Source organism: Loxodonta africana, chromosome 9 (genome assembly GCF_030014295.1).
Source record: "Loxodonta africana isolate mLoxAfr1 chromosome 9, mLoxAfr1.hap2, whole genome shotgun sequence".
Taxonomy (NCBI): Eukaryota; Metazoa; Chordata; class Mammalia; order Proboscidea; family Elephantidae; genus Loxodonta; species Loxodonta africana.
This window is the reverse complement of record NC_087350.1, coordinates 35,222,198-35,354,540: the sequence shown is the minus strand read 5'-3', so window position 1 is coordinate 35,354,540 and position 132,343 is coordinate 35,222,198. Positions and strand designations below refer to the sequence as shown.

The following is a 132,343-nucleotide window of genomic DNA, read 5'->3' as shown; positions in this document are numbered from 1 at the left end:
CGCCCCACACACACAAGTGAATGTAAAACTGGTGAAATCTGAGAAAGGTCCGTTGGCTGTATCAATGTCAAATTCCTGGTTGCGACATTTGTTGTAGTTGTGCAAGGTATTACCATTGGGGAAAACTGGGTGAAGAGTATATAAAATATCTGAATTCTTTCTAATAACTGCATATTATTCTGCAATTATCTCAAAATAACTTTTTCTTAATGGCACATAAATTTGTAACTTCTACACGATACTTATACATTTTCCATTTAAGCCCAGAAGGAGTTTCTAAGTAAATTAATCTCTTTTCTCATTTAAAAAAAAAAAAATTAACTTACAGAAACTCTCAAACTTTCTTTTTTGGGAGAAAGATGTAGTATTCTGCTTCCATAAAGGTTACAGCCTTGGAAACCTTATGAGGCAGTTCTACTTTGTCCTATAAACTACTTTGTCCTATAGGGTCGCTATAAGTCAGAATCAACTCCGCAGCAATAGCTTTGGGGTTTTTGTTTGTTTCAGCTACCAGTTTGCCCTATTAAATTATTTCCTAAGGCAACCTAGAGTTCCCAAGTGGTGTAAACAGTTAACATACTCAAATGCTAACCAAAAGGTTGGAGGTTCAAGTCCACCCAGAGGTGCCTCAGAAGAAAGGCCTGGAGATCTATATCCAAAAAAATCAGCCATTGAAAATCCTGTGGAGCATAGTCTACTCTGATACCCACAGTCACCATGAATCAGCGTTGACTTGACGGCAGCTGGTTTTATACAGCATGGTATTCCTGCAGACCATTTCCAAAGCTGATCTTTCCCACGTTGTTAAACATGATGAATTGAAAAGAAAGCAACTCCGTGTCCTATTGTCTGAATAGGAAGTCTCAACTTGTTTTTCCACTTTAGGTAGTTGATTAACATAAACACCCCTAGTTTTCCCAGTCATATCAACAGAGTTACTCCCTCATTTTCAAGGATGTTTCATAATGAATAAATGTCTATAAATATTGCCTTTGAAATCTGCTGATCTACTCATTTATTAATCCTAAGTATATTTTTACTAGCCTCACATTCACCATATGGATACCTCGTTGAAGGTTGGTAATTATGTATTATGTTGCTTTACCTTTTCTCCAATTGCTTTGCCTACTAGACTGTAAGTGTTTTTTTTTTTTTTAGGGTGGAAGGGCATCCACTTTGCTCATGCTTGTATCTTCAGCACCTAGCACAGTGTCTGGCATGAATATTCTCCATAACCATTTTGTGGTATGAATAAATGGATTTACAAGTACCAGGCAATGTGTTAAATACTGTACAGATATCGTTGCATATAACTTAATACTCAAAAGAGTATTATTATCTCCCCCACCCCCTTTTTTATAGACGAGGACACTGTAATTTAAAGAGTTTAAGTGGCTCAACCAACGTTACAAGACTATTAGATGTTAAAGCCCAGATTTGAAAGCAGGCCTGCCAAACCCAACTATTAACCACAGGATGCATTGTCTTCTGATGCTGATCATATCTATCCTTAAATACATTTCATGAAGTCCTTTTTACTTTTGGAAACCTCATTACTTTGAAAATAATAGTTAGTTACAATGATTAAACGTTATAGGTTGGACAAGATAGACATTTTGCTGACCAGAACTCAGAGATTAGATTGCCCAAGGAATACATTTAGAGATAAACGATTTCTTCCTCTTTATGTTAAGTGTCTAGTTTTTGTGTCAACAAAAACACTGTTGATCTAAGAACTTCATGAAGAAAGGGAAAAGCAGCAAGAGGCTTCTTTGGTTCCAGATCAGGGTCCCCATAGGATCACCATTCTTGGATTTATGATATTTATTTTATGGAATTCATCTATTAATTCTGCTCTTTAAGAGTTTGCTTTTGACCTAGGACTAGCTGTTTTTGCCTTTCTTCTCTTTGTTTTAATTGCTGGATCTAAGGTATCATGGATTGAATTAAAAATAATTAGGTCCCCCCAAAAATGTGTATATCATTTTGGCTAGGCAATGATTTCCAGTGTTGTATGGTTGTCCTCCATTTTGTGATTGTAATTTTATGTTAAAGAGGATTAGGGTAGGATTGTAACACCCTTACTAAGGTCACTTCACATCCCCAATCCAATATAAAAGGAGTTTCCTGGGGTGTGTCCTGTACCACCTTTTCTCTTATAAGAGATGAAAGGGAAGCAAGCAGAGAGTGGGGGACCTCATACCACTAAGAAAGCAGTGCCAGGAGCAGAGCATGTCCTTTGGACCTGAGGTCCCTGCTCCTGAGAAGCTCCTGGTCTGGGGGAACATTGATGAGAAAGGCCAACAGAGAGAGAAAGCCTTCCCCTGGAGCTGATGCCCTGAGTTTGGACTTTCAACCTATTTTACTGTGAGTAAATAAACCTCTCTGTTAAAACCATCCACTTATGGTATTTCTATTATAGTAGCACTAGATAATTAAGACATAGGGTAAAGTATACCATCCCCAGACCCATAATCTGCTCTTAAAATAACAAGAATCCTCTCAACTATGAAACTGGAAATATGACTCCTATCAACAGTCACCTTGAACCTTTAGATCTTTATTTTTTTTTAATTTAATTTTATTTTATTGGATCTTTATATTTTAAATCATAGGAACCATTATCTAGTTTCAGTCTTTGTAAACAAATTGTTTTAACTCAATAGTTACTCTCAAACTTGTAATGAAAATTCTATTGCTATTGTAATTCTGGGGGGTTAAAAAGTGAAGTGAAATGGGTTTTTGTGTGCTAAGTTAGTTTACGAGATAAATCATAGGTTATCTATTACTAGGAGTCAGTCTTGCTTTTAGGAGCACTAAAGTAGTACCTGTAAAGATGCCTTCCCATCTGTTAGGGATTGATTTGTGTTCCCGAAAAAGATACACCCAAGTCCTAAACTTTGGTACCTGTGAACGTGACCTCATTTGGAAATAGCACCTTAGCATATGTATTACCTGAGTTCATACTGGAGTAGGGTGGGCCCTACTGCAATATGACTGGTGTCTTTATAAGAAGAGACACAGAGACAGAGACACACAGAAGAAGACAGCCATCTGAAGATAGAGGCAGAGATTGGGGTTATACTACCACAAGTCAGGGAACTCGGGGGCTACCAAAACTGGAAGGGACAAGACAGGATCTTCCCCAGAGCCCTCGAAGAGAGCATGGCCCTGCCATCACACTGAATTCAGACTTCCAGCCTCCAGATCTGTGATTGAATAATTCTGTTGTTTTAAACCACCCAGTTTGTGGTAATTTGTTACGGCAGCTCTAGGAAACTAATATACCGTCCCATAAGCTCTAAGTCATTTTTTAAATTTTTTATTGTGATGAAAATATACACACCAAAACATTCTCCAATACAACGGCCACATTTACCATTCAATGGCATAGATTATATTTTTCATGTTCTGCCACCATTATTGCTATACTTTTCCAAAATATTCCACCACCATTAATGTAAACTCAATGTCCCCAAACAAAAACTCCCCCTTTCCTCCTTCATCCACTCCTTGTAACTGCTAAGTCATTTTTTGTTGGAGAGCATTTCCAGTTAAGAGAAAAAAAATACCCGACTGACATTCTTCCATGCTTCCGCATCCAGACATCAAGGGCTGAGTTACCCAAGAGGCATACCAATGCATGTTTAGGGCAGCAGTAGAGCAGGTGCACCCAAGTAAAAGATTCTGGGAAGAGTTTGATATTTATCACTTCCAAGAAAAGCATCAAAATAGTTATCATGGGAAAAATCAGTATTTAGTTGGACTTCCTTAGAGTTATTTTACAGATGATTATTTTTGTTGTTGTTTTAATTTACCTAGAGTGGTGGAGATCGGAGTACCACAGTATTTTCAGGGCAAAAGGCCTCTAAAAGCCTTATAAAGGCTCTGCCGGACCAGAGAATTTTGCTTGGCCTGGGGACTTCTTAGAAGTTAAGACTGACACTTCCTACCTCCCTCCTCACCACAGAATCAGTCTTCAAGATCTTTTCTTAGCTACATCACCTAGCCCTGAACTTGTCTGAAGTCTGAAGTTACTAGTAAGAAATAAAATTGGGCTATCCTATTTGAACTAGCAGGACCACTATAACACTCGATCATGATTCCTGGTTCTCCCTTTAAAATCCTTTCAAGTCTCTGGAAGCAACACAGAAATGCACATCTGAGTCCTTTTACTGATAGATCAAAACCTCATATGCATTTCTCTCTGAGAGCCTATGTTAGTTAGGATGCTCTCAGCAGTGTGAACACAAAACTGAACTAAAACCAGCTTAAAGAATAAGAAAGCTTACAATATGAAATATCAAGAAATTCCAACGTAGAACAGCTCTGGGCTGTTGATATCATTGATATTATCAAGGACCCAGTCCTGTCTATCCTTCTGCTTTGCTATTTTCCCCATGTTAGCTTAGTCCCTCCCAGTCATAAAATGGTTGCCACAGTTCTAGCCATCACACCCAGATACAACAAATCCAGCAATGAAGAAAGTCTGTTTCCTCCCATTTATGTCTTTTCTTCTGGATGGACACATTTCTCAGAAGCCCTCGACAGACCTCCCAGAAGGGCATTACATTCCCATTTCTTAACCAACCATATACAAAGGATACAGAATTACCACGAGTGGCTTAGACTAACTAATATCACCTTCATGCACCTGAAACACATGACACCCGACACATAAACCAACTCAGGCCTCCCTTTTAAAAAGAAAAATCGGAGGAAGGGAAATTCGCTGCTGGGAAGCAACTGATGATAACTTTACCTTCATGTTTAAACGGGAAAAAATGAAGTGACGGACATCCTGCTTAAGGAATAAATCCCCTCTGATTTAATATATAGGGGCTCCTGGGTGGTACAAAATAAGCCCTGCTGGTACAGCAGTTAAAGCGCTTGGGTTCTAACCAAAGGTCAGCAGTTCAAATCTACCAGCTGCTCCTTGGAAACCCTATGGGGCAGTTCTACTCTGTCCTTAGGGTCACCATGAGTTGGAATCAGCTTGATGACAGTAGGTTTGGTATTTTGGGCTTTGGATGGGGCAAACGGTTAACGCCCTCAGCTACTAACCGAAAGGTTGGAAGTTCGAGTCCAGTCAAAGGTGCCTCAGAATTTCTTCTGAGGCCTAGCCATCTACTTCCAAAAAATCAGCCATTGAAAACCTTATGGAGCACATTTCTACTCTGACATACATGGTGTTGCCATGAATCAGAATCAACTCGATAGCAACTTTTTTTTTTAATTTAATATACACGCACACTATAAGCATAACTAACTAGATATGAAGATGTGTAATTAGTGTTTGGCTTCAGTTTATTTTATTGTACTCTATGCTCTATGCCAAGTAAAATCCTGGTGTGTACTTTACTTGTTAATAAATAGGCCTATGCAAAAATTGCTCAGGGCAGGGCCCAGCCTAGGCCAAAAATCTTACCTATTTACACCCTTTCTAATTTATCTGCCAGCCTCCGCCCTTTCTCCAGGGCCATCACATATACAAGTGCCTTCAAATGATTTTAAATAGTTTTCTTTTTAAAAGATGAACTGCTTATGCTACTTTTCTGATTCACATCCCTCTGTGGTGTTCCACTCCCTGTAGGATAAAGTCTAAGCTCCCAGACATAACAAAGTCCTCCCCAAGTAGCCCATAGGAAATCTCTCCAGTCATGCCCCATGACTCCTCTCAGCCTCATCACCTTGCCTCATCACCCCCAAGGGTCACTTCCTTCCTCTAACCTCAGAGCTCGCCTTCATCTGTGACTGTTTCTCACGCTGCTTTGTAATTAGTTGTAAAACACCCGTTCCCCAGTAGGATGAAAAATTCATTTAAGGCACAGACTGTCCCTGTTCCTAGCACTGTGTCTGGTACAGAAAGACGACCTGTAAGTGTACAAGGAGCGTATAGAGAGCAGGAGTCGACAAAGTTCTTCTGTAAAGGACCAGATAGGAAAATTTGCTTGCTGATACCTGGATTTATATTAAAAAAAACTAAATTCTTTGATTTATATAGAGACTATGTAATCCAACACTGCTTACTGGTAATAATGTCATTATTTGTCACCCCAGGTTGGCAGCACATAGTTATTTTTTTGTGTGTGTATTTTTTTTTTTTTTTTAAAGGAAACTTTTTAAATGGTGCTCTAATACGGTTGAAATTCTTACTTGTAACTTCTGGCTCCTTAAGAAATAAAAGTGCATCTAATCTTTGTAAACTGGGACTACATGATAGGTGTAGTGATTCTCTGCAGGCCAGAAGGCAGACAGGAGAGAAAGAGGACAGACGTTGAAAAGTACCCCAAAGCAAAACAAGCCCACTGCCGGTGGGTCGATTCAGGCCCTATAAGACAGAGGAGAACTGTCCCATAGGGTTTCCAAGGCTGTAATCTTTAGGGAAGTGGACTGCCACATCTTTCTCCCCAGGAGTGGCTGATGGGTTTGTACTAACAACCTCTCGGTTAGCAGCCGAGCACTTAACCACTGCGCCATCAGGGATCCTGGTGAAAAGTACATCAGGTAAAAAACATCTCTGAATTGGGACGAGAACTGACATTAGTACTCAGGCAAAGAGATTTTTCCTGGTGGTTCCTTTCCAGCTCCTGCATGATTCAGAAGGACGTATTCTTCTCCATTTTAGGAAACTGGAGAGATTGGACGGTTCTGTCGATGGAACGTAGAGAATGTGAGAATACCAAAAGTAGTTAAGTCTGAATGGAAAAACAAAACCAGCTGTGTACCAACTCACAACTTTCAAAACTACTGATGACTGGATTAATGGAGCATGTAAGCAGAGCAAGGTCTAAAGAACTATAAGCCAACAATTGTATCTGTAACTAACCTTTCACTGCTATAAATCTGAGGCTTTTTCTCTAGTCTATAAATAATAACTAACACTTAATGAGCGCTGTGCCCAGTTAAGATGCTAAATGTAAAACGTTTGCACAGGTTAAAAATTTAATATTCCCAGCAAGTTTATAAATAAGTTTCTTATTATCTCCGTTTTACAGACAAGGCGACTAAGACTAAATTTGATTCTGACAGACACCAAAGCTCTGGTTTTCATTGCTACATTCATTATACTCTTTCCCGAATAAATAAACTCTTAAATTTCTTTGAGCCGGGTGATAATGTTCCAACCTGAAAACCAGAGATTTATTACTAAAGGAGAAGGCGGGGATGGAAATTGGGAGGTATTCTCTGCCACATTCCAAAAATTCAACACAGTTTTTCCTCTGGTAGATGGAACAGATGACTGTTTCCTCAGCTGAGCACCTGATGAAATAAATGGCTTGCATTCAGGGGTTTTGTTGTCTAAACAGCCAAATTACATTTAGCACTGTGAGATGCTCATATTCTGTGTGTATTTGAGGGGCTGGGAGGAGGTCTTGTACATGCACATCTCATGCCAAGGTACTTGCCAGGCATTTAAAAAAAAAAAAAAAAAACAAAAACCCATTGCTGTCAAGTCTATCCTGACTCATAGTTACCCTATAGGACAGAGTAGAACTGCCCCATAAGGATTCCAAGGAGCACCTGGTAGATTTGAACTGCTAACCTTTTGGTTAGCAGCTATAGCTCTTCACCACTATGCCACCAGGGTTTCTAGGAATATGTTCCTTAATTTTCTCTCCTCTCCTCACCTCCCCTCGCCTTCCCTCTTTTCTCCTCTCCCTTCTTTCTCTTTCTTTGCCTTTCTCCTATACTTCCCTAACCCCGAGCAGTTGATTGGAATTCTGATGTAACAGCATATATATATTTTTTTCTGGTCTCTTTTCCACCCCAATTTTTTTTTTTTTTTTTGAATTTTGAAATAATTTTAGGCTTCAGAAAAAAAGTTCTAATGTACTCGTTGCCCAGTTTGCTCTAATGTAAACATCCTGCATAATCACAGGACAGTTATCAAAACTAAGAAATCAGTACAATGGCATTAACTACAGAATTTATTGGTATGTTGCTAGTTTTTCCACTAACGTCCTTCTCTTGTTTCAGGATTCAATCCAGGATCTGGCGCTGCCTTTAGTTGTCATGTCTGCTTAGTCTTCTCTAGTCCATGACAGTTCCTTGGCCTTACCTTTTCTTTCATGACTTGGACACTTTTGAAGAGTACTGGCCATTTATTTCATACAGTGTCCCTCAATTTGGGCTTATCTGCTGCTTTTTCACGATTAGATTGAAGTTATGCATTTTTGGCAAGAATACCACTGAAGTGATATGCCCTTCCCACGTGGCTTAGAGGGCACATAATGTCATTGGCTTGTGTTTAATCCAGGGAGTGACATGATTTACAATTCAGAAATATAACTCTGGCAGCTATTTGCAGGGTGAACTGGAGTGGAGGAAGATTGCTGTCAAAGCTACCAGTTTCGAGGCTGTTGACATGGACTAGGCGGGGGATGAAGATAGTCTGACAAAGACTGTGGCCATGAGGATCGGGATGAAAAGCTAAATATGAGAGGTTTCTGAAAGAAAACAATAGGATTTGGGGCTGTTTCCAGAGTGAAGTGAAGTGAGAGAGGAAGTGAGGATATTATCATGTTTTTTTTTGTTAGAATACTGGTGAATGGTTGAGTCCATTATCAATTGGAGGCTGAGATCTTTGTAATTCAGATTTCCTAATGTGATATTTCTTTAACAATTTGCTGGTGTGTGGCTGCTGTAAGAAGCTGCTTGTGAGTTTCTGAAAGAGACAGACAAAGAAAAAAAAGATATGCAGGAGAAAGAGATACTTAGCCATGGATTTCCTCTTTCTATTATTATTTAAAGAACAGACATTTAAAATCCAAATGAGGGTTTCAGCAGTGTGGATTCCTTCCTTAACAGTAGCCAGGGCATTCCTTGGTTCTTGCCAATTCTCACATGGCACTTGTCTTCCCCACTTTGTGCGAGCTTGTCTCTGTGTCTACACTGCTCTTTACATAACCCCCAAGTGACTAGGTTTAGGATACATCCCATCCTGGCATGACCTCACCTGATCGATGATATTACACTGTGGAAGCTGATTAGATTAGGTTAGATTAGATCCATGGGTATAGGGGATAGGATCCCAACCTATAACAGCACTTAATTAAAAAAAAAAAAGTGACTTTACAGAAAACTTTTGACCTTTGTAAGGAGTACATTTTTAGACTCCTCAGATTTCCAAATTCCACCATAAGAGAAAACTTCCCCCGTGAAATGCTTATGGAGGAGTAAAAACCCACGAAGTTGGGCTGAGATGTAGATGCTAAAAGGTGGTGAAGTGATTTACTCTTATTTTCAAGTTTCAGGTTTGTAAATTCAGCATCTTTGGTTTATATCTAGAAATGAGGACTGGATAGAAGTATCAGCATCTCCTCATTGCCCTCATTTTCTTTGGTAAGAGAGAGTTTTCATATGTACTTGGCAAATGTTTGTTGAATATTGCATGAAAGAATGAGTATGTGAGAGTCAGGGGCAAGAGAGTGTTGCAACAGAAAATGAAGGGAGCAGTTGCAAACTGCTCCATAGCCAAGGAGTGTTTCATATGAATTGCCTCTGGTCTTTACCCAGAAGAGTGAAGCCAAGAGGGAAATGCAAGAGTAAAGCAGTGAAAATTGATCTGTCTTACACTACCATTTCTGTGTTAGAGATACAGAAAAAAAAAAAAAAAAGTCTTAGATATTCCCAAGGTTGGAGAAGCCTATCTGAGCTTCCATTGATCTAAAAGCTGGTGCTTAGTCTGATAATACATCATGGATGCAAGAAGGAAGTTTTGCTAATCTGAAGCCAGCAGCGGTGTTTCAGGGGTAGAATTCATACCTTCCATGTGGGAGACCTGGGTTCAATTCCTGGCCAGTGCATCTCACACACAACCACCAGCTGTCTGCCGGTGGAGGCTTGTGTGTTGCTGTGATGCTGAGTAAGTTTCAGTGGACCTTCCAGACTAAGGCAACTAGGAAGACAGACCTGTAGATCTACTTCTGAAAATGAGTCAGTGAAAACCCTATCGATCACAACAGTCTGATCCCATTGTGCACGAGGTTGCCTTAAGTGGGGGGCCGATTCAACGGCAGCTAACAACAACAGACTATAAAACTTGTTTAAATATCTATATCCCTAAATAAAACATGTTTTTAAACTTCAGCTGTATCTCATAAGCATGTATAGAGCTTTCAAAAAATACAGATGTCCACAACCCATCCCAACCAATTCTGATACAGTAGGTGTATTAGTCAGAATTCCTTTGGTTGCAAGGGGCAGAAATACAATGCAGATCAGCTTCAGCCAAAAATTTGGAGTGTGTTGTGTATTAGTTATCAAATACTGCATAACAAATTACCCAAATTTTAGAAACTTATAGCAGTTACCTCATAGTTTCTGTGGGTCAGGATTTCAGGAGTGGCTTTGGTGGTGACCTGACTCCATGTCTATTATGAAGCTGAAATCAAGATATCAGCTGAGGCTTCAGTCCTCTGAATGCATGGCTGGCTTGGAGTTCCACTTCCAGGATGGCTCGCTCAGGTGGCTGGCAAGCTGGTGCTGGCTATTGGCTGGCTATTGGCAGGTAGCCCTACAACGTTGCCACGTGATCTTTTCCACAGGGCTGCTTGAGTGTCCTCGTGATGAGGTGACTGACATTCCCCAGCATGAGTGATCCAAGAGGGCAAGGCAGAAGGAGCTTGATGCAATTTTATGGCCAGGATTAAGGTGTCTTTGAGTAGGAGGAGAGGGACAGGATTCCTAAATTGAATGATCTATTGATGCAAAGGCTAAGGACCATCCTCGTATAGAGTTTATGTCCTAGAGCAAATACACAAGTTCTACCCTTCCCCTTTAAAAAACAGTATGGAAATGGTTAAAATGAGGATCAAGGAAAAGAATAATTTTTAAAAACTCAAGGATTATGTGGGACTCACCTCTAGCCATGGTGATAGGCTTATATCTCTCTTAATAACCGTTTAACATCCTTAACCTTTGCAGAACCCTTTAGAGTTTCTAAAATGATGTCATAAAATCTTATTTAGTCCTCAGAGCAATCTTGAGTTTGTAGGATGGAGTCACGAGGGTTGGGTTGAAAGATGGAGCTAATAATAGTGAACACCCACCAGGTGCCAGGCATTTGATGGGATGCTTCATATTCATTAACTCTTTTAATCAAATACCATGAGGTAAATATTAATTTCAGTTTTGAGGGTGATTCAGCTTACTTAATTAAAAAAAAAAAATTTCCTTTGAGTTGAAGCTGAATTACAGTGACCCTACAGGACAGTGAACTGGTGGTGTTAAGAGCTCAGCTGCTAACCAAAAGGTCAGCAGTTTGAATCCACCAGCCTCTCCTTGGAAACCCTATAGGGCAGTCCTACTCTGTCCTATAGGGTTGTTATGAGTCGGAACCAACTCGACGGCACCTAACAACAACAACAACAGGATGTAGTAGAGCTGCCCCATAGGGTTTCTAAGGCTGTCATCTTTATGGAGGCAGACTGCCCAATCTTTCTATTGTGGATTGGCTGGTGGGTTCAAACCACCACCCTTCACCGACCTTTCAGTTAGTAGCAGAGGGCTTTAACCACTGCACCGCCAGGGCTCCTTTACTTAGGCTCAGAAAAGTGAAATGATATGTCCACAATCAAGAATTGGAGCTGGGATGAGAACCCAGGATTTCCTACTCACAGTCCTCTCTCTGCCAACCTCCTATTGTGTTGACTTATGTGATATTACAGTGAAGTGAGCACAGAATGTTCCAAAGTTAGAAGGCTTCTCTGATTGATTACTGGGTTTTAAACTATGGAACCCCTTCGTAGTATATGAATTGGATGACCAAGGGCTGTGGAGGTATACTTACAAGGTAACGGCAGTGACAACAGAAAGCTACATCACAGAGTTTTAGGACTAGCCTCGTAATACAGTATAGCATGGTGGTTAATAACACACTATTTGCTGTCATGAAGATTTGGGTTCGAAACCTGGATCCGACCTACATTAGCTGTGTGACTTTGGGCAACTTCCTTTACCTCTTAAAGCCTCATATTCATATAGCTGTTATAAGGATTGAGTAAAATAAGGTCATAGGGATTAAATAATGTATGTAAAGTACTGGCAAAGTATACTCTTCAAAAAATTAAAAACATGACTCTCATACAGACATAAAGTGAGCATATGTTAAAGATTCATTTGACATCCTGTTGAGGGAACTGGCAAGATGCTAAGACCAGTTCAAAAGGAACTGGAAAGACATAAGAAGTGTTGGCAAGGATGTGGAGATACTGGAACCCTCATATGTTGCTGGTGGGAATGTAAAATGGTGCAGCTGCTGTGGAAAAAAGTTTGGTGGTTCCTCAACAAATTAAATGTAGAATTGCTGTCATGCCAGCGTTTGAGGTCACCAATAAAAGACACAAACACACACTCTATCGGTGCATGGGACAACACTTTACTCCTCAGAGACAGAGCAAGATCAGCTTTGATGGTGGGCACCAGTCCTCCATGGCCAGCAAGTCACTCCTAGCTGATAGTACAGGGCAATTGCTCTGTGCACACCCCTCCTGTGTGGCTGACTGAGAAACTCTGTTCCCTCCCTGCCGGGAACAGATAGAGAAGTGGGGTTGGCCAGGTGCCATATGGTGCCTTTGCATGTGCAACAGACAGAGAAAGTTACTGTGTGCCCAGGATAGGGGGAAGGCTTTCCTGATAAGAAGACATTGAGAGGGAGGGAGAGACTCAATTCCCAGCCTCCTTATCATAGAATGCTCTGGGCCCAAGGTCTTTGCTTAGATAGCCTGGATGGAAGGCGCAGGGACTGCAGCAGGCCATCCTCCAACTATTGACCCAGCAATTCTACTCCTAGACTCAAAAGCAGAGACTCAGATAATTGTACACCAATGTTCACTGCAGCATCACTCACAACAGCCAAAAGGTGTTAACAACCCAAGTATCTATCAACAAATGAATGGATAAACAAAATGTGGTATATCCATACAATGAAATATTATTCATCCATAAAGAGAAATGAAGTTCTGATACATGCTACAGCATGGATGAACTTTGGAAACATGATGCTAAGTGAAATACCAAAACCAAAACCAAACCTGTTGCCATCGAGTCAATTTCGACTCATAGTGACCCCATAGATGGAGCAGAACTGCCCCATACTGTTTCCAAGATGTGCCCAGTGGATTCGAACTGCCTACTTTTTGGTTAGCAGCTATAGCTCTTAATCACTATGCCACCAGGGTTTCCAAGTGAAATAAGACACAAAAGAACAAATGTTGTGTGATGCCACTTGCATGAAACATCTAGGCAAATGCATAGAGACAAAAGTTTATCAGTTGTTACCAGGGCCTGAGGGGAGAGGGGAAATGGAGAGTAATTGTTTGGGGGTACTGGAAAGAGCTAGTGGTGATGGCTGTACAACATGGTGAATATAATTAATACCACTTAATTCCACACTTGAAAATGGTTAAAATGACAAATTTTTTTGTTACATATATTTTACCACAATACAATTTTAAAAGAATTGGAGAGAGCCAAGTATTTATGGTGGCTGAAAGAAAAATGCTTGAATAAGACTGCTAATTTGGATATAAAATAGGTTAATATATAAGACAATAAAACTGTAACTTTTACAGTTTTCTATCAAATTGTTTGCCTCTCTACTGGACAAAACTCGTTTGCATTGCTATTGGCAGTTGTTCTCAACTGGGGATGATTCTGCCCTCTGGGGACATCTGGCAATGTATGAAGATATTTTTGATAGTTACAACTGGGGAGGTGGGTGCTACTGGCATTTAGTGGGTAGAGACCTGGGATGGTTCTAAGTATCTTTCAACGCACAGAACAGCGGCCTGCAAGCAAGAATTATCCGGCCCCAAATGTCAATAGCATGGAGGTTGAGAAACCCTGGTTATAAGTTTCTACAAGGTAACACAACTAGTCTTAAAAACAACAACAACAAAAAAAAACCCATAGCCGTTGAGTTGATTCAGACTCATAGTGACCCTATAGGACAGAGTAGAACTGCTCCATAGAGCTTCCAAGGAGCGGCTGTTGGATTCGAACTGCTGACCTTTTGGTTAGCAGCCATAGCTCTTAACCACTATGCCACTAGGGTTTCCTATATCTAGTCTTAAGAGATTTAAAATATACTAATTAAAAACAAAGTAGCAAAGCAAACAAAGGTATACACCTTAGAGAACTGGATAACCCTTGAGAGTGGTACTGCTAGACGACGCCCAGAGAACCTTGAAAGGACAAGTAGAAACCCCCCCAATCTATTTCCAAGTTTGGAAACATTTCTTAGTAGCACTCGATACTGTACCTAGCATATGGCAGGTGTTTGATAATCATTAGTTATTATTATAATTACAGGCCACTAGGTAGATTTTAGGAGCCCAGGTGTCACAGGGGTTAAACGCTCAGCAACTACCAGCCACTCCGCAAGAGAAAGGTGTGACAGTCGGCTTCTGTAAAGATAACAACGGTGGAAACGCTATGGGGCAGCTCTACTTTGTCCTTTAGGGTCGCTATGAGTCTGAATCGACTTGACAGCAATGGGTTTTGGTTTGGTTTAGGTAGATGTTCAAATATACCCACACGATAAAATAAACACAGTACTAGACTTTGAGCCTTAAGACCATTACAAAAGCGTCATCACACTTGGAAATTCTTTTCCTGTTGGATTATTTCATCATGGTCACTTTGAGGATTTAAGAAAGTCTTTCCATGCAAATTTCAAACTAATAGATGGTAGATCATGTTAAAAACAAAACAAGTAATGTTCAAAAATCTCCGAAATTCTAGACTCACAGAACGAAGCCTCTCTTCCTGCCTAAGAAATGGTACTGCCAGATTGAGGGTATCCAGCTATCCTTAGGAAATCCTTTAATGTCTGTTGTAGAAAGAGGTACAGTCAGGTAAAGATCACAGGATTGCAGGCTGTGGTTATTTTAATTGGCCCAGTTTTTTTTATTCTATGGGAACATGGTACAAGCATAATGTCCCTGAGATAAGGATGGCAAAATTAAAAAAAAAAAAAAGGATGTCTGAATTCATCTTCTTTAAATCAGTTCAGTGGTACAGCTTATAGTTGCAGCAGTCTGAGTCCAATTAGGAGGGAGATACCACACAGTAATGTGAGGGCAGTAGTGGTTCAGTGTTAGAATACTTACCTTCTATGCAGGAGACCTGGGTTCGATTCCCGGCCAATGCACTTCAAGAGCATCCATCACTTATCTAACAGTGGAAGCTTGTGTGTTGCTGTGATGCTAAACAGGTTTCAGCAAATCTTCGAGGCTAAGGTAAACCAGGCAGAAAGGCCTGGCAATGTACCTCCGAAACTCAGCCAATGAAAACTTTATGGATCACTGTGTTATGCATGCGGTCTCCATGTGTCAGCGGCTGACTTGGTGTCAGCTAACAAAAAAATGAACAGGAAGAATTTAATATGAAGAATTATTACTAAGGGGATTGAGTACCAGAGGACTGGCTAACAAGAAGAGAACTCTAAAGAATACAGATATAAGAAATAGTCACTGTCCCTAGGCTGTGGAAGACCCCCCACCCACATCCCCCATCCCCAGTCCCCCACCCCACTCCCGGCTTCATGAATGAAGTCCAGACCTTGTTGGAGAGGGCATGGCTGTGGCTCACTGTGGTAACATGCTGGCAAAACTTGCTGGAAGTCTAGCCTCTGGACGTTCTGGAAAATCTTCCCTTTAGGGTGCCATGAGGAGCTCTGGTGTCACAGTGGCTAAAGCACTCGGCTGCTAACCAAAAAGTTGGTGATTCGAACCCACCAGCTGCTCCATGGGAGAAAGATGTGGCAGTCTGCTTCTGTAAAGATTTACAGCCTTGGAAAACTATGGGGGCAGTTGTAGTCTGTCCTATAGGGTCTTATGAGTCAGAATCAGCTCAACGGCAACGGGTTTGATTCTTTTTGGTTGTTGCTGTTAGTTGCTGTCCAGTGATTCCAACTCATAGCAACCCTATGTTTGCAGAGTAGAACTGCTCCACAAGAGTCTTCAAGGCTGTGACCACTCAGAAACAGATTGCCTGTCTCTTGCAGCGCCAACGGATGGGTTCAAAGGCAACTTTTTGGCTAGTAGCTGAGCACTTAACTGTTTGTACCACCCAGGGATTCCTATTTCTCCACCACAGAGTGGTAATTCTGAAAGTGCACTCCCTGCCTTAGCAATGTCAGCATTGCCTGGGAACTCGTTAGAAAGGCAAATCCTAGAGCCCCACACCAAACCTACCAAATCAGAAACTCTGGGGGTTGGGACCAGCAGTCTGTGTTTTAACAGGTCCTCCAAGTGATTCTGATACATGCTAATGACTGAAAACCACTGCTACAGCAGGAAGTTCCAGGAACTTGCTTGTGCAGATTTGATGGGGGAGAGTCAATAGGGATTTCTTTGAGAGTTTGAGTCTGTATTTTTTTTTTTTGAGTCTGTATTTTTAATCATGAAGAAGACAACCTGACTTTTTCTGAGATCTGGAAGCTAGTGGGGAACATTACTGTATCTCTACTTTTGTACTAATAGCATGTTTCTGGACTCCTGGGCATGAATGTATCCAATATGCTCACTTCGGTAAGAAATTCTGCTTTGAATGTTCTTTTTTGTAGGTCATGTTACCCTGATTAGGGTCCAAAAGCTGCTACTGCAATTTTCTTCCATTTCTCTGGGCGCCCACAAGCACTGAGTAATGCTGCTTCTACCTTTTCCATATCCTTGCTTTTTTTTTTTTTTCTAACTCCCCCACGGTTGATGTGCGTATTGAAAGGAGACATAGAGCCACAATCCCAAGCACAGCCACGCCGTGGCATGGAGCTCACGTTAGCTCGCCACTGCTCCTCACCCAAAGGGTGACCTCATGGGTTGGCTTGCTTCCTTGACTAGGCTCCAATAGTTCAGAACAGAAGGCTTCGTTTTTCACTGACACAGCCCTTGCCTTTCCTGACTCCTCAATTTGCAGCCTTCTAGGAAGAGACGGAGAGATGATGTATTCTGGCAGGCTACTTTCCTACCGTTCTTTGCTCTAAAACTAAAAATGTGTATGTGAATGCTTATGTGGTAGAGGGGTTGTGGCCTGGTCCTAGTCCTGCCACTAATTTACTGCATGGTGTTGGGCTGGTTACCAGCTCTGTTTCAGTTTCCATACTGAAATACACAACACTGGACCACGTTACTGCTCCAGCAGTCTAAGGTTCTACGTTCTACCAAGCATGTCCTTAAAAGGTAAAGTGTTGGGTTTGAACCTCAACCTTTAGGGTAACAGTCTGCACTGGAGATGGAAGAATGTTCTTTGTCTTTACAGATTTATTTTAAGCAAATTTATGGAGGTATAATTTATATGCCATGAATTTTACCTGCTCTAAGTGTCAAATTCAATGAGTTTTTAGTACATTTACAGGGTCCTGCACCATCACCGTAATACAGTTTTAGAATATTTCCAATCACCCCAATTACACCCCATGTATCCATTTACAGTTAATCTTCCCTCCGTGGACATAGGAAACCACTAATCTATTTTCCATAGATTTGCCTTTTACGGGACAGTTCCTATACATGGATTCATACAATATGTGGCCTTTTGTGTCTGGCTTCTTTCACTCAGCACAATACTTTTGAGGTTCGTCCATGTTGTAGTATGTATCAGTAGTTTGTTCCTTTTTGATTGTTTAATAGTATTGCATTGCATGGATATACCACATTTTATCCTTTTTCCAGTTGATGTGAGTATTTGGGTTGTTTCCACTTTTTGGCTATTACGAATACTGCTGATAAGAATATTCACATGCAAGTCTTATGTGGGAATGTGTTTTCATTTCTCTCAGGTAGATACACAGGAGTGGAACTGCTGGGTCACATGCTAAATTTTATGTTCAATTTTTTAAGAAATTGCCAAACTGTTCTCCAAAGTGGCTGCATCATTTTACATTCCAACCAGCAGAGTATGAAAGTTCCAGTTTCTCCAAATCCATGTCAACACTTGTTATTTTCTATCTTTTTGATTATAGCCATCTACTGGATGTGCAGTGGTATCTCGTTGTGGTTTTAATTTGTATTGCCCTAATGACCAATGATGCTGAACATCTTTCATGAGTCTTTATATTTTGACAAACTGTTAATACCTAACTCAAGCTGGGTACTGTGTTTCTGACTATCACAAATATCTCCACCTTTTAAAATGTTCCCAAGAAATATACATGGAAATTACTTACAGGGCGCAGCAAATACATATGAGAAAGCAATTTTAAAATTTGGAAAATTAACTTACTTTTCTCCTAAGCTTGATATTGAAATCCGGAATTTAAGCATAAAGAAAAAAAAAAAGCTTATTTTGTTGTTGTTGTTAGGTGCCGTCGAGTTGGTTCTGACTCATGGTGACCCTATGTACTACAGGATGAAACGTTGCCCGGCCCTGCGCCATCCTCACAATTGTTGTTATGTTTGAACCCATTGTTGCAGCCACTGTGTCAATCCATCTCGTTGAGGGTCTTCCCCTTTTTCACTGACCTTCTACTTTACCAAGCATGATGCCCTTCTCCAGGGACTGATCCCTCCTGATAACACAGTCTTGCCATCCTTGCTTCCAAGGAGCACACTGGTTGTACTTCCTCCCAGACACACTTGTTCCTTCTTTTAGCAATCCATGGTATATTCAATATTCTTTGCCAACACCACAATTCAAAGGCATCAATTCTTTTTCAGCCTACTTTATTCATCGTCCAGCTTTCACATGCATTTGAAGCAACTGAAAATACCATGGCTTGAGTCAGGGGCACCTTAGTCTTCAAGGTGACATCTTTGCTTTTAAATACTTTAAAGAGGTCTTTTGCCCCATATTTGCCCAATACAATGCATCTTTCGATTTCCTGACCACTGCTTCAATGGGTATTGATTGTGAATCCAAGTGAAATGAAATCCTTGACAACTTCAATCTTTCCCTTGTTTATCATGATGTTGCTTATTGGTCCAGTTGTGAGGATTTTTGTTTTGTTTATGTTGAGGTGTAATCCATGCTGAAGGCTGTAGTCTTTGATCTTCATCAGCAAGTGCTTCAAGTCCTCTTCACTTTCAGCAAGCAAGGTTGTGTCATCTGCATAACGCAGGTTGTTAACGAGTCGTCCTTCAATCTTCATGCCCCATTCTTCTTCAAAGAGTACAGCTTCTTGGATTATTTGCTCAGCATACAGAGTAAGTATGGTAAAAGGATACAACCCCGAAACACACCTTTCTTGACTTTAAACCATGCAGAACATGTTCAAACATGTTAGAACAGTTCTAGCAACTGCCTTCTGTTCTAACGACTCCCTCTTGATCTGTATAAGGGTTCCTTATGAGCACAATTAAATGTCCTGGAATTCCCATTCTTCAAAATGTTATCTAAAATTTGTTACGATCCACACAGTCAAATGCCTTTGCATAGTCAATAAAACACAGGTAAACACCTTTCTGCTATTCTTTGCCTTTAGCCAGGATCCGTCTGACATCAGCAATGATATCCCTGGTTCCATGTCCTCTTCTGAATTCAGCCTGAATTTCTGACAGTTCTCTGTCTGTGTACTCCTGCAGCAGCTTTTGAATGGTCTTCAGCAAAATTCTACTTGCATGTGATGTTAATGATATTGTTCGATAATTTCCACATTCAGTCCTTTCTTGGGAACAGGCATAAATATGGATCTCTTCCAGCCAGTTGTCCAGGTAGCTGTCTCCCAAATTTCTTGGCATAGATGAGTGAGCACTTTCAGCACTGCACCCATTTGTTAAAACATCTCAAATGGTGTTCCATCAATTCCTGCAGCCTTGTTTTTCGCCAGTGCCCTCAGTGCAGCTTGGACTACTTCCTTCAGTACCATGGATTCCTGAACATATACTACCTCCTGAAATGGCTGAACATCAATCAATTCTTTTTGATACAGTGACTCTGTGTATTCCTTCCATCTTCTTTTGATGCTTTCTGTGTCATTTAATATTTTCCCCATAGAATCCTTCACTGCTACAACTCAAGGTTTGAATTTTTTCTTCAATTCTTTCAGTTTGAGAAATGCTGTATGTGGTTTTCCCTTTTGGTTCCAGGTCCAGGTCTTTGCACATGTCATTATGAGACTTTATCTTCTTGAGCCACCCTTTGAAGTCTGTTCAGTTCTTTTACTTCATCATTTCTTCCTTTTGCTTTAGCTGCTCGATGTTCATGAGTTAAGTTTCAGAGTCTCCTCTGACCATCCATCTTGGTCTTTGGCTCTCGTGGACTTGTTCTAATTTTCTTCAGTTACAACTTCAATTTGCAGATGAACAATTGAAGGTTTGTTCCACAGTCAGCCTCTGGCCTTGTTCTGACTGATGATGTTGAGCTTTTCTATCGTCTCTTTCCACAGATGTAGTGGATTATATTCCTGTGTATTCCATCTGGTGAGGTCCACGTGTATAGTCCCTGTTTATGCTAGTGAAAAAAGGTATTTGCAGTGAGTGAAGACGTCATTGGTCTTGCAAAATTCAATCATGGGATCTCAGGCATCATTTCTATCACCAAGGCCATATTTTCCAACTACCGATCCTTCTTGTTTCCAACTTTTGCATTCCAATCACCAGTAATTATCAATGCATCCTGACTGCATGTTCAATCAATTTTAGACTGCAGAAGTTGGTAAAAATCTTTTATTTCTTCATCTTTGGTACATAAATTTGAATAATGGTCATGTTAACTGATATTCCTATCACTGACAGCACTGCACTTCAAGATAGATCTTGAAATGTTCTTTTTGACAATGAATGCACCGCCATTCCTCTTCAAGTTGTCATTCCCAGCACAGTAGACAATATGATTGTCTGATTCAAAATTGCCAGTTCCAGTCCATTTCAGCTCACTAATACCTAGGATATTAATGTTTATGTGTTCCATTTCATTTTTGATGATTTCCAATTTTCCTAGATTCCTACTTCATACATTTCACGTTCCAATTATTAACGGATGTTTGCAGCTGTTCTTTTTTGGAGTCTTGCCACATCAGCAAATGAAGGTCCTGAAAGCTTGACTCCATCCACGTCATTAAGGTCAACTCTACTTGGAGGAGGTAGCTCTTCCTCAGTTGCTTTGGAGTGCCTTCCAAAATGGGGGGCTCATCTTCTGGCACTATATCAGACAATGTTCTGCTGCTATTCATAATGTTTTCACTGGCTAATTCTTTTCAGAAGTAGACTGCCAGGTCCTTCTTCATAGTTTGTCTTAGTCTGCAAGCTCAGCTGAAACCTGTCCACCATGGGTGACCCTGTTGGTATTTGAATACCGGCGGTATAGCTTCCAGGATCACAGCAACATGCAAGCCCCCACAGTATGACAAACTGACAGACATGTGGGGGCTTAAAAAAAATCAGAATAAAGCTATGACTTGATTTCTTAGTTTAAATAAACTCATTAGAATGTCTTATAAACATTCCCTTTGAGTTCCCTAGGTCCTCTTTTAACACTTCCCCATACCCCATGTGTTATTAAGCCCAATGAATCCTTCCTACAACAAATTCATCCTAAACAGATTGAGGTTATTTGTGTGCAGAAAGCAGGGGTGAATTATCCAATAGGCAAGGTAAGCACCTTGCTTAACAGATCATTTGTAGTGAACAATTTCACATGGGTTTCACCACCTCGATGTGAAGGTAAGCCCGTGCTTACCTTGCTTAGTGGGTCATCCACCCCCACTGGGACTGTAAATTTGAAAAGGGCGTTGATTCTGTAGGAAGGTGCTGTGGGACTGGAAGAGAGCCCCAAACCAAACCAAACCCAGGGCGGTCGAGTCAACTCTGACTCATAGCAACCCTATAGGACAGAGCAGAACTGCCCCGTAGAGTTTCCAAGGAGCGCCTGGTGGATTCAAACTGCAGACCCTTTGGTTAGCAGCCTAGCACTTAAGCGCTATGCCACCAGGGTTTCCGGAAGAGAGGCAGATGGCAGCAATTCCTAGATGCAGAATCTCTGATGAGGTGAAAACATGTGAAATTGTTCACTACAGATAATCTGGCAAGTAAGGTAAGCACCGTATTTACTTTGCCTGTTGGATAATCTGCCCTTGGCAGAAAGGGAAATCTTTTCAGCAAATTTGCTCCTCATTAATATACAAAGAGCACATGCCATTCTAATTATACAATGTCACCATTAACTGCCTTGGTAAAGAATAACTGTAATCAGAAGCAGCTCATAACAGAGATGCAGGACTGGATTCTTCTCTTCAAATTCCTGATTTATTTCCCACTGATAACAATCAGCACAAAGACATTAATTTCTCCCCAAAATGATTTGAATGCTTCAATTTTTAATTCCTATTGTTTTGTTTTTGTTTAGCAAAATAAAGAGGCTTTCTCTGACCTATTCTCACATTCTGGAACAGGTAGAAAAGTCAGGTATAAATGATTCTTAATCAGGAGATGCAGGCCTCTTTGCGGGAGACAGAGGGAAAAGAGAGTATTTCAAACATTTCTGAAATTTGTGGAAAAAGTTTGAAAAATCTTATCTATGATATACTTTTATCTTCAAACAAACTCCTACTGTTTTAATGATGCAAATCACAGCAATCCAAGCTGGATAAAAGTTCCAGCACTGAAAAGATCTCAAAAAAAAAAAAAACATACATGATTCAGATCTTCTGCACGGGGATTTCAAGGAAATGTCCCCTGGACCACAGTCTCAGGGAACATCTAACTCAATTGGCATAACATAGTTTATAAAGAATATACTCTACATTCTACTTTGGTTGAGCAGTATTTGGGGTCTTAAAAGCCGGTGAGCGGCCATTCTAAGATGCTCTACTGTTCTCACCCTTTCAGGAGCAAGGGAGAATGAAGAAAACTAAAGATACAAGGAAAAGATTAGTCCAAAGGACTAATGGACCACAACTACCACAGCCTCTACCAGACTGAGTCCAGCACAACCAGATGGTTAGCCTGGCTATCATCACTGACTGCTCTGACAGGGATCACAATAGAGGGTCCTGGACAGAGCTGGAGAAAAATGTAGAAAAAAATTCTAACTCACACAAAAAAAACCAGACCTACTGGCCTGAGAGAGTCTGTAAAAACCCAGAGACTATGGCCCCTAGACACTCTTTTAGCTCAGTAATGGAGTCACTCCTGAGGTTCACCCTTCATTCAAAGATTAGACAGGCCCATAAAACAAGATGAGACTACAGGGACACACCAGCCCAGGGGCAGGAGGGGACAGCAAAGCTGGTAACAGGAAACCCAAGATTGAGAAGAGAGTGTTAACGTGTCGTGGGGTTGTTAACCAAAGTCATAAAACAATATGTGTACTAGCTGTTTAATGAGAAGCTAGTTTGTTCTATAAACCTTCACCTAAAGTACAATTAAAAAAAAGAAAGATCCCCTGTGCTACATATTGTTGAGGTAACTGCTTATATCTGTGATTTTAGACCTCTGATTTGACCAACATACACACACAAAACAGAGGGGGAAAAAACACATGCACGTGCACACACAAACACACACACAGGAAAACCCCCTTCATCTGTAACAAAGTCTCAACACAAGTAACACAAAGATCCAGAGGTACTGTTGCTTTTGGGTTAGGTGCTGTGGGTCTACCTGGACTCATGTCGACTCCACGTGTTATAGAGTAGAACTGTTCCACAGAGTTTTCTAGGTCTTTCTCCCACGGAGCCAGTGGGTATGTTTGAATCACCAACCTTTCTGTTAGCACCCTAGCACTTAGCCATTGTGCCACCAGGGCTCCTTTCAGTGGTATTAAGCCCACTACTGTCTAGTTGATTCCAACTCATAGCGGACCTACAGGACAGAGTAGAACTGCTCCATAGGGTTTCAAAGGAGCAGCTCGTGGATTTGAACTGCTGACCTTTTGGTTAGCAGCTGAGCTCTTAACCACCGTGCCACCAGGGCTCCCCCAACGGTATTAAAACGAAAAAAAAAAAAATCCATTGCCTTCGAGTCGATTCCGACTCATAGCGACACGACAGGACAGATCAGAACTACCCCACAGGGTTTCCAAGGAACAGCTGGTGGATTCAAACTGCTGACCTTTTGGTTAGCATCCAAGTTCTTAACTACTGCACCACTGGGCTCCCCAGTGGTATGAGGCACATGCAAAACAAAAACAAAACAAACTGTAGTATAAAGTGCTGATTTATTGAATCTGATTGCTACTTCAGTCATGCCATTATCTGCAGGTGGTGGGCTTTGGTATGGGGAGGGGATAGAGCAGCATTTTCTAAACCATGGGTTGTTAACTGATATGGTAAATGTTTTGTGACACTTGATCTGTATGTATGTATGTACATATGCCCGTGTATACACATACAAATACACATGCAGTATACACACTGGGACATACACATATACACACAGCGTATTGGGTATATATACTGGATTTGATGTAAGCTTTATTCCTTACTCTGGGTCCCAGTCAGAAAAGCTTGAAAACCACTGAAACTGAGGACTGACTCACCGATGGTGAGCTGTGCCATATCTAGGTGCTCCCTGGAATGAGAACTCATTAAGGTAAATTCCTGTCCACTGGCATGGATAGCTCACTATTTACCATTCCAAACATTGGAGAATAACCATGTATGGTTAAAAGCAAACAAACAGCTGTCATATCCAGGTAAGGTTCTTTAATATATTTCCTCGAGTTTCCTAATTTACCCAGAAGAATTCAGTGTGTCCCATCTTTATGTGTTACCTGCAAAACTTGGGAATAAATAGAAATAGAAATTAATAGAGAATTCCAATTCTCGTTTCATTAAATTTTCACATCAACAGCGGTAATTTAAGGACGTTAGGATTACAGGGATTCTGGAGTCAAAGATGCTGGTTTTCCTGAAAGAATCAAATCAAGTCCAAGTCCTGTCCTGTTATTCCTTATATTAAATTTAAGTACATCTTAAGATATCGTATATCCAATATCATTTGCAACTCAGGTATGATAATCCTTGAATTCAGGGAATAAAATAGTACCACAAAGACAGAGTATCACAAAGGGTAGCGGGCTATAGTGTAATTCTTGTTTTGTAGTGCTATCCTTGATTAAGGGGAAGAAATAATATTACCTTTAATTTGTTTACTTAACCCAGTGAAGTACTTAACCCAATACTTGGTGCCTTTGGCTTAGAAACTCAATGATAAACTACAACACTCTTATTACACAGTAGGTCCTGTTAGAGACATACATTTTTTAAAATAGTATTTAATCCTTGAACTATGTAAAATGTAAAAGTGGCTATATCCTTTGGCCAAGTAAGTGATACTCCTAAGAATTTATCTCAGAGATATACATCATAAAGAAGAAAACCAGTAATACCGGTAGATTTTTTTTTACAGCATGTTATTTCTCAACGTGAAAAACCTGTAAGAACACTAAATATTCAACAATAGACAAATCGTTAAATAATCCTATGTTCATTTGGAATATTCTATCAGGAATTTAGACTATTACCTTATAATCAGAAATTATATTTTAAATTAAATGTAGGAAAATACAAACATTTCGTTATCAAATTTTTACTTTGTGATTTCTTAATTCCTTTGATTTGAAACTAGAAATGTGATATCTTTCTTCTGCACTACGATGTCAATGTCATGACTTATATTTTACTTTCAATGTGCAAGACAGAATTCAGTTTTGGATATTTTAACTAGAAGAGAAGCTGAGTTTTACTGTTTCATTATACAAAGAAATTTAAAGAAACTGCTTAAATACGAAACGCTGATTTAAAAACAGGAGCAAGTACGGCTGATTAACTAGTGAGGCTGATTAACTAGCGGCCTGGCAAAGTCTTATAAAAGGGAGACTATGACGTGGACAGCAAGAAGACTGGAATGTGGACTCATTAAAGTGCTAACATTGCTGACTAGTGGTAATACAGGTGGTTTATATTTTCTCCATTTTGCTTTAACTTTTTTCTTTTTTTACAATTAATATACTCTAATAATGACATGAAAATAACCAAACATGAAACCAGTTGCTGATGAGTTGATTCTAACTTATGATGACACCATGTGTGTCAACGTAGAACTGTGCTCCATAGGGTTTTCAATGGCTGATTTTTCGGAAGTGGATCACCAGGCCTTCCTTCTGAGGCACTGTCTGGACAGGAACCTCCAACCTTCAGTTAGCAGCTGAATACATTAGTAGTTTGCACCACCCTGGGACTACAAGATAAAAACAAATGCTTTTAATGGAAGTTTGAATGTTTGAATGGTTAGTCTACCTTGTTATACTCGGAATAGGTAATGATTATTTTTTGCCTCAAATTTAGGATTTAAATAAGGATTGAATTAAATGTATAACTTCATAACCTTACTCTCCTGGGTTATTAAATTCAATCTTTGTTGTTTCCCTTTTATTGTTATTACTTTGTCTCAATTAGGATTTTATATACTTTGAATGAAAATTGGGCTAAGTGGGCTTATGAGCTGTTATGAGAACACGCCTGAAGAACAGTCAACAGAAACATCTGAAAGCCCTCCCCAGCTACACAGCCTTGCACTGAGGGTCAAACTGGACTATGCTGAGGATCTCTCTAGGCTGGCTCTGCCAGGGTACTGTGCTTGGAAGAACTGGGAAGGTGGTGGGAATACTATAAAGAAGACAGTCACTGATTTATGCAACTGAAAGAGAAATAATGCAGATCTCGGAGGTAGGAAAAGCTGATCTGTTTCAGATTTATGACTCTTCTGATGTTCCCATTTTTTTCTTTTTAAGCTTTATGCAACAGCTGGAACATAAGCCAGATACGAGCTTAGATGGCGTAGCTGATTAATTCCTTAGCTGCCACTAGGACATAGGCAAGGAAAGAGGAGGGTACCACATGCATGCATGGAAACGTACTTGTGGCTTTCAGCACCTGTCAAAACATGTCAGCTGTCCTTAAGCCTTGGGACAGATGGCAGCTGCTGACATTTACAATGGAGCCAGGCATAATTTGCCTGAGCTTCATGACTAAGGCCACTTACATCTTCATCAGCAGGCAGATCATAACGCCAAATCCCAGTGTATGACTTAGTTGCCAAAGAAGAATTGGGCCGAGCACTGGCCATCATTGAGAAGCTGGAAAACCACAGGTGGCCGGCAACTGAAATACTCTTGGGCAGTCTTATTAGGACCAGAAAGAAAGAAGTGGCTCTGGCTGTCTGCTTCTCATCATTTCAGGATGCGGGTGCTACCATTTATGAAAGGTGAACCCCCACCTTCATCTACACTCTCCCCATACTCACCCGTGCCAGTGCCTGAGCTTCATTATGGGAGGCCTGCCTTCCATCAAACAACAGATGGCAGTGCTGGGCAGGCATATCTGGCAAGAAACACCAGTCCTACTTACAGGAAGAAATTTTAAAATGGTCCTAAAATTTCTTCAAGCGGGTTCATGCCGAGACGAAGGGCTGATCCTGAACTTAGGGGTTATGCACTCGGCTGCTAATAGAAAGGTCAGTGGTTTGAATCTACCAGCCACTCGGCGGGAGAAAGATGTGGCAGTCTGCTTCTGTGGATTTACCGCCTTGGAAATCCTGTGCAGCAGTTATAGTTTGTCTTATAGGGTAGCTATGATTCGGAATTGACTTGATGGCAATGGTTTATTTTTGGTTTAGGATCAATGAGGGGTGAGGAGGGACTGTGGTGGTTCAGTGGTAGAATTTTTGCCTTCCATGTAGGAGACCTGGGTTTGATTCCTGGCCAATGTACCTCAAGCTCCGCAGAGGCTTACATGTTGCTATGATGCTGAACAGGTTTCAGTGAAGTTTTCATACTAAGACAGACAAGGAAGAAAGGTCTAGTAATCTACTCTGAAAATCAGCCAATGAAAAAAACCCTGGGGATCACAGTGGCCTGATGTTGTTATACATGGGGTCACCATGACAAAGGCTGAATGGCAGCTAACAACAACAGGATGAGTGGGTTGCCTGGCTGGGCTCAGTCCCCAAGTCAGACAGGAATGTAGTGAGGACACAAGAAATCTAATTTTTACTGAGAGATGACGACATTTCTACTGGGGGTAGTTGCTTCTCACCAGAAAAGCATGGAACATTCTTCACTACTGGAGTGACTCAGACTGTCTCCTTTTCCCAAGTGATGATTGCATTTTCCATGTGTTGCCATGGAAATCCTTTCAGTCTAAATAGTTAAAGTAAGACAGCAGCTAGATCCATTGTTTTCTCTACCCAGCATGTTTTTTCACCCTCCTTCTCCCAGTTTCACCCCTGCCTTGCTTTCTCTTTGGGAAATTTCTTCCTTTAAGTCCAGGAGGCCTTAAGCAGGGCATTCAATTACAAGATGGGGTACATGATTTAGTCCTGGCCAATTCAGAGTTTGCCATCTTCCTGCAACAGTGATTGGCTTAGCAAAACACATATGACCCAAGCAGAACCAATTAAAGTCTTCCCTGAGACTTTTCAGCTGAACTAAAATGAAAAACTGCTTTAAAAAAAAAAAAAACAAAAAAACTGTTCAAATTGGATAATTTTAGACATACGTAAAAGTGGTAAGAATAACACCGTTGTACTCAGTTTCAACATTTATCAACTCATGGCCAATCTAGAAAAAAAAATTTTTTTTCCCACTAGGGTTGCTTTACCTAGGAGGATGGTGTTGCCATAGCTGCCAGTGCAGAGAACCTGACTTGAAGATAAATCCAAAGAGAAAGTGGAATTAAGAGCAGGGCCCTGAGAACCCTATTTGAGCTCCTTGATCCAGCTGAGCCTGAAGTCACTGCTACCTCTGTACTTCTTTTTTGCTACATAATATTTAGGTGGATTTCTGTCACTTGCAAAAAGTGCTGTCTAATACAACAATCTTAAAGAAACAATAAGTAACTCTAAAATCTTGTGTTTATTTTTGAGATATTTAGGAAATAGAAATTCATGGAAAATCTTTAAGGGGGAATAAAGGAGAATGGTAGCTCTACACATATTAAAACAAAATCACCAGCATTTTAACTTCACTCTGCCCAAAAGAAAATTTTCAGTCCTATTAAAATGACAGCCATCTACTAAACCTTTAAACTGAACATAAATATCTTAACAGATGTAACAAAGGGTAAATTTTCTTGCCCCATACTCATAAGCAAAATAATCAAGTCCCTCAGCCTATATAGTACCTATGATTCTGAATCATCTTCAAAATAATAAATGAATGAATGAATGAATAAAATCCCTCTCTATTAGCATTCTGTAATGTATGCTAATTCCTCCTCTACCATCCACTTTGATAGGATAATACTTACCCTTTTGCTTTCCAAGTTCGTGTATTAGATCTTCATACACTTGTGAAAAGAGGTCCTCTTCCGATTTGGTTCCATCTAGGTAAACTGAGAAGTGGAAAAGAGGTGGTTCAAATGTTACCAGGCAGATCAGTATAGGCACCTTTTAAAAAAGGTGATGCGATGCTTACTTTTATTGGCTAGGCTGTGGTGCCCAGTTTGTTGTTTGATCAAATGCTAGTCTAGGTGCTGCTGTGAAGGTATTCTGTTGACATGACTAACATCTACAACCAGCTGACTCTAAGTAAAGCAGGTGAAGGTGGGCCTCATCCAATCAGCTGAAGGCCTTAAGAGCAGAAACTGAGGTTTCCAGGTGAAGAAGGAATTCTGCCTCAAGACGGAAACACAGGAATCCTGCTGGAGGAGTTTCCAATCTGCCGCCTGCCCTGTGGATTTTGGACTTGCCAGCCCCCACAACTGCATGAGTCAGTTCCTTAAAATCAATCGGGCTTTCTCATACGGACACACACATCCAAGTCCATCTTCTTGGTTCTGTTTCTCTGGAGAACTCTCACTAATGCAGGTGATAAACTGACATCTCTTGCAAATGCCCGCAGGTTTAACCAAAGAACCCTGGATTGTAACTTTAAAAAAAAAAACAAAAAACAGTGAAGGAGAGAAATAGATCACAGCCAGGTACACGTCAAAAATTTTGGTTTGCTACAAAGAAATCCAAACTGGCTGCTGTGAAAAACTATTTTTTAAAAAACTAAAAAGGAACATAGTTCAGTGGCATTGTGCATGTGGGCACTTCAGGTGCACCAAGAGGCGCCTCCTCAAGAGTCATTTAAGGGGGTGCTTCTCCAACTTACTTCTGCAGGATCACTTGTGAAGCTCCTTAACCTACACAGGGGTCTGGGCTCTGCCCCACGTGTACCAAATCAGAATTCACCAGGCCTAGGAATGTATATTTTTAACAAAACCAGCAAAAACAGTTTTGGAGAAAAAGTAGAAGTTACCTAGGTCAAAGGGAGAAAATGACCTTTAAGTCAGAAAACAGTAGGGGCAAGGAGGTAAGACAGCGTCTTGTCTGGTAAGAAAAACTGGTAGAGTTTGGAACAGCTAGAAAGTGGGGGTGGTGGGAAGAGTGTAAGAGATGAGATTCTAGAGCAAGGCTGTGCCTTAGTCTTTGGAGGCCTTGATGTTTGGCTTCTTGGATTTTTATCCTACAAGAGGTAGACACCCTTTGATACCACTTCAGCAGGGAAAAGGCATGGTTTGACTTGCATTTTAGATGGAGAAAGGATAGAGGGACGGTGAGAAGAGGAAATCCCTGCAACGGAAACTCTAGGCAGGAAATGGTGTGGCCAGAGCCTCAGCAGTGGCTCTGGGGATGGAGAGGAGTGAGCTGGACTGAAGAAGAGATCATAGCAGCAAGCAGACAACAGGAAGCGCTCTGTACTGCCTGCTTGGCTCTGGCATAGCCATCCTGGATGCCTGCTCCCCTTTATTCTGAAAAGGATATTTAAGTTCTGATCCCTTTGTGGGGTATCCAACCACCTCTCTCATTGGCCTCCAGGCTATCTTCTCAGCCTTGAACTCTGATTCTAGTGATCTGTTCTTGGTCCAGTCCCACAGATCCAGCTGCCTGCCACCAATTTGCTACTTTATGTCTCTCAAGCTTCTCAGCCTCATTATGACTAAAACAGACTTGCATTTCTCCCTTAAAAATATGCAACTCCTTAAGTTTCTGGTTTCCCAAAATAACACCTGCCAGTTCCTCAGGTGTTGTCCATGACACCTCAATTTCCCCACCCTCCATATCTACTCCATCACCCAGTTCTATTGAGCACGTACATACAATACTGCACCTCTCTACATTCAATCTCCTCCACTATAACACTGTCTGATATAGTGCCAGAAAATGAGCCCCTCAGGTTGGAAGGCACTCAAAATATGAATGAGGAACAGCTGCCTCCTAAAAGTAGAGTCAACCTTAATGACGTGGATGGAGTCAAGCTTTCGCGACCTTCATTTGCTGATGTGGCACAACCCCAAATGAGAAGAAACAGCTGCAAACGTCCATTAGCAATCAGAACGTAGAATGTACGAAGTACGAATCCAGGAAAACTGGCAGTCAAAAATGAAATGGAATGCATAAACTTCAGTATCCTGAAATGGACTGGTAGTGGCCATTTTGAATCAGACAATCAAATGGTCTACTATGTCAGGAATGACAAATTGAACAGCAACGGTGTAGTATTCATTGTCAAAAAAGAACATTTCAGGACCTATCCTGAAGTACAATGCTGTCAGTGATAGGATAATATCCATATGCCTACAAGTAAGACCAGTTAATACAACTATTATTCAAATTTACTCACCAACCACTAAGGCCACACATGAAGAAACTGAAAATTTTTACCAACTTCTGCAGTCTGAAATTGATCAAACATGCAATAAAGATGCATTGGTAATTACTGGTGATTGAAATGCAAAAGTTGGAACAAAAAAGAAGTTATCAGTAGTTGGAAAATATGGCCTTGGTGATAGAAACGACGGTGGAGATTACATGATAGAATTTTGCAAGACCAATGGTTTCTTCACTGCAAGTATCTCTTTCATCAACATAAATTGTGACTATACACATGGACCTTGCCAGATGGGATACACAAGAATCAAATCTACTGTACCTGTGAAACGGGAGGATGGAAAAGCTCAATATCATCAGTCAGAACAAGGCCAGGGGCCGATGGCAGAACACATATAAATTACTCATATGCAAATTCAAGCTGAAACTGAAGAAAATTAGAGCAAGTCCATGAGAGCCAAAAAATGACCTTGAATATATCCCACCTGAATTTAGAGACCATCTCAGGAATAGATTTGACACATTAAACTCTAATGACCGAAGACCAGAAGAGTTGTGGGATGACATCAAGGGCATCACACATGAAGAAAGCAAGAGGTGATTAAAACACAGGAAAGAAAGAAAAGACTAAAATGGATGTCAGAAGAGTCTCTGAAACTTGCTGTTAAACGTAGAGTAGCTAAAGCCAACAGAAGAAAGGATGAAGTAAAAGAGCTGAACAGAAGATTTCAAAGGGTGGCTCCAGAAGACAAAGTAAAGTATTATATTGAAATGTGCGAAGACCTGGAGTTAGAAAACCAAAAGGGCAGAATATGCTTGATGTTCCTCAAGTTGAAAGAACTGAAGAAAAAATTCAAGCCTTGAGTTGCAATATAGAGGGATTCTATGAGGAAAATATCAAGTGATGCAAGAAGCATCAAAAGGAGATGAAAGGAATACAGTGTACCAAAAAGAACTCGTCGATGTTTAACCATTTCAGGAGGTAGCATGTGATCGATAACCAATGGTACTGAAGGAAGAAGTTCAAGCTACACTGAAGGCACTGGCGATAAACGAGGCTCCAGGAATTGACAGAATATCAGCCGAGACGTTTTAACAAATGGATGCAATGCTGGAAGTGCTCACTTGTCTATCCCAAGAAATCTGGAGGACAGCTGCCTGGCCAACCAACTGGAAGAGATCTGTACTTGTGCGCATTCCAAAGAAAACTGCTTCAACAGAATGTGGAAATTATTGAATAATATCATTAATATCACATACAAGTAAAATTATATTTGAAAAGCATTCAAAAGCAGTTGCAGCAGTACACTGATTAAGAACTGCCAGAAATTCATGCCAGATTCAGAAGAGGATGTAGAAAGAGGGATATTGCTAATGTCAGATGGATCATGGCTGAAAGCAGAGAAAACCAGAAAGATGCTTATCTGTGTTTTATTGACTATGCAAAGGCATTCAGCTATGTGGATCATAACAAATTATGGATAACATTGAGAAGAATGGGAATCCCAGAACACTTAATCGTGCTCATGCAGAACCTGTATATAGACCAAGAGGCAATCGTTCGAACAGAAGAAGGGGATACTGTGTGGTTTAAAATCAGGAAAAGTGTGCATCAGGGTTGCATCCTTTCACCAGACTTATTCAATCAGTATATGACGAGCAAATAATCTGAGAAGCTGGCGTATATGAAGAACAGTGAATCAGGACTGGTGGACGACTCTTAAAAACTTGCGTTATGCATATGACACAACTTTGCTTGCTGAAAGCGAAGAGGACTTGAAGCACTTCTGATGAAGATGAAAAACTACAACTTTAAGTATGGATTACGCATCAACATACAGAAAACAAAAATCCTCATAATTGGACCGGTAAATAACATCATGATAAATGGAGAAAATATTGAAGTTGTCAAGGACTTCCTTTTAGTTGGATCCACAACCAACGCCCATGGAAGCAGCAGTCAAGAAATCAAAAGATGTACTGCACTAGGCAAATCTGCTGCAAAAGACCTCTTTAAAATGTTAAAATGCAAAGACGTCACTTTGAGGACTAAGATACGCCTGACTCAAGATGTGGTATCTTCAATCACCTCGTATGCATGCGAAAGCTGGACAATGAATAAGGAAGACTGAAGAATTGATATCTTTGAATTATGTTGGAGCAGAATATCGAGTATAACATGAAATGCCAGAAGAATGAACAAATCTGTCTTGGAAGAAGTACAGCCAGAATGCTCCTTAGAAGTGAGGATGGAGAGACTTCATCTTACTTAATTTGGACATGTTATCAGGAGGAACCAGTTCCTGGAGAAGGACATCATGCTTGGTAAATCAGTGTCAGCGAAAAAGAGAAAGACCTTCAATGAGATGGACTGACACAGTGGCTGCAATGATGGGCTCAATGGTAATAACAACTGTGAAGATGGTGCAGGACAGGGCAGTGTTTTGTTCTGTTGTACAAAGGGTAGCTCTGAGTCAGAATTGACTTTTTTTTAACAACAGCAAATCCATTCTCCATGTAGCCAGCGTGATCTTACTAAAAGAAGAATTTGTTATCAACCATGTCCCTGTTTAAAACCTTTCTGTAGAGGACTTCCCACTTCTGTTAGGATAATGACCTGTTGCCCTTGTAGGGTCTGTACCTGCCTGTATCACCAGCATCGACTCTCCCTCTTGGTGTTCTCTACCACAAATATGCTAGCCTTCTTTAAGGTTCTGCTCATTTCTTCCTGCCCCATGGCCATACTCACTGCCTGGGGACCTGTATCCTCACACCCCTGCCTCCCTTTGTCTAGTTAAACTCCATCTGTAATGGGTTAAACTGTATCCCCCTGAAGGTTAGTTGAAGTCCTAAACTTCAGTGCCTGGGAATGTGACCTTATTTGGAAATAGGGTCTTTGCAGATGCAATCAAGTTATTATGAGGTCATGCTGGAGCAGGGTTTGCTCTAATCCAATATGACTGTTGTCCTTATAAAAAAAGAAGAAACATAGACACAGAAGGAAGACAGCTATGTGATGTTGGAGGCAGAGATTGGAGTTATGCTGCCATGAGCCAAGGAGCACATGGGGCTGCTAGAAGCTGGAAGAGGCAAGGAGGGATCTTTCCCTAGAGCCTTCAGAGAAAGTATGTTGTTGTGTGCAGTCACATCCATTCCGACTCATAGTGATCCCATATGAAACAAGGTAGAACTGTTCCACAGGGTTTTCTTGGCTATAATCTTTATCCAAGTGGATCACCAGGTCTTTTTTGGAGCTGCTGGGTGGATTCGAACTGCCAACCTTTCAGTTAGCAGCTAAGTGCTTACCATTGTGAGAATAAATTTCTGTTGTTTTAAGCCACCCAGTTTGAGGTAATCTGTTACAGCAGGCCTAGGAAACTAAGACACTGTCAGAGTTTGGCTTAAATGTGGCTTCCTCAAGGAAGCATTCCCTGACTGACTGCTGGCACTGAGGGAGTCTCCCAGGAGCTTGGTCTCACAGCGCCCTCTGCGTCTTCAGCACAGCACTTATCAGCTAGCCAGAACATGCTTGTGCAACTAGTTTGTTTAATGTCTGTCTTCCCTGACAGAATGTTAGCTCCATGACTGCAGGGACTATGTCTGACTTGTTCCCCTCTGTATCCCCACACGGAAGGCATTCAATTATTACTTGTTGAATGAATGACTGTCCAGAAGTTGACGACTTTTCTGACAAGAGCCATGCAGAGAGAACAGACACGAGGAGAGCCAGTCTGGGAAGAGATGAAGACCATAAGTGCTCTTGCCTAAAGTGGCCCTTTATAATCGTCAACATAAGAAAAATGCCACCTAAATTCTTCTTTTTAAGTATGAGCCAACTTTTATGTTTTAAAATGATATATACATACAGAAATCTGGAGGCATACACTATAGCCTGTTAACTTGTCTTTTTCATAGGCTTTTGAGCGTTTTTTTTTTTATTGTACTTTAGGTGAAGGTTTACAGAACAAACTAGCTTCTCATTAAACAATCAGTACACTATTGTTTCGTAACACTGGTTACCAACCCCATGAAATGTCAACACTCTCCCCTTCTCAATCTTGGGTTCTCCATTACCAGCTTTCCTGTCCCCTCCTGCCTTCTCATCCTTGCCCCTGAGCTGCTGTGCCTCTTGTCTCATTTTGTACTTGGCTGAAGGGTGAACCTCAGGGGTGACTTCATTACTGAGCTAAAAGGGTGTCTGGGGGCCTAAATTCTTTTCTTTTCTGTACTTTGAGGTAAATGGCAAGTAAAAGGCCTTATGTGCAGGTTAGAAAGGCACTTACCAATTTCCCATGTGATGTCCTCGATTTCTCTTCTGTGCTTCAGATACATGGGCCACACATGGCCATCGAAGTACCCTGGAGGGTCTGGTGGCTCATAGACCCTTGTACTACCAAAACATATATGAAACTTTATGTAGACAGAAACACACAATTGATAAAGTAAAATAATAATGGTCAGGATAATAAGGAAATCGCTCAGAGATGAACTCTAAACATGATTAATACGTTTTAGATTCAATGCAAATACAAAGGTATGAAAACGGATTTAGTTCTCCAATCCAAAAATTAATTTATAATTCACTGAACACAGTTCATAATGATCTTTTATCCCTCTCTGTTGCTTTACAGAAGAATTAAGAGACAGATATCAATATCAATGTAAATATACTGATATGTTGGATTAAACCTTCAGCTAATTGGTGTTTTGTGTGGCTATAACAGAATACAATTAGATTATAAGTCATAATCAACATGGGATTGGTTTATCTGAAGATTTAGGAAAAATGAGCCAAATAGCTTGTAAAAGTGTATTTTCTTAGAAAAGTAATTTGCTTTACTCCCCCTAATTAACCACGTATGAAAAAAGGTTTTCCTCCTCGTGTAAGAGTGTTAAGGTTTTCCTTGTGTGAAAAATGATACACACGAATGGCTGAACGGTGTCGCTTTCCCTGTTTTTCTAAGTTTTGTCTTTTTAAATTCTAATTCACAAAAGTGGTGTCGAAACTTACCTCCTCCTTCTTTTGCATTCTTCATAGGGAACCGTCAGAAAGTAGCTTCTATTCCAAATAGTGTCGAGGGGCCTAAAACAACAGCATATTTAGTTCACAAGGTTCCCCGACCCCCTTTCGTTCTGAGTCAATGTTAGAATGGTGATGCTTACTTATAATTAAAGAGAAGGAAACCTTCAATGATTAAGATGGGAATTTCCTCAGCACTTTCCAAGTCTGTTGACAGCGGAGAGTGTCTTGGGCTTTCCACCCAGCAGGAAATGGCTGACATCATTTCTTCCATGTTAAGCGCTTCAAGCACTGCAAACAGACACACAAAAATATGAGTTTGGCATTAAAAGTTTTGTGATGCAGCTTTTTGTGATAAGTACATTCAGGGCCCTGTAAATGTTATACAGTAACATTTTATTTGCCCTTCAAAAAAATCTAAGAATATTTTGTATACCAAATTTAAACTCCAGTATTGATAAACAGATGCAATAAATATATTTTATTATGGAAAATTTGAAACATATACAGAAGTAGAGAGTATAATACATTGAAGTCCCATGTCCCCATTACCAGCTTAGATAATTACAAACTTCTGTTTTTTATTTTTGCTTTTTCAGTGGCTTAAAAGCAATATGAATTTATTATATATATATAGTTTTGGAGGTAAGAAGTCCAAAATGAGTTTCACTGGGCTAAAGTCAAGATGCTGGGAGGGCTGGTTCCTTAAGGAGGCTCTGAGGGAAGAATCCATTTCCATGCCCTTTTCAGCTTCTAGTGGTTGCCTGTACTCCTTGGCTTGCGTATCCTTCAACCACCTTCAAAGGACATCACTCCAATCTCTGCTTCCATCATCACAACACCTTCTCCTCTGATTTGACTCTTGCTGCATCCCTCATATAAGGACCAGTATAATTAACTGGGACCACCAGATAATCCAGGATAATCTCCTCAACTCAAGAGCCTTAATTTAATCACATCTGCAAAACCTCTTTGCCATGTAAGGTAACATTCATAGGTTTTGAGAATTAGGATGTGGATATAGTTGGGGGGCGGGGGGACATGAGTCAGGTCATTCTAATTATCAGGTTAACTTTAAGAAACACTGCAAGGGATAGTTAACGCCAGAATTGCAACATAAATATTCCAAACTATAAATCCTATGTAAGCAAAATTAATTAACTGTATAGTCATAACCTTCTGGTTTATCTTGCTTTATTTATAATTTCTACTCCCACCTCTTCCCAGATTATTTTAAAGCAAACCCAGGACATCATATGATTTTCCAGGATGGTCACCCTAGTAGCAATGAGTAACCCCGGTGCCCAGATAATAGTCTCAAAATAGCCCTTTCCAATAAAAGGAATCAGGACTCTTTAGATTTGCTTCAAATCCAGGATAACGTATCATTTCACAAGTAGTGATGAGCACGCCTTGTGCTGAAATTGTGGTCTTCAAGTACGCTTTTCTATTAAAAGGAACTAGGGCTTCTTGGGTTTCTTTCAAATCCAGTCAATCTAGGACATTATGTTACTTCTTACCTTAAATTCATACATTTACCAGTTCAGATTTTCTTTAAGACAGATTCCTGGAGGTGGGATACTTGAATACGTGGCATAAACATTTTTTTTTCCCCATGTCGTGCTATTTGCAATGACACACAAAGACCTCTTCATTCATTTTACCTAGAAACCACTTCACCCATTGCTCTGTTTGGCAGCCAGACAGTTGTCTCTTTTTTCAGCGGTGGTGACGTGGATACTTTGCTTCAGGGGGAGAGAAATTTATGGTTTGTTGCCTTTGCCAATAATGAAAATGCTGGAAAGCCAGGTGACAAAGCTGTTGCCACCGGCATCTTTCACATGAACCACATCAAAAGACCTGGGACGTCTCTCTCTGTTAGTGCTCACATCAATTCTTCCAGGTTAACACCTCCAGTCACCGTACACATGTTGAACCGGATGAAACTGGTCATCTTTCTGGTCTCCAAATTAATCTGAATGGTGTCATTCACCTTGATGAGAGGATCAGGGATGTAGATGGTGCAAGCAATGTGGTTTACCAGATGAGGTATTCCTTCTGTGCCCCCCAAAATCTTTCTTATTTGCACAAGCTGTAGTTCATCTACTGTGGCATAATACGATAAACAGCAAAGCGAACCTTGGTGTCACAGGTCAGGTGGAAATTCTCTCCCATCTGGTTGATGCCGATGACATCAGAAAACCTGCAGGGTACGCTGCATCAGCTTGGACCTTGCCATCATCAATCTTAGTGAACCGCTGCATGTAGATCTTCACTTCATCTTCTCTTCAGGGCATACTTGAGGCTGTTCCTTAAGAAAAGAATGAGGGCGAGACATTCTCTCAGCTTATGGGGACCGGTGGATGGATGAGGAGCAAACACGCCTGTCAGTTTGTCCAGCCTCCAACACTTTGGAGCTGCTACGTTCTTTAGACACTTCTAGGGACCACAAGTGATGGCTATATCAGGCATGGGAAGAAGCTGTGTTGTGGACTGAATTGTGTCCCCCCAAAATATGTGTTGTAAATCCTACTATTCCTATGGTTATAATCCCATTTGGGAATAGCGTTTTCTTTGTTATATTAATAAGACAGTATAGTGTAGCAGTGTTGTAGTAGTGTCTCTTTTGAAACAAGAAAGAGCAAATTAAGCAAGCAACAAAAAGCACAAACGGAGGAAGACAGATGCCTCTCCACATGCGATCGATCTCCAAGGAACAGAAGCTGAAATGAGACAAGGACCTTCCCCTAGAGTGGACAGAGAGGGTAAGCCTTCCCCTAGAGCCAGTGCCCTGAATTTGAACTTCTAGCGTCCTAAACTGTGAGTAAATTAATTTCTTATTGTTAGGGCCACTCACTTGTGGTATTTCTGTTATAGCAGCATCAGATAACTAAGACAGGCTTGCACAAACATTTTAATATCTTTGGGACATATACTCAAGCTCCTTTCTAGAAAGGTACCATTTTATACTCCTATCTAAAGTGTATGAGAGTGTTTGTTTTATTGAGCGGGTACCATCATTTTTTACCATCATTAGATAATTATCATTGCTTTAAAAACTTTTGGTAAATGGGAAATATATGTATATATTATTTTGCAATTGTTTGACTCCTTGTGAGATTGACTTTATTTTTCATTTATTAATCAAATAACCTTTCCTTCTGTAAACAGCTTACTCACATCCTGTGACCTGTTTTCTGTTAGGATATTAGTGTTTTCCTTGTCAGTTTGTAACAATGTATTATAAATTAGGAGTAATAATTCTTTGCCAATTGTTGAAAACAGTTTTTCCTTGTTCAACTCTTACTTTGTGATACTCTTTCTCACTGACCTTTGGAGGAGGTGACAAGGAGGAAAAACATATCCTGGCTGCAGCTCAAGACACAAGAACAGACGGTGAGTCAAGGAGATAATAGCAGTTAAGTGCTGGGCTGCTGACCAAAAGGTTGGCGGTTTGAACTCACCAGCTGTTACGTGGTAGAAAGATGTGGGAGCCTGATTCCGTAAAGATTTATAGTTTTGGAAACCCTATAGGACAGTTCTACGCTGTCCTATACGGTCACTGTGAGTTGGAATTGACTTGATGGCAACAGGTTTTTTTTTTTTTTTCCTCCCCAAACCTACCATGTGTCTGTTAAGAACTGATTATACGACATTCTTTTTTTTTTCCTCCAGGGCAAAGATATAAACGAAGAATATCGTTTAAGAGTCTTTAGGAGGGAGAATGCTCTCTGTTACTAGTTTACATAAATATTCGGTGATTGTTAATTATAATAGTTAATAAGAATATTAAATATAATACAGACTATTAGCACAGTATTCTCTACAGGAAAACAAATGTTTTCTGCTGGACTTTAATTGTTTGGCTTCAAAACTGTGTTAGTTTGGGGTGAGGGAATGAGGTGAATCCATCTAAAAAATACCCCCAAACTTGTGTGAGCAGTGAAAAAAAGAAAAAAAAACAAAACAGTGGCTAGTACCTTGGTTGGTCGCTGGGAGAGAAAGCTGAGAGGATATTGAGAGCTTAGAGTTTGCTCTGGGCAAGATTCTGGTGGGAGGGAATGTATCTAGTTACATAACCCAAGCACGGGGTGAGGAGAGGGACAACAAACCCAGCTTCAGAAGAAAAATCTCTCATTCCTATGCTTTCAGTTTTAAGTATAAAATTGGCTAAGGATTTATTTATTTAAATAGTCGAACATAAATCAGAAACCTACAAAAGCAGGTATAAAATACAACAATACATTGAAACACATTTGAAGACCGTTTTCATAGACAGTGAAGTTCTTTGGGTTTGGAAAAAACAATGAAATTAGTGTGTAATGTTTTACAAGATCAACTTACCATCATACTGCAAAAATCCATTTTTGTCTGTCTCTATCTCAGACTGTGGCTGGAAAAAAAACAACAAAGCACCAGTCAAAGCAGCTTGCAGAAATAATACTATTATAGAGTGAGGGGGCGATAAGCCTTCAATAAATGCTTTGGAAAATATCGATAGAGAAAATCAAAGATCAGCAGCAATAAGTGGTGCCATCTAGTGGATAAGTAACATTATTGCATGGAGCTTTCTTTGTAAAAGGTACATCACTCAGCAAGGCCTTTTAGAACCAACTCAATGAACTTTGCTATCAGAATGTTTTTGTGTTAAATCAATTATGTAAGATGCTTTATGGATACCTTAAAGAAATCATCCTGAGATATGACACTGCAATTTGGGAGGCGTTTCTGCAAATTCTTAGCCAGCGTTGTCTTCCCACCATTTGTCACACTGAACCAAAGAGAAAAAAAAATACCAAGAAGGAAAATGCATTAAAAAAATGAATAAAAAAAAATAAAACATTTTAAAACAATCCTAGAGAAAAAGGATATTTAATATCTAAGAAAAAATATTTCATTAGCAGTTGCTGCTTTTCTGTAGGCAGATCTGATGTGGTAAATGATAGAAAGAAATAAGCTGGGAAGACTGGAGGGGAAAGGTAGCTAACTCCTGGACTAGTGAACTGGGTAGGACTGAGACTTAAGGATATTTGTCTGAGGCAAAATATTAATTCTTAGTTCACTTCAACTCAATTAATAGCAGTAACATTTTAGTGCAACTATATACAATTACATATGGTACCTGTGATTCTGTCTCAATGCACAAAATAAAAACCCATTGCCATCGAGTCGATTCCGACTCATAGTGACCCTATAGGACACAGCAGAACTGCCCGGAGTTTCCAAGGAGTGCCTGGTGGGTTTGAACTGCCGACCATTTGGTCAGCAGCTTTGGCTCTTAACCACTACACCACCACTGTTTCCACAGAAAATAAGGAAGTGGTTTATTACATGACACCTACCGTGAATTCACATCTCTTCTGTGAGGCCTCCCTTTCCCCTTCTCTCTCCACTTTGGTGGTAGATGCGAGGTCTACTGTAGCTTATCATATCACATCAATTATTTGTCTCTTTTGACTGGACTGTAACACTGAGGAGAATGGGGGCCCTGACAAACACCTCCGTGTATCTAGTTCCCCAGCATCCAGTATCATGTATAGCATGTGGAAGGCATTCTCTATTCACTCATTTACTCCAGAGTTTTTTAAGCTGGGGCTCATGCACTTCCAAGGGGTCTGTGGACAGAACCCAGGGTCCTTGTGAACTTCAATCGGAAAGAAATTACAGCTGTATTTTCACTAAATTTGAACTGAAAATGAGCATCTCCTTTCATTTTAAGCAACAAACTACAGAGGGACAGTATGAATGGTACCTGTGACTGTCACCAATAGAAATCACAGATATTTGCATATCATGTTGTAGTTGTGGCAGATATTTTAAAATATCATTGATGCTCATTATTATTTCAAATTTAGGACCTTTTTTTTAGACACACCACTGGATAGTGTTATTTAATACATGAACAAGTATATATATCACAATGTCACAGATTTATTTATTATTTAAAAATATTTTTTGTATGGTCTCCTTTGTATTCCTGTATTTTATTTTGTGCATTTAAAGCCATTACTCTAAGAGGTCAAGACTTCACCATACTAACTGTCCAATGTGTTTTTAATTTAGAAAAGGAACTCATATTTATTCATCAAAGTTGCTTGTTGGAGATAATTCAACTAACACCTAACACGATGCAATGAATCACTTAATACGGCCCTTCTAGCTGTGGTCTTTGTGACTAACACAATAATTGAGTGGGACTATCCAAATAAGGTATATGGCACCTGTGATGGTTCGGGTTGTGTCAATCTGGCTAGGCCATAATTCTCAATAGTGTATGGTTGTCCTCCATTTTATGTGTTGTGGATCCTGGCCTCTACATGTTGATGAGGCAGGATTGGTGTAGGGTGTGTCCTGGGTCACAGCCTTGCAGGAGGGCGTGACTCAAGTCCCACTCTCACTCAAGTTATGCTCTTCCCTGGGGGTGTGGCCTGCATCTAAGGTGTCTGTGTGGATGACCTGGCAGGGCTCTCTCTCTCTCTGCATCTGGATCCCATGTCTGGGTGGTGATCAGTTGACCTCCAGTTCTTGGGACTTGAGACCGAGGCCTGCTACCTGACTTGCTGATTATGGGATTTGCCGGCCTCCACAGCCCCATGGGCTGGAGGTCTATCATCTGACCTGATTCACCAACTTCTGCAGCCTTGTGAGCCAGCAGCCTGTGGTATGAACTGCTGGTTTGGGTTTGTCAGCCCCTGCAGCTACATGGGTTGGGAGACACCTATGCCTTACCCACTGATTTGGGACTTGCCAGGCTCCATAAGCTTGTGAGCCATTTGCTTTACATGGTGTGAGTTTTGTGAGATGCTGCAGTGAATTACAGAAGCCAAAGATGGGAGGAAGAGTACTGATGCAGGAGGGGGTAGCTGAAATTAGAGATGAGGGAGAGGTACAGCAGTGTGGAAAAGTTGGACATTTGGGAACATCTTTATTTAGCCTCTGCCTCATAGGAACCAGCTTTGTGCTGATCCTTATAAAAGAAATTATTTATTTAGCTGGTATCAGAATTGTGGAGTTTGATGCAATGGTCCAGACTCACTGGAATATGTGGTTTTGGAAAAAAGGGGATAAATGGGAGAATGAAAAACCTTTGGTGTCTGGATGGGATACAAAACACACATGGATTGAAGCAGTTGTTATGTTGTAATCAGTTTCCATGGCAAAAGCTATTCATGAGATTTAGGAAGGGTGGATCTGACTCCTGAGGAATTGGCTAGTTAGATGTATATGGAAATACAGAGTAATAAGGAAAGGGCCGGACATACAATTCCTAGGTTTCTATCATCAGTTATAGCTGCAATGGCAGGGAAAAAGAATTTTAGCACTGAACCAAGCCTGGATCCAGTCCGGTCAGAGCTAGTCTCATCAGAGCTAGTCTCAGGGCCGAAAGGAAAAATCATGTCAGAACGACAGGAAGTTCCTCTATAGCCACTGGTCACCAAGAAAGTGGTCCAGGAGGGAAACGGGCAAAACCAAGAAACGAGAGAAACCAGGGGGTACGGTGTAAAGGAGTTACTTCAGTCTGTAGACTGGTATTGTCAGCTTCTTGAGGAACCAGTGCTATAACGGATTGTGAGGCTGACCAATTTAGGCGCAGGGTCTTTAGTTTTGAATGCCACAGAATGGAAGAGCATGTTTGAGTTGATGCAAGATCTACAACGCACTATGGAACAGTCATGAATGATGATACAAGAGCCAGTTACACAGCAGGCTAACCCGGCGGGGACAGCCAGCCTGGTGGATTGGATAAAATTTGCAGTGAGATTTGTTTACCCCGAGAAGGGAAATTGCTCCTTTTCCCCTCTAAAGACCCAATGGAACACTCCAGAAGAAGTGGCTGATATACTGCTTATGCAAGCCATGCTGGGATGGCTTTATGGTGATCAGAATACTCTTCCAGTGAGTATGCCCCTTACACAGGTTATGGCAGATATGGTCATCAAGGGAGCCCCTTCTACATGAGCACCCATGTAACCGTGCTACTGCGAAACAAAGCAACAATCTGAGAAGCCTTGTCAGATCTGTTGGCACGGCTTCTCTGCATGGATCTTACAGATGCAAGAAACATATGGGTGATTCATAGGAGAATGGGAAGAGGCAATGGGGAAAGAATTTACCTCAGCAGGACAGAGATGTTTAGATGGTTACTAAGAAATGGGATGAATACAGTGGACACTGATGGACTTGAGACAAAGGTTCTAACAGCACTACAGGAGGGTGGGTGGACCAATGGAAACTTCTGCTGGTCCCCTAACATTAAAGAGGCCTAAACAAGTCCATCCTATTCACCTTAGTCAGGAGGTATTTAATGGTGGGAATTTCCACCTGGAGCCATTTGAAGCAAGGCTCAGTTAGTTGATGAAGATAAGGATTGCCAGGGGGCTAGGGTCTTCTGGTCCAGCTCCCAGCAAGGCACCTGAGGCCATACGCACATGTGTGGGAGAAATGTCCCGGGGGTAGGGAAGAGACCTTCTTGGGGCTCCTAGACACAGAAGTCCAATGTACTGTAATTCCAAAACCTGTCAATAAAATCTTGAAGGGGCCTAAGGTTAGACTGGGGGGATATGGGGATGCAATGGTTGGTGGGACTAAGGTGAAAATTTGGATGAGAATTGGAAGATATAAACAGATCTGTATGAAGTAGTTATATCTCCCTTACCTGAAAGTATTATTGGTATGGATATTATGTATAATTGGGGACACTCCCTCTATCTGGTATCATAAAACTGAAGGCAAGTAAGTCTGCCCTCCAGCCAGTACTGATTAGACCTGCTAAATGGCAACCATTAGAACTGCCCGAACCCACTCAAGTTGTTAATATCAAATAGTATAGGATACCTGGTAGACAAAAGCAGATTACTGCTTTGATTAAAGACATGCTAAAGGCTCGAGTATTGGTGCCAACAAATGCTCTGTATAACAGTCCCGTATGGCCTGTGAAAGAGGCAGATGGCTCGTGGAGGCTGAAAGTAGACTATTGAGGCCTAAATAAAGTAGCCACCTGTGGCTTCAGCTGTTCCAAACATGGTATCAGTGGTGTAGAAAATAAAGCAGTTTAAAGGAGACTGGTACTCAGTAACTCATCTTGCAAATGCCTTTTTCTCCATGCCAGTCTCAGAAAAGAGCCAGCCACAGTTTGCTTTCACATGGGAAGGATCTCAACTTACATTCACTACATTGTCACAGGATTACCTGAATTCACCAGCTTACTGTCACAGTTTGGTCAGAAGAGACTGGGACTTACTACAGATTTTGGGTGTAATGATACATTACATTGATGCTATTATGTTAATATTAAACACTGAAGAACAGGCTAGGGCTGATCTGAATACAGTAATGGCCTATATGACCAACAGAGGCTGGTTAATAAATCCAGCAAGAATCCAGGGCCCTACCCAAATGGTGAAATTCTTGGGAATAACTTGGGTTGGAGCCACCTGTGATATTCCACAGCAACCAAAAATAAGTTGTCACTACCTACCCCCAAGACTAAGCACGAGGCCCAACATCTGGATTTTGGAGAATGCATATTCCACATCTGGGGATATTGTTGGCCCCCATCCATAAAACCACTTGGAAGAAAACTGCATTTAAATGGGGGCCAGAGCAACAGCAGGTTATGTCTGAAATACCAATGTGGTCTCACTCTCTCTGCCTTTAGGCTCTTACAATCCACATTTAGATGTGATTTTGGAGGTGTCTGCCACACGGGCTTATGCAGACTGGAGCTTATGGCAAAGACCTGAGGATGCTGCCCTATGGCGACCACTGGGATTCTGGACTAGAACGTTTCCACACACTGCAGCATGATACACGCCATTTGAAAGTCAATTAGTCGCCTGCTATTGGGCATTGACTAAGACTGCCTCAATAATACATGGACATAAAGTCATCATGAGACCTGAAATACCCATAATGTCTTGGGTGATGTCAGTGAAATACTCTCTAATAAGGAAGGTGGTACCCAAAATAGTTCCATGATAAAATGCAAATGGTTCATATAAGAATAAGCTACTAGGGGAATGCAGGGAGGCACCCACCGTATCTGCAAGCAGGTAGCCTCTTTTCCTATAGGTCCTACCCTGGAACCACCTGAGATGCTACTAGAGCCCACTGCTACACGGACAGTGCCCTGTGAGCAACTTTCTGCTGACCAGCAGAAGGCTGCTTGGTTCACAGGGTACATGGACAACATGTGATGTGGAAAGCTGCTACAGGAAGACCAGCACATGAAAAGACTCTGATTGAAGAAGATAAGAACAGGTCGGCTCAATGGGCTGAACCAAATGTTGTCTCCCTAGCTATGATGGAAGAACTACACAATGATGAGAGCCCGTATGTTTGGATTTTTACCAATTCATGGGCAGTGGCCAACAGCCTGGCTATATAGTCAGGCAAATGGGCAACAGAAAATTGGACTATTAAGGGGACACCGTGTGGGGCATGAACCTGTGGAAAGCACTCTGAGAACTCAGAGGGTACATCAGAGTAGGGAATACCAGCACCCATCAGAAAAACTCCCTTCCTGGATCAGAAGGCAATTGGAATCAGCAAGGGGATCTGTTGGTACGCTCACTAGAGGTGGCCAATTGGGTCCATAAAATGAGCAGACATGGGGGATGCTGCAGCAATGCATAGATGGGCTGAATCTAGACACATTCCCCTTGTACTCTCTCAGGCACAAAATGCCAGTATGGGCAGCTCTATCTGCCAGCAAGAAAGAGACTGAAGATGGCTATGGGGCAGTTCCCCAGGGAGAACGCCCTGCACATAGCTGGCAAATTGATTATACTGGACCAGTGTTGCTGGTGGCACCAGGTGGCTACAAATGTGTTCTCACAGGAAGAGCTACTTACTCTGGACTGGGCTTTGCATATCCCAGCACAGATGCAAATGCCAAAAATACCATTAAAGGACTATACCAATTTGGGCCACTGTTACATTTCATCAGACCAAGGGACACACTTTACAGCTCACAGGGTGCAGCAATGGGCCAAGAAACATCACATTAAATGGACATACCATGCTGCACACCACCCTCAGAGTAATGGTTTGATAGAGAATTGTAATGGGCAATTGAAACATTTGCTATCCAAAAGGGGCGGGGGAGAATAAAGTCATGAAGGGCTGGCTCATGCCTTCATGAGTGTGTACTCACACTCAACATGAGGGAGACAAAGAGAGGATCACCACTGGACAGATTCCTATGCTTCTCTGGGGGATCTGGAAAGAGGAGACGGAGGAGGATTTCGGTGTCACTATATAGTTCTTCCCCACATCACCTAAAATTGCTTTTTTCCTGCAGGATGCTGCAGTTCCTGGGCTAGGGACGCAGCTGTGGGTGGCGGAAGCAGGGGTGATAAGGTACTGTAACTATACCCCTGGACACGTATGCCAGAATTCCCAAGGGCCTGATGGGATGGACTGTGCCTTACCCGCATCTGGCGAAACTGGGGTTGACAGCGAATACCGCCATATTGCCTAGTGGGTGAGACAGCCTACTAATACTATACCTATGTAACCCTAGTCAACATGAATGGGCATGGACTGACAGGGAAGCACTTGCTAGACTGGTCTTGCTACCAGCAATCTGGACTAGCACAGCAGCTGAACCCAATGTCCCTTCCCAAAGTGGAAAAATTTGGGTAAAAATAAATGACAAATGGAAGGAAGGAGAAATAATAGGTGAAGGTAAAGGAATGAGGAAATGGGTTATGCTGTGGGGGAAACCAAACATTATGCCGATACCTCAAGACTCAGAACAAGGGAATAATCTACTTTCAGTTAAATTTTATCAGAAGCCCGAAAGGATGAAGACAAAAGGAATTATTGGAGAACCTGACGAGATCAGATGGACACCTGCAACAGAACCGAATGGCTGAGTAATGTCACTCTTAAGACTCTTTTGCCCTCCTGAAGAACTAATTGTTAAAGACTGTTTTGGGCTTGTAAAATCACTGGGAAGGGGAAGGTAATTCTTTAAGTATGACAGGGTCAGTGGCTAGAAGAGCCACAGGGTGGCCTGCAGTGTAATGAATTACTTAGTATGGCCCTTCGAGCCACTGTCTTTGTGACTTACACACAATGATTAAGTGGGACTATGCAAATAAGGTATATGGCACCTGTGATGTTTGGGGTTGTGTAAACTTGGCTAGGACATGATTCCCAATATTGTATGGTAGTCCTCCATTTTATGTGTTGTGGATCCTAACTTCTACATGTTGATGAGGCAGGATTGATATAGGGTATGTCCTGGGTCACAGCCTTGCAGGAGGGATGACTCAAGTCCCACCCTTACTTAAGTTATGCCCTTCCCTGGGGTGTGGCCTGCATCTAAGGTATGTGTGTGGATGACCTGGCAGGGCTCTCTCTCTGCATCTGGATTCTGCATCTGGTTCCTCTGGTTGGTGATCAGCTGACCTTTGGTTCTTGGGATTTGAGTCAGAGGCCTGCTGTCTGACCTGCTGATTCTGGGATTCACCAGCCTCCACAGCCTCATGGGCTGGCGGCCCATTGTGTGACCTCATTTGCCAACTTCCGAAGCCTTGTGAACCTCAGCAGCCTGTGGTCTGGACTGCTGGTTTGGGTTTGTCAGCCCCTGCAGCCACGTGGGTCGGGAGAAGCCTACACCTGACTCATGGATTTGGGACTTGCCAGCCTCCACAACCATGTGAGCCATATCCTTTATATGTTCGTGAGTTCTGTGAAATGTTGCAGGGGATTATAGAACCCAAAGATGGGGAGGGAGAATATTGAGGCAAGAAGGAGTAGTTAACGTTAGAGATGATGGAGAGGTACAGCAGTGTGGAAAAGCTGGACACTTGGGACATCTTTAACCTTGCCTCATAGGAACCACCTTTGTGCCAAACTTTATTAAAGAACTTATTCATTTACCTAAATACCTTACATCTAGAAAGCAGAAGGAGCTTGAGTCATGAGATTTTTCATTTAACCTTACAATATGCAACTAAGTAGGGCATGGATGATCTTTAAAACAAGGAAAAGTGAGGGAGTGTTATCCTACGTATTGAAAAAAGATTGTGAAGCTTTTTTTTTCTCTTTAAAAATATCTATAATCCATACTGAATGTCCATAGTTTAGGTAATGAGTTTTGGTTAGAAATAGATAGCAAAACAGGGGTAAGTTTGTTTTGGTCTGAGCAACCTGGCTAGACAACGTGTCATCTTTCTGACTTACCTCTTTTGTAAGATCATGCATTGATCCCACAGTAATTAGATCTCTCCCCACTGACTTAGCTGGAGCCAATAAGAAATAAGTATCCTATTTTTAGGGGGGAGTAACAGCCTTGGGGGAAATGGACCAGGTAGAAGGTGCTTCAGTTTGGGTAGACAGGAGAAAGGGGAAGAAACACTTAACAAGTCTGAGCCTAAGATCCATTCATACAACGCAACCATTCTGTTCAGGGGACACCTTCTTACTTAACCCTTCTCCTTCTGGACACTCATTACCCTGGGGTGGGCTATCCAACTAGAGGGGAAGAAGGCCCGGACAGGGGTACGTTCTATCCAAGGATGTAGGGAAGGAAAATGGGGACTACTTCAGTGCCACTTCCTTTTTAGTTCACAATACCCAAATAAATTTATGACTCCGGGCCTGTTTATTTTTATATGTCAGGTCATAGGAGGGCGTCTTGTGCTTGGAATCTGATAATGGGCTAAAGAAAAGTTAAAAAGGCTGTCTGTAATAATTCCCACAAGTGGAGAACCCATTGTGCAACATGTAGATATCATATTCCCATTTCCAGCTGAGGAAAAGAAGGATTCAAAAGTTGCATACCAATAAAACTTGCCCAAGGTAGCACCTAGTAAGTGATGGAGGTGGGATACAAAATCTAACTCCAAAGCCCGTGGATCTTCGACTTTTTTGCATCGTGGAACTCTGAGAATCTGATGAGGGTTATAAACGGTTTCCCCAGAAAAATGAACATTTTCACACATGCACAACATTTTCAGGAGGTTTATGGGTATGTGTTGAACCCTTCCAGAATTTCTACTATTCCTTGTAGTCTCAGTTGAATCATGATTTCATAGGGCAGCAAGTGGAAATTACACAAGAAAGATACAACACAGTGAGTCTGGAGGGAGGAAGGAAAGAAGGAAGAGAGGCCACTTCAGCTGAGTCTGGCAGAGTTTTCAAGGGAACTGCTATCAAGGCACTTGCTAACTGTCAATGATTGGATTGTATTCTTCCAACATACAGGCTGGCAAACTGCAGGGGCTGCAACCAATGTCACAAGACAATTTGTGTATAAATTTTTGAACGAGAAACTAATTTGCTCTGTAAACTTTCACCTGGGAGTTTCACTGTGGGAGGGATGGTTGGTGTCAGGATTGGTAAAGACGGCAGAGATAGCAGGCCCATCTGACCTCCTGCCTCATAGGAATCTGCCTTGGGCTGTTGATCTTGATTCTCCTTCCCCCTTGTGAAGTCAGAGGTCAGATAGAGCCCTCACGCCATTTTACACAGACACACACACAGGGGAAAGAAAATGTCACGTGATGACAGAGGAAGATGCATCTACAAGCCCTGGAACACTGAGGATTGTCAGCAGATACTAGAAGCTGAAAGAGACAAAGAAGGATCTTTCCCTAGAGCTGATACCCTGATTTGGACTTCTAGCCTCCCAACTGTGAGAAAATAAATTTCTGTCCTTCAAAGCTATCACTCGTGGTATTTTTTTGTTGCAGCAGCTCTAGGTAACTAATACACCAATGAAGAGACAGTGGGGAGGACACTTCGTCAGTTATGGGTAGTACCTATAGCACATAGCAAGAAAGCATGAGACATGTTTCTAGATAGAGAGTACTGTCTTGGAATATTGAAGAGAGGGAAATTTTATACACACACATGCAGAATGAAAGCTGGGTTGTGTCTGCAGGGGACTTTGTAGTTGCCTCCCCAGGTTCCACCCTTTTCTTTGAGTTCTGGTTGGGACTGACCCCAATGTCAACTCCAGAGCAGAGTCCTACTGGCCTAAACCAATCAATGCAATCCATTCTGCCACAATGACTAGGTATGTGACATAAGCTGGTCCAATCAAAGGGAGACCTGTGACCTAAGGAAGAGAAGCACTTTTTTCTATTCCCCTGGTGGCAGGCTCTGAACTCCTGGAAGCTGTAGGTAGCCACTTGTGACCAAAAGGAGAGACAATTGTAGGACAAACCCAAATAGAGGAAGACAGAAAGAAGAGATAGAACTGAGTTTTTGGTGATATCACTGAGATCCTGAATCAAACTCTTCCTGAAGTCTGACTACCCTTGAAGCTAATAAATTTCTTTTGTTATTTATAGACGTCCCTTATGGACCAGGTCATTCAGATTTCAGTCTAAATTAAGAACCCCTGAAGAGTGATCAGCAGGTGAGAGAAATGATTAAAAATGTTTTGTATTAAGATTAAAATTAAGAAAAGATGAGCAGGAGACTGGAATTTGGGAATGAGTACCTGAATTAGGATCGTGGCAATGAATATGGAAAGGAAGGGATGGGCAAGAGAGGTACAACAAAGAAAAACTGAACAGATTTGGTTTTGATCAGATGGGAGGCAAGGCAAGGCAGAGTTCTGACATTCAATTTACTTCTAACTGATGATGTACTACAGTAAGAAACCAAACCTTAATGTAATACAATACAGTGCTCTCCCTAAAGTTACGAACTTTTAAATAGTCTCAAATATTTTAATAATCAGGCCATGCATAATGTGAATGCAGGTCCCTAGGAGTGTAAATGGTTACCCTGGACTATTAACCTAAAGGTTAGTGGTTTAAACCCACCCAGCACTGCTGTGAAGAAAGGCCTGGTGAATTGCTTCTTTTAAAATTATAGCTAAGGAAACCCAATGGAGCATAGTTCTACTCTGCAACACACGGGATCGCCATGAGTTGGAATTGACTTGATGGCAACAGGTTTGGTTTTTGGTTTTAAGGTGAATGCACTCAGAAAAGAGGAAAACAATCTGGTAGCAAAACAAATAATGTCCTTCTTAGTTGTTGCTGATCTTATTTGCACGTCCACATCTCGTACATAGGCAGGGTGACCATATAATTTAGAACACATCTGAGAGGGAAAGGGGTAAATTAACAATTTGCCAGGGCAACAAAGACTAGCTCAGGTAGCCTGGGAGATATGGTCCCCTAAGTATGGGAGAAAGGAGTGGACTGAGGTTGTTCTCTATTCCACGTGTCCACAGCTGGGCCTCACAGGAAAGAATTAGTAGATGTTCTCCTCCATAACTCCTCCCACTATCTGGGAGGAACACCCAGATAAAAAAGAAAGTGAATGATAAATCATCCCAAACCAAATTATCTCTGATCAGACCTAGTCTCTGGTGTTAGCTCCAGAAAATAAATGGTGAAGCAGACAAAGTCTGTTACCCTCCTATTTCGACTCTTCCATCTCCTGTTGGTGTCTATGTAGCCAGAACTCCACTGTTTGATATTCCACTGTGGCCTGCTCTTCCCCAGGCTTCAGAAATCCTTCCCATTGCTTCTCCTTCCCCAACCATGTCCACATGAAAACACCCGTTTGAACATCCTGAGTGTCTTCACCCACTGCTTACAGCAAACTTACTCACCCACTGATTCCAATGACAAATGTTTTCATAATTAGCTTGAAAGTCACGTCTTCCTAAAATTTCCTTGAAACAAAAAACAAAAAAAAAATGAAAGCTTATCATTAAGATGTCTAAAGTGGTAAAATAAATAGTCATAAATTAGGAAGGACAGCTCGGGGGAAATGACGACAGTCATCCCTCACTTATGCCACCCCTGGATTATCAACATGCCATGGAAGTCTTCACACTGGTCAGGTTTCTCTGTGCAACACTCTACCGCGAAGTGCCAATAGCTGCTGCGTGCTTAGAGCATGTAAACCAATGTCAAATGAGCTAAAGGGACCCATGGCCAAGCATATGCCTCTGAATGTGTCTTTTTCAAGGGCGGGGCAGAGTTGCTAGGCCACGGCACGGTCCAGAGAGTTTCATATCCCTTGAGCCCGGTCACATTTCACCTGCAAAGTTCAATCATCTTGATATGAAACATTACTCCTGGGACTGGTGAACTCCTTGGGCTGACCTCTCTTTCTCCCCTTCTGAAAGAGGAAGAAAGTCAGTGTTTGCCAGAGGCAAAAGGACACTTAATTCCCTTTAAGGGTACCATTTCCTCCCTGAAAAGTCTAGGTCAAAGGCCCAGGTCAAGAGCCCTGGTGGCAACATTTAAGTGCTGAGCTACTAACTGAAAGGTTGCCAGTTTGAACCCATCCAAAAAGAAAGACCTAGTGATCTGTTTCTGTAAAAACTACAGCCTAGAAAACCCTATGGGGCAGTTCTACTCTGTCACATGGGGTTGCTAAGAATTGAAAATAGACTGGTTGACACCCAACAACAAGACCAGGGTAACCCGTTGCTGTCGAGTCAATTCTGACTCATAGTGACCCTACAGGACAGAGTAGAACTGCTCCATAGGGCTTCCAAGGAGTAGCTGGTAGATCTGAACTGCTGACATTTTAGTTAGCAGCTGAGCTCTTAACCACTGCACCACCAGGACTCTACTACAGCCAGAGTAGGCAAATCTTTTCAGAAATAGATCAGCCAGTACATATTTGAAATTTTGCTGTCCAAGGGGCAAAATCAGGGTTATTAAAATCAGGTTATCAGGGCAAAATCAATAACAATTACATGTTGTTGTTAGGTACTGTCCAGTTGGTTCCGACTCATAGTGACTCCATATACGACAGAATGAAACACTGCCCGGTCCTGCGCCAACCTCAAAATTTGAGCCCATTGTTGCAGCCACTGTGTCAATTCATCTTGTTGAGGGTCCTCCTCTTTTTCACTGGGTCTCTACCATGATGTCTTTCTCCAGGGACTAGTCCCTCCTGATAACGTGTCCAAAGTGAGATAAATTCTTGCCATCCTTGCTTCTGAGGAGCATTCTGGTTGTACTTCTTCCAAGACAGATTTGTTCATTCTGGCAGTTCGTGGTATATTCAATATTTTTGTCAACACTGTAATTCAAAGGCATCAATTCTTCTTCAGTCTTACCCATTGCCCAGCTTTCACATGGCTATGAGGTGGCTAAAAATACAATGGCTTGGGTCAGGTGCACATTAGTCCTCAAATCGACATATTTCTTTTTCAACACTTCAAAGTGGTCTTTTGCGGCAGATTTGCCCAATGCAATGCGTCATTTGATTTCTTGATTGCCGTTTCCATGGGTGTTGACTGTGGATTCAAGTAAAACGAAATCCTTGAGAACTTCAGTATTTTCTTCATCTATCACGATGTTGCTTATTCGTCCAGTTGTGAGGATTTTTGTTTTCTTTATGATGAGGTGTAATCCACACTGAAGGCTGCAGTCTTTCATCTTCACCAGTAATGCTTCAAGTCCTCTTCACTTTCAGCAAAAATGCTGTGTCACCTGCATATTGCAGGTAGTTAATGAGTCTTCCTCCGATCCTGATGCTGCATTCTTCACATAGGCTGGCTTCTCAGATTATTTGCTCAGCATACAGATTGAATAAGTAAGGCGAAAGGGTACAACCCTGATGCACACCTTTCTTGAATTTAAACCCTTGTTCTGTTCCAATGGCTGCCTCTTGATCTATGGACAGGTTCCCCATGAGCACTATTAAGTGTTCTGGAATTCCCATTCTTCATAATATTATCCATAATTTGTTATGATCCACACAGTCAAATGCCTTTGCATAGTCAATAAAATACAGGTAAACATCTTTCTGGTATTCTCTGCCTTCAGCCAGGATCCATCTGACATCAACAATGATATCCCTCATTCCACATCTTCTTATGAATCCAGCTTGAATACTGGCATTTTCCAGTTGATGTACTGCTGCAATTGTTTTTGAATTATCTTCAGCAAAATTTTACTTGTGTGCGATATTAATGATATCATTTAGTAATTTCCGCACTCCATTGGATCACTGCTCTTTGGCAGATCCAAAGATATATATCTCTTCCAGTCGGTTGGCCAGGTAGCTGTCTTCCAAATTTCTTGACATGGACAAGTGAGCACTTCCAGCATTGTGTCCATTCGCTGAAACGTCTAAATTGGTATTCCGTCAATTCCTGGAGCCTTGTTTTTCGCCATTACCTCCAATGCAGCTTGGACTTCTTCCTTCTGTACCACTGGTTCTTGATCATATGGTATCTCCTGAAGTGGCTGAACATCGACCAGTTCTTTTTGGTACAGCAACTGTGTGTGTTCCTTCCATCTTCTTTTGATGCTTCCTGTGTCGTTCAGTATTTTGCCCATAGAATCCTTCACTATTACAATTTGAAGCCTGAATTTTTTCCTTCAGTTCTTTCAACTTGAGAAATGCTGAGTGTGTTCTTCTCTTTTAGTTTTCTAACTCCAGGTCTTCGCATGTTTCATTTTAATACTTTGTCTTCTCAAGCTGCTCTTTGAAATCTTCTGTTCAGGTCTTTTACTTCATCATTTCTTCTATTTGCTTTAGCTACTCTACGTTAAACAGCAAGTTTCAGAGTCTCTTCTGACATCTATGTTTGTCTTTTCATTCTTTCCTGTCTCTTTAATGACCTTTTGTTTTCTTCATGTACGATGTCCTTGATGTCATCCCAGAACTTATCTGGTCTTCATTCATCAGTGTTCAATGCATCAGATCTATTCTTGAGATGGTCTCTAAATTTAGTTGGGATATACTTAAGGTCATATTTTTGCTCTTGTGGGCTTGTTTAATTTTCTTCAGCTTCAACTTGAACTTGCATATGAGCAATTGATGGTCTGTTCCATAGTTGGCCCCTGGCCTTGTTCTGACTGATGATACTGAACGTCTCCATCATCTCTTTCCACAGATGTAGTTGATTTGATTCCTGTGCATTCTACTGAGTGAGGTCCATGTGTACACTCACTGTTTATGTTAGTGAAAAAGGGTATTTGTAATCAATAAGTCATTGGTCTTGCAAAATTCTATCAGGTGATCTCCAGCATCATTTCTATCACTAAGGCCATATTTTCCAACTATAGATACTTGTTTCCAACTTTTGCATTTCAATCACCAGTGATTATCAAGGCATCTTGACTGCAAACAGTTATAGAGCTTGGCTGCTAACCAACAGGTTGGAGGTTCGAGTCCATCTAGAGGTACACTGGGAGAAAGGTCTGGTGATCTACTCCCCCAAAATTAGCCACTGAAAACCCTATGGAACAAACCAACACACGAGTTAGAATTGACTCAATGGCCACTGGTTTATCATGCAATTGATTGCCAACCGTTCATCCTTAAAAACTATCCCTGCAACCCACAGAAGAACAGGCAGATAGCCTTTGTTTGCCGACCTCTGCTCTAGGGGGTGAGTGACAGTTTCACACATGGTCCCCTGAGACTCACCAAAGCAGTTGCGTAGTTATTTTGATGGAATATTTTCAGATCTTTAAGCGAAAAGGTGAGCTCAGCTCGTGGGAACCTTAGAATAGTGGCTCCTGAAGGGTACCCTGGACTGACACTACCGCCTTTAATCCTGATTTCTCTGGGTTGGATGACCAGGGATGCCAGCTGTGCAATCTTGGATATGTAGTAGCCACAGAGGTAGAGGGTGGGGCTGTGGTGAGGAGAAGAGCCTGGTAGTGAGAGGGCTATTATTCTTTGGTTGCTTCTCAGTTTATCCAGAATATTCCAAATTGAGTGAAATAGTTTAAGGTTCGGTTCCATTTTCATTAACAAGTCTATGTAAGACAAGAATTTGATAATGACTGTGAAAAAAATAAAATATCAGAACAAGTTGGAATCGAAGTTCCACTTGGTGGTATACTGTTGAACGTGTATCTCTGTCCAAATTGCCAGTGTGTATCAAGGAAAGAACTGCATGCTAGGAATACTGTAGAATCAATTTTTAGGTAGTAATTTTTCTGTATTTGACAGTTATTTTACCCTATTCTTCTTTTTATTTTTTTTAAATAATGTTTTACTGTGCTTTTGGTGAAGGTTTACACAGCAGTTTAAGTTCTCATTCAATGATTTCTATACAAGTCATTCCGTGACATTGGTTACATTGTTCACAAAGTGCTGAGAAACTGTTTTAATTCTCCCAGAATCAAGATTTTCAGCTTTAAAGAAAGCTCGGGTAATCCATCTAGGCCATTGTCCTTAGGTGTCCTTCTGAACCTTGAGCCTCAGAAAAACTGGTTCCTAAAAGCCACTTTTGAGTCAGACAATGGTCAAAAAAACTAGTAAGATAGTTTTGCTTTGGGCATTGTGCTCTTTTGAAAAATTCAGTCACTTTGGGAAATAGACTCAAAAGGTCAGAAAACCAAAAACCAAACCTGTTGCTGTCAAGTCGATTCATAGTAACCCTATAGAACAGAACTGCTCCACAGGGTTTCAAAGCAGTGGCTGGTGGATTCCAACTGCCAACCTTTTGGTTAGCAGCTGAGCTCTTAACCACTGCGTCACCAGGGTCAGACTGGGAGCTATATTTAGGGCAAATCAGTAATTATTTTAATTGTTCAAGATGATGCTGTATGAAAATCCCTCCTGACCACAAATTTGTTTATCAGTTCTGTCCTCACCCTTTTTTCCATGGCACTGCTGATAAGATTTGGCATAAAAGTGATTTGGGGGTTCTCTCACCTTCAGAACATTTTTGTCCTACAGCAAAATGTTACCTGATTTGCAAATCATATATTAAATAAACTCTACTCAATTTTTACTGTTGGCTTCATATGATTTTAGTTTTAACAGAGTGAGCATTCTCATCATTTCCGTTCTGGTTGCATTTCCATTAATCTGGTTTCCCTACCCCCTTACATTCTCATCTTTGTTTGCCATTTGGGCTCATATAGGTGATTTTTTTAAAGGACCGCAGTACTTAGGGGGTGATATTCCGTATTTTTTCAGCCAATTTGTTATTTAGCTACAAAGTAACTAACTTCAGGGGTTAGTTTCAGTTTGAAGGCTTGAAGAGTATCTCAGGGCAATAGTCTGGGGAAGTCCTCCAGTCTCAACAAGGCCAGTTGGTCTGGTTTTTTTTAGAAATTTGAGGATCTGTTCCACATTCTTCTCACATTCTATCAGGGTTCTATTCTTATTTTTGATATGTCAGTGCCAGGCTGCTAACTGTTGTTTCTTGGGAAGGGAAAGGCAGCCCTTTGTACTGAGATATCCTTAATTGTTCTGGTGATAAATGTCCTTTCTCTTATATGTTATCAGTAGATAGTAGCAGGTTAATGATCAAAACTTAAAAAAAAATTCATAACACTTTGTCATTCTCCACCCCAGGCCCTCCTATTTTTGAATAGCTTTCAGGAATAAAAACTCTCAAGACAGAGAAGTGTAACCTTAGAGATCATGTAGTCCACACCTTCATTTTGCAGATATGAAAACTGGCCCAAAGGCTAGAGTGACTTGCCCAAGTTTACTGAGCTAAAAAAAAAAAAAAAAAAATTTTTTTTTTTTTTTTTGAGCTAGTAAGTGGAAAAGCCAGAAATGAAACTAAAACCAAGCAAGTTTAACTTCTTTCTGATACCCCAAGCTGCTAAAAAGCACTTTATTACCAAGAATAAAGAAAGGATGTTGCACATGGGCTGGCTTAATTGCCACGCTGGCATGCACTACTGATGCCATTACTACTGATGGGGCAAACAGCCCTGGTGGCACAGTGGTTAAAGCATTTGGCCGCTAACCGAAAGGTCAGCAATTCAAACTGACCAGGCGCTCCATGGGAGAAGGCTGTGGGAGTCTGCTTCCATAAAGGTTACCGCTTGGAAACCCGATGCGGCAGTTCTACTCTGTCCTATAGGGTCACTACGAGTAGAAATCAACTTTACCACAATGTATATGGTTTTGTTTTGTTTTTGTTGATGGCATATATTTGCTGTGTCCATTGAATGGAAAGGACTACTGGTCCCGCCCTTCCTACCACATCTGTGCACACATGTGAAGATACTGCATCAATTACATAGCACATAAATAACAAGTTGGTGTTGCTGGGGCACTGAAATAGGCTGGAGGGGGTTATGCATCTGGAAACTCTCCTCACTTAGAAGCCAGGAGTGAGGTGGAGTCAAGAACCTACTTATAAAATCCCTCAGCCTTCGGAGGGAACTCCCATATCAAATGCAAATTTTTACCACCAAAGACACCCTCCCCTCTAATCTTTTAGCTTAATTCAGTTACAGCAGTATTGGCTAGTCCAAGACAATGCTTGAGTAAAGTGCTGGGTGCAACTCAGCACAATGAGCAGGGGACAGTGTGGTGGGAAGGGTGGGGAATTGGGACAAGCAGAAGAAATGTGGCAGGTCTGAGGGGATAGAGTGAGAGGGGGGACCCCTGAGGCCATTTATTTCAAAAACAGTGTTGGATGCACAGGGCAGCTTCAGGTGAGCTCCACGTTCAGGCCGGACGTTGTCGACTTCCAACCACATTCTATTATTTGACTGCGTGTTGCCCTCTTTGAGGATTATTTTAAAATCAAATTTAAAAAGCTTGCAGTCAAGACTTGCTAGGCCCCCCTGAAGAGTCTGCAAGAAAACTTTTAGAGCTAATAGAGGAATTTAGCAAAGTTGCGGGTTACAAGGTCACCAAAAAAAATTAGTTAGGTTTCTATACACCAGCAATGAGAAATCTAAAAGGGAAATTAGGGTAACAATTCCATTTACGATAGCATCTAAGAGAATAAAATACCTAGGAATAAACTTCATAACTAGGGATGTGAAGGACTTAGACAATGAAAACTATAAAACACTGCTGAAAGTGATTAAAGAAGATTTAATAAATGGAATAGATGTACCATGTTCATGGATTGGAAGACTTAACACCGTTAAGATGTCAATACTGTCCAAAACGATCTCAAGATTCAATGCAATCTGGATCAAAATTCCAACAGACTTCTTTACAGAAATAGAAAAACCAATCCTCAACTTTATATGGAATGGTAAGAGGCCCCTAATAGCTAAACAATGTTGAAAGAGAAGAATAAAGTAGGAGGAGTCACACTTCCTGATTTTAAAACATACTATACAGCCACAGTAATCAGAACAGCCCGGTACTGGTATTGGTATAACAAATAGACAAATAGACCAATGGAACAGAATTTAGAGTCTAGAAATATACCCATATATTTATGGTCAGCTGATTTTTGACAAGGGTGCTAAGTCCACTTAACAGGGGAAAGAAGAGTCTCTTCAACAAAAGTGCTGGGAAAATTTGATTTCCTTATACAGAAAAATGAAACTGAATCCATGTCTCACACCATACACAAAAACAAATTCAACATGTATGAAGGACCTGAATGTGCAAACTAAAACCATAAAATTCTTAGAGGAAAAAGCAGTGGCAACACTGTCAGGCCTAGCTTTTAACAACGGATTATTAAATATAATAAATGTACAAATAGCAAAAGACAAAATAAATAAAAGGGATCTCAGAAACATTAAAAGCTTTTGTTCATCAGAAGACTTTACCAAAAAAGTCAAAACACAAGCTACTGTCTGGGAGAATATCTTTAAATATATATAAAACTTTGACAATTTAACAACAGAAAGACAAATAACCCAATCACAAAATGGGCAAAAGACCTGAAAAGACATTTCACCAAACAGGACATCCCAATGGCCACCAAACACATGAAAAGACGCTCAGCGTCATTAGCCACAATGACATACCATTTCACTCCCACTAGGGTGGTTAAGATTAAAAAAAAAAAATGTTGGCAAGGATGTGGGGAAAATGGAAACTTTACCCATAGCTGGTAGGAACACAAAAGGGTACAGCCATTGTGGAAAACAGTGTGGCAGTTCCCTAAAAAACTAAAAATAGAACTACCATCTGACCCAGCAATTCCAGTCCTAGGTGTATGCCCAAAAGACTTGAAAGCAGAGACTCAAACACATACTTGTATACACGAGTGTTCATTACAGTACTCTTCACAATAGCCAAAAGGTAGAAACAACCTATATGCCCATCAACAGATGAATGGATCAACAAAATGTGGTACATACATACAATGGAATACTACCCAGACAGTAGGAGAAATAAAGTCTTGATACACTACAATATGGATGGAGCTGGAAGACATTATGCTGAGTAAAATAAAGAAATCACAAAAGGACAAATATTGTACGACCTCACTTATAGAAAAGGCAAATGTATAGAGACCCAAGTTTATTAGTGGTTACCAGGAGTGGGAGGAAGGGGGAAAGGGGGTCTTAACAGTGATGGAAATATCTCATTGATTAAGGGTAGGGTTGCACAGCTGATTATTGTCATTGCTGTCAGTAAGTTGTATACCTGTGTTATGAATTGAACTGTGTCCCCCAAAATGGGTCAACTTGGCTACGCTATGATTCCCAGTATTGTGTGATTGTCCACCATTCTGTCATCTGATGTGATTTTCCTATGTGTTGCAAATCCTACCTCTGTGATGTTAATGAAACGGGACTAAAGGCAGTTATGTTAATGAAGCAGGACTAAACCTGTATGATTAGGTTTTGTTTTAAGTCAATCTGTTTTGAGATACAAAAGAGGGAAGTGAGCAGAGAGACTTGGGGGCCTCATACCACCAAGAATGCTGCGGCGGGAGCAGAGCGTGTCTTTTGGGCCTGGGCTTCCTGTGTGGAGAAACTCCTAGACCAAGGGAAGATTGATGACAAGGCCCTTCTTCCAGAGCCGACAGAGAAAGAAAGCCTTCCTCTGGAGCTGGTACCCTGAATTCGAACTTCTGGCCTACCAGACTAAGAGAGAATAAATTTCTCTTTATTAAAGCCATCCAACTGAGATATTTATGTTATAACAGCACTAGATGACTAAGACAACCTGTAAAAAGTTGAATTGGCAAAAATTGTGTGATAGATATATTTACAAGAAGCGCTCCCCCCCTCCCCCCCCCAAAAAAGAGTAGCTGCTGAGGCTGCTTATGTACAACCAAACACCTCAGGGATTTGGTTCCTTGGTTTGGAGGTGTACAACCAAACACCTCAGGGATTTGGTTCCTTGGTTTGGAGGTTTAGGGTCATGGTTTCATGGGACATTCCAGTTAATTGACATCACAACATGTTTAGTGCTTCTGTTCTACCTCCTACTTCATGGCATAGTGCCTGGAGTCTTAAAAGGTTGCAAGGAGCCATTCAAGACACAACTGGTCTCTACTTACCTGGAGCAACAGAGGAAGGAGGAGAGTCAGGAACAGGAGGATACGGAATGTGTGGCTAATTGCCTCCATGAACAACTGCTTCTTTTGCCATAATAACTGAAGAAATGGATGGTGCCCAGCTACCATTACTGAACATTTTGATCAAAGATTCTACGGCAGAACGCTGATGAAAAGGTGGAAAATGCAGAACAGAATTTCAAATTCCCATGGACTCTAGACTTTGCAGAGCCATGAAGGTTCGATGAACCCTGAAACTCTTGCCCTCAAATAATCTTCAAACCTTAAACCAAAAATATCCCCTAAAGTCTTCTTAAAACCAAACAATAGTTTAGCTCAAGTAGTAAAAAATGTCTACTGTGAACACTATGCTCTTTTAAGAATTATCTGTATGGGATCAAATTGACAACAGAAAGTTTACATAGGAACCTTAGGGAGCAGTGAATTTATGTCAATTGGGGAGGTACAAGTCGGAAAAGGCTGTGAGAATGGTTGCACGACTGGAAGAATGCAATCAATGTCACTAAATGGTAAATGTGGAAGCTGTTAAAAAAAAAAGTAAAAAGAGTTTTGAGGCCCCAAATGATAGCAGTAGCAGATACCAATTTTATCAACTCGATATCAACTACAAACTGTAAATCATCTGATATCCTCAGGGAGAAAAGCATCTGAACTTTCCAGCCTCATCAATACAGGGTAGCCTTTCACTAGGAGTATGTGCCAACTTCAATTCTGCCGAATGTTTATGTAGTTTATTCTTCCAATACATGCAAAGCTTTCCTCAGCAGAAGAGAACATTTGTGTCAAAACCCAAAACCAAACCCATTGCCAGGGAGTTGATTCCGACTCATAGATGAATGTTTGCACGGGGCAGTTAAAAAGAAACTCAAAATGAATAGTTTCATTACTTTAAAAAAAAATCCTAAGTAAAATGTGCTATCGAGTCTGTTTTTCATGATTGTAAGCTGCCATCGAATGTGCCGCCAACTCCTGGTCACTCCATGCACAAAGGAAAGAAAGGTATGCACGTTCAGTTGGGGATTGAACCATTGTGATCCACAGGGTTTTCACTGAATTTTCAGAAGTAGATTGCCAGGCCTTTTCCCTAGTCCATCTTAGCCTGGAAGCTCCATGGAAACCTGTTCAGCATCATAGCAACACACAGGTCCCCACTGACAGACAAGTGGTGGCTCCAAGTGAGGAGCAATGGCCAGGAATCCAACTCAGGTCTCCTGCACAAATGGCAAGAATTTTACCACTGCACCTAACACCACTTTCTCATAAAGGGTATGTGTTTATTCTGTTTAATTCATTTCACCAACAACGTGGTGCATTTTGGATTCTAAAGTACAGAATGGTCAGATTGGCATGTCCAGAATCAGCTGGCTGCAAAAATGACAGAAGCTCCCTAAGTATGAAGGACGGAAGACAATGTGGGGGCAAAATGTTGTAATTTTCAAATGACTTCAAAGAGCTGTCTGCCATTTAAAAAAACAAGAGTGAAATGTTTTCAGGACTCTTTATACATTTATTTTATCCAACAGTGTTACGGATTGAATTGTGTTTCCCCCAAAATGTGTGTCAACTTGGCTAGGCCATGATCCCACTATTGTGTGATTTCCCACCATTTTGTCACCTGATAATTTTTCTGTGTTGCAAATCCTACCTTTGTGATGTTACTGAGGCAGGATTAGACACAGGTATGTTAATAAGGCAGGACTCAGTCTATAAAATCAGGTTGTATCTTGAGTCCAATCTCTTTTGAGATACAAAAGAGACAATCTAGAAGAGAAGATGGGGACCTCCTACCACCAAGAAAGAACCAGGAGGGGAGCGTGTCCTTTGGACCTGGTGTCCCCGTGCTTAACAAGTTCTTAGACAAGGGGAAGACTGTTAACAAGGACCTTCCCCCAGAGCTGAGAGAGAGAGATAGCCTTCCCCTGGAGCTGGCACCCTGAATTTGGACTTCTAGCTGCCTAGGCTGTGAGAGAATGTTTCCCTGTGTTAAAGCCGTCCACTTATGGTATTTCTGTTACAGCAGCACTAGATAACTAAGACAGATATTCTGATTATCTTCTTCCATGAGATAGGACAGCAGTTTTCCTACTATTCTTTAAACTTTGCTCCCTTTTAGTAAACATGGAAATTGCCCGGGGCTGCCGCCATGGAATCACCGTATCTTTTACCAGCCACTACCAGAAATGCAGACGAGTCCCGGTGGCGGTGGCACAGTGATTAAAGCTCTAGGGTGCTAAGTGAAAGGCACTAAGGCTCTGGGGGAAAGACGTGGCAGTCTGCTTTAGAAAAGACTTACAGCCTTGAAAACCCTACCGGGCAGTTCTACTGTCTTATAGGATGGCTATGAGTCGGAATTGACTCGACAGCAACGGTGTTTTTTTTTTTTTTTTTTTTCATAGGATCGCTATAGTCTGAATCGACTGGACGGCAGGCAGTAGGGTTGGTGTTTTTTTTTTTTTTTTTTTTTTTAAATACCAGAAATATTGGAGCTTCTTTTTATGTAGGCTCTGATGTAAACAGTTACTTTCAATTTTTCTTTCACCGAATGTACAACGGGCTTATAATATTTGACTGTGCTATTTCGGAAATACGCAAACTGCCTTCCTTATACGATCCAGCCCTTCCTCCACTGGAAATTCAAACTGCTCTGCAAACTTTTTCTATCAAGGGCCAGATAGTAAATATTTTCAGCTTTGGGGGCTGCCACTGAACGCTACCTTTATAACGTGGAGGCAGCCACAGAAGATAAATAAGCAAAGGTGTGTGGATGTGCTCCAATACAACTTTAGGGACAAAAGAATTTGAATTTCATCTAATTTTCACGTGTCACAAAATAATCTTTTTTTAAAATTTCTTTTCAACCATTGAAAAATGTAAAAACCATTCCTAGCTCGCGGGCATTAGTTGGTCAACTTCAGTCCTAAGAGGCATGAGACTCTGCTCCCGTCTGACACGTCCCTAGTGACGTCTCCCAACTACCAGTGCGGTATCTTGGCTGCAGTACTCCTATTTTAAAGATTACTATTTTTTATGTGACCTTAAAGCGCTACGCCGTCATGAGTAAACGTTCTCCTGGACAGGATATTTATTAGGCCGTTTAAGGTAGTAAGAGTCCCAAGAGGGTCTGCAAAACCCAATGTTGTCCTGAACTCCGGCGCAGGGACATTCTGGAAATACCTCCAAGCCACAGCAAGGGGGCGCGACGCGGCAGGGTCACGCAGGTACTCACCTGGCGCCAGTTCGAATCCTCCCAAGCTAAGCGGCGGAGGCGATTACCAAATGTGCGCTTGATACTAACTAACCCGCCGCTACCCACAGCTCGCTAACCGAGAGGCCCACAACCCCTCTCCCCGAGCCCACTCCCAGGTTGGAGGTGCCCAGGTAAACGTCGGCACGGGTTGGATCCTTCCTACTAAGCCCGGACGCTCCTCCAAGGTCCAGCCTCCCGTTGGGGCGGGGCGGGGCCTCGGCGAGCGTGTCCTGGCGCGCGCGACCTCGCGCGGGTCCGGCCTTCTTCAGTGAGCGGCGCGCGCGCGGGGGCCATCCTAGCCGTGCCTGCGGCGCCCTTGTTGGACTCCGCTGGTTCCGCTGCGGCGCGCGCCGCCGTGCGCGCCGCCTGTGCGCCTGCCGCGGCGGGGCTGCCAGCCCGGGAGCCAATTAGCGCGCGGCGAGGCGGCGGCCACTTCCTCGTCGTCCGGGCCGCGCGCTCGGGACTGCTCTGGCGACCGCGGGGCGGGGAAGGGCACGGCGGAGCCGCTCTGCGTCCGCGCCTCCTGTTACCAAGAGTGGGCGCAGGTCCTTGAAGGCGCAGGACTGCAAACCAGACAAAAAGAAACTTCGGGTTCCCTGGAGTGTCGGCGGACGGGAAGTTTGGTTGGCTTTTTGTGCGTGGTCTTTAGGATTTGCCAGTCCAGGAAGCGAGATGTCGAAGCCTCCACCCAAACCAGTCAAACCAGGTAAGGAAGGTGGTTGCCGAGTCCCCTGGCCGTCTCCTCGTCCGCGTTTCCTCTGCCACTTGGCAGGGCAGACCTGGCACATCCCCGGCCCCGAGCGTCGCTTTCGGGATCGGACCCACCAGGGTGGGAATTGCTAGCTTTGTTGCGTTTGCTATAAGGAATAGATCATTTTTGATAGCAGAAGGATTTCGAGGGTTTTATTTTTATTTTCTAAAAAGGAGTCGCCTTCTTTTTTGCAACATTGTCATTCGCTGTAACTTTACAGCGTGTATGGTGGTTACGTCCCATTGAAGCTTTCCGGGCAGAAAGAGCCATCGATCTCATTTTATAAAAAAAAATTAAATATTTCTTGAAATGGCCTTTTAGCCACTTCCTCTTTTTTCAATATGTGTCACTGTCAAGTTAGAGTTCTTGACCGGCCAGAGCGAACGGGAAGTGCGCTGCTAGCAGGGTGGGGTGGGCGAGCGGGGCTCCTTCGGGACTTTTGAGAGGAGCCGCGTATGAAATTGACTTCGGGATCTTAGGAAGCATTTTAGCAAGCTCTGTACTGGTGCTTATGGCAGGAAGAATCTAGGCTGCGGCAGAGTAATCTCGGCTGTTAGTATTGGGAAGGAATAGTTTATCGTCGTAGTTCCATGCGATGAATTTGCAGCGGATGAGATTGCTGAATTTCCCAGAGCAGCTTTCGAGACCGATAAACCAAAAACCATATGAATCTTGGCCAATAGTCCTTGGTAATTTTTGACTCTGTTCCTAGAATATTTTCGGTGATCTGGAGAAATAAGAGAAATTAAAAAGAGTCTGAGGTGTTTCAATTCCATACTGTAACAGAAATGAGGTCCTATGTACATTCATTCGGGTAGATAATTACGGAAAATGTAGGAAATGCAAGGTAAAAGGCTCCAATGTAATCCCAGGATCTTCTTCCAATCTCATGTAACTTCATTATAGAAAAGGCTGAAACTTACATCAAATTTTGAAGTAACTTTCATTGCCAAAGGTAGAGTTTCAAGGATTAAGAATTTTTTTTTTTTTAACTTTTCTATGGTTATCCAGTTTTGTTTCTCTGCAGTGGGGGTATTAAGTCTTTATAATTGAAGATTTTTGTACCTACTCGCTCTGGTGGCACAGTAGTTAAGAACTACGGCTGCTAATCAAAAAAGGTCGGCAGTTTGAATCCACCAGGCGCTCCTTGGAAACCCTATGGGGTAGTTCTGCTCTGTCCTATAGAGTCACTATGAGTCGGAATACACTCAATGGCAATGGGTTTGTTTTTTTTTGGTTCGCATGGGTGGAACAGTCATTTATTGAAGACGAAAGTTTTGGTGGGTTGGGTGTGAAGGAAGCCGCCCAGGCCTTGGGGTGTGGGTGAACAGAGGGTGTGACTGGAGTTAGACTCTATTAGATGTGGAAACTGATGAGGAAATTTGCATTTTAAGTACATATGCATGAGGTGAGGCCCTGGTGGCAAAGTGGTTAAGTGTTTGGCTGCTAACCAAAAGGTTGGTAGTTCAAATCCACCAGCTACTCCTTGGAAACTCTGATGGGGGCAGTTCTACTCCTATAAAGTTGCTGTGAGTCAGAATCGACTGGATGGCAATGATTTTTTTGTTGTTGTTGCTTTTTTTTTTTAATGCATGCGGTGGCAGCTTTCTAAATTCAGATGTAAATCAGGACCTCAAGTATCCAACGAAGCAGAGTTTTTTTAATGATAGCTAAACAAAGTATTTTAGAGAATGTCGTGAATAGCTGTTTATGAGGTTCTTTTTATCTCCAGACATTTTAAGTGATGTCTGTGTTGCATCTGCTGGCACAGTGGTTAAGCGTTTGGCTGCTAACCAAATCCACCAGCCACTTCTAGGAAATCCTGTGGGGGCAGTTCTGCTATGTCCTGTAGGGTCTCTGTGAGTTGGAATTGACTCGGCCATTTTTTGGGAGTGGGGGGAGGTTCTGCATCTGAGTAGCTGGCTGGTGCAAACTAAAGTGCTGCTCAACTGCTAACGAAAAGGTTGAAGGTTCAGGTCGACTCAGGTGCCTTAGAGGGAAGTCCTCGTGATCTACTTCCAAAAAATCAGCCGTGAAAATCCTATGAAGCACAGTTCTTACTCTGACACACGTGGGGTTGCCATGAGTTGGGGTCAATGCGATGGCAACTTTTTTTTTTTTTTTTTGGTGCTGCATCTGGAGAGACAGTGACAGTGATGTGCGTGTACACAAACATGCACGCACAGGTATGGTTTAGGGATCATCCCTTATCCAACTAGGGATACACACTCCCAAGAATCATCCTTGTTTTCTGACCCCAGTGCTTTCTCCTACTCTGTAAATCAGAAAGCAACTGGGTGAATGAGACTTGTTTGATAGAGGACTTTGACTCCATGCGAATTTATAAATGAGGTTTGAATGCCAGTAAGGTCACCACTGTAGAAATGAGTTTGTCACTTTACTACTTTACAGTGAGAACTAGTATTCTCAATCAGACATGAATCTTTGTGTGGGCTGGCTTAATAATTAATTGAAAGCAGAACTGTCCTGTTACGGTAATGGCCCATACTTATTGTATGCCAGGAATGAGTCTAACCACTTTAACCTACATTCACTCGTTTACTCCTCAAAACAACCCTTCGAGGTTGATACCATTATCGCTGCCATTTCAAAACAACTCTGTGGTGTTGGTCCATTATTTGTTGCCTTTTTTTTTCTAGTTGCTCTTGCTTCAGCTCCAACTCATAGTGACCCCATGTGTGTCAGAGTAGAACTGTGCTCCAATAGGGTTTTCAGTGGCTGATTTTTTGGAAGCAGATCCCCAGACTTTCTTCTGAGGTGTCTCTGGGTAGTCTCGAACCTCCGACCTTTCAGTTAGCAGCCAAGCACCTTAACAGTGTACACCATGGAGAAATGAAGGCAAGGCACAAGAAGGTTAAGTAACTTATCCAAGGTCAGCAGCTGGTGAGGAGTAGAGGGAGAGCAGAATTAGAACCCAGGTTGTCCGGCTCCAGAATCTGAGCTCTTAACCATTGTGCCGTTCTGCCGTATGTCATTTTGTACCATTCACGTAAGTGGTCATATGTATTTTAGAGTTGGTGAGGAGAAAGTAGAAAGGAAAGGGCCTCTCTAGTCCTTGGTGAGTCTTCTTGTCACTTCTTAGTTGGTAGAGCAGCAAGGAGAGTGGTGCTTAATTTTACTTTGTTATCCTGCAGGCAAGCTACATGGGTGAGATAGAGGCAACCCTTGGGATTGAGGGGTGAGGATGTATTTACATACTTTTTTTTTTTGGTGTCTTGATTTGCTTATACCTTGCCTCATCCCCACAAGAACTTCTAAAAATGCAAATCATCTGAGAGAGATTTAAAAAAAAAAAAAAAGATCAAGACAGCAGGGTCATGTCGAGGAAGGGGAAAATAATAAGAGGAAACCAGAGAAAAAATTAGCTTACAGATAGGCATACAGTCCTGCAATGTTACTGAAGGAGAGCCAAAGATTTGGCTGTCACCTTCAAGCAGAAAGAGAAAAGATGAGTTATAAGACTCCTAGTGCTCATAAAAATAAAATACACTACTTTCTCTGAGAGATTGTTATTTTAATGGCGCTGAGATCTGAGACGAACTTTTCCCATTGGTTTTCTTCAAGTGTTGGAGTGGACTGAAAATCTTTGCAAGAAAAGGGAACATCATAGTTGTGTTCCTTATAGCTTCCTTCAGGGCAAAATTGGGGCAAAACAACATAGCTCAACTCGATAAGCAGTAATAAAAGGAGGGGAGCAAGGTGAGGGAGGGCCGATGACTTTGGAAGATTTTAATAGCAAGGGCCATTATGCTGTAATGTGGGCTAATGTGTTTATTGGGGTGATTGGCATATCGCTAACAAGGGACCATTCCAGAAATGAGGCGGCCCAGGCAAGTCCCAGCCAGGCGCTGGTGGAAGGAAGAGCCCTGCCACTTCATTTCCTTTTCTTTCTGATGTTATATTAGAGTCACCTTGTTGGGTTTTTGGCAACATCTAAAATTCATTCGTTAAACATTTCCTAATACGTGCAGCTTGTATTTTAGGGTCTGCCCTGTATGCTAGGAAGGTCCCTGGGTAGCACAAGCGGTTTTGATCAGCTGCTAACCTAAAGGTTGGTGGTTCAAACCCACCCAGCATCTCCATGGGAGAAAGATCTGGCAACCTGCTTCTTTAAAGGTTACAGCCAAGAGAACTCTGTAACACATGGGGTCACCATGAGTTGGAATTGACTCAATGGTAGTGGTTTTTGTTTTTCTATACATTAGGGTTCCAATGAACAATAAGAGAAGGTCTCATCTGTGAGGATCCTGAGACTGATGGGGAAGTTGACATAGCTACAGACTTTATCTTAGAACACTGCATATGTACAATTGGGTGGCTGATCTCATCCATTTTGTTCAAAAATCTTGTAATTAAAAATAAAAGTAGTAAATTTGTTATAGAAAACTTAAAAAAATACAGTGCAGATAAGCAATAAAAACGTAAAAATCATCTCTACCTATCATATACTGATGACCTTATTAACGTTTGGTGAATATTTTCCCAGGTTTTATTTATCTTCACATCCATTTTTTAAGAAAACAATTACTTGCAAAAACATTGTCCCAGCTTCAGTTTTAAGTGTGTTGTTGTTTGGCATATTTCCTGCAGTCTCTGCAGTATTGTCTACCCTCTGCTGGAGAAACCAGTTCTGTCTCAGTCTGACCTTTCCTTGCTTGGTGATTGTTTTTCTATACGGCTACTCAAGGCCAGTCACTGAAACACTCCCTGTTATCTGCTGCCCTCCAGTTGTTAGGTGAGCCACCACGGTACTCTGCTAGCTGTGTCGCAATTTTCTAGTCTTCCCATCATTCTTTATGAGATCTTTTCCCTCTTCTGAAGGCATCCCTGGGTAGTGTAAATGGTTAATACCATCAGCTGCTAACTGAAAGGTTGGATGTTCAAGTCCACCCAGGGTATTTTGAAAGAAAGGCCTGGCAATCTGCTTCTAGAAAATCAGCCATTGAAAACCTGTAGAGCACAGTTCTACTCTGACAGGATTGCCATGAGTCGGAATCACCTCGACGGCAACTGTTTCTTTTTTTTCCCCTCTTTTCTGAACCAGCCTAGCCTTTCAGTTTTACATGTATAATACTTAAGGAGCCTTGGTGGCACACTGGTTAAAGTACTTGGATGTGAACCAAAATGTTGGGGGTTTGAACCCACCGAGCTGCTCCGAGGGAGAAAGACCTGGCAATCTGCTACCATAAAGATTACAGCCGAAAAAACTCTCTAGAGCAGTTCTACTCTGTCACGTGGGGTCACTATGAGTAGAAAACGACTCAGCAGCACCTAGCAAGCACTTTTGCTGCTTTTAGCCACCCTCAGCAGCCTGGTCATTCAATTAGGGTGAAGCTGCTGGCTTGCCGGAGAGTACAAGACAGAACTTTTGTTTTCACAAAGACTTTTTTAAAGACTGTTCTGAGACAAGGAGCCCTGGTGGCGCAGTGGTTAAAGAGCTCAGCTGTGAGCTGCTAACCTAAAGGTCAGTGGAGAAAGATGTGGCAGTCTGCTTCCATAAAGATTACATCCTTGGAAACCCTATGGGACAGTTCTACTTTGTCCCATAGGGTCACTACAAATTGGAATTGACTCGATGGCAGCTGTTCCGAGACTCCATGTACAGATGGACCAAAGGATATCGAATGAATTTGGACCTTAGAATCTTCGCATTCTAAGTTCCATTGTAGTTGGAAGTCTGATGTCTGACCTTAACTGTTTTGTTCAAATGGCTTATTGATCTTGGTAGTGAAAGCAAAGTAACATGAATATTTCACATGTCTTGTGAAAATAAATACATGACACTTTGAAGAAGCAAATGTCAGTGTTTTGGATTCTTTTGTATTCACAGTAAAAACGTAAAACTTGAAAGAAGGCACACATATACTACTTAAATGACACTTTTGGGAGGAAAAAGTTTTTCATCTAAAAAGATCTGAACTTTTATGTAATTTTTTTTTCCCCTGAGTAAAGAGTCAAAGGTGAGGGTATGGGCTTGGCTTTGAACTCTTCTGCACATGAATAGTTTTCTTTCAAAAACTTGATGCTTCATTTACTCCTGACAGCAGAGTAAAGTCTGAGAAACATCTTGAAAATTTCAGAATGATGTTGATGGTAATAGTAACAGTTAATGTTTATTTTACCTTTATGTGTCAGACACTGTGCCAGACATTTTTTATGCCCGGTCTCATTTCATTATTCTAACATCCCTATGAGGTGAGTCGTAATATTCCCATTTTACAGATGAAGAAAGTAAGTCTTAGCAAGGTTAAGTAAACTACTTAAGGCCACAGAGCTACAAAGTGACTGGTGTGAGCTGGAAATGGAACACAGGCATTACCTTGAGTCTGTGCACTTAAAGTGGAAAAACCTCTGAGGATTCTATTAGGTGAGACCCACTTCTTTTGGACAGCCACCTTTATTAACTTGCGTAATTGTATTTTTTGCATTTGCTTTCTGTAACTCTTCCCTGTTCTTATATCTGTCTCCTTATTAGATGGTACACTTTTTTAAGAGTAAGAACAATCTTTTATTCCATTGTAACTACATAGCTGTAAAACTTTCTTTGCATGGCTGATATGTAAAGGCTTGATACGTGATAAAGTCTTTTTATCTGGAAGAAGTTGGGGGAGACTGTGGTAAGCATGGCTTGTAGCTTTGTCACAAAGAAGCAAAGGCTGGAGGCAGGCAGTGCTCCAGCTGCACCCTTTCTTCCAAAAATAGTGGTGCCCTCTGCCTCTTGTGGACCTGACTTAGATACACTAGTGCAGTGAGCTTTTCTGATACACATCCCGTCTGTTATTGCCCAATGAAAATCATTGCCAAAATTGTCCTCACTTGCTTAAAAAGACAAAATCCATTTAAAAATAAAAAAGTGAGCTGATATGACCAGTCAAGTCAAGATTCTCCACCAGAGCAGGTCAAACAGATCAGCTTGGAAAAAAAGAAATTGCGGATATCAATAGAGAGAGAGGTCCCTGGTTCTTTTGAACAGCTGCATGGGACTCCATTGTGTTTATTTAACCAATTCTTTATTAATGTGCATTTAGATTGTTTCCAGTCTTGTGTTATAATGAACAGTGTTAATAACAGCCTTGTTACTTATAGATATTAATCCACAGGATAAAGTCCTGGCAGCAGGGTTGCTGTATCAGAGGCTATGTGCATTGTCTTTTTCATGTTGTTGTTGTTGTTGTTAGGTTCCGTCGAGCGGGTTCCGACTCATAGCGACCCCACGTACCTCAGAGCGAAACACTGCCCGGTCCTGTGCCACACTCACAATCGTTGTTATGTTTGAGCCCATTGTTGCAGCCACTGTGTCAGTCCATCTCACTGACGGTCTTCCTCGTTTTCAGTGACCCTCTTTTTTACCACGTGTCTTTATTTTTTATTGTGCCTTAACTGAAAGTTTACAAATCAAGTCAGTCTCTCATGCAAAAACTTATACATACCTTGCTGTGTACTCCTAAGCACTCTCCCTCTAATGAGACAGCACACTCCTCCTCTCCACCCTGTAGTCCCTGTGTCCATTCAGCCAGCTCCTGTCCCCCTCTCTCTTCTCATCTTACCTCCAGACAGGAGCTGCCCACGTAGTCTCATGTGTCTACTTGAACTAGGAAGCTCACTCCTCACTAGTATCATTTTCTGTCATATAAAAAAAAAAAAAACCAAACCAAACCCACTGCTGTCAAGTCAATTCCTACTCATAGTGACCCTCTGGGACAGACTACAACTGCCCCATAGAGTTCTCAAGGAGCGCCTGGTATAGTCCAGTCCAGTCCCTGTTTGAAGAGTTAGCTTCGGGTACCAAGTGTCTTTTTCATAGATGTTTCCAAATTGCCCATCTGAGAGGTTGTACCAATTTACCTCCCTACCAGAAATGTGGGAGCATGACTTAATTAAACAGAAACATTATATCGCCAGTGATAGGATATATTGTCAAGGTGTGGACAAAAGGCTGGCAAGGAACTAAAGGAAGCTGAGAAGGTATCACAGAAGGGACATCTAAGTTGAGTCTTGAATGCTGAGTAAGAGTTTGTTGTTGTTAGGTGCCGAGTGACCCTGTGTGACAGAGTAGAACTGCCCCATAGGATTTTCCTGGCTGTAATCTTTACAAAAGCAGATTGCCAGGTCTTTATCCTGTGGAGCCACCAGGAGGGTTTCAGCTGCCAATTTTTCGGCTAGTACCAGAGCTCCAGAGTTGGCTAGGCAGAAAGGGGGAAAAGTCATTTCGTGTGTGCAGAGATGAAATAACTTGACGTTTGCCTAACTGCGGATTTGCTGAGCTTCTCTGTAGGGAACTGCAAACCAGAGAAATTTGTTCCAAATTAAAGAGAAAGCCATTTAACCTGATGTAGCTGTTTATGGGAAACTATATTGCTCCACACAATGAGATTTTAGTTCGATACATTTTAGCCGCCTCCTTCCCGGAGTATCTCTTTGTCAGAGTGTTAGCAATAGTTATGGGTGTGTAGTTTACAGCCTTAGGTTAAAGTGGGTCAGCAGCTTCAAATCAACTCAGCAATTCACCGATGGGATGGCTGTGGCCACTTCCTCTTTGCTAATTCTTGCCAGTTGTTTCCTACTTTATGTTTCGTTGTTGTTAGGTGCTGTCAACTTGGTTCCGACTCATAGCGACCCTGTGTACAACAGAATGAAACACTGCTGGGTCCTGTACCATCCTCATAATTGTTGTTATGCTTGAGCCCATTGTTGCAGCCACTGTGTCAATCCATCTCTTTGAGGGCCTTCCTCTTTTTCACTGACCTTCTGCTTTACCAAGAATAATGTCCTTCTCCAGGAACTGGTCCCTCCTGATAACATGTCCAAAGTATGTGAGACATAGTGTCGCTATACTTGCTTCTGAGGAGGATTCTGGTTGTACTTCTTTGAAGACAGATTTGTTCATTTCTTCTGGCAGTCCATGGTGTATTCAGAATTCTTCACCAACATCATGATTCAAATGTATCGACTTGTCTTTGGTCTTCCTTATACATTGTTCAGATTTTGCACGCATATGAGATGATTGAAAACACCATGGCTTGTGTCAGGTGCACCTTAGCCCTCAGAGTGACATGTTTGCTTTTTAAAACTTTTGCATATTTGCCCAATGCAACATGTTGTTTGATTTCTTGACTGCCGCTTCCTTGGGTGTTGATTGTGGAGCCAAGTAAAATGAAATCCTTGAAAACTTCAGTCTTTTCTCTCTTCATAGTGATGTTGCTTACTGGTCCAGTTATGTTTAGGTATCTGTAAAATTTATAGAAAGTCATAAGGCAAATACCTCAGCTTACTGATGGGTGGGAGTTGGGGAGAGTTTTATACTTGCGAATTTTGATTATCATGGAATTTTTAACTCTTTAGTGTACCTTAGAATTTGAAAAGGTACTTTGGTTTTATATTGTTGGGATCGAAGAGCGCACTTACCTTATGTGGCTCTTTTTTTTTTTTTTTTTTCTGGTGCTCTTGATTCCCAGGGAGCCTGAAAGTAATTTGAGTTTAAATTAAGGAAAGCCAAAGAAACCAAGTCTGTTTATACTCATGCTATTGGGACTGCCTCTAGAGCCCTGGTGGTACAGTGATTAAGAGCTCTGCTGCTAATCAAAAGGTCGGTAGTTTGAATCCACCAGCCGCTCCTTTGAAGCCCTATGGGGCAGTTCTACTCTGTCCCGTAGGGTCGCTATGAGTCGATTTGACTTGGTGGCAACAGGTTTGATTTTTTTTTTGTTCAGTGGAACTGCTTCAGGCTTCTTCCAAAGACGTGAAGGTAGCCCTAGAGAGGGTCATACTCTCTAAGGATCCTTGCACTCTAGAGTTTTTGCTTGGTTCTGAGAAACTCATGGGTTTCATTTCAGAATTCCCTGCTCCCTATCCAGAAGAAAAGATTTGAATCAACTTACTCCAATAATCCAAAACCGAACCCATTGCCGTCAAGTCAATTCAGACTCGTAGTGATTCACTCCTATAGGATGATCTTGTGACAAAGAACCGACTTCAGTCTGGAGAGTATTTTGGAGTGGCTATGTGTCTTCTAGGAACTTACTGACCAAATCTGTACTTTGGGGTCATAGCTTTCTGAACATAGGTGCGGATGGATAGGCTGAGAGAAGCCTCTCTAGCCTTTTGGCACAGATGGGAGGTATCTGAGACTACAAGGCCTTTGGAAGATTCCACAGAGTCTCCTCATACTTCCTTGCTTGAAAACCAGACACTTACGTCTGTATCTCTAAAATATTAACTGCATGGGTTTGCAGGGTCTTCTGTCTGGCAATATGCTCTTATTTGGGGTTTATAGTTTTGATGAGTCAGTGCCACATTGTCTGAAGATACCTGTGACAGATGTAAACTGAAAATATTCTCATTGATTTTTCAAGCAAGGGAACTGGCTATGAAACACTAAAACAGAAACCATTCCCTCCAATGTTAGTATGCTCCATGGTGTGCCAAATTTGAGATTGTTTTCAACCTTATTTTTTCTATTGTGGAACAAGTCATTCTGTTTTACTCCTCTGTACTCAGCTTCTAAATCGAAGTCACCTAAGGAGTTGCCAGTCAGAACTTGAGCCTACAGTAATCTGAAACATGAAATAGGAGTTGCTGTTTATGGCAACTCCCACTTCCTTCAGGGAACCTGTCAAATCTGACATGGTTTCTAGTCCTTACCTAATGCCCTTCCAATCTCTGGGACCAGTTCTTTACCTAAGTAATAAGGCTCTAAAGGCTCCCTGAGAGGGCAGTGGTGGCTTAGTGGTAGAGCCCTTGCCTCCCATGTGGGAGGCTGCGTTTGATTCCAGGCCAGTGCACCCCAAGTACAGCCACCACCCATCTGTCAGTGGAGGCTTGCGTGTTGCTGTGATGCTGAACAGGTTTCAGTGGAGCTTCCAAACTAAGATGGACTAGGAAGAAAGGCCTGGTGAACTATTTCCCAAAACCTGCCAAACTTTAAGGATCGCAGTGATCCAAGCCTGTTGTGTGTGGGGTAACCATGAGCTGGGGCTGACTCGATGGCAGCTAACAACGGCAACGCCAACAACAAAGCTCCCTAGGACTTAAAAGTGGCTTTGTGGGAGCCCTATTCCCCTCAGTGGCTCCTGCACATTTCCTGACTCTTGCTTGATACCGGGTCTCTTTGATGTCTGGATGCCCACTCAGGAACCTCTGTTGTTAATGACTGGCACCTGGGTACCTGCTGCTTGATCTGCCCTGATCCCTTGACATTTGCCTGCTCTTTGCTGCTTAAGACCCATACTCCATAACATTTGGGCATCAGGGTAAGAGTACCAGTGTTTTCCTGATGTACTATGACCCTGTCACTGCTCTGTGTCTGTGTCTACTCATGGTTGTATTTCCTTTTTGGCTCCCTTCCTTCTTCAGACCCCAACCTTTAACAGACATGGCTAGAGCTGACTTTTGAGGTCTGGCATTGCCAGTTGTTTTTTGAGTCTGATTATAGCACCTCAGGGCCACATGCCCAGAGTATCTTGCAACAGGACCATCCTGGTTTTCCTCACTGAGATTAACTGGAACTTGGTTTTTTCTCTGAATTCCATAGAGTCCTGAGGTTCACAGGTGATTTGCACTGATTCCGTTATGATTAACAAATTCACGTTTAGTGTTAACCAGTCGTTGATTTAATGTAATTCCCTTCCCAAAGGTGTTTACTTTTAAAAAAATAAGATAAACTAAAAACAAGATTCCTGAAAAGAATTCCCTTTTCTTTTTTAGTAATTTATTTTTGTTGTAGTTGCTGAAAATATAGGCAGTGGAACATACACCAACTCGACAATTTCTACATGTACAGTTCAGTGACATTGATTACATTCTTCAAGTTGTGCAACCATTCTCACACTCCTTTTCTGAGTTGTTCCTCCCCCATTGACATAAATGCACTGCACCCCAAGCTTCCTGTCTAACCTTTTGAGTTGCTGTTGTCGATTTGATCCCATGTATCTTAGATATATCTTTAAAAGCACATAATGCTCAAGGCAGACATAGAATTCCCTTTTAAAATGAAAGACTCTAGTGATAGGACTTTAGGCGTTACCCATTGCCATCGAATTGATTCCAACTCATAGCAATCCTATAGGATAGAGAAGAACTGCCCCATAGGGCTCCAAGGCTATAATCTTTAAGGAAGCAGACTGCCACATTTTTTTTCCCATGGAGCAGCTGGTGGATTTGATCCACTGACCTTTAGGTTAGCAGTTGACCACTTGACCATCGTGCCCCCAGGGTTCCTTACTTTAGGTGTAGAGACTGGCTAATAGGATGTATGTTATAGGATCAAGCCATACGTTGGTGAAGGGGGAGGCAGAGTATAAAGACGGAAAATAAATGTTAGTTTGGGAATGAAGTTCTGGTTCCTTTTCTTTTTTTTTTTTAAATTGCTAGGTGACCTTGGTAAATCACTTAGACCACTCTGGTCCTTATCTGGTCTTTATCTTCATCAGTTCTTTCATCTAATTCTAACTCTGATTCTAAACCTTCTTCATTGCCTTAGACTGGCCTGTCAATCAATTTCTCAGATTTCCGAATAATTTCATCATGTGCTTACTCTCATAGACTCCAGGGATGTTTCGATCAGTTCCCCTACCGGTTGCCCTACTCCTCCCAATTCTCAGTGGCATGGGAATACAAACGTGTAGAGGAAGTAAGTACCTTAAGGGCTTTTCATAAGTTCAGATTTCCATGACAACCAAACAGAGAGCGAGAAGCAAGGATGGGATGAGGGGTAGAATGGTGGCATAATATATTAATAATTAGGCCTGATCTAATTGCACTTTTTTTTTTTTAATTGCACTTAGGCTCTATCTGTATAGGCCAGCATTTCCTGCAGCTGCCTAGAGGAGGAGGACACTGGGGCTGGCCCGCAGGAATGTGTCTGAGGCTTTGTGGTTGTGAGTTGCTGTAGTCAGTTCTTACACGTGGCGGCACCATGCGTATGGAGCAGAACTGCTGCATAGAGTTTTCAAGGCTGTGACCTTTTGGAAACAAATTGCCAAGGCTAATTCCGAGTTGTCTCTGAATGGGTTTGAACTGTCAACCTTTCACTTAGTAGCCCAGCGCTTAACCTTGACTATCTGTGCTACCCAGCGACTCCTTCGCGGGCTGTACACATTCCGGTTCCAATGAGATCCTTACAAAATGTAGTTGTTCACTCAAGGCCACTAAGACGTTGAGAACTATTATGTTTGGAAAATATGTAAAGTTGAATTAGCTCAAGGACGTCGACTCTGCAGATCTGAAATCTAAGGAGAGATGTCTTCTGTTAGTTTTTAGAAATGGACTCTTTGTGCAGAATCTCATTCAGGATCCTCCTTCCATCTTATTTTTTCCTATCTCTTTGGAGGTACAGTTTCATGCCATGGATTCAAGTTCAGACCTTGCTTTATAGAAATTCTCATGTTTAATTCCAGGGGACAGGGTATTCAGTGCTTCTCTGTAGAAGAGGAATGATGAGTCTTCCCCTAAGAGAGTGTTTCTCAGTCCTCCCATCGCTCTCATACAAGAAAGCAAAAAAATAAAAAATAAAAGAACATTTATATATTTATGGAGCCCTGGTGACACACTGGTTAAGAGCTTGGCTGTTAACCAAAAGGTTGGCAGTTCGAATCCACCAGCTGTTCCCTGGGAACCCTGTAGGGCAGTTTTGCTGTGTTCTATAGGGTCATTATGAGTCAAAATCTACTCGACGGCAACGGGTTTGGTTTTTGGTTTTATAAATTTATAGGGGTTTTGGTAAACTTAAGGACATAGAATTGTATTGATGGGAATAATTGTTACTGCTATAACTTTGGCACTCAAAAATAATTCCATTAGTAGTTAAATTTTTTTATAGTGCTTTTAAGTATTAATTTTCTGCTAAAATATCTTTAAAACCAAAGATAAAGAATTACAGTTTGTCAGGACAAATGACAAGAGATGGTAGGTTACTTTGGCAGCTGGACAGTGGGTATTGAAGGAGAGCAAATTCCTAGTAATTATTATGAAAGCCTGTAATTTAGACAACCATTGCATGCTGGTGGAAAGCCACTGCCCTTGAGAGCGCTGAGTTTTCCTTCTCTGTCCCTGTGGGCAGAGAGATCATTTTCACTGTCAACCCATCCATGTCTTAAACAGCAAATAGTTCTGCAGTCTCAAGGGTTTAGGAGGGGACAAGGGCATTCCTAGAAGTTTAAGGGCAAATTAACCAGTTAACAAAACCAGTTCCTGTCGTGTTGTCTCTGACTCATGGGGATCCCACGTGTGTCAGAGTAGAAGTGTGCTCCATAGGGCTTGCAGTGGCTGATTTTTTGGAAGTAAATCATCAGGCTTTTCTTCCTAGGCATCTCTGGGTGGACTTGAACTTCCAGCCTTTTGGTTAGCAGCAGAGAAGCGTTTTAACCATTTGCACTACCCAGGGACTCCAAAGGCAAATTACTGTCTCAATCCTCCCCTCCTTTCCACCCTTAATGCCATATTCATAAAAAGATAAAAAAATCTTCTGGGGATCCATCATGAGGAAAAAAAAAAAAATGGCAGCGAGGATATGCAATGTCCGGGGGGGTGTGGAGGGGTGCCTTGCAGCCCTGGGGTAACTGAGAGCTTAGGCACTGAATTCAAGTATTGATCCTCAAGGTGTTTTTACAACCCAGGCCTTGAGAGAAAGGGAAATTTCCACCAGAAAACTGCTGTAACTTACCCTGTTTTATTGTTGTTAGGTGCCATTGAGTCACTTCCAACTCGTAGCGACCCTATATACAACTGAATGAAACATTGCCCACTCCTGTGCCATCCTTACAGTCGCTGCTATGTTTGAGCCCATTGTTGCAACCACTGTGTCAGTCCATCTTGTTGAAGGTCTTCCTCTTTTTCGCTGACCCTCTCTACATCCTGTTTTATTACAGCCCTAGAAAACCACAGATTTTCATGTCAGGCCCAGTCATTCTCTAGGGGAAATCCTAAAGGACTCTATTCTGTTGCGTCCCTCTTCCTCCTCTTGAAACCTGATCTGGTTTGGGAAAATCACTGGACATTTCTTTGAGTTGAGATTCTCCCCTGGCCTTTTCTGGGAGTCACTTGGAGTCCTCAGGGCTTCTCAGACCCTTTATGGCTTCTCTCTGGCCCCTCCTCTCCATAAACAGTCTAGACTTCCAGGACCAAGGCCCAGCTGAGAGAAGGAGCTGAGGTCTGCCCAGCTCTGCAGCTCACTTCTTGGGGGCATCCTACCATCAGTGCTGCCCTGTGCTAAGACTTCAGCTGGGTGCCAGGTCAAACCCTGGAATGGTGGATGGGCAAAGCTCCAGCCTGAGGCATAATGTCCAGGAAACTTGGACCAGGCAAGCGTGGCCACTTTATGAAGTGTTGTAAGAACATGACCCTTAGAACACAACACAAACCTTGTGAAGTAGTGTTGCTTTGACCTGAGAGACGATGCAGCTTGGGAAACCGTTTAAAGGCTGTTGTCTTAGTAATGGAGGTGATCTTGGAGGAAATTAACGTGTTAGACATCTTGTTGGTTTTCTCTAGGTGGCTTCTCTGAACCTGCTTTCTTGATTTGAGTTCTTTTATATTTTGTGGTGGGGACTTTTGTGAAATTCCTTGTGCGTGCTCTGCAAGAGACTCAAACTTGAATCCTTCTGTTTTCTCAACTGGGAGGGGCTTAGTTTTCAGAGTTATTGCTTATTCTTTGCTTTCTAATTTTTTCTTCTGGTGTTGGATAATCTATCTCACACATCCAGAGTTTGTAGTATTAACCGGAAACAGTAAAATGCCCTCAGCTACAGATTTAGTCCTTTGTCCCTTTAGCCATGGATGAGTCCATCGGGTAAGCTTTGATTGAGCACCTCACTTAAGCTGTAGTTCTTTTTTTGTTTTTCTTAGATACTGCATGAATTACCCAGGACTGCTGTACCAAAGCACCACAAACTGGATGGTTTATGATGACAGAAATTTATTGTCTGACAGTTCTGGAGGCTAGAAGTATGGATTCAGGCTGCCGGCAAGGCCTTGCATTTTCTGAAGACTCTAGGGGATGCTTCCTGGTCTCTTCCAGCTTCTGGTAGCCCCAGATGTTCCGTGGTTTACACCAGCATAACTCCAATCTCTGCCTCTGTCCTCACATGGCCGTCTTCCTACTGTGTCTATCCCTCGGTATCTCTTCTCTTCTTATAAGGAGATCAGTCATATTGGATTAGGGCCCATCCTACTTCATTATGATCCCACGATAACCCTATTTCCAAATAAGGGTACGTTCCCAAGGTAGCTGGGCTTAGGACTTCAACAAATCTCTTTGAGACATAATTAAACCCATAACAGATACAGTGTATACCCCTGTCATTTTACCAGTTTTTAAATGGGTTCTGCTATAAATGAAAAATAAAGGAGACATTTGTTGTATTGCTAGGATCTGTCTTTATAGAGGGCTAAGATCACTCGTTAATCTATTATGAAAGCATTTTATTATTGCCAAGAGTATCAGATGTCTAAATCTGTAGATTTTCTGTTTAGTGTCCAGACACTGGTTACACGCATTCATTTACCAAATGCCCTGGCCTGCTGTTTTTTTCAGCCTGTGCGTGGTGATCTAGAAGTAGGTCAGGAAATGAGTTTAGTTGGCTATGATTAGCATCTTAAAAAAAAAAAAAAAGGAGAAGAATAAAAAAATAGAATAAGAAGAGAAAGTATCAGGGTGAATCAGCCAAAGTAAGGGTAAGTGCTTTTTGCGAAACTTTTTTTGTTTTATGAGTGTGCGTTTTTTCTGGGCCCTGACATGAAATATATTTGGTTTCAGAATCCCTTCAACTAGCCTGTGTTCATCACCGTTTAGTCCCCCACCCCAGCCTCTCACCATTTCCCACCCCAGGTTCCAGGCATGTTCATCTTCTTGACCTGCCATGACCCCTCTCCCTGTCCTCCAGCTCCTCTGTGTCTTTGTAGTGCTCTGTGTTTTGGAACTGCTAACCATAGGGTTGCTGTGAGTCGGAACCGACTCGACGGCAGTGAGTTTGGTTTTGGTTTGGAACCAAAAAGGTTGGTGGTTCGTACCCACCAGCCATCCTGCGGGAGAAAGATGTGGCAGTCTGCTTCTGTAAAGATTACAGCCTTGGAAACCCTATGGGGCGGTTTTACTCTGTCTTGTAGGGTCACTATGAATCAGAAATGACTCGACGGCATTGGGTTTGTTTTTAGATTTTCTACCCTGCCCCACTTTGCCTGGGCAACTGCCATTATCTTCCCCAAATCAGGCTAGATGTCGCTGTCTGTGAGCCTACGCTGACGCAAGGAGCCTCCCTGACGTGTCAGTGGCTTACGTGTCACTTGTAGTTTCTCTCAGTTTTGTGAGCTTAGTGGGCATTGTAGTTGCTTACCTTTCACCCATTTCTCCCCCCCCCGCCCGTGGTGAGGTCAGGAAGCCAAAGAGAACAAAGGAGAAATCATATTAATAAATACTCTGCTAATAAAATACAAATAACTTGTGTATTTTCCTTCAGTAGGGCATTAAAAGAGAACACCTTTTTTTTTTTTTTCCTGGCTATATATGACATTCCTATTCATTGTAGAAAAATTGGAAAATAAAGAAGAAAAGAAACATGACTCAAATTTCTACCACCCATAGATAACTGTTAGCATTTTGATGTTTCTTTCCAGTTTTTTTCTTGCATGTTTTTGCTTTACATAACTGATTGTATGTATAATTTTACCAGCCTTTTTTATATAATAGCAAAACATGAGTGTATCCCCAAAAAACTAATTTTTTAAAAATTAATTTTTATTGTGCTTTAAGTGAAAGTTTACGTATCAGGTCTGTCTCTCATACAAAAATTTACACACACCTTGCTATACACTCCTAATTGCCCTCTGATGAGCTAGCACAGTACTTCCCTCCACTCTCTCCCGTCGTGTACATTCGGGTAGCTTCTGGCCACCTCTGCCCTCTCGTCTCCCTTCCAGATAGGAGATGCCAACATAGTCTTGTGTGTCAACTTGATCCAAGAAGCTTGTTCTTCACCAGTCTCATTTTCCATCCCCTGTTCCAGTCCAATCCCTGTCTGAAGAGTTGGCTTTGGGAATGGTTCCTGCCCTGGGGTAACTGAAGGTCTGGGGTCTATGGCCTCCAGGGTTCCTCCAGTCCCAGTCTGACCATTAAGTCTGGTCTTTTTACAAGAATTTGCGGTCTGCATCCCACTGCTCTCCAGCTCCCTCAGGGTTTCTCTGTTGAGTTCCCTGTCAGGGCAGTCATCGGTTGTGGCCAGATACCATCTAGCTCTTCTGGTCTCAGGCTGATGTAGTCTCTGGTTTATGTGGTCCTTTTTGTCCCTTAGGCTCATAATTATTTTGTGCCTTTGGTGTTCTTCATTCCTCCTTGTTCCAGGTGCGTTGAGACCAATTGATGGATCTTAGATGGCCACTTGCTAGCACAAAAAACTAATTTTTAACGGACACGATGAGCCTTTTCTTTATTATGGTAGCCTGAAGTTCGGTATATATAATATATTTACATGCTTATATATATATTTTTTTATTAATTCTATATTCATAGCCATAGGTTTCAAAAACAATAACTTTAAACTTAACATTTAATTCTTTCATAGCCACTAGGGGACATAAAAGAGCCCTGGTGGCACAGTGGTTAAGTGCTCAGCCGCTAGGTGAAAAGTATGCGGTTTGAACCCACCAACCACTCCAAGGGAGCAAAGACCTGGCGATCTGCTCCTGTAAAGATTACAGCCTAGGAAACCCTATGGGGCAGCTCTACTTTATCATGTAGAGTCGCTATGAGTTGGCACACAACAACAACAGGGGACATAATGTTAGGTGTTGTGTTTTGTTTGATTAACAAAAGCATTAAGATTCTCCTGTTGGCATATTGGGAGGAACTCTGGTGGTGCATTGGTTAAGCCATCAGCTGCTAACCTAAAGGTCAACAGTTCAAGACCCCCTAGCAGCTCCTCAGGAGAAAGATGTTACTATGAGATGGAATTGAGTCAACAGCAATGTTAGCTTTTGGTTTTTGACTTGCCAGTAAGAACAATGACACCAGGAATAAACCTGATAAAAAGGTAAAAATTCATAGCAGTTAATAATAGCTAACATATACGGGCACATACAATGTGTCAGGAACTGTATTTAGTACTTTGTTGTTGTTTTGTGCTGTTGGGTCATAGAGACTCTATAGGACAGAGTAGAACTGCCCCGTGGGGCTTTCTAGCATACACTCTTTATGCAGGGCTCTGAACCAGTTTGTTCTGGTTCAAACCCCTGCAGGTAATTTGCATTTCTAACAAGTTCCCTGCTGAGAATTTGCATTTGCATCCCAGATATACTGAATCAGAATCTATATTTTAACAAAATCCCCAGATGATTCTCATATATCACTTCCCGGGAACTTGTAAGAAATGTCCATTCTCAGCCAGAAACTTGTTGGAAATGCAAATTAGCAGCAGGAGTTTGAACTGGAATGAACCAGTTTGGAGCCCTCTCTTTATGGGAACAAATTGCCAGGTCTTTTCTCCCATGGAGCGATTGGTGAGTTTCAGCTGCCAACCTTTTGGTTAGTAGCTGAGCACTTAACCATTGCGCCACCAGGGATCCTTCATATTTAGTACTTTAACACATTACTTTGGTCTCATTTAATCCCATAGTGCCAGCATTACAAGTTCATTTCTTTCTGATGCCAGTCCAGAGTGTTCTGAGTTTGGGCCCTGGGACCAGATGGCCTGAACTTAAACCCATCCCTGCCACTTCCTATCTGTAACCTGGCTAGGTGGGTACTCTCTCTAAGCCTCAGTTTTCTCAACTGATGAAAACAGGGTGAATAAGATATTTTCTTCACAAGCAAATATTTTGGGAATTAAATGAGTTTTTGCAAGTGAATGCTTTGCAGAGTTTGGCACATGGTAAGGGTCTTGTAAACGTGATCTTAGATGAGTAATTTAGTTTGTGTTTAGGGAGTTTAGGTTAGGGAACTTTCTATTCCTAATCTCGGGTGAAAGGATCCCTGGTGGCACAGTGGTTAAACATTTGGCCGCTAACTGAAAGGTCGATGGTTCTAACCCACTAGCCGCTCTGTGGGAGAAAGATATGTCAGTCCGCTTTCATCAAGATTTACAGCCTTGGAAACTGTGGGGCAGCTCTGCTTTGTCCTGTAGGGTCGCTATGAGTTGGAATTGCCTCAGTGGCAATGGGTTTTGGAGTCACGGATGGTGGTTCAGTGGTAGAATTCTTGCCTTCCATGTGGGAAACCCGTATTTGATTCCTGGCCAGTGTGCCTCATGTACCGCCACCAGGCATCTGTCATTGGAGGCTGGTGTGTGGCTATGATGCTGAACAGGTTTCAGCAGAGCTTCCAGACTAAGCTGGAATCAGGAAGAAAGGCCTGGTGATCTACTTCTGAAAATCATCCAGTCAGACCCCATGGGTCACAAAGATCTGATCTGCAGTGCATCATGGGATGGTTCAGGTCTGGAATGTTTTGTTCCATTGTACATGGGGTCAGCATGAATTGGGGACCAACTTGATGGCAGGTAGCAACAAAAACAACAGTCTTGGATGTATGGAGTCATTTGCTCAACTCTGGAGTTCAAACCCCTGCTGAGAGTTTGTATTTCTCACAAGTTCCCTGCTGAGAATTTGCTTTTCCATCCCAGATATACTGAATCTAAATCTACATTTTAACAAGATCCCCAGGTGATTCTTATGTATAAAGTCCTGGGAATTTGGAACTGAAATGAACCGGTTTGAAGCCCTGGCCTAAGCACATCATTTCCTATAGCAGGAAGCTCAAGCCCAGGGTGCTTATGGGGTCGGTAAGGGGTAAATTTGGAATTGCAGCTCTTCACGTTATGACATGATGCTCTTTTTGTCTTTTTGCTTACTGGAAATGGGGATCATAGGGTAGGGATCAGCAAACATTTTCTGTAAAGGACCAAATAGTAAATATTTTAGGCTTTGCGGGCCACATATGGTCTCTGTTACAGCTACCCAAGTCTGCCATTATAGTGCAAAAGCAGCCGTAGGCATACAGAAGCAAAAATGAGCGTGGCTTCGTTCCAATTCACTTTATTTATGGACACTGCAATTTGAATTTCAGATGATTTTCATGTGTTACGAAAAATTATTATTATAATTTTTCCTCCCAACCATTTAAAAATGTCAAAACCATTCTGAGCTCACGGGCCATACAAAAGCAGGCCTAAATGTCATGGGTTGGCACTTGGTCTTCTTGTGTTTTTCAAAAGTGATGTTACCATTGTAGTCTTTTTTCTAAATTCCAAGGACAGAAAGAAAGCATTTTCTTCCATTATTTCCCATGGTCTCATCAAGCTGACTTTGGAAGCAGTTTGCCCTGGGATGAAAAGCCTTTAAAGAGTGTTTTTTTTTTTTAACTTCCTAGTGCTGCTGGAACAGAAATACCACAGGTGGTGGCTTTAAGGAAAATTAATTTATTTTTCTCACAGTTTTAGGAGGTTAGGAGTCTGAATTCAGGGCACCAGCTATAGGAGAAGGCTCCCTTTCAGCAATTGGGGAAAATCCTTGTTTCAGCTTCTGTGGAGCACTGGTGGCGCAGCAGTTAAGAGCTTGACTGCTAACCAGAGAGTCAGCAGTTCGAATCCACCACCTGCTCCCTGAAAACCCTGTGGGGCAGTTCTGCTCTGTCTTATAGGGTTGCTATGAGTTGGAAATCGACTGGATGGCAATAGACTTTTTTTTGTTGTTGTTTTTCAGCTTCTGTAGCTCCGGTTTCTTGGTGATCTTCACGTGGCATTTGTCTTCCCCAGTTTGTGGTCACTTGTCTCCGTTTCTTTGCTGCTTCTGTAACTCAGAAGTAATTAGGCTTAGGACACACTCTACACTGTTAGAGCCCCATTAACAAAACAAGGAAAACCTTATTTCCAAATAGAATTATATCCGTAGATGATAGGGGTTAGGATTTCAACACATATTTTGGGGAGACACAATTCAATACTCTCTTTCTCTGATTTTTTAGCCAGTCAGGACATAGTTGGCAAAAAGCTTGTCATTTGAAACTTTGAACCCCGCTTTTTGGGACTTTTCTGTAAGAGTATGTACAAGAAATAAAAATAACTAGGAGTCGTGTTCCTTCAAGATGTAAATGTAACCAAGTTTGCTGAAAGGCACTGAAAAGTATAAGCAAAGCCAAAAAAAAAAAAAAGGATTAGAAAGGCACACTGTTAATAAACAGAACCCTCTTGTCAGAAAACACACTGACTACTGTTTTTAATGAGTCTGCCATTACTGCAGCTGAGATCAAGACATTTCAAATTCTTGAGGTTTTTTTTTTTTTTTTTTCCTTTGGATTATATGAGGAGACAGCAGGGAAGAGGTAGTATTTGAGTGTGCAGGGAATGCAAATTTTATGTTTATAATCTTTTCTATTAGTAATATCCTTTAACGGTATATATGCCAACAGAATCGATTAGATTTGAATTAGTTAATTCAAGAATAGAAGTGTGAGGGAAGAAACGTACTCTTTACATCGGAAACTTGTGGAGGCTGCTACGCCCACATTATCATCTTCTTGTCAGGGATTACCACCTCTTTGTATTTTCAGGAGCAATGAGCTTTTGTGGAATGACATGGCTAGCTAGAGACGTAGACCAAGAAAGCTGTTCTGTGTGCTAATCGCCTCATTTTGTGGGCGTTGGAATCCACAAAGCCCAGGGGAGCCCTGTATTGGCCAAACAGAACACAGCTGTTTCCTTTCACCCCAGGCTTCGAAATGATGGCCTTGACTCTTGGATACCATCATAGACACCTCCCGTTTTGTTTTTGAGCGGAGAACACCCTGTTTCATCATGCATGTTTAACAAAATAATTTACATATGACTAGCAGAAGTAACATTAACACTTTTACTTAAAAATATTTGGAGGTAGTGACTTTTTTTTTTTGTACCCGGGAAATATAAATTAAGAAGATTAATATTCTGTGGGGCAAATGCAAGAAATGTATATCTGTGGTAAATTCTTATTTTCCAGGGATTTTTCCCTTGTTGGATTAATTCTACTACTCTTCCTCTTTGAAAACGCTAAGATTGGTTGTAACTATTGCCTGTTTGGGATGGAAGAGGGATTAAAAAAAATACTAGGAGAATCTTAAAATTTGCAAAGTAGAGGAAATATTATTCATTCATTTCAGAGCCCTGTAGCAGAGCCCTAATTTGATCAGATAGTCTAAACCAGTAGCTTTCAAACTTTTTTTTTTAACCTTGACCTTCAGTGAGATAAATATTTTACTCTAAACCAAAAACCAAACGCAATGCCTTTGAGTCAATTCTGCCTCACAGCGATCCTGTAAGGCTTCCAAGGCTGTAAATCTTTACAGAAGCAGACTGCCTGTCTTTCTCCCTCGGAGTGGGCTAGTGGGTTTGAACTACTGACCTTATGGTTAGAAGCTGAGTGCTTTAACCACTGTGCTACCAGGGCTTCTTATTTTACTCTAACACCCAGTATGTACAAAGATACACATGCGCGCACACACACACACACACACACGAACACAGTGCGCCATAGGAATAAATAGGGGTATGTAGAAGTTTGCATTAGTTTTGATTTTCTACAAAAACCTTCCGTTTAGCTTTGGCTGATTTGGAAGGGACAGCGAGACTTGTGCTTGAGCAGAAATTGTAGATTACGTGTTGGTTTTTGTTGTTCTTAGGTGCTGTCGAGTCAGTTCTGATTCATAGCAACCCTATATACAATGGAATGAAACACTGCCCGATCCTGCGCCATCCTCACAATCATTGTTATCCTTGAGCCCATTGTTACAGCCACAGTGTCAGTCTGTCTTGTTCAAAGCCTTCCTCTTTTTCAAGGACCCTCTGCTTTAGCGAGCATGATGATGTCCTTCTCCAGGAACTGGTCTCTCCTGATAACATGTCCAAAGTATGTTGTGAGACGTAGTCTCGCCATCCTTGCTTCTAAGGAGCATTCTGGTTGTTACCTCTTCCAAGACAGATTTATTTGTTCTTCTGGCAGTCCATAGTATATTCAGTATTCTTCGCCAACAACACAATTCAGAGGCATCAGTTCTTGTCTTCCTTTTTCATCAGCCAGCTTTCACATGCATATGAAGCAATTGAAAACACCATGGCTTGGGTCAGGTGCACCTTAGTCTTCAGCGTGACATCTTTGCTTTTCAACAGTTTAAAGAGGTCTTTTGCAGCTGATTTGCGGAACACATTGAGGCTTGATTTCTTGACTGCTGCTTCCATGGGTGTTGATTATGGAGCCAAGTAAAATGAAATCCTTGACAACTTCGGTCTTTTCTCTCTTTAACATGATGTTATTTATTGATCCAGTTGGGAGGATTTTTGTTTTCTTTATGTTGAGGTATAATCCATACTGAAGGCTGTGATCTTTGATCTTCATCAGTAAGTGCTCCAGGTCTTCTTTAAACAAGCAAGGTTGTGTCATCTGCATAACGCAGGTTGTTAATGAGTCTTCCTCCAATCTTGATGCCCTATTTTTCTTTATATAGTCCTATCTGCTTAGTCTGGAAGCTCAGCTGAAACCTGTCTGCCATGGGTGACCCTTCTGGTATTTGAATACCAGTGGCATAGCTTCCAGCATGGCTGCAACACACAAGCCCCCACGGTACAAAAAAATGACAGACGCGTGGAGGGTAGATTGTGTAGGCTACCATTATGTCTAGTCATTGCAGCAGCACCAGTAATCCGAATGAGGCACGCCATTTAGATTTATTGTTAGTATCTTAATATTCACATTGAAAAGCAAGTAAACATTCTGAATGTAATTTAGTCCCAATGTCTTTTTGTGTGCTTTATGTATGAAATGCTCTCAGTCAGTTGGAAGAATAAACATATATTTATTTATTTATTTATTGTAAGTAAAAGGTCGGCAGTTTGAATCCACCAGCCACTCCTTGGAAATCCTGTGGAGCAGTTCTACTCTGTCCTATAGGGTCGCTATGAGTTGAAATCGACTTGACTGCAAGGAGTTTGGTTTTGATAAGGTAGTGTGGCTAGGCCTTCTTTTTTTAAAAAAAAATGTATGTTTATTATTGGAAGAATAAGATATTGCAATTAGTAATGACGATTGCGAGGCTGTAAATATTATGTACAGAAGTAATTACTATGCCCATATAAAAAATTATAGAGATAGATTGAGAATTAACATTGACAGGTTGCAATAGCAAATAACTTTTGGAAGGTCATTCTGTCCTTTGCGGGATTGCCTTCAGTGTAATCGCATCATTGCCGTTAAGCAAATCTTCAAGCCCAGAAGAGATGAAGAGAAGATAAGTCTTGCCCTCAGCCAGTTTCTACTTGGGAGGAAGGAGAGCTTAGGAAGTTGGTGGTAACACCACCACAGGAATAGCTGTGCTGGCAGAGCTAGTGCAGAATATCTTCCCTGTCTCCATCGTAAGTAGAACATTTGTCTAGTGTTGAAAAGTCCAGCAGGATGCCGTCGACAGTGCTGAGGAATCGTGGTTCCTGCCTGTTATGGATTTTAATAGTATGACCATTTGACATTATGCCAAAATGTGGATTTGGTAAATTTCTAAAGTAAACATCCATCTGTCCTTCATTTGTCCACCTCAGTGAAACAAAAAAATTCACAAAACTGTACTTATTGTGTACAGTGTACTCTGATCTTTTCTGTTCTACTTAATTTTTTTTTTTAAAAGCCACTTAGGCTCATGTTCTATTGGTTGGTCATGATCTGCAGTTTAAAAATGTTAAGACTCCCTGTATTTGGAATAGTGAAACAGCTAGGGAGGGGCTATTTTTATATGCAGTATTTTAGTCCTGCAAAAATATACTCTAGCGGGTATTCTAGTTATGTATGCTTCCCAGAAATGTAATTTAAGATTTCAAAGGCCTGTTACGATTTGTGAAAACTGGGTTACCACTACTGCCAAACAACTTTCTGCATGGGCTGTACCAGTTCACACTCTCACTGCAGCACTTGAGAAATCAGTTGCTCTGTATCCTTGGTGACACTTAATACTGTCAGTATTTTTACTTTTAACCACCGTAGTGGGTATGTGTTGGTTATCATAGCCGTTATAAATGAAGTCCATACAAAGTGTCTCATGCTTCCTAACTTTCTTAAACAGAAGATAAATGAAATTATCTGATGATTAAGGTCTGATATTTTGAATAGTTGCTTCTCTTGTTGCTTGTCTTATGTTGTTATCTATCATGACCACTAGCCTTCCCTTTTTTAATGCTATCTTGCTGACTTCATGACTCTCTAGAAGCTTCTCCTCCACTCCTTAACCAACAGAAAATAGATTAGAAATTGTGTATTCAACTTTGTAAGCCAAAAGTCCTTCTCAGTGTTGTTTTAAGTCCTCAGAGGTGCACGAATACATATTCTATTTGCATACTCAGAAGCAGAAAATTCTCTTGCCCTTTGCCTGTCCCGAATTCCCTTCCTGCCAGTTCACCTGCCTCAATCCCGATGGACAAGAATTTGTTTAGTGAAATCAGCCAAGCTCCAGAAGAAAATACAGGGTTTGGCTGATGACTAGTAGACTCACCCTGTCTTTATAGGGGCAGGGTGAAGCTGAGGGAAAATAATGAAAGGTGTGGCTGGCAAGGCGAGACTTCAGCAAAGTGAGAAGCCAGCAGGGGCCTGCTGCTGCTGCTGGTGTGGTAGGAATTTGCTTATCTTGCTTACAAGAGGCCAGCCCTACTCAAATCTTTTTTTTAAAATTTTATTGTGCTTTAATTGAAAGTTTACAGTGCAAATTAGTTTTTCATTAAAAAAATTATACACAAATTGTTTTGTGACACTGGTTGCAATCCCTGCATTGTGTCAACACTCTTCTCCTTTCTTTTTCCACCCTGGGTTCTCCTTGTCCATTCTTCCAGTTTAACTGACTCTTTACACCCTCTTGTCTTTCCTTTTGGGCAAGTGTTGCCTGTTTGGTCTCATATACTTGGCTGAACTAAGAAGCACATTCCTCCTCGTGTTATTGTTTGTTTTATAATCCTGTCTAATCTTCGGCTGAAAGGTGGACTTCAGGAGTGGCTTCAGTTCTTTCTGAGTTAGCAGGGTATCCGTGTACTCAAATCTTTAATGCTATTCACGTGCTAGTCCATGCTAGAGAGACATGAAGCGTCAGACAAAAAATTGAGCCTCTTTCCAATTTTAATTCAGGGTGAATCCCAGCGTGATTTCTGGTAATTCACAGTCTTCTCAGCGGCACATTCTCCCTTTATTAAATGTAACCAGACTTTCATGAGAAGATGATTAAGATGAAAGGAACCTGAAGACACCATGTAATTGAGCCTCCCTGCATGTCCATGGACACAGCCAACCACTTTACATCATTTGTGAATGAGCCTTCATTAAATAAACATAATCAGTGAATTGTCATTCATTATTCATCTCTTGAGAGAATATCCAGAATTGTTAAACTCTGATCATGAAAGTCATCTATTTTTCTTTTTTTTTTAATGCATTTCTTTCATATCCCCTGGCTGTTTGTGTTGCATTCTTTCATTTCCATTTGATTTAATTTTGAAAATGGAATAAGTTGAGGTAGACAATTTTTGTAGTGTGTGGGTTAAAAGGGATCCACAAGAGGCTAATAAGTATGATTGCATATGTGAAAGTATGCATTATACAGATAGAATGTTCCTTGCACAATAGCCTGAGGATTGTCAGGTGTTCACTTTAAATCAGAAAGCAAAGAAAATTTCCCCTCTCTTCAGTTATGAGCATTTGAAGTAAGCGAACCATGAAAGGTACAGTCACAAAACTCAGTGGTTTAAGCATACTCCAGTGTCTGTCTTCAGGTTCTTTAATTTATATTGAATTGTAGTGACGCTTTTAAAATTGATGTTGTATCTTGTTTTGAAAATCAGCAACAGCATATCACGTGGGCTGCCTTTTCTTCAAGGAAACAAGAAAGTGCTCTCATTTTTGATTTTCCTCCAGAGTGGACTGCTTCCTTGTGGAACTTCTCTTTGGAAACTTTGAAGTAATCAAGATAACTAATCTCCTCTCTCAGAGAGAAAATCTGAGTCAGCAGAAGATACTTCTCCTGGTATCTCCTCCTTCCATCTGATGTTTCCTTTCTCCATGCTATGTGGGCGCGGGTAAATGCAGACTCCAAACAACAACAACAAAAAGTTTTCGCTTTTGCTTCTCTCTCAGCCTCTACCTCGTAGAGCAGAAGGGATGTGGTCCTGGAATTCAAATCGCAAAAATAGACACACTACACTAAACCGCTCTTCTGTATTAGGAAGTTTGAAAGAAAGAATGGTCCATCCCTGCCCATCCAGTATCTTTACTGTTTTCATTGATCATAAAATTAGCACATGCTCCATTTAATGGATATAAACTAAACAATACGTGTCAAGTTGAATGTGAAAGTCCCCCATAATTGGTGGTATCATTCAAGGGGTGTGTGAGTGTGTTTTGTTAACATGCATGGGGTGGCACTTGAAATACTCCTCTGTAACGTGCTGTATTCACTAAATATTTTGTAGGCTTTTTTCCATGTCAGTGTTTGTGGATATGTCTGCAGCATCCTTTTGTTTCCTTTTTTTAAAATTAATTTTATTTATTTTGTTGTTGTTGAGAATATACACAGTAAAACACACACCAATTCAAGTTTCTACACGTAGGGTTCGGTGACAGTGATTACATTCTTCGAGTTGTACAACCATTCTCACCCTCCTTTTCTGAGTTGTTCCTCCCCTGTTAACACAAACTCACTGCCCCCTAAGGTTTCTATCTAATCTTTGAGTTACTCTTGTCAGCTTGATCCCATATAGAGAGTTCTTAAAAGAGCATAATACTCAAGGCACACTTTTTTTACTTAATTAAGCTAAACTGTTTCTTAGTTTTGGAAACTCTTGTGGCGTAGTGGTTAAGAGTTCGATTGCTAACCAGAAGGTTGGCAGTTCAAATCTACCAGGTGCTCCTTGGAAACATTATTGGGTAGTTCTGCTCTGTTCTGTTCATACTGACTCCTAGGGTCGCTATGAGTCGAATCAACTTGATGGCAATGGATTTTTTTTTTTATTATTGCTTAGTTTTGAGAAGACTTCAGAGGATGTTTAAGGTTTAAAGATTATCTCAGGGCAGTAGTCTCGGGGGTAGTTCATCCAGCCTTCATGGCTGCAGAAAGTGTAGGGTCCATGAGAATTTGAAATTCTATTGTCTGCAGCATCCTTTTAAAATGACTGTCTATTGTATGATCATTATGTAAATCAGAGTTAATTTATATAGTACCCCCTTGACAGACATTAAGTCATTTTCAATTTTCTGATATTCTAAACCTGTACCACTAAACATGCTAGCTACCAGGTACATGCAACAGTTTAATTAAAACTAGATACTACTAAAAACCTAGTTTCTTATTCACACTAGTCACATTTTAGGTGCTCAAGAGCTACATGTGACTGGTGCAGATACAAAAATTTTTCATCATTGCATAAAGTTATATTGGACAGCACTATTCTAAACTAATGGCTTCAGACTTCTTTGATTGCATAATAGTCTATGCAATTTCTTTATTTATCCATGACTCATTCATTCAGTGAATTATTGAGTGCCTCTCTGTGCCAGGTGATGTGCTAGGTGCTTGGATATATCATTCATAAAACAACAAAAAATACCTGTCCTCACAATGTTTACATTCCATTAGCCAAAGGTTTTGAGTACTCACTCCCGATAAATGTATATGTATAAGTTGTGTGTGTTTGATTATACATATATATACATACATATACATACACGTGTATGCTGTCATGCCAATATATCATGTTCTTGTTGCTTGCCCTCAAGCCAATTCTGACTCACAGCAACCACCCTACATGTGCAGAGTAGAACTGCTCCATAGGGTTTTCAAGGCTTTGACCTTTTGGAAGCAGATCACCAGGCCTGCTTTCCAAGGCATGTCTAGGTAGGTTCAAACGGCCAAGCATTTGATTAGCAGTCAAGCGCTTAACTGTTTGTGCCACTCAAGGATCTTAATATATCATAAAACATTAAAAAATAGGAGTGAAAAAAGAATAAGGTAAAAATATAAATAATTTCCGAATTACTCTTCTTGTATTCCACTTTGGAGGCCACTGTTTTCAATGATGTGGTGTACAAGATGATCTCTAAAGTTTCATCTGGTGCTGAAACTGTGAACTCTTAACACATTCTAAATAGGTAGTCTTCTTTCTATTTTAATACCTTTCCTAAATCTACTTGTTTCATAAAAGGCCATTTCTTGTTAACTGTAGACTTTTTCCTATGCTCTTTGAGTTTGTTCATTTATTTATATGTTTATTTAGGAAACATAAAGTTCATACCATATGCCAGGTAAAACCAAAAAAACCCAAACCCAGTGCCGTCGAGTCGATTCCGACTTATAGTGACCCTATAGGACAGAGTAGAACTGCCCCATAGAGTTTCCAAGGAGCGCCTGGCAGATTCAAACTGCCAACCCTTTGGTTAGCAGCCGTAGCACTTAACCACTACACCACCAGGGTTTCCATATGCCAGGTAGGTACTTGGAAATTGAACAAGTCAAGGTTCGTGCCCTCAAATGAGACAGGCCGGCTATTTAGTGACTATAATACTGGGTGTTATGGAAACTGAGAAGAGGGACATAAAAAGAAAGCCACTGGTTGGCAGAACGGCGGACAACACTCATGAACATGACTTTATCTTTGCTTAGTTATTATACCTTCTTCTCTGGGGAAGTTATGAAATCAATATTTCTCCTATGGGTACTGTCTTAGTTATCTAGTGGTGCTATGACAGAAATACCACAAGTGGATGGCTTTAACAAACAGAAGTTTATTCTCTCACAGTTTAGGTGGCTAGAAATCCAAATTCAGGACACCAGCTCTAAGGGAAGACTTTCTGTCTCTGTTGACTCTGGGGAAAGTCTTTGTCTCCTTTCAACATCTGTGGGCCTGGCTTTCCTTGGAGATCTCCGTGAGTCTAGGTATAACAGGTTACAATTCAGGATCAGAAATGACTCAGGATACAGTTTTTCAGTCAGGACAGCTTCTCAGCCATACCCACAGGCCGGCCTTTCTATTTCTCTTGGCTCTCAGCCCCTTGGCTCCTCAGCCTGGCCCGGCCCCTGCCCTACTGAGGCAAGTGTTATAGAGCTCTTTAGCTCCATTGATAAGTGCCCAGAGGCACCCCACCCCACCAGTGTGCCTCGGCCCAAAGGTGTCCAGCTCTCCAGCTCCTTGGGTTGGCAAGTCTGGCTCCACCGACAAGTGCCTGGAGGCACCCCACTCCACCAGTAAGCCTCCTTCCCGAAGGTGCTCAGCTCTCTTGCTCCATGGGTCGGCACACCCACTGTGCTGACTCCTGCTGGTCTCCTGGTTCTGCTGCTACTGGTTCGTTGCCACCACTTCTTGCCATCTTGTGCCGTCTCCGGTGTTACAGCTCTCTGTCTCCTAAGTCTAGGAGGTTCTCAGTGTAGGGACCCCCGGGTCCAAAGGACACACCCCGCTCCTGGCTCTTCTTTCTTGGTGATGAAGTCTCCTCCTCTCTACTCTGTCCTCTTTCCTTTATCTTTTGTAAGATAAAAGGCATGACTGAAGCGAGGGTGAGGCTGTGAGGGCTGTGATTTGAGTCACACCCTTTAGTAAGGATGTGGCTCAAGATATACCCCATCCTAATCCTTCCTTATTACAGAATACCACAAAATGGAGGACAGTTACTTCAGATCACAAAATGGAGGACAGCTGCACAATACTGGGAATCATGGCCTAGCCAAGTTGACACATATTTTGGGGGGACACAGTTCAGTCCATGACAGGTACTTTTTTCCTCCATAGTATTTTCTTTTTTTTGGGTAAAAGTAAAATTCTAAGCCACTAATTTAAGAATATTAAATCACTGCAGATTGCCACATTGATATCTTTTTGTGTTAAGATGCTCACCTTTATATTTTTAAGTTAGATTTTAGGATTGGAAGGACTCTATATGGGATAAGAAGGTAAGTATGATAAATTCCGTAGCTCCTGCTACTAGAAAGGAGGAAGCAAAGTAGCCCTCAGAGGTGTGTGTTTATTCTTGTGTTCATTTAACAAAAATTTAAAAATACTTCCTGTGCAGAAAGCAGTTAACTCTAAAATACATTTCTCACATGGGGTTTTAATTACGGAATTCTGATGGGTATAATGGATAATGCCATTTAGAGCAAATTTAGAAATGAAAGAATTGATTGTGTGTTGTTTTTCTCTTCTCTATTTTAGGGCAAGTTAGAGTCTTCAGAGCTCTGTATACATTTGAACCCCGAACTGTAAGTATTCGTTTTTTTAACTTTTAAACTGACATAAAAACCTAAGGTATTTCATTTAGACACTTCCTCTGGCCTAAATGGTCAACCTTATCTTTGATAAAACCAGTTGCCGTTGAGTGAATGTCTACTCATGGTGACCCCATAAGTGTCAGAGCAGAACTGTGCTTCACAGGGTTTTCAATGGAAGTAGATTACCAAGCCTTTCCTCTGAGGTGCCTCTGGGTGGACTTAAACCTCCAACCTTTTGGTTAGCAGCTGAGTGAGTTAACTATTTATACCATCCAGGGACTCCTAAAAGCCAGTTGCAGTCAAGTGGCAGTCAGGTCATTTTCCACCTCAGAACAGAGGTCTGAAAGCTAAGCTCCAGGGTGATTTGCTTATCTTCCCTTTCTCAAAGTCCCGTGTCTGTCTTGTGCTGATTCTCCCAGTGTGGTGACACCACCTTCTTTTGGTCACGAGGTGACCTTTGTGTAAAGCACAATGACCATTTCTTAGCCTCTCTCTGAATCTCACTCTAACCTTCCCTGATTCACCCCTTGCCCTTCTGCCTCAAGCTGACATAATGGCACCTCTGCCAACCTCCCAGAGCCCTTTGTACATCTTTGCTGCATGCACTTCCCATTGGTATAGTTTCTGTCATCAGTCTGTAAATCCACCTGTTTATTCATTCTTTAGTAAACACCTACTGTGTACCAGATAAGGAGCCATGGTGGCACAGTGGTTAAGCACTCAGCTGTGAACCAAAGGTCAGTGGTTCTAACCCACCAGCTGCTCTGCAGAAGGATGATGTAGCAGTCTGCTTCCGTAGACTCTGGTCTTAGAAGCCCTGTGGGGCAGTTTTACTCTGTCCTATAGGGTTGCTGTGAGTCGAAATTGACTCTACAGCAGAGGGTTTGGCTTGGGTTTTGTTATGTGCCAGACACTGGTCCAGGCATTAGGGATAGTGCAGGGAACTACACAAAGAATGATTGCCTGGAGCCTGCATCCCAGTGGGGAGAGAATGACAGTCAACAGAGAAAAGAAGGTGACTGTTGGGCTGATATGTGCTATGAAAAGGGTGAGGGACAAAGAGGTGAGTGAAGGGAAGGAAGAATGTTACTATTATTATTGTTTTGGTGATAGTGAAAACCATTTTAACTACTCATGGACAAAAGACAGCATACAACAGGAAAAGTTCCATGACAGGTGGTCTGGGTGGAGTGGAAAACTTCCATGCACATCCCGTCTCTTCGCACCGTGGAGGAAGTACCCCAAGGATCTTCCTCCACCTGGTTTTATGTTCCAGGAGTTTGTGTATTTCACTACACAGTGTGCAATGCAAGTTTTCCTGCCTGACCACCTGAAGAGGGGGTAGTCAGACATGGGAACACCAGCCTGGAATTGTTAAGTGTTATTTTTGATAGGTGTGTAGGGATGGCCTTTCTGAAAAGGTGACGTATGAATAGAGACCTGAAGGAAATGAGGGAGGGAGTCTTGTGTGTATCTGGGGAAACGATGTGCAAGGAACACATAGCAGGAGGGACAGCGTGGCTTGTAAAGCAGTGAACACGGGAGGTAGGAGTTGAGTTCAGGGAGGTGGGGGCGGAGAGGAAGGGCAGATCGTGAAGGGCCTACGGGTCTCATTTGAATTATGATCTGGCTAAGGTGGGAAACCCTTGGAAGGTTTTAAGTATAGAAGTGATCCAATAAGTTTTAGAAGACTCACTTTACCTGAGGTGTGGAAAACCATCTAGGAGACCAGGAGTGGAAGGAGGGTGTCCAGATAGGTAGTGGGCAGAGGAGAAAGAAACCAAGACAAGAAGCATGCTCGCAATGACTTTTCTCCTTATACACTAGAGACTAATGCCTTCTGTCTGTGGCAGCCAGCTTGCCGCTGCCATTGTCTATGCTTACCCTGGACCCTGTGGCCCCCCAAAGTCAAAGGCTCCCAGAAGATGGCCCAGAGCAAGTGGCACTGAGCATTGATTCACTGAAATCAGGGCAGGACCTGCCTTCAGTTCCCAAGGTGGCCATTTATTTGCAGTGTAAATTTACTTACCCTCTTTGTCAGTGATTTCCTCATTTGAAAACGAGAATAATATTAGCTATTCTGCTGTGAGGCTGGAAATGAGATAAATATTTGAAGCCTGCCCCTTGGTGATTCCGGTAAATGGCAGCAAGTCATATAGCTAGTAAGGAATACGTGTGTTCAGATGAGGTCTCGGAAGACTTGGTACTTAAAATGTTTCTGGAACAAGAAGGGGTTGGGTGAGTAGGGGTAGTTCTCTCAGTTTTTTATTCTTCTCACCACGAGGTTCCAGGCGTATCTCTCCTGTGTTGATGAGGCTGGGGAACAGAAGGGAAGTGTGAGGCCCAGCAGTTGTGTCCCCCATCCACAGGGAGAGCCATCATTTCATTGATCTGGTCATCTTTTTTAGTTGTTTCCTAGGTTGTATGACCCCTGAAGAGGCTGGGGGTGGGGAGTAGAGTCCTCAGCTCTCTTCCTAGGCCAGTCACTGAGTAGACCATTTCCTGCTGCCTCCCTGACCCTAGAATGAGACTTGCATGTACTCGGTTTTGAGGTCTGAGGTTACTCTTGACTCTTCCTCCTCTCTTCCAACAATGTCCTATTGGTCATCACTTTTGTCCTTTCTCACCGCCTGTCTCTCCTTTGGTTCCTTACTACCTTGTGTCTTTAATAACTTCCAGCATACTGACTCCACCCAGACTGATTTCCTCAAAATGTTGCTTTGATCCTGTCACCTGACTAAGGATATGTGCCCCACAGTCTAGCCCTGCTTTCCTCTGTTTCTTTCTTGGACCATCCTGTCTAGATTTTACTCATAGTACAGCCATCTCAGAACCCTTTCTGGACTCGTGGCACTGAGTCCCCTCTGCATTCAAATACTTCCCCTTCCATAAAGATTTCTCTGCCCACTCCAGCAGAAAATGATGGGGTCCCTTTCTCATCTCTAAACTTCTACAGTTGGTGTCTCCATTCTTCTCCCTAGCACGGTGTCCAGGAAGGCAGCAGAGCACAGGGGTTCTGAGCCTTCACTAGATTTTAGGACCAGCTCTGCCTCTTAGCAACTGTGTGACTTTGGGGGAATTTCCTAACCTCTTTCTGTACCTCATTTTTTTGTCTGTAAAATGAGAATAATACTAATCTCATACAGTTTTAGTGAAAATTAAGTGAGATTAATTGAATAAAGTGGTTATTACTATTAAGGAGTCCCTAAGTGGTGCAAACAGTTAAGTGCTGGACTACTAGCCAAAGGGCTGGTGGTTCAAACTCACCCAGAGGCACCTCAGAAGACAGTCCTGTTGATCTGCTTCCGAAAGATCCTAACCCTATGAAAACCCTATGGAGCAGTTCTACTCTGCACACATGGGGTTGCCATGAGTCGAATTCAGCATCTAACAACAATAACATTACTATTAAGGAGTAATGACAACTATAGAAGAAGAAGAGGTTGCTCTACAGTAGAGATTTAGCAAATATTTTTTGACCGATTGATACATTGATTAATTTACCTCTAATTCTACTCCAGGATGTAGTCTTTCCATTGCTTTGTTTTCTTAGTTACTATTGAATGCATAGGAGAAAACAGACATTTAATTCATTCGGCTTTTGAACATTCAGTATTTAAAACTTGAATTGTATTTTTTAATACTCCTGGCCCCCAGAATCCTAGGCCACTGAGCAGTGCTACCAGTCCATCCTGTGTGTACCTGGTGGTCAATAGTAGCTGCTCCAAGCCTGCTGCCCTCACACTCTGCTCCTTCCCATCCCCCCACAACCCAGCTATAAAGGGCTAGCGACAGGCAGAGCAGGCAGCCTCTAGCACCCATGGGACATCCTAACTGGTTAGCGCCCATGCTGTGCCAGTTGTTCAGTATTTTGAATATCATCCCAGAACTAGGTGAGTGTTAAATTCCTTTTCTGAGTCAGGATTTCTGGTGGACAATGCTGGGAGCCCAGTTTGATCTTTCTCCCCACCAAACAGTGGCTGTCTCCTCCAGAGGGGTGGATAGAGCGCAGTACATCCCAAACTGACCTGGCTTCTTCAGGTCTTTGGCACCAGGAAAGATCAAAGGGCTGAGCTGGACTTAGAGGGACTATGGCCAACAGGAGCAGCACCCCCTGAGAGTCCTAGGCCCAGTTTGTAGGTACTCTTCTACCCTGTAGAGGTGGGGGCAGTTGTATGGCCCCAACCTTGGTGGTTCATTGAATAGATAGAACACTGGGCAGCTGTAGGTCCAGGTTCTTCCAGCCAACCCATTTTGCATCTGTCTTGCTTGAAGGGGAGGTAGTCCTGGCATGGCCCAGCCCTGTTTACTTCTTATCCTCCCTGCATTCCTCCACCCCATCCAAAAGAGATCTGGGTGGACTGGATAGACCATTGAAGATGCTTTGATGGTGAGAGCACCACACTTCCTGTGTGCTGGAGGTGTATTGATCTTCAAAGGGAAGCCAGTGGGCCCTTGTTCTGCTCATGGAATGTTTGCTGAGCGTCGCTAGGTTTATAACACCATGTGTACAGGAGAAGCTCTGGACTGGGAATCCAAAGGTTCAGGCAGGAGCCCAGCCCTCCCCCCATGAACTGTGTAATTTGGGACAAGTTCTTCAACCTGTCTGAGCCTGATTGTGAAATGGAGATAATATCCATGACCCAGGCCTGCCTAATGGGTTGTCATGAGAATCGAAGTAGGCCAAGTGGGCTTTGCAAGTGTAAGGTGCTGCTGTTGACTTGTTGTACTGCATTCTGCGAGGGAGTGACATATTTTCCATGGCCACCAGCTTTCTACTTGGTCATGTGCCATGACCACCAGTTATACTCATAACCCTTCTGTATGAGAGATGGCATAGACGGTGGTCTTCGTTTAAGTGTGGACTGTACCATGCACTTGTTGTATGGCCTGGAGCAAGTTCCTCATCTATAACATGGTGATGAGAATAGTACCCACTTCATAGGGTTGTGGAGTCCCTGGGTGGCGCAAAGGGTTAAAGTACTGGGCTGCTAAACAAAGGGTTGGCGGTTTTAGTCCTCAGAAGAAAGGACTGGTGATCTACTTCTGAAAAATCAACCCTATGGAGCCCAGTTCTACTCTGACACACATGGGGCCACCATGAGTTGAAATTGACTTGACAGCAACCAGTTGTTTTTCATATGATTGCTGGGGAGGGTTAAATTAGTATTTGTAAAAGTCCAGACTAGTACCTGGCACAGAATAAAGCACTGTGAAAGTTCACTAAAAACTTCTGTAGAGAATTTTGTTTGTTTTTTTTCTATTTATTAATTTTTGTGGACTCCAGATGGACAAATCTGAAGAATTTCAAAACTATATCACAATTTTTCTAAAATCATGCTTAAAAGATATTTTTGCATAAACCAACAAAATTCATACCTTAGAATGGGCATATACGTGACCAAGTTTGTACTCACCACTGTAACATCCCAGTGGATAGCAACTTGTTCTAAAACCTTCTGGTTCTTCAAGGAGAGATGAAAGGAGGAATGTGGTTAAAAACCAAATAACAAGCTGGAAATAACGAAGTGCTTACTTGATTGTGTCACTGTTTTCCCATTTCTATGCCGTGAATATGATGCCAGGAATGTAAAACTAGATCCTCACTGAAAATTTATATTAAGTGTCCTGCTAGTGGTTTCTTAATAGAAAATGTGAATATTATAGGTAAAATCTATCTAAGTGTATTATAATCATGAAATTACCTTATCTTCCATACTGCTACCAATAGTCTGAAGGATTTAGTAGACTGCTTCCAGAGCTAGGTTAGGAAAACCTGCCCCTAGTTTTTTTGGAAGAAATTATTTTACAGGTAGTGGCTTTGTGCATTTGGGAGCTATTGATTAAAACAGAACAAGCTTTCCTCTGTCATTTCTCAGGATGAAAAAATAGCATGACCTCTTTTTACGTGACCGAAATCGACCGCCATGTTGTTATCTTAGCTGAAAAACAGGTCTGACCTAATAATGGTGGCTTGTGGCGGATACCACTATTGCACACAGCCATTAATTTAAAAACCAACACAGCACTAAGAAGTATCCAAATGACCGTGCCCAGTGACATTTTCCAAATAATGCACTTTACCAAACCACAAAGGACATGAATTACTTAAGACATTAAGAGTTTTAACTGTTCTTGGCTTTATTTTTTATGAGAAAGAGAAATCACAGAGGGTATGTGTGTGTGTATGCATTTTGCTTTTTAAGCCACTTTTTCATTATGTGCCCTTTTGTTTCAAGGGCGAATGATCTTAATGTAGAAATTTAGGCAAACTTGACTTTTGCAATTTGAGGAGGAGGCTAAAACTTTGGAGAGAGATGATTCCTTAACTTCTTTGAAGGCACTGATTGAAGAAAATTCATTGTAGACTAAGTGGGTGAGGTTAACTCATGGGAAAGTACAGAATAAGGGTGGCCCATGACGGCTCTAAGACAAGAAAGATCTTTTCAAGGCATTCCAAACGAAAAACCAAACCCGTTGCTGTCGAGTCTGTTCTGACTAATAGCGACCCTACAGGACAGAGTAGAACTGCCCCATAGGGTTTCCAAGGAGTGGTTTTCAAACTACCAATCTTTTGGTTACCAGCTGGACACTTAACCACTATACCAGTAGGGCTCCTTCGAGGCATTGAATTCTTTCAAAAATCCGGGAAACTGAGCCATGAGCAACCCCATGCGCAACTGAATTTGATTGTAGTGCTCCATAGGGTTTTCACTGGCTGATTTTTCAGCAGTAGATCTCCAGGCCTTTCTTCTTAGTCTGTCTTAGATTGGAAGCTCCGATAAAACCTGTTTAGAATCATAGCAACACACAAGCCTCCGCCGGACAGGTGGTGGCTGTGCATAAGGTGCACTGACCAGGAAATCAAACTCAGGTCTCCTGCATGGAAGGCAAGAATTCTACCACTGAACCAACACTGCCTGCCTCCCATTCCTTGTTGTTGTGTGCCATTGAGTCGATGCCAACTCATAGTGAATCTATAGGATAGAGTAGAGCTGCCCTGTAGGGCTTCCTAGGCTGTAATCTTTACGGGAGCAGATCGCTGGGTCTTTTCTCAGGGAGAGCGATTGGTGAATTTGAACTGCTGACCTTTTGGTTAGCAGGTGAGTGCTTAACCATTGCGCATCGCTTAGTGCCATCTAAAAGAGAGATAGTCAAATGATGTTAAAATTGCCAGCCTTCCTGTTAAGGGACTGGCCACTCTATCCAGCTGGGATGCTGTGGTGGTGGAGAGCGAGTCCTCTTCCTGGCCTCTCTTTGGGAGTGGTCCAGTTTGCAGCAGGGACATAGTTAAGGAAATAGTTTGTTTCTCTAATCACTTTCTATATCCATCACATAGTGATAGTAATATTGATCACAGATCATCAGGAAATTTTAGAGTAAGATTAGAGATTTAGTCTAAGAGATCTTTATTTTTTTCCCCTGCATGCCTGTTTCAGATAATATTAAAATGCATGTCAGCAGGCCTATGAGGGTTTAACTACCTTGTATAGTTAGTGCTACGTGTAAGTCTACCAGTTGCAGTCGCATTAGTTCCGCCTCATGGCATCCCCATGTGTGTCAGAGCAGGACTATGTTCCATAGGGTTTTCAGTGGCTGATTTTTTGGAAGAAGATTGTCAGGCTTTTCTTCTAAAGTACCTCTGGGTGGACTTGAACCTCCAGCTTTTTAGTTAGCAGCCAAGCACATTAACTATTTGCGCCACCGAGGGACTCCCATGTAGGTCTACGTGAATCAAACTGTAAATGTGACAAGCACTCCAGGACCTTGCCTTTTAAAGGAACACAACCATTTTTTGATATGAATAATCATTTACTGATGTTTATATTTGAATGCAAAATACATCTAAATATTCATGTATTGTGATTGTTTAAAACATGATATAGCTATAGTCTTCATTTATATTCAGGGGAAATAGTTATAATAATAACGTAGACCGACTTTGAAGCTAAATAAATTACCGTTGCAGAGTCACTTGTTGCCCAATTCTGCCACTGAGAGAAGGTAAACAAAAAGAAAAATGAACGGATGAAAGAATTTCTTTCACTAGCGTAATTTTTACTTGTACAGAACAATAACTACAATCAGAAGATATTTTCCTCACCAAAATTATGAAAATAATATATGCTGATGATAGAAAATTTGGAAAATTTTCCATGCGTGTTTCATGCATAATGGCGATCTTATCCGATGTGAAAATTTTTCATTCAGCATGACAACATAAATAAACATTTCCCGGTATCTGAAATTCTTTGTCAGTAAGCATTGTTCTGTTTCCTCACAAAGTCATGCTGGTGTTACCTACTGCTGGAAAAAAAAGATGTTTAATTAAATTGCCTGACTTTATTCAGAGAGCTTGTACGACATTTGACTGGTCCAGGGCTGGGTGCATAACTGAGTGTAATTAACTAATCCCTTGGAGCTGTTATGGTCGCTAGACTTTTTGGACTTACTGCTTTCTGTCTTTCAGCTCTTTAGCCTTACTGATGGTTCAGTTATGGATTAATGACTCCACTTTATGAAATCTTCCTTCTCTCTGAACATGAAGTGATATGATAATGGCTTTCTCAAAATACGCAGATAGCAGAGGTTGATATTAAAAAGTTTAAGGATTGAGGCCTAATAATTTGGGAGAGAGCCGAGTTTCTGGCTATTTGTCATGGTTTTAATTCTAGATGATTATTCTTTTTCGAAAGAGTAGATATGTATTACCTTTTGGAATTCCTAGTAGGAAGATATGGTGGCGTAGTGGTTAAATGCTACGGCTGCTAACCAAAGGGTCGGCAGTTCGAATCCGCCAGGCACTTCTTGGAGACTCAACGGGGCAATTCTACTCCGTCCTATAGGGACATTATGAGTCGGAATCGACTCGAAGGCACTGGATTTTAGTAGGAAGAAGCTTTATTGATGATTTATTTTGACATGAAAATGCTTTTCTTGTGGAAGAGTGAGTATAAGATGCTTGTGTGGGTTGGAGGGGTGGTGGTTCTTGTTATGTATGTAATTCCTTGAAAGTTCATCAAAGGAAAAATTCAACTTTCTGTTCATGTTTTATCCTTGGATGGTGCAAATAGTTAATGCGCTCAGCTGCTAACTGAAAGGTTGGGTGTTTGGATCCACCCACAGTACGTCAGAAGAAAGGCCTGGTGATTGACCTCCGAAAAATCAGCCATTGGAAATCCTATGGCGCACAGTTCAACTCTGACACATGTGGGGTGGCCATGAGTCAGAGTCGATGCGGTGATAACCGTTCCATTTTTTTCTTATACATATGTTTTTTATTTGTTTTATGTGCTGATTTAAGTATATAAAAATGCATTTCCTGGAAAGATACTTTATGATTGGAAATATATATAATTATTATCATAATCATTATATTCTAATTCATGAAAAATCCCAGGAAGTCAAACTGTTTTTTCACTCTTTTAGCCAGATGAATTATACTTTGAAGAAGGTGATATTATCTACATTACTGACATGGTAAGTCCAGATAACATTTTGTAATACTACATATGAACAAAAGTTGTCCAAAATAAGACTGTCTCCTGTACTTGTAACGTTGTATATTATTTAAATGTGGGTGTACACTGGCAATTATATAGAAATACGTATGCACAAGTTCTTCATTTCTGCATAATTTGTAATAGTATAAGATTGGAAGTAGCCCATATATCCATCAGTAGGAAAATAAATAAAATTTGGTATATCAACAAATGGACCATTAGGTAGCTATAAAAGAAATGAGGTCTATGTATAATCTACTATAGGGTAATCTTCAGTGTATTTTGCTGAGTGAAAAAAGCAAGGTGGAAAAAAATGTATATTATGCTCTTACTTACCTAAGAATATACATATACCTATGTGCCTGAATTAAAAAAAAAAAAATCAAAAGATTAAACCATAAAATAAAATGTAAAAAATGGTTCTATCTATGTGGGGCAAGGGGCTCATAGAGGAAGCATAAATAGATACATAGATGGAAGATAGATTTAAAAAATAATAATAATATACCTAGTTTTGAAGATTTGACTTTGAAATCACGTAAACATTCACATTGTTATTAAATTGTAAGAAAGGTCCCTAAAAATTAAATGCAAGATGAATCAGATGAAGCTAATTATACCCCAACACTTGGCATACCCATACAGAAAGGAACTATTCCGAGTGATGTTAAAACTCAGTAATTTGAACGCCCCTAGTTCAACATCTATGAAGGACAAATAGAACTGCCAAAAAAAAAAAAAAGAAAAAGCTGTGAACTATTTTCAGTCATGATCTTGTTGGGGAAGTGTTGGTGCTGCTCTTCTGAGATTGTTGCGTGTGTATTGTGGTTTAGAGCAAATGAGTCACAGGGCAGTAATGTTGAGAACTGGGATTTTCCGCATGGAGAAAGTAGATACATGTAAAATCGATGAAGGTAAGTAAAAACCCTATAGTCCTGCATTTGAATTGGAAGTATAATGTCTGTTATCTAAAATAAAAACATTTCCTGCTCCTGTCCTTTGAAAAGGCCTAGAAAAAAATGACTAACCTGGTAATATGTCATTTCCCACTAAAAGGAACAAAGCTCCTTTGAGAAATGATTGATACCAGGTCTGAGGCGGCAAAGATACAAGATAAACCTGGAACATTTGCTATTAGAAAGCAAGGAAGCCACCAAAGACTACTAGGATCACATTGGAACGACTCAGGAACTCACTTGAAGAGATTCCTACTGACTGAAAATGGGACAGTTTGAGCATCAGTTAGGAGAACAACTGTGAAGGACTGCAACACATTAAATATGTTTAAATCCACGAGTTCCTGTTGATACTTAGAAAACAACAACAAAACATTGTTCACCCTGAGGGACCGCTAGGGAGCCAACTTTTTATTTTAAAAACTGGTGAGGTAAAGAGTCGGCATTTATCCTTCCTTTTCTCTATGAACTGCATCTCTGGATAACCTGAGAGTTGATGAGGGAAAGTTTCACTTTGAGGAAATATTCCAGCTGTTTAAATGAAGAAGAAATAATAGAATTAGGAGGTTACCATTTTGCAACCCTTTTGAAATGATGGATGCAGATAACAGTTGTTGGTGTCAACTAACATTACAAAAAGAGAGACCATCAGACAGTATGTGTTTCCTGATGGAAAAGATTGACACAATCTATGAAATAGTCCTCCCCCCCCCACAAAAAAAAAAAAAAAGGATGCGAATCTAATGAAGCCTCTAGAACTAAGGACTGATTTCAAGACAATACAGGGAGTAGAGGAACAATCTTTAGTGATAGCACAGGGATGCAACGGGCAACATCCAGACTGCTGGAAACTTTGTAGGACAAACAAACTGGTTTCTCCAGTAGATATATTGTGAGGAGTAAAAAAAAAAAGAAAAAAAAAGGAGGGGGAACCTATGTATTAAGAGACTTAAGAGGCAGATCAGTCAATCAGTCACAGTGTATTTTGGTCACAAGTTGTGGGATACTTGGGAAATTTGAGTTTTGATCTAGATATTTGATGATATTAAAGAATTGTTGAAAAAAATTAAAGCTGTGATACACTGAATATTTATAGATGAAATATTATGTCTAGAATTTATGGAGAGGAGAGAAGCTGTGGATGGGACTATATCTGAAACAAGATTACCAAAAACCCACTGTCGAGTCAATTCCGACTAATGCATGAATAATTTGGGCAGTTGGGAAATGTGAATATGTAGGTTCGTTATACTATTCTTTTTATTTTTGTATAGCTTTGAATTTTTCTATAATAAAAAGTTACCCCCCCCCCCAGCAAAGTATACTAATGTTCATTGCTGTGTTAATCAAAATGGCCAAAAGGTGTAAACAGCCCAAGTGTCCATCAGTAGATGAATTGGATAAACAAAATGTGGTCTATCCGAATGGAATATTACTCAGATAAATAAAGTTCTGTAAAGATAAATAAAGTTCAGATAACATGCTGCAACATTGGTGCACCTCAAAAATCTTATGCTGAGTGAAATAAGACAGATGCAAAAAGAACAAATATTGTAGGATCCCACTTATGTGAAATATCAGTAATAGGCAAATACATAGAGTCAAAAGTTTGTGTGGTTACTGGGAGAACTGTAGGGAGAGAGAAATGGGGGATTACTGCTTAAGGGATACTGAGTTTCATTTTAGGGTGATGAAAAACATTTGGAAATGGATAGTGGTGATGGTTGTACAACATAGTGAATGTAATTATGATACTGAATTGTACAAGTAAAATTGGTTAAAATGGCAAATGTTTTCTTTTAATATATATTTTATCACAATAAAAATAAAAAATTACCAACACTCCCCCCAAAACAAACAAACTGTCATGGATTGAATTGTGTCCCCCAGAAGTATCTGTCAACTCGGCCTTGTATGTTTGTCTGATTGTCTACTATTTTATCTTCTGATGTCATCTCCCTATATGTTGTAAATCTTATCACTATGATGTAATAAGGTGGATTAGTGGCAGTTATACTGATGAGGTCTATAAGATTAGATAGTGTCTTAAGCCAATCTCTTTTGAGATATAAAAGAGAAAAGCAAGCAGAGAGACACAGGGATCTCATACCACCAAAAAGCAGTGCGGGGAGCAGAGCGCATCCTTTGGACCTGAGGTTCCTGCGCTGAGATGCTCCCAGACCAGAGGAAGACTGATGCATCCCAAGGACTGACGCATCACAAGGACCTTCCTCCAGAGCAGCCAGAGAGTGAAAGAAAGGCTTCCCCTGGAGCTGACACCCTGAATTTAGACTTGTGGCCTACTCACCGTGAGAGAATAAACTTCTTTGTTAAAGCCATCCACTTGTATTTCTGTTATAGCAGCACTAGATGACTAAGACACAAACAAACCAAAAAAAAAAGGAAGGTAAAATAGGAGCTTCCCCCACCCCCTAAAAAGAAGTATCTAGGAGGTAAGAGAAATTATAGACTCTGGACAAAAAAATTCTATGTCTGGTCTAAACTAAATGCAATTTTGTTCTTCTCTTTTATGTTATCTCTCTGATTTGTTTGTTTGTTGAGGCTTTGTAATGCAGTGTATTTGACTTGTAGGCAAATGTATGTGTGTTTGTAATTTAGTGATGAGGGGAATGACCAACCATAACCGAAGTGTGAAGAAGTTTGGTTAATGTGGGCAGGGCCGATGCACGTTTTGTAGAACAGGTACACTCTCTGAACCAGATAGTTTTAAAGGTGATTTGAATGTAAACTGGATTTAATGCCAGTTCATTTAACTGTTTTTTTCACCAGAGTGATACCAATTGGTGGAAAGGCACGTGCAAAGGCAGGACGGGGCTCATTCCAAGCAACTATGGTAAGTGTTGCGGTACTCACTTCACTTTGGCTAGATTTCATTCACTTTCTTTTATCTGGTCCCTGAGGCCCTTCTTGCTGCTATGGCTAAGAAATCAAAGGAGGCATTGCCAGTCCTGAACATTTCCCCTTTCCTGAGCCTCTTATTAATAAAATAGCCATGGCCGCCAGATTCCTTGGCTGACTCTTTGGCTTGTAGAAGTCACAGTCTCAAGAATGTCATAATCTTGAAAGAAACTCAAAGTTTTCAAGAAAATGTTTATGATTTTACCTCATTCATCTCTTAGACCTAATTTTTTTTTTCTGTTAAACAAAATCTCACAGATTGTTTCTTTAAATAGCCCTTTCTTTGGTGATCAAAGAACCCAGCCTTGTTAATTCATGTTGGGGCAGTGAAGTTTATTAAATGGCTTATCATTGCAGTTGGGGGAGCTTTGCCTCTGCCCTGAAGCTGCTTCCAGTTGAAAGATAGAACAGACGAAAATACTTAGCAGAGTAAAGTAAAAATACAGCAAAGGAAAGTAAAAAGAGCACAGGTACACAAGGGGCCTGGGTTTTAATTCTTTTTCTGCCACTTCCTAATTTCAGGGGGCCTTGGTTAAGACATGTGACTACTACCTCTGAGACTCCGTTTTCTCATTCGTATAATGAAAAAACAAAAAACCAAACCCATTGCCATTAAGTCCATTCCAACTCATAGTGACCCTATAGGACAGAGTAGAACTACCCCATTGGGTTACCAAGGACTGGCTGGTGGTTTTGAACTGCCGACCCTTTCGTTAGCAGCCAAGTTCTTAACCACTGTGCCACCAGGGCTCCGTCTGTATAACGAGAAGGTTGGATTTACATCACTTCTAAGTCCCTTTCAACTGTAGCATTAGATGAATCCTTAGATCAATAGGGCTGGAATCAGGCACTAGTCCCAAGCAGTGGAGGGGGATTTAGAAAACATCAAAGAAGGCACTTCAAAGCTCAGGGGCCTCACCAGCCCTGGTCTAAGGGCAGTGCTGTTCTTCAACAAGGAAGGCTTTAAACGTTTCTACACTCTTCTAAGTCTTTGAAATCCCAAATACACCTTTATCAGGCCCCCACTTCCAACCTTGATCATGGATATGGTAACCTGTGTTTTTTTGTTGTTAGTTGCTATCAAGTCGGGCTCCAGCTTGTGGCGACCCTGTGCACAACAGGATTGGACTGTTGTGATTCATAGGGTGTTCATTGGCTGACATTTGGAAATAGATTGCCAGGCTTTTCTTCCTAGTCCCTCTTAGTCTGGAAGCTTCATTGAAACCTGTTCAACAGCAAAACAACATGCAAGCATCCACTGACAGGTGGTGGCTGTGCATGGGGTGCGTGGAGTAGGGTATCTCCTGCAAAAATTCTCCCACCAAACCACCACTGCCCTCCCCTGTGTTCCAGAAATTGTTACCTATGGCTCTTTAATGGTGGGGAGGGGGTGGGCCAGAAGTAGCATTTGAGGAGCAGCCTTCATTCACTTGGACAACAGTGAATATACCTTCCTTAGAGGATGCTGGTTGTCCTTTCTGAATACAGGAAGCAAACTGTCCTCTCCCTCTACCACCACCGCCCCCCCCCGTCCCCACACACGGGGAAACAGTTGTTTTCAGACATCTTAGAAACAGTGTTTTACAGAATGTAAAAATGAATGCTAAATGCTTTCTTTTGTGTTTTTTCCAAATTTACTTGTCCTTTAAGCACATAAGTAAAGTGGCAATCATGGACCTGTTATTGTTTGTTTACCTTCCAATTAATTGCTGTGTTATTGCCTTATTGCTTGGTCTCTTTCATGTAACACATAATTCGGCATCTTTTAAAGTGGGAAATGTCAGTTTGGTTTTCTGCAATTTTGAAAACAAACAACGTCTGGGAAACAACACAACAGTGTTGAAGGCCCTGGCACTCCCTGGCCAGTGAGTAGCTTCAGTGAAAGCTTTTGGTTGGCACTCTTCACTTTGGCTGTATACTTTTTCTTCTCAATCTAGTGGCTGAGCAGGCAGAATCCATTGACAATCCATTGCATGAAGCTGCAAAAAGAGGTAGGTGTGATTCTTTTTAAATGCACAGATGTTAAGTATACATGGTCATGCATCGCTTAATGTCACGATATGTTCTGCGAAATAGGCTGTTATGTGATTTGGACGTTGTGTGAACACGTTATATATAGGCAGTCCCTGGGTTATGAGCGTATGACTTACATACAACCTGTAGTTATGATCCAACACCCATAAAGCCTATTATATTAAAAACCATGGCCTTACATGTGGTCACATGTCGCCCAAAGGGACGTTATGCAGCACATGACCATAGTTTGATGAGTTTTTGACAATTGTATACAGCCATGAAACCAACACTCAAAGACCTAGAACACTTATATCACCCCCAGAAGTTCTCTCGTGCCCCTTCCCAATTAATTCCTGCCTCCCTCAGAAGCAATCTCTGTTCTGACTTGTGTTACCATAGAGAGGTAAGTGTAACTTTAATTTTAGAATGTCAGTCAGCAAACACTTTTGAGTAGTGAGTTCTACCTGTAATGGGGAGAGGCAAGTGGAAAGGCCTGGACTGTGACTCCCTGAGCTCAAAGCCTGGCAGGGGAGAGAGGTGTATTATAGATCATTACAATATGGTATGGTAAGCCCAACAACTGAAGTGTGTTGAAGTTAAACAGGCTCTAGAAGCCAGGGTGATTGACTGGAGGGGAGGAGGGTGCAGGCTTCCTGGAGGAACAGCATTTAGGAGAGTGTTGGTGTTGTGTAAGTAAGTGTGCGTGTGAGGAGGAGAAGGTGGCAGCTGTCATAGACAACAGGGAGGAGCCTGGGGTGGTTGAATAAGTAAATGATGATGGGCCTGTACCTTAGGCTTCAGCCTCTAGATCATTAGTTCTCAGCTGGAGGTGATTGCTCCTTACCCACCCCCCAAAAAGAAAAAGCCCTGGGAACATTTGACAACTTCTGTAGACTCGGTGGGGGGGATGCTACTGGAATCTTTTGGGTAGAGGCCAGGGATGCTGTTAAGCATCCTGCAGTGCAGCCCCCAACAACAAAGAGTTATCTGACTCCAAATGTCAATAGTGCTGCTGTTGAGAAATGCTGCTGTAGATCTTTTTGAAATCTGAACATGCAAAAGGAAACTGCTGGTTTAGATTATGGCCTAAGTAGAACTACTAAACCGATATTTTTTAAATTTCTTATAAACTATATACTTAGGGCATTAGCCTGAGGATTTTAAATTAATATTTAAGAGAAGCAGCTTTGAGTAGTTATTTAGTGTTCTTTTCTTGTAAGAACTGAAGTACATTTTAAATATGAATATGAACTACTGGGGCTCTGTGAATATCAATAAACCCCAGAAAACCCAGTGCTTGCTTATTTTTAGGTTTGAGTGTTTTTCACTAAGTTGCAGAATTTCACAAAGAAAACAAAACAATTTTTCTTTTTTGTTTTTTGCAGAGCAGAAATACTTTAAGTAGGCCCATTTAGGCAAGTCTTCCCATTAACCTACCATTAAAAATTGATGTTAATGGTTTCCGTTGATAAACTGCAAGTCAGAATGTACCATAAGGAATGCATTAGAGGGCATGTCTTAATTGAAGACTTGCTGATTAATCCATTGCAAAAGAAGATTTGTGCAGGATGAAATTGATTTTAAAGCAAGACGAAAATAATAAAAAACCTTTTTCTTGTGTTTTTACAAACAGGCAACTTGAGCTGGTTGAGAGAGTGTTTGGACAACCGAGTCGGTGTTAATGGCTTGGACAAAGCTGGAAGCACTGCCTTGTACTGGGCTTGCCACGGGGGTCACACAGGTATTACATTTTGTTTATTATCATAAATGTCTATGCTGCTGAAAATGTGCCTCACGTAAGGTGGGAGATTTACAAAAATGAAAAAAGACTTTGGTCAGCCTTTCAAATTCTTTAGAACATCAGCCGAAAGCCCTGCTCCTGGAAGCTCTACAAAACTTGGGTATAAATGTGGCCATTCAGCCTCACTGCATGGACCTACCCCACTTGAAAGACTGGAAACTTCTTTTCCTCTCTTAGGAAAGTTATAGGAAAACAGCAGCGATATGAAAACAAAGCTAGCTAACCTTGCAGGAGAAAGGGTCAGGATTGGCTCTTCTGCCTTAGCTTTTTAGGAGTCACGATTTTATGATTTATGTTTTAAGTTAAGGAAAGCTATTAAATTCAGGAGGAAGACTGTTTCCATTTGCTTAAGTGAGTGATTTGGTTGATACTTTATTATAATCAGTAATAATGATAAATTGAATTTCTAGCTGTATTTCAGCTTGGCCAAAAATCTGCCACTCTTTTATTTTATACCTATCCCAACAACAACAACAAAATAAACTTATTAACAATGAAAAACCAAGAGCCCAAAAGATTGAAAAGCATAGCCAAAGGAAATTTATGACTACCTCCCAAAAGAAGCCTATTTTATTTTAGTGAATGTAACACAACTTAGTTATATGAGTACTAATTTATATAATAGATGTCATGCGGAAATGCAGTAGCTAAAACTCTTTGGAAAAAAGAACTTTTCCATAAATAATTCCACTTTTTAAATCTTTTAAGTTTTTATGTTTACACAGATCTTAAAAGTTTTATAAGAATCTTCTCTTAATGACTAAAGTTGAAGCTTCCTCTCAAGAGACCTTGCTTTTAAAACTAGTATGCCTAATTTTGTCAGGCTTTTTCTTTTTAAAAAAAACTATCTTTTCCCTTTGAATTTCAGATATAGTGGAAGTGCTATTTACTCAGCCAAATATTGAACTGAACCAACAGGTGAGACTGCCAACCCTGCCAGCATTTAGCACACCTGCCTTGTTCTCTTAATACAGTGCAGCTTACCCACCTAGTAAAGCTTACAGGCATGTGAAATTCTGTCTTGGTGTTTGGAACTGGCTTTTTCCCATTTATTATTTTTTTATAAATTTTTTTATCAAAATAACTACAAGCCCATACTTTAAAAATTACTACTGCACTAAAATTCAAATTGTACAAAGCACAGAATGTCTGTCTCACCCCTTCTCATATCCCACTTTTAGTTTTTACTGTATTTTTATGCAAATAATACATGCCTTCTATGTTTGTTGGGCCAATTGCACCCTTCCCCTGCGAGGTATTTTCATAAGCAGTGCCATGCCGGTTTTTTTACATGTTGCTGTGAAAAATAAAAAAATTAGCATATCACACTTATGAAAATACCTTGAGGGGCAAGGGAGCCATTGGCAAACAGACTTAGAAGGTGTGCATTATTTGTGTAAAAAATGTAGTTATTTCTTCCTGTGCTTAATTACCTCCATGTTACTAACGAATATGCTTATGGAGCTGTCTTGTAATTCATAGTAATTTGTTGGCTTGAGACATCAACTTGGCTTCCTGTATGATAGGTGAAGGTTTTAGCTCATCAGCTGTCCCTACTGACTCCCAACTCTCATCTTCAGCATCCCAGCACCCAGCCTTTTCACAGGTCTTCACATGTGATCATATCACAGTTTTGGGTTAAATTCCTATATAATATTTATATTATTATGACCATTTAATTATTGTTCACTGCTAAGACAAGTCATCTATTATATTCCTTCCTTAAATAACTTTTTTGTTTCTGTACTTATTGACTTTTTTTAGCTTTTTTGTGTATGTCATTAAAATATACATAACAAAATGTACGCCACCTCCACAATTTCTACATGTATAATTCAGTAACATTGATTACATTCTTCAAGTTGTGCAGCCATCCACAATATCCTTTTCCAGATCTTTCCACCACCGTTAACATAAACTCAGTGCCCCCTAAGCAAAAACTTCCCCCTTTCCCTACACTTTTATAGTCTCTTAACGTACTTTTCCTGAATGTATAATTACTTTCTTTCCACCTGCCTAGAATCATCCTTCCTGGAGCCTCCCACCCTCACTTTCTAATCTCAGCAAGTTGGTTTCTGTGGCCCTTTACCTCTTGTGTTGGTTCTCCTCGTTTTCCGGATCCCGTGTCTTCCTTTTGGTTTACTCCCTTCTTTTGAGAGCACATCCTTCAAGCAGATTCCCAAGAGAAGGGAGTTTGGGATTGATTATTTGGCTGATCAGAATTGAAGGTTGGAAATCATTCCCCTCAGAATTTTGAAGGCGTGGCTCTGTGGTGTTCCAACTGTCAGGGTTGCTTTTAAGAGTTTTGATGCCATTTTGATCCCCATTCTTTCATGTGTGATCTGCTTTTCCTCACTTTAAAATCTTCACTTTATCCTTGGTGTTACAAAATCTCATGGTTATGTGCCTTACTGTGTGTCTTTTCCTGATGACTCTGGTCAGTTCTTTCAGCCTGGAAAATTATCTTGTATTATTTCTTTTATACTTTGTATTTGACCATTTTCTTTGTTTCTGGAATGCCTATTAGTAGGATGTTGGACCTCTTGGGTTGAATCTCCAGTTTTCTTAGTTTTTCTAACCTTTATCTTTATGTTTTATCTTGACTGTCTTTTTAACTCCCAAGAGCTCTGTATTAGTTTTGTTGCTGCATAGCAAATTGCCACAAACTTAGTGACTTCAAACAGTACTCATCTACCTCAAAGTTTTTGTAGGTCAGAATTGTAGGCATGGTATAGCTAGATTATATGCTCAGTATCTCACAGGCTGAAATCAAGGGGCTGACTGGGGCCGAGTTCTTATTTGGAGCCTGAGTCCTCTTCTAAGTTCATTCAGGTTGTTGACAGAATTCAGTTTCTTGTGCCTGTAGGACTGAGACCCTCAGCCTCTAGAGGCAGCCCCTCTCCACAGGCAGCTTACAACATGACTGTCTGCTTTCTCCCTCAAGGCCAGCAGGAAAACAGCTCTCTTCACCTTGTTTTACAGGACTCACCTGATTAGGTCAGGCCCACCCAGAATAAGCTCCCTTTTGATGAATTCAAGTTAACTGATTAGAAGCCTAATCATGGGAACAATATCCTATTATTTTCACTGCCCCCACCCTCACTCAAAGGGAGGAAGTTATACAGGGCATCTATACCAGAGGACAGAGATCCATTTATTTTGGTCTTTCCTTGTGTATTGGAAGCATTCTTCAAATACCTAGTTCTTTACCTATCCATTCATTTTTAAGTGTGATTGGAAGATCCATGTGCTTGGTGGAGCCTGGTGGCTAGTGGGCTTCCCTGGAGGGTGAGGTGGTGAGGTCCTGCTTGTTTTGCTATGCAACACCCAAATACCAGTCAGTTTTATATGTATGCCCTCTTCCCCCCATGTGGGGTTGTTCAGCTTTTCCAGAGAAGCATCATCCAGTCTCCTGCCTCGGGGTGTATGTTTGACTGCACACATTGGGGCCGGAGGGCAAGGAGAGGGAACTAAGAGGGGAGTCTTACTGTTCAGTGAGACTGAGAACTTTTTAGCTCTTTGCCTTGATGCCACTATCTTTACTGGTTCACCTGGCAGCAAAGGGAGAGAAAGGCGACCTGAGTTTCTAACTGCTTCTTATAAACACTTTTAACTAGTACCCCTGTTTTCACACTCATGCCTCATCCCTGCCTCAATGTTTCCAGGACCCTTCAGTTCCTGATTCTTGCTAGGTTTCTGTGGGGGCAAATATGCTTGCTTCTCCCTGGTGTCTCCCTCTGCAGGCTTCTGCAGGAGTCAGTTTCTTCTCCTCTATCTCACTCTTTTGTCCAAAAATGACTGTTATTACTTGAGCCTCTTTTCCCGTGCTCCTCGGAATTTCATACGGTTTTATAAATTTGTTTGCATTTTAGGTCTAACTAGATTAAACCTAAATCAATGTATTTTTTTAATCCACTGTCTATTTTAAAAATGTTACTTTCTCTTTTTATCACCGTAGAACAAGTTGGGGGACACAGCTTTGCATGCTGCTGCCTGGAAGGGTTATGCAGACATTGTCCAGTTGCTTCTGGCGAAAGGTAAAACTTGTGCTGAGCTTATCTGGCTTCTGCTTAACTTAAAAAATAGGCTGTATCAAATTATAGCATTTGAAATAGCAGGAAGAATAACAGGCTCCTTTTTTTTTTTTTATCTTAAACTAGGATTTTAACCTCCATTCTGTCAGTACAATGGTTGTTATAACATGTGAGATGAGATGCTTGGAGTTGATTTGAATAAATTTTTAGGTATAAATCAAAACCTTGGTAAGCTTTAAAATTGCATATGTAATATTAGTAAGGACTTTCTGTACATTTCTGCAGGATTAAAGGGCTTTTGAAGGAAGTTGTGCGTGTGTGTGTGTGTGTGTGTGTGTGTGTGTGTGTGTGTGTGTGGAAGACCCTCTCTGAGAAAGCTGTATGGGTGAAGTTGCTGAGGACCCTGTTCTTACAGGAAAGTCTTGGTAGATAAGAAAGAATGCTATAGCTACAATGTCCTGCTTTGAGCTGAACAGGTACTGAATGTACAGAGAATGAATGAGAGTGCCTAAATTCTGTTTTTACACCAAGTCAGAGGGAAAAGTGAAATTATGGGCTGGCCATCCATTGTCCCACAAGTATTAATTAACCCTCACAGAGCTAGGCATATCACAGAGAGCACCTGACCCCGTACCACATCCTGATCCAGAAGTCTATTAACAAAGGAAGCCTAAGCCCCAAGCCATACCTTATATGGCTGAACTGTCAGGGGTCCTCTGAGCAATGTCATGGGACAAAGGAGAGAAAATGTTTGTGGTTTTAAGTATGTCAGTGATGTAAGCGCCAGGTCGTGAGGACCACTACTGTGCCCCCCCAAAAAGGGTAGGCCTAGAACTGCACTAATACGGCAGCTACTAGCCACATGTGGTACTGAGCCCCCCAAATGAGGCTCAGCTGGATTAAGATGTGTAAAAATTTAGTAGAAAAGTAAAATACCATGATAATTTTTGTATTGATTATATATTGAAGCGATAACATTTTGGATGTACTGAGTTAAATGAAATGTATTAAAATTCACTTTTTGCAAATGTGACTACTAGAAAGTTTAAAATTATGCATAGAGTTCACATTTGTGGGTCACATTGTATTTCTCTTGGGCAGCGCTGGTTAGAGGGACAGAGGAAATGACTGTTTTTCATCTCTAGCATCACCGTGTCTGAACATTTCCTGTCCTGACAGAAGTCATGTAAAGTATAATTTAATGTAAGATATGAGTAGTCACAGAACGGTTAACCCTCAGGTGTCTTGGACCCATAACACAATGAGAGAATGAAATTTTACATATAACCTTAGCAGGGGATAGACTGGAATCTGTTCAGGAGAGAGAGATTTTGACATAAGAATGCTATATTTTTATACTCTTTTTCATATACTATTTACTACAGTGTATTCACTATAACTAGTCATATATTGGTCAAACCCATAACCGATTGCTGTCAAGCCAGGTCCGAATCAGAGTGACCCTATAGGTAGAATAGAACTGCCCCATAAACTTTCCAAGGAGCACCTGGTGGATTTGAACTGCTGACCTTTTGGTTAGCAGATGTGGCTCTTAACCACTGCACTACCAGGATTTCCATACACTGGTTACCATAGTACATTTCGTTTGCTGTGTACTATACCTTTTTTGTATACTATTTCATACCCTATTTTATTCTTCACTCAGAATATTTTTGTGCCTTTGAGTTTTGGGACATTTATTTTGTGTTTTTTAAGCAGAGGGATGTTTACAAAGAAAACTGCACTCTCATGCCCTGTGGCAGAAAGTGTAAGTTGGCGAAGTCTTTTCTGAAGGCAATCTGAGAATAACTAGCAGAATTAAAAATACACATATTCTTACATTCAGCATCTCTTCTAGGAAACTGTCCTTCAGAAATTCAAGTGAACAGATATGTTGCTCAAGGTTGTTCATTGCAGTTTTGTCTGTGATCATGAAAATTGGAAACAGCTAAAATGCCCATTAATAGTTGTTGTTGTTAGTTGCCATGGAGTCTCGTTTGACGTGGTAAAACTATGCTCCATGGGGCTTTCAAGGCTGTGATCTTTCAGAAGCAGATTGCCAGGCCTGTCTCCTGGGGTGTCTCTGGGTAGGTTCGAACCTACCAACCTTTCAGCTAGTAGTTGAGCACTTAAACATGTGCACCACCCAGGGACTCTACCCATTAATAGAAAGGAATGATTATATACACTTTAGAACATCCACAAAATGAGATACTTGTAAAGGGTTAAAAAAAATTGAGTTATAAGGTGTGTAGTGAGAAATGAGTACCGTTTTATATATATATATATATTTTTTTTCAAATTGAATTACAGAACAGTGCATGTAGTCTGATTCCGTGTATACGTACATTCGTGTGTCTGTGGCTGCATTGGTGCACACCAGGGAGACAAGAAACCACATTCTTGTTGAGAATGTTCCCTCTGGAGGTGGGGGTGGAGGAAGGGAGGGCTGAGAATGAAATGGGATTTGTGTGTTTTCTTCAGCCTACTTCTGTATTTTTGAGCCTTTAACAATGAGAATGCATTCATGAATTCCTTATGTAAATTTTTACACAATAAAGACAGGAAAAAATGTGGTTAGGAGATGGGGTGTATGAACAATGAATTGCCTCTGGGTTTTATTATGTTGCGATTCTGCTAATTTGCACTAGAGTGAGTATGCTTATAAAGTCCTTCCTTCCAACTCAATTCCCATGCTCTTTTCTAAAGACTCTATTGAGCAGAAGCAAAGATCATATGAAATTTAATCTCGAAACATTCATGCTGAGACACATGTAACCATTGGGGTCCAACCAGTGATGTGGGATTTACCAAGAGGACTGGTAAACTCCTCACTGAAGCTTTCACATGCAATCCTATAGGGACTCTAAGTGAAAAGGTATGCTGTAATTGAGCATAATTATCACATGGGTGGCAGCTGGCTCCCTGATTAAAGATGCAGATATACTATTCCCAAAAACCAAACCCACTGCCATCGAGTCCATTCCGACTCATAGTGACCCTACAGAACAGAGTAGAACTGCCCCATAGAGTTTCCAAGGAGCGCCTGGCGGATTCAAACTGCTGCACTCTTGGTTAGCAGCTGTAGCACTTAACCACTACGCCACCAGGGTTTCCAGATATACTATTACAGACCCCTTTTTTACTGTTTTGAGAAAGTTTACTACTGGGCCAGAATTGTTCTGTTTTGCCAAAAGTAGTTATTTCTGGTGGGCAGAAGATTGGCTGACTAACTGTATCGTCTTCAGAAACACCTCATTGACTTTTCTTGTCTTTGGAAAGGTGCTAGAACAGACTTAAGAAACAACGAGAAGAAGCTGGCCCTGGACATGGCTACTAATGCTGCCTGTGCGTCTCTCCTTAAAAAGAAACAAGGAACAGGTATTTGGGTTTAGTCCTCCTTTTTCATCAAGTGCCTTTATGACAAAGATTTATCGGTGTAGTACTGGGGGGAAAGTTCCTGAGCAGCTGTTCAGGTTATTCTGAAGTTTGATTTTATATTCTTGGTCTAAACTGGAACCTCCAAAAGAGAAGTAATTTGAAGAGAGGCATGTATCTTAGTTCATTTTTGTATATTTGTTTTTTCCTTGCAATCAAGTTCTAATTACAGTCCTGGTCAGAGAACCATGGTCTCCATTTTTGTGTTTCAGATTTGTTTCATAAGGGGTTGTCTCTAATTATTTTTAAATTAAGCATTCAACAGCACCATGATTATATTTTTTTTATTTAAAATGAGGGAATCAATAAACTGTCATCAAAATTATTCTAAACTTTGCTGAACATTTTAATCCTAGTGCTGTGATGATTTTTAAAAATAAAGTTTAGGTGTACATTGTCTTTTTGTGTGTGTGTGTATGTGGTAAAAATATATGTAACAAAACATTTGCCAGTTCAACAATTTTTACATTTGTAAGTCAGTGAAATTGATTACGTTCATCATATTGTGTAACTATTATCACTACCCTTTTCTGAATTTATCGACTCGATGGCAGGGTTTTTTTTTCTGAATTATGCCACCTAGGTGTACATTCTTGTTGCCAGGTGTCGTCGAGTCATTTCCAACTCAGCCACCCTGTGCACAACAGATTGAAACACTGTCCGGTCCTGCGCCATCCTCACAATTGTTGTTATGCTTGAGCTCATTGTTGCAGCCTCTGTGTCAGTCCACCTTGTTGAGGGTCTTCCTCTTTTCCACTGACCCTGTACTCTGCCAAGCATGATGTCCCTCTCCAGGGACTGATCCCTCCTGACAACATGTCCAAAGTATGTAAGATGCAGTCTCGCCATCCTTGCTTCTAACGAGCATTCTGGTTGCACTTCCTCCAAGACAGATTTGTTCGTTCTTTTGGTACATTCTTAAAGACAGAAATATCTACTGATAGGGAGGAATAAATTTAAAAAAAATGGGAAGTTGGTACAATTGTTTTGAAAGAAAAGGTGTTAAACACACTTACTTCATTCATGATTACTATGCAGAGACTGGCAGTTTATTTGATCTTTGGGTCTAAGTTAGAACCTCAGTCTATGGCATATTGAATGTATTCCCAATAGAGTCATTCATTCTAACGTGGTAATTCCTGAAAGAAATGCTGGGAAAATGTGCCTGGAAATCTCCTTTCTTGTTCCTTCCATCCACGTCTCCTTTTTCTCCTTCCCATTTATCATTAGCTTCCTGGCCCATGACAAGCCCAAGAAGACAGAAAAAAGAAAGGTCCATGGTTTGCTGGTAGGGGACACTCAGTCCCCTTTTTCTCACTTTGTCAGCCATACTCTACTGTATTATCTTGTGTTTGTCACTTTCTTAATATGACTTTGAAATATGAACCAACAATTGATACCTTAAAAAAAAATTTTTTTTTTCTAGAAAGAAAGAAGTATAATGAAGTGCTCATTTTTTGTAGGTCTTTTGTGTTACTACCCATCATTCCAAAGCCTTATAAAATTGCCTTAGAGTCTGAAGTTTAGACTGACCCATGTTGGTGGAGAATCACCAAAACAACTTTTCATAAAACAAATTTCCATTATAGGGACCAAGTACATTTATTTCCATTTTAATTTCAGGGTATTACCACCTTCAGAGTTCTGAAAATTGTGGAATGGGATCCTGATTACTTTTCTGTTTTTGTCATTTTAATGGAATTCTTCATTAATTTTTGAACCCTTCGAAAACTGATTTCTCCCTCAGGTGTGTCTTGTTGTTTTAGCAGAATAAGTAATGTTATGCTGTCCATATTGCACTCCTAGAGAGGCAACAAGATCAGTGCACTGAAAAATAGTAAACAATCTTCCTCTCTGATGGAGCGTCCCAGAACCATCCCCCTAACCTATCATCAAATTCCCATCACAGCTCTCCTCAGAACTCTATCGTCCCTTTTGTCCTTTATTCCAAATGGGTCTTTTTTTTTCAACTTCAGTTCAGATATAGTGTAAACCAATAATCAGTTTGGGATTCCTTCGTTATTTAAGCCAGGAATGTTGAAAGGCAGAACAAATCTTTCTTAAGAGTAATTACTCATATAGATTCTACTAACTGAGAAAGTGTTGATCAGCTAAGCTGTTGCTCCCCAGCTACCTTTTGACTGAGGAGCCATATTCGTAGCCATGTGGGAGAGACACTTTTGCTTGAGGTCTGCCTTCTGCTCTTTGCTGCTTTCGTTAGGTCAGGAAGTAGGAGTGTGGCTTAACTTCCTCTCTCTGCCACTAATTTCCTGTAGCTATATGGCTCCCTCTAGAATGTCCTGGCCGAAAAATACGCTTTTGTATGAGCTGAAGGTTGTCATTGTCTCATATGAACTATGAGCTTGGTTGTAATAGCCAAGGAAAATACCAAACCTGCCCAGACCCTGGAGAGCTGCGCATACTCCCAGAAGCTTACAGGTGAGCACTTGGAGGATGAGGCAGGTAGTAAATCCTTTTCCCTTTCCCCTCACCTTTCTGCAACCTTTCTAGAATAGAGCTGGGATGTGGGTACTCTTTCCTCTGTTCACTCCAAATGTCTTTAGTCCACTCACCTAAACTTGTACTGATCAGTAAACCGATTCATTAAATGAGATAATTGTAGCACCCAGGAAAGCCAAGAAATATGTTTTCATAGGTGCCTTGTTAACTTTTTCTGTGTTTTTTTTTTTTTTTATTGATTCATTAACCCAGTTACCCAGTTAATAAAGTTTTAAGTCAATAATTTGATCATAGTTTGACTGAGGGATGGTACATTTGGCTGTATAGCTAATATAACCATATAGCATATAATGCCAGCATGAACTCTAAGTTGGAAGAGAGAGATTCTGATATTTGCTGTCCACCTTAAAAAACAATACCTTGCATTCTAGGGAGAAAGTAATTCACATGTTGCAGTTACCAAGAAGGATAAGTTTGAGATACTGGGAGGGAGGAGGCAGGGCTATATTTGAAAGGTGAGCCTTTAAATTTTCTTTTCAATTTTTTGAAAAGTTAGTGTATAATTTGCACTAAGCAAAGTGCACAGATCTTAAGCGTTTAGTTGGTGAATTTTTTACTGTGCCTACACCTACATACCACAACCCAGCTCAAGATAAGAGAACATTTCCCGCACCCCCAAGCCTCCCTCTGTATCCTCTACAAGGATAGCCATTATTCCAACTTTCATTCCCATAGTTTAGTTTTGCTATTCTTGGACTTCATATACATGGGATCACACAGTATATACTTTTCTGTGTTTAACTTCCTTCACTTAACATAATGTCTGTGAGATTCATCCATGTTACTACATTTATCCCTCCACCATTTGTTTACTTATGGCTTGTTTGTTGTTTGCTTAAGTGTGGATGCTTTATTTGGAAGGTATATACCCAGGGCAATAGGATTGAGGAAGTGTGGAAGTGAGGTATGGAGGGACGCTGCGAGGGATGGGTTACCCTCCTGGCACTGCCCCAAGATGAGCTTTGAAGAGATACAGCTGGTCACTTAGCACCTGGCCACATGGGAAGTTTCCTCAGAGCAGTCCAGGGGAAGAAGGAAGGAGAAGGAATTTATCTGCCCAGCTCATTCCTGCCTCTTGATTTTCACTCAAAGTTTGCACTATGGCAAGTCATATTTCTTTTTTAACAAGAGCAACAAGATTAAAATAAATAGCAGAGGTAGCCAATGAAGGAGAAAGGATATTTCCGACGGGCAAACCACAGGATTGTGATAGCAGAGTAGGACAAAAGGCTTTGCTGTTTGTATTTTTGGTTTTAGATTGAAAAGCCATCTTTTCACCAAGTCACAGCCAGTCCTGAAGTTCCTGGTTGTGTGCTGGGGAGAACAAAGCATATTTCCCCTAGTTCTCTAGAGCTTTTTTTGAGAAGAATGGAAAAGATTTCTGTATAGTCATCCTGGAGACGTCTAGTAGCTTGGAAACTGGTGTGAATTGCTGTAGCTTACCTCTGTTCTGCTTCACGCTCACTTCTTAGTTTATTTCTCTATCTCTTTCTTGTGCAAGACAAATTAATTTCTACCTCATTGTCTACATTTCCTGATTTTCTAAGGTGTGTTTGTTCTTCACTTACTTATATATTGTTGTGTGCCATCGAGTCAGTTCTGACTCACAGTGATCCTGTATGACAGAGTAAAACTCTCCCGTGGGGTTTTCTAGCCTGTAATCTTTACAGGAGCAGATTGCTAGGTCTTTTTTCTCATGGAGCCACTGGTGGTTTCACACCGCCGACCTTTCATTTAGCGGCCGAGTGCTCAACCATTGCATCGCTAGGGCTCCTTTACTTATCTATAGTTTGCTTAAATCAAGTCCAAACAAGGTTAATTTGTGACTGGTTGAGAATGTCTTTTAAGTTTTTTTTTGTTTGTTTGACTCAATGTTCTCTCTCCCTCTCCCCCTTTTTTAACCTTGTAATTTATTTATCAAAGAAACTGGGTCAGTCAAGCTGTAATCTCCCACAGTCTGCTGACTGTGTTTCCATGATGTTCATTATGTTTCTCTTTCTTCTGTATTTTCTGTCAGTTGGTGTTAGATGTGGAGGCTTGAGCAGATTCAGGTTTTATCTGTCTATCTGTCTGTGTGTCTGTCTGTTATTTATCTTAGGGGTGGAGGGAAGAATACGTCATATAGAATATTGTGTTCTTCCATCAGAGGCACTTAATATCTGGTTGTCACTCTTAGGATGTTAGAATCCGTCTGTAACCATTGTCTAGATCATTATTTCATGAATCATTGCAAAATTGTAATACTCTAATTCTATCACTCCTTCCTTGGCTATTAGCTGGAACATTGTATAAAGAAAACTTCCCCCCAACAGTTGTTTGGTTACTCAGAGGAATAGTTTGTGTAGCAGGAGCAGGATATTTTTTTTCCCTTTGTTTTAAAAGTTTTCAGAATAATGAGCTGGTTCCCTATCAGTCTCCAAATGGAACCAATAAGTTCTTTTTTGGTGTGCGCTGAAACATTTGATGTGTTTTAATTCGTTGTGGTTAGTATCCTTATTGATAGCTGGTGTTTGGCTAGTGGGGACCTCTTGAGGTTGGATCCTGAATACTTTTAACATGATCCTAGTAATCTTTGATGGAATCCTTGCTTTTTATGGCCTGGCAAGAGGGTCCACACCCATAGTTTGCATTTCCCACCTCAGACTTGGAATCAGATCTCCAGTGAGCCATGGGTATATAGCACTTAGAGACCATGATCTGGGTGCTATAACTTATATTTATTGAGCTCTAAACACATGTCTACATTTGCATTCTACTTTCCACCCCTAAAATTATCCCTAGGGTAACTTGTTACTATGGGAATTTGACTAGACAGTTGAATAAGTAAACAGTTAAGGAGAAGTTGTCTTCCTTTTGAGTCCTGTTCAAAATTGACTTTAACATTTAATGGAGTTCAGTTATTTCCATTAAAATTTTTTTTCTTTTCATTTCAGTCTTTTGCTTCTGAGTATATTTAACACTGTTTTCCAAAATGAAACTGAAGCTACTTTGTTTTCGTTCTCTTTCTTTTCCCCTCATTAGTCATCTTTCCACCCAGTGACCCTGCCTTCAGGTAAGGCGGCAGGCCATGGACCTGTGGAAGCCACAAGTGCACTGGTCACCGGTGGAGAGGAGGTTGTTAAGCACAGTGGTCACAGTGGCGTGGCTCCTGGTGTGTGACACATTGGTCATGGTGCATGTGGCTGCTTTCTTTTGGAAATAGAATCATGGTACCCTAGCACCACCTTCTTTGCTTTCCTGCACGTCTAATGAATGTGTGAACAAATGTATTTGTCAATGACGTGGCAACAGAAACTGAACAGGCTGGAAACGTGAAAGTAGAAAAAGATCTCAGGGAACGTACAATCCCTGGGCCAGAGGGAAGAATTAATTTGTTGAATTGTCCAGAGCTTTGGGGGTAAAAAAAAAAGGGGGGGAAAAATTCTAGCAATTTCTATAATTTTTCTCTCTGTTTTTTTTCTCGCCCTCTTCCTTTTAGATGCAGTCCGGACATTAAGCAATGCCGAGGACTATCTCGACGATGAAGACTCAGATTAATTTCCTTCCAGAACTTGGAGACCTAAAACTTCTGTTGCTTTTGCCATTCCAAAATCTTGTCTTTGCCAGAAGAGTGTTGGTAACAGTAAAAAAACAGAAAGTATATATGAATGTGGCAGTATTGCACTGTTTCAGTAGACCGTGTAAATGAGTAGTTTTCACCTTCGGTTTGCCAATAAGTGACTGGATACTTTGCTGTATAAAGTACATTTATGTCCACCAGAGTAGACAAGAAGAGATTATTTCTATTTATCAAGTTAAAGGAATTCTAAGAATTTTTTTCTTTTAAAAAATCAGGTTTTTGTTTTTTGTTTTAGTTTAAGTCCCTTACCTCAAGGATTGAGATATTTTTAATGGATTTTTCAAGGGGGGAAATGCTTATTATGATAATAAACCAAAATACCGAGAGGAAATCGTCAGCTATTCTGACAAAAATAAACCTTTTAAGAAACTTTATTCTGTTTGTCTGTTTCTGTGTTATCAGTCATTACTGGTGAATAAATAAAGCTCATTATGTTTATATTTAGGTAAGGACTGATTTTTAAATTTAAATTATATTTAAATGTATTAGCACACAAGAATCACAAGGTCCAAATTTTATTCAGCTTCCTACATCTGCTTTGATCACCAAAAACAAAAACCATTGCTGTCGAGTCAATTCCAACTCAGAGTGACCCTGTAGAGACAGAGCAGAACTGCCCCATAGGGTTTCCAAGGAGCAACTGGTGGATTTGAACTGCCGACCTTTTGGTTAGCAGCTGAGCTCTTAACCACTGCACCACCAGGGCTCCGCTTTGATTACAGTAAAGACAGTAGTCATTGGAAAGATACATTTCTGATAAAATATATAACTTTAATAATTATTACAAGACTTTCAGGTTTATCTCTAAAGGTTATATTTTAGTGTGAAGAAACTTCTAACCCTTTAAGGTTGCAAGGTTAAAAATATTGATTTCCTTATCATAGAAGATGCCAGAGTTCTCCTTATGGAGTAGCCAGGAGCCATGAACATTTTTTGTGTTCAGTTTTTCACTCTGATAGCATTTGAATTCTCCAAGCATGGATCAAGCTCATAACGGTTAGGATTATTTTTCCGAAACATCAACTAGCATTGTAGAGAGCTTTCTTGAATACCAAAAGGACACTTAATTTGAGGTTTTCATTTTGTGTCTCTTCAGTGATGATGTTAAAAATAGCACGGCCATTGGGATTTGTCTAGCATCTAGGTCCTAGGCCCACTAGTATATTTTGCAAGAAGACTTTGATGGTAATTTACAAAAAGCACATTGGTAAAGAGAAGGAAATGTTTGAGGAAGAAAGTGGGTTAGCTTGAAAAATGCATAACTGCCACTCCAAGGGTTTGCCCTGTGACTGGTTTTTCTCTCTGGGGATGCGTTGAGAAAGGATACCCTGAGAACCCTGTTCGAGGTTTTTCTAATGCTCCAACTACTTTTTAGTAGAAACAATCTATACAAGCAGTGACACAGCAAAGGATGAGTACAAATTCTAAAACTAATAAAGGGGGCATTTTATTTTCAAAACAAATATTAAATTTGAATTAAATATTTGTACGGCTTATTGAGCATAAAATGGAAGATATGAAATCCTTGTTGAGATATTAACTCTTCCAATGGAATCTTTAAGGATTCGTTCTTTAAAATGGGCTTGTGCCTTAACAAAAAGCTTCTGGAGATCCCTGTGACTTTTGGTTTATAAACTTTGGGCCTGGGGTCATTAGGGTAGAGGGCAACTAAACCGTCTTAATTTTTTAACATGAATAGAGATAGTACAGTTTATGCGAATATAGATAATATTATCCAAAATATGTGCCTGATACAGATATATTATTTAAATTTTTGAGAAAAAAAAAATAATAGGGGCCTCACTGTCATTGCATTTAACAGTATTGAACTTGTTTGGATTCTAGAAAGCTGGCTGACTGTAGTTTTTGGGGGTTAGGGTGAAGACTCATTTGGTTGTGGTTGGAACTCCGTGGGAAATTTTATGTTTGCTTCTTGCTTATTCAGCCTTTCAGGGTGTCAAAGGAGCTGAGCTTCCTCAGAGGTTAATGCTGAACTCAGCAACAAAAATCGGCTCTGGAAGCTCACCACTCTTGTGACTCTGCTGCAGTGGCAACTTTACAAAGGGCAGGGGAGAGCCGTGAAATGTTCTGGAAATGACTTTGGAGGTTTTCTGTAAGCTGAGCTTTCTAACAGTTAGTGTGGCCGGACTTCCTCCAGCCTTCTCATCCTCTAGATAGAAAATGCATCCCAGCTACTTGGGCAGTGAGATACTTGCCTGATAGCCTCATGCAAAGACGTTTCTGCGGTGGTTCTCCGTTTTTGTTTCCTTTCTGGGACTGAGCTCTTGTTGGACTGCCATGCATTATAGCTGCCAGTTTCTGTGTCTGTCTGGTGAATCCCCACTGGCTATGTTTGTCGCTAGATTAACTGTGTTATTACCTCAAAGGAAATGTTGAGCAAAGCGGTGGCAATCCTGTTTTTTTAATCTTAAAAAAAACAAGTTGGATGTAATACTGGAAATACAATCGCAGGTACTTTTAGACAGAGGGAAATGTAATTTCTTGATAAGTTTTCTTTAGTGTGTAGAATTTCTGATTTACTTGATTTATTTTGAACACTCTCGCTCACCTTAAA

General features: G+C 41.2%; 2 protein-coding genes and 1 pseudogene across 5 annotated transcripts; 1 reads left to right on the top strand and 2 right to left on the bottom strand.

Moving 5' to 3' along the window:
- Nucleotides 1-24,090: 24,090 nt before the first annotated feature.
- NMRK1 (nicotinamide riboside kinase 1) lies at nt 24,091-66,224 on the bottom strand. Of its 4 annotated transcripts, XM_023544741.2 has the most exons (10): nt 65,940-66,224; nt 53,147-53,209; nt 41,239-41,329; nt 40,903-40,951; nt 36,702-36,849; nt 36,550-36,621; nt 35,822-35,928; nt 35,188-35,269; nt 29,192-29,275; nt 24,091-26,123 (listed from the first exon to the last, which is right to left on the bottom strand). In XM_023544741.2, the coding sequence occupies exons 2-9, from the start codon at nt 53,173-53,175 to the stop codon at nt 29,224-29,226; spliced, it is 630 nt and encodes a 209-aa protein (XP_023400509.1). In that variant the 5' UTR covers nt 53,176-53,209; nt 65,940-66,224; the 3' UTR covers nt 24,091-26,123; nt 29,192-29,223. The 4 variants fall into 4 exon arrangements, with proteins under 4 accessions (XP_023400509.1, XP_023400510.1, XP_064147288.1 ...); XM_023544742.2 differs by lacking the exon at nt 35,188-35,269; XM_064291218.1 differs by lacking the exon at nt 35,188-35,269 and having other exon boundaries at nt 24,091-24,662.
- LOC111749814 (small ribosomal subunit protein eS4-like) lies at nt 36,867-40,138 on the bottom strand (annotated as a pseudogene).
- A 148-nt stretch (nt 66,225-66,372) lies between the features above and the next one.
- Nucleotides 66,373-130,142, top strand: OSTF1 (osteoclast stimulating factor 1). Its single transcript, XM_003407349.4, has 10 exons — nt 66,373-66,666; nt 98,907-98,953; nt 108,392-108,442; nt 112,212-112,275; nt 114,278-114,331; nt 115,990-116,097; nt 117,026-117,075; nt 120,116-120,194; nt 123,474-123,572; nt 129,628-130,142. The coding sequence occupies exons 1-10, from the start codon at nt 66,633-66,635 to the stop codon at nt 129,684-129,686; spliced, it is 645 nt and encodes a 214-aa protein (XP_003407397.1). The 5' UTR covers nt 66,373-66,632; the 3' UTR covers nt 129,687-130,142.
- The last annotated feature ends 2,201 nt before the right edge of the window (nt 130,143-132,343 follow it).

Coding starts and splice junctions, on each gene's coding strand:
- NMRK1 (XM_023544740.2), bottom strand. CDS start 53,175: ATGAAAACATTTGTCATTGGAATCAGTGG. Junction 41,330..53,146: donor TTTGTCATTGGAATCAGTGG/GTGAGTAAGTTT, acceptor TCTTTGGTTCAG/TGTGACAAATGGTGGGAAGA. Junction 36,622..36,701: donor TTCCTTCTCTTTAATTATAA/GTAAGCATCACC, acceptor CTGTTGTTTTAG/GCCCCTCGACACTATTTGGA.
- OSTF1 (XM_003407349.4), top strand. CDS start 66,633: ATGTCGAAGCCTCCACCCAAACCAGTCAAACCAG. Junction 66,667..98,906: donor ACCCAAACCAGTCAAACCAG/GTAAGGAAGGTG, acceptor TCTCTATTTTAG/GGCAAGTTAGAGTCTTCAGA. Junction 112,276..114,277: donor GCTCATTCCAAGCAACTATG/GTAAGTGTTGCG, acceptor TTCTCAATCTAG/TGGCTGAGCAGGCAGAATCC.